The 119,196-nt window shown below is 42.8% G+C and overlaps 4 protein-coding genes across 4 annotated transcripts; 2 read left to right on the top strand and 2 right to left on the bottom strand.

Annotated features, from left to right (window-relative positions):
• Window positions 1–12,134: 12,134 nt before the first annotated feature.
• On the top strand, window positions 12,135–13,832 carry MAP1LC3C (microtubule associated protein 1 light chain 3 gamma; the record flags this gene model as incomplete). Its single annotated transcript, XM_084261785.1, has 4 exons — window positions 12,135–12,192; window positions 12,318–12,373; window positions 12,502–12,608; window positions 13,622–13,832. 4 exons carry the CDS (start codon window positions 12,135–12,137, stop codon window positions 13,830–13,832), a joined length of 432 nt encoding a protein of 143 aa, XP_084117911.1.
• Window positions 13,833–47,319: 33,487 nt separating this feature from the next.
• EXO1 (exonuclease 1) lies at window positions 47,320–64,401 on the bottom strand (the record flags this gene model as incomplete). Its single annotated transcript, XM_084261937.1, has 13 exons — window positions 47,320–47,461; window positions 49,265–49,458; window positions 54,347–54,448; window positions 54,945–55,401; window positions 56,412–56,664; window positions 57,017–57,233; window positions 57,708–57,804; window positions 58,586–58,773; window positions 59,784–59,996; window positions 60,209–60,346; window positions 61,076–61,199; window positions 62,092–62,211; window positions 64,241–64,401. 13 exons carry the CDS (start codon window positions 64,399–64,401, stop codon window positions 47,320–47,322), a joined length of 2,406 nt encoding a protein of 801 aa, XP_084118063.1.
• Window positions 64,402–86,676: 22,275 nt separating this feature from the next.
• Window positions 86,677–102,183, top strand: LOC311189419 (protein ELYS-like; the record flags this gene model as incomplete). Its single annotated transcript, XM_084261082.1, has 27 exons — window positions 86,677–86,797; window positions 87,410–87,663; window positions 88,169–88,349; window positions 88,904–89,111; window positions 89,240–89,356; window positions 90,315–90,399; window positions 90,959–91,109; window positions 91,918–92,050; window positions 92,141–92,322; window positions 92,763–92,824; window positions 93,261–93,389; window positions 93,919–94,009; window positions 94,102–94,191; window positions 94,354–94,494; window positions 95,050–95,154; window positions 95,562–95,655; window positions 96,284–96,407; window positions 96,508–96,564; window positions 96,958–97,104; window positions 97,725–97,912; window positions 98,055–98,199; window positions 98,278–98,409; window positions 99,067–99,214; window positions 99,304–99,454; window positions 99,941–100,163; window positions 100,955–101,149; window positions 102,064–102,183. 27 exons carry the CDS (start codon window positions 86,677–86,679, stop codon window positions 102,181–102,183), a joined length of 3,774 nt encoding a protein of 1,257 aa, XP_084117208.1.
• Window positions 102,184–106,087: 3,904 nt separating this feature from the next.
• LOC311189417 (opsin-3-like) lies at window positions 106,088–116,047 on the bottom strand (the record flags this gene model as incomplete). Its single annotated transcript, XM_084261080.1, has 4 exons — window positions 106,088–106,354; window positions 106,829–107,080; window positions 108,137–108,447; window positions 115,696–116,047. The coding sequence occupies 4 exons, from the start codon at window positions 116,045–116,047 to the stop codon at window positions 106,088–106,090; spliced, it is 1,182 nt and encodes a 393-aa protein (XP_084117206.1).
• Between the last annotated feature and the right edge of the window lie 3,149 nt (window positions 116,048–119,196).

Below are 119,196 nucleotides of genomic sequence, written 5' to 3'. Positions count from 1 at the left end.
TCAAAATCAGTTTGCTATGGAGGATATTCATAGGTTATCCCAAATTTTCAGCACAATAACAGAATCCACTCCTTTCTCTTTTGATTTCAAGATATTGGGCATATTCCAAATTAGGATGAACAAGCACTGTGCTAATCCTTGCACAAAGTGCAAATGAGGAGTTTGGCACCTCTCTCCTGTAGATAGGTTGAAAATCCCACCAGAAGAGAAAGGAGCTCTGAAGGCACCCAGGAAGGCTGCAGCACAGCTAGGAAATTAATCTGGGATCTCAGGGTAGAGCCTTCACACAAGGCAAACCTTTCTTGGATTAATTTTCCATTGGAAGAAAAAGTATGATTTTATAATGACCACTGCGTAGTGCTAGAATGCTGTAGCCAGCTCACAGACAGCAGGCTGGGACTGGTCCAGGTTAGTTACCTGTGCTTTCAGTTATGGGAAACCAAAGAAAAGGGGAAGGGGAGGAGGGGAAGAAAAAAGACCCACACAGCAGGGGGTTTCATAGTAAATATTTTCACCAGAAACCAGTATTTTCACCAGGAGTTACCAAACTGCACTTCATTGGAGGCTCTGTGTTGGCATGAGAGAGGAGGTTTCATGTATTTCTATCCTGATGAATGGGACTTAACTATGCATAGCACAGTGAGGCTCTGATAAAGTGACACTGAAAATAATAAAGGATGAAAGCCTTCTGCTTCAGCTTCTCTGGGCAGAGGCATGCTCCAGCACCTTCTACATCCCAGACCAAGTGTGCCACCACTGCTCTGATGATCTACCTCACTTTGAACCACACTGACATTTTGATTTTCTCAACACATGTCTGTTTCTGTCAAAGCTTTAAATACATTTTGATTCTGCTCCTGTTGAGGAAAAAAAAAATCCCAGAGGTTGTTCTGCTTGATCAAGATCTCTTCTGAGAAGACATCTAAGAATTCATGGAAGAAGAGGATCCAGGCTGGGCAGTTGGCTCCCTAGCTCTTCTTCTGTGACTCCAGCTCAAGTAATTTTTGACTACTGACTCTCTTACCCCACTTCCTTTACTCTGTGATATTAACATGATGCTAGACACTAACTCACCACTCTGGAGACATATGTTAGGGAGGCAAAATATCTAGTCATCTTTAGGCGGTTTGCCACCATCCATCACCAAGCCCATTTCAGAGACAACTGCAGAAAGTTGGATCAGAAAGTAGATTTCAAACCACATTACACATGGGAAACAAATGTTATCCAGGAAAACTTTTTACAGGTCTCAAATATAAATCATGCCTTGGAAGAATTTTTTATTTTGGAGAAGCGTTTGGTGAGATGCTACATTTGACCACGGACAGCTGGGCTGTGTCATCATTTAGTATCATTTACATCCATAGCAACTTATTTCATCCACTGTGTGTGTCTGACTATGAAACCTCAGTGAAAAGGAAGGAACTACATACATAGATACTTGTGTCTCTGTGTGGACTTAGAATTATATGCACTAATATATATTTAAATATACTACTATACACATAAAGAACTGCAGTGTCTGATGTGATTACAGCATGTCATCTTGCAATAAAGAAAATACAAGAACAGATTTTTTTAACTCTGTCACTGAGGACACTGAAGTTCCAAAGGCAAGAAGAGTTCTTATATTAGTCAAACATTTCTGTTCAGCTTTTGCACTTAACAGTTGCAAGGAGCTAATGCTACGTAAGGGACAGGGACAATTAGCAAGAGTGAATCTGATTGATTTGTTTTGATTATCCACAGTAAAAAAGATGATGCAAACAAATGCTTTGGCTGTTACAAAGTTAACTTGGTTTTCCAATAAGCAATTAGTGATGTACGTAAATACACTTAAGCATTATATCAGGAATATATTATTCAACATAATACTGCTCAAAGTAATAAATGTATGTAAAACAGTATATGAAGAACTAAAGTAAAAGGTAACACTATTTGCAGGAGAGAATACTATAATGGAGAGATGTATGTGATTAAATTATTAAGGATATACTGAAACAGAATAAGGACGACAACTCTTGCTTTTTCTTTCTAAAAGTACGTGTCCTTCTAGAGAGTCTGATCACAGTGTTTTTGTAGCTGTTCGAAGGAAAAAAATCACAGCCTGGCCGTAGAACCAGTTTTAAAGGTGAAAGTCTCTGGCTGGTCAGCCTAAAAGATGACAAGTATTTATTCATGCTAGTGCAAACAGCCAGGTATGCACGTGAGGAAAGGGGATTTACATTTGCCAAAGGGCTCTGCAGATCTCATGCTTGTCCACAACCACTAGCAAGTAACTCCAGTGGTCCCCCTTTGCAATTAAGATGCCTCTGGTGAAGGACCATTATTTTCTAAGCGTGTTTCGTCATTTGAGAGATGCTCTTTAAAACTAGACAAAAAATTACACCTGGTCCTTGCTCTCTCTATCAAAAATGATGCTGTTCAGGGGAAACTGCACAGTAGAAACTAAAGTGGAACTATTCTATTCCTATATTCCAGTAGTCTTCATCACAGACAAACTGATATCAAACACTGAGAATAAGCAAGATCCATGTCAGGAACCTAGTACTGAACAGCCCAGATACCAATTCTGTGAGTCATTTGATCCTTAAGTATGGATTCATTGAGGTTACCAACAGGCGCCATTCAATACCCCACAATTCCCATCTATCACATCTATCCCATTTATCTATGCATTTATATAGGGTAGGATTTTCACCAGGTCTCAGATCTACTTTACTTCACCTTTTATTTAAAACACGGAACAAGTCCTCCTGATTAGTATTTCCTGTGCAGGGTTGTTCTCTGAGAGTCACGCCTCACACAGTAGTGTCTGGGTAAAGGCCATTCTCTGTTGCTGACAACTTGCTGCATGGCCACAGACTCCAACTGTAATAATTACAGATCTGTTCCTGTCTTCAGCTCTTGATTGCTACACTGTGAAACTGGCATTTCATCAAGATACTATTGAAAGAGGACAGGGAACCTGAAAGCAGATGTGTGATAAAAGCCTTCTGCTTTCCAAATCAGCTATATCTGCTTAAGAAGACAAAAGGCAAGACAGTGGCACATTTTGCATAGTCAACAGCCCCCTCGTGTGCAATATATTCCATTTATGGTTTAAGAACAATTTATCCCTTTGTAAAGATTGCCCACTCTAACCACAGTACTGCAAAGGTTGGGAAGAATTGGCTTATCTCCTGCATACATGTTAGTCACACAGCCTAAAGCCTGTGGATTATGCAACAAACCAGTGTTTTACACTTTCGGGTTCACCAGTTTGACCTCTGTTGTCTTCCATCCCACCTGTAACTTACACATACTGTATTCCTCAGTGCTTGATTATAAAACAGTTCCTCATAGATAGTGACACAAGGTTGGGTGTTTTTTTTTCACTCTAAGCTATACAGGCACGCTGTGCACAACAGTTTTAACCAAAACTCAAGTTAAAGATGCAAGATAGGCTGGATTGCATTGGTATAACATACTGTGACAATTCCAATTGATAGCACTAAGGAACTGAGCAAATCTACATGCTATTGGGCAAAGGAAATTCATCTGAAGGAGAACTAGAACAGAACTGAATCCCACTCCTATGAGGCTAAGGTCTTTTGGAGACTATTCACATTACCTTCTTCAGGTACTCAAATCAAGCACTCAGTGTGACTAACTTGTGCAGAAGACAGTTCAGAGCACCAACACTGAATTGACTGTCTGCCACAGTTTCTCTGTCTGCCTTTATTGACCATATACAGAACCTGAGATGACTGGACTCTGGACTTGGTCATCTCCAGTTAAGATTCCTATGAAGACAGGCCGAGAGAGTTAGGCCTGGAGAACAGAAGGCTCCAAGGAGGCCTTACAGCAGCCTTCCAGTACCTGAAGGGGCCTACAGGAAAGCTGGAGAAGGGCAGTTTACAAGGGCAGGGAGCGGTAAGACCAGGGGGAATGGCCTTAAACCAAAAGAGGGTGGATTTAGGTTAGATATAAGGAAGAAATTCTTGACTGTGAGGGTGGTGAGTCCTTGGCACAGTTTGCCCAGAGAAGCTGTGACTGCCCCCTCCCTGGTAGTGTTCAAGGCCAGGCTAGATGGGGCCTAATGGCTGGGGGGTTGGAACCGAATGGGCTTTGAGGTCCCTTCTCACCCAAACCAATCTGTGATTCTATGATTCTGGGAATATCTGCTAATGTACACATTTGGGCTGTGATCTGCAGTAATCCCAGATCAGTCCAAAGCACTTGTCAGCATTTTCATATTCAAGAAATGGTTGGCATTTTTACAGAACTTTGTTTGTGACACATGAGTATTAACTGAGCTCCTCAACACATTTGTTATGCAGCTGAGTATATAATATGGCTCGCAGGCATGGCCGTGGTTCCAAGACTTATTTAAGATCACACAGATCAGTAGAGACCTTGGGAATAGTTATCCTAGGGCCCCCTTCTAAAACAGATAAGCAACATCCTTCTCTCTTACACCTGTTAATTTTGTAATTTTTTTTCCAAACATCTTAAAAAATTCCCTAAAAAAAAGGATTTCTAAGACAAAGTGACAGTCTTGAATTTGTAGAGCAAGAACTCAGTCTTTCCTATGGTTTTGGGGACTGGAGCCGCCTAAGCTTTAGACATCTCTACTGAAAGCATTTAAACAGCACTTAAAGTCCCAAGAGCCACACTTTCTGAGTACGTAATATGGGCACCTTAAGAGTGCAGATCTTCATAAGTGCAAAGCAATTTCTCAGTAGGGATCAGGCCTCTTTAACATGCACCTGAAAAGGGAGGTATCCAAGTGTCCCAGCCACTACTGGAAACTCTGTGCTTTGCTCTCCTGGTGAGGCGTTCTTTCAACCCCGTAAGAGAATGTGACTCCCTTGACCCTCCTTCTGTCAGGCATTCCAGCAAGATGACAACAAAGCTGACAACTTCATAGGGACACGCTAAAGCTATTTTTAACATCCTCTGCTCTCTGTCAGTTATAACACACTTTCTGATGGTTAAAATAGAAACAAGTTCCCAGCATCTACAAACCAAACCCCAGTAGTTACTTTTGGCACAATCTGATGCATTCTTGGCAGTCTCAACAGGGTGGCCAGGAACAGGATGGACATAAAGCCACTGACATCTTATCTGAGAACAACTCAGCCATACTGGAGAAAATGATTTAAAACCCTATATGAAAGGCAAACCTCCTCAAACAAGATTATCATCATATATGGACAAAGTGTAACTTTTTAATCCATTTTTGCAGAGCACAGGAGTGCAGTCCCTCTCACCAAGGCATGAATGCGGAGATCTATACTCACAGTAGGAGTGCTACTGACACCAGCAAGACAATGCAAATGTCCTACCAAGTCAAAAAGCAGACACATAAACAGAAGAAGGAAATTGGGTTCCAGGAATTTCATCCCATAAGAGACATTTAAAAAAATCAGATTTATTCAAAGAGATGCTCAGTAAATTCTAGTTGGAGTTAAATTTGGAGATTTCCCCCTTTTATCATGTTTTTGCATTAACTGTTGCGGGTACATATGGGAAGTACCAGTGGTCCCTTATAACGAGCAAATACTCACACTCTCCTAAAAATGCCAGTGATTCAGCAGCAGCACTCATTAACCAGGCCCAATCCCACAGAAGGGCCTTGTTATCAAGGAACTCTGAACAACACTATTCAGTACTTGCTAGCTGTAAAGCGGCCATTACTACAGAAGGTTGTGATATTTTACAAAGAGAAATTAATTAAACTGAAGCACTATACCTCAAGGAAAAACTGACTGTCTTATCCATAAAGAGGAGCATTTCTTCAGTTTCTCCAAAAGATGATCGAGGAGATTTGCTAGCAAGAACACCACCAGTTCTGTTTCTTCTGTAGAGAGAAAACTCAATACATCACATCTTAGCAATGATAACAAGAGAGCAGATGCTGGGAAAGGAAGACACAGGGTTTTTTCCTTTTAAGCATCTTCCTAGACTTTGAGCTCAGCCCCTGTTGGACAGAAAGCTGGGGAGCTGCTGGTGAAAATTGAAGATGTACTTGAAGGAATCTTGACCAACAGTTTGTCAGCTTATGTCAGCTTTCCACGAAAAGAGTCACTGATTGTTTTTGCAACACTGGCAGAAAATTACTGAGAATCTAAGTCTGAAATTCTTCTCAAATTTAAAATGTTAAACCAGAAGCACTTACCTTGTGTAACCATTTAAAAACTACTAAGGATATCTATCTATACCTCAGCCTACTCAGCGCTCTGTATGGTTGAAAAATTAACAAATTAATGTTGAGAGAGGTCTTCAAATCTTTAAATGGAAAATAGAGCACTCAAGAAAAGCACAAGTAGTGCATCAGAAACCAAAAACAGGCATAAAGAAACTACACCATCCCAATGAGTGAGAGAGACTAAATGAGCCTAACTGAAGTTACTTTTGAAGGAGAGATATTTTAAGCTCAAAATCTCAAGCTCTGGTGCAAAACTGATCAATCACATAGTCTCTCATTAAAAAGCAACAGAACTCATTTGTAATCCTTGTTGCTACACCAAAAAGCCATCAGAGGCATGATCAAGGTTCAATACAAGGGTTAAAAAAATCAGCAGGCAAAGAAAAGGACAAAAATTATGTACAAACACTAGTCAATCAACCCAAAAATACCTCTGTGACTTTTAAACTTAACTCAGCATTTTGAGAGTTTGAGAGGTTCAGTTTGTGGTCTGTGTCTTATTAGCAGGTGAGTTTGGACCATAAATGTGAGACGAGGGAATAAGGATGCCCTAAAACGTAAGAATACTCCAGCTAGCTTTTTGGTATAAAGACTTAGAAATTCAGAAGGTTAGTTACTGGCACAAGTTTACTTCAGGCTTAACCAAGCATGTGGGTTTGCTTCTGTGCCACAGGAGAAGAAATAGGCAGGTTCCAAGTTGCAGAAGGGATGAAGGAGGCAAAGGATTCCCAGTCTCTATACTACCCATGTTCAGGGAGCGTGCAAATCTTCAGGGTTGCTCTTTTAAAACCCGCTACACCGGCTGGCTGAATCTGACTGCTTGAGGGCTTTTCAAACCCCTCTTGGCTCAACTACTTATTTTCACTTATAGACAGCCCTCATGAAAAGTACATATTTTAGATAGCTGTGCATAGTGTTGTAGAACTTCATAGGCTTTCTCAGTGCAACAAATAAGCCTTCATACTGCCAAGTCACATTTTTTCTCTAGAACATCATGCCACAGTTACTCTTCCTCTTCAGTTAGGCTGCTTAAATAAATCTCAGTGCCTCTAGCGCTGTATCATTCATGTTAGTCTATGCATAACTGTTTTGTGCCTTCTGCATTTAATATCTCAGTCTCTCTTGCTTACATATCCACTTGTGTTCAGGATTATTAAATGCTGGATGGAATTTATAGCCAGAGCGAAGCTCCATTTGTCATCCAAGTTTTGCTATGCTGGAATTAACTCAGTAGCACCTGCATAGTGACTGATGAAGAAAAGCTAATGTGCTAGTTTTGGCAGGGGTAGAGTTGATGTTTTTCATAGCAGCTAGTACAGGGCTGTGTTGTGTCTTTCTGCTGAAAACAAGGAAGTTTTTATTGCTGCTGAGCAGGGCTTACACAGAGCCAAGGCCTTTGCTGCTTCTCACACCGCCCCACCAGCGAGTGGGCTGGGGGTGCACAAGGAGTTGGGAGGGGACTCAGCTGGGACAGTTGACCCCTGCTGACCAAAGGGATATGACATACCATATGACATCATGCTCAGCATATACAGCTAGGGGAAGAAGGTGGAAGGGGGGGTTTTTGGAGTGACGAGTGACGGTATTTGTCTTCCCAAGTACCCGTTATGTGTGATGGAGCTCTGCTTTCCTGGGGATGGTTGAACTCCTGCCTGCCCATGGGGAGTGGGGAATGAATTCCCTGTCTTGCTTTGCTTGGGCACGGCTTTTGCTTTACCTGTTAAACTGCCTCTAATCTCAACCCACGAGTTTTCTCACTTTTATTCTTCTGATTCTCTCCTGCCTCAGCTAGGGGGATTGAATGAGTGGCTGTTTTGTGCTGAGTTACCAGCTTGGGTTAAATCATGACAATCCCTTTTTGATGCCCAAAATGGGGCTTGAAGGGTTTGAGGTAATGACAGATTTGACTGGAATGTGCTAGACTAAAGTTACAGCTTGTTATTGCTGTTTAACTATTAATTAGCACGCTCCTGGGCTTGCCAAGGAGCCTGCTTGTTTCACCAGATAATAGAGCCTTGAGCTTGTTGGAGGCTGCTTTTTGCTTTCACTGTCTGCTGTAGGGCTGTGCTGCTGATCAGCTCCCTGTGCTGTGCCCGGGAGCATCCTGATAACAGCCATGGCGATGCGCCTGGGCTGGCAGATGGCCGCAGCATCACTGCTCTTTCTGTGCTGCTGGACTGGACAGGCTGGGTCTCCTGTGTGAACTTGAGTCGAAAGGACTGTGACCTGGGGATGAGTCCATGAGGGAGCAGGACACCCAAACTGTCTGCAGTTTGTGCCACAGCAGGTATTCCTCTAAAGGGATTGTGGCCCAAGGATGGGTCCATGCTGGAGCAGGTACAGCTTGAAGCAACTGTGGCTATAGGTAAGCCCCTGCTGCAGCAGGTGCACCCTGAAGCATCAGGTCATACTGGAGCACCTCGAAGCATGTGGACATGATAAACTCTCTGCTCAAGCACTCTGTTCTTTACATCTCATTTTTCATCCTGCAGCAGTTACTGGAGAGCTTTGGAAGTGTGGTTTTTGCTTGCAGCGTTCAGCTGTGTGAAGGCTGCTGGTCAGGGATTCTGTAGTTTTTAAATACCATCACTTATAAAATACCGATGGATTTGCCTGCTTTTTCTTTTTTAATTCTGTAGTAAGCAGGGTGCTCCTATGATCAACTCAATGCATTTGTGCTCCAAACATGTGGAACTATACATCATTTGTACTGTAGCCTTCCTTGTGAAATTGTGTGAAAAATGTTGCCCACATTCTTTGCATCTTGGATTTTTGTAGGTGCCATAAATATTTCTACCTCATTTTATCTTATCTGGCAAATTAGTCCTCACGTTCTTCAGAGCAGGCCTGATTTTTTCTGAGCTGCTTATATTGTGCTTAATGCAGGGAGACTCAAATATGTACACTACTATTAACTACACACTATTAACTACTAAAGAAGAACAATTTGAAGAAATGCACTTTTTCTAACTTTTCAAGTCTTTCACACTGATGAAGACTTTTTTTTCTGAGCTTCCCTGCTTCCCCTGCTTCCCTACCCAGCTACAAAAAAAACCCAAACCTAAAAAACCCTGAACAGGAAATGGTGATGAAAAAGTGCAAGAAACAAGGTTAACAGTGAAAGCTCCTGAAAGTGTAAAATGAATTGGCAGGCAAAGCTGTCAGATTTTAGGATGGGCAACTCCCCTATGCTAGTAAGTCTATGAAAGAAGCATCCCCTCACTTGTCAGGAAGCAAGGCCCTCAGGCATTTGCTCAGCCAGTACCCAACTCACTTCTCCCCCGCAGCAGTATCACACATTCAGACTTCAGCCATACTGGGACAAACCAGTATGTCCTCTCCCAGAAAGGTCCTACCAGCTTCTTTCAGACTCTCTTCCTATACTGGAATTCTGTCTTTCACAGGAGCTCTCTCATTTCTACTGAAACTAGAACTCTGCAGTATCCTCAAATTTTGGATGCTCTGCACTCTGCTCTCTGGGGAGAATTCCCTGACTAGGATACCCTGAGGTTATAAAACAAGGTTTTTTAAATGTCTTCAGGTGGAATGGGACAATGGGAAGGACATGCTGTTTCTTTGCTAACTTTTTTTGAGCCAGACTCTGTGTATGATTAGGTCCAGAGAGCTGGGAGCACTTCAGAATAGAGACAACGGATGTATCAAAATGCAATGACACAGCTGCAAACTTGGGACTTTGGGAGAGGCTATGAATGTGGCAATAAACTTGACTAGGTAAGATATTCAACTCCAGGGTTGCCCATTAATGTTCAGGGACTTACAGGACAGGAGGGGATATTCAAGTGAGTAAAAATAGCGTAAGGACTCCTTTTGGACTTTCTGTTTCCGTAGTGTCCTCTGAGTACTCCATTCTCTACATAAAATTGCTCTAACAATTATGTCCATGAAAGAAAAATTTACAAGGGAAAAAAGGAAAGAAGGAATAAATTCCACATTTTGGTCTAAAGCTGGGTATTCCAATGCAGGAGTGGATTGCATACCTGCAGGCAGAGAAATGCATTACATTATGAGTTGGCATATGCTAACTGACATGTGGGTCTGTGCTCACTCTGCTCTCAGAGAAGTTAGAGATCAGCAGGTTTACTGATCACCAGGGAATTCTTCTTCTTTGGCTCCCCTCTTAGCAGGTATTATTCATTCTTCTTAATAGCAGCTGCTGTAAGACCTTCCAGTTATGAAAAGAAATCACCTCTCTCCAGAAGCTGGGCTGCTGATGTCTGTACAGGGCCACACTTTCATACTTTGTACGTAGTGACAGGTAACACAGAAAGCAGAGTCCTGGTGTGGCAGGTTCCCTCTTGCCTGCACACAGTGGATCACAGATTGTTCCACTGGATCTACTGGGAAGAAACCAGCAAAGGTGTATGGAAGAACCGGTTGCTTCCTGAACAGCTTTGGGAAGCCCTGCAGTGACCATAACTCCACAGACATACTCTGGTCTCCACACATCCTTCTACCTCCCACAAGCTTTGTTCCTGTGGTGTATGTAGGTCTATACTGTTTATGCTTCTAGTTGTTGTTCTATTCCTTCATCTTCTTAAATACATGGATCATAGTAAGTTACAGCATCACACCACTTCTGCGGCACACATCCTCCTCCACTGAGGTTGGGCACTGTAAGCAAACCCCTGAGCCTACCTGCCCTGAGGTAGAGGTTGTATGCTCCTCTCAGGAGGAGCTGTATCCAAAGCATGCCAGCGTAGGCTCAAGTCCTCTCTCAAAGTTCTGAGCTCTTGCTCATGAAATCCTCAAAGTAAAAACCTTGTCTTCTTGCAATTAAATTCCTTGTGCCACATGGGGGAGCTTGAGCTGTGACTAAAGCTCATCACTTCCAGATAAAGAGAACAGGTCAGCTATACTCAGGACTTCACCCACTGGAAACTGTTCTGGAAAGGTTGGTTGAAATAAGAAAGATGTTAATTTTCAAAATGATCTTACATGGCAGTCATTGATTTTGCCTTCAAAAGGCAGCTAAACCCATAACTTTTAGGTCCTAAGTGATGATCCTTAGAAACTTCCAGTTGCCCTTAGCCTGGTAGATCAAATAAAATAAAAATCACTATATTTTAAAGGGATAAGCAAAGCAAATGAATAATGGGGATTAATTCCAGCCACCCACTAATAGGACAAATATACAACAGCCTTGAGTTAACTTTACTCCTTGCTGAGCCATCTCTGTCGCCAAAGCCATCTTGACAGCTGAAGTAAAAGCAGATGAAAAAGCAGGGAATTCTTCTCACCATATTTGGCAAGTAGGTGGACCTGAAGTCTAGTTGGAAACCCTTAAAATCAGAACTATGCCTTAGAGACAGCAGAGCTAAAACTCACCTCCCGAGTAATTCAGAAAAATAAGCCCAAGGATATGAAAAATATCAGGGGGTTGCGAGGGGGGGGTGTGTGTGTGTGTTGAAATGTTTGTTTGCCTTTTTTTTTGGTTTTCGGTTTTCATAAAACCAAGTAAATAGTTTGGAAGCAGCTTGTAAGCCTGAAAAGGTGTGTGACCGTCCGGACTGGCCACCTGGAAGGCAGATGAAGACAGTCGAGCCTTGAGCTGCACATTTTCACAGCCCTGTAGGGTAGTCAGAGGTCCCCACACGAAGCCCGGTACTGCCTGCGTGCCGCGTACCTTGCGGGTTGGTAACAGGTACACAGCCAGCAAAAGGAAGGGGTGCTGCTCGGCCCGGCGTAGAGAGCCAGGCTCGCCAGCGGAACATCCCCTTGCGCCCCGCTGGCGGGGAGGCGAGAGCACCGGGAGGGGGCTGCCCGTCGCCACTGGCCTCAGACCGAGGCAGGGCGGGGCGGGGCGGGGCGGGGCGGGCCCTGCCCGCAGCACCGGGCGGGGCGGGGCCGGGCCGGGCCGGTGCTGGCCCCCATAAGAGGCGGGGGCCGCGGTGGCGGTAGCTGTTGGAGCAGCGACAGGAGGATGCAGGCGATGCCCGGGGTGCAGGCGGCCAGGCCGTTCAAGCTGAGGAAGAGTTTCGGTAAGGGCAGCGGCTGCGCGGCCCGGGGGGGGGGGGGGCGGGCTGCGCGGCCCGGCGGAGGGGGCTGCGCGGCCCGGCGGAGGGGGCTGCGCGCACGCGTAACGCTTCTCCTTTCTCCCGCGTAGCCACCCGGCTGGAAGAAGTGGCGGGGATCCGGGCGAAGTTCCCGACGAAGATCCCGGTGAGTCTCTCCTGTTAGGGGACCTTACTGCCGCTAGCTGAGCAGAAGCGGTGGCGCCTCTCTGGAGGTGTGGGACGGGGAGGGGGGGAGTGTTTTGAGTTTGTTAAGTGTGGCTCTCATTAAAACAGGTAATTGTCGAGAGATACCACAGGGAGAAGTACCTCCCTCTCTTGGACAAAACCAAGTTTCTCGTTCCCGAGGAGCTGACCATGACGCAGTTCATAACTATCATCAGGTGGGTAGCAAGTGCCTGCGGGTCTGTGCTGCGCCTGGGGCTTGCTGCTCTTCTCTAGGCAGGTGTCTTCTGGTGCTGGCTGGAGCATCTCATCTCGCTTTCTTCGGTGGGGAGGAGGATGAAGGCGCTAGTACTGGCTCTGCTCTCTTGCAAGCGTCTAGAGAAAATCAACAGATGCTTTCTCAGGTGCATTTGGGAAAAACAACGTGATCTACGATTTTTGGAGTCATAATGTCTTCTCTCTTCCCTGTAACTGTAGTGATTAAAGATTACATCAGGCTCCTCTTCTGCTTTCTTCTTGCTTGATGAACTTGGCCCTGGGGCTGTGTGCTTCTGTTCTGCTTATAGCTGTTGCTGCCTTGCTTTTTTTTTTTTACTGCATCTTGCCGAATTTGCCTAGGTTCAAAGTAACTCTTGAACATCAGTGGTGTGAAAGGTGCTTTAAAATTTGTTCTTTATAAGATATTGCAGGGAAGAAGTCTCCTAAAGTATTTAGTGATGTTTTCTTATACAGTATGAAAGATAAGTGTTTTCCAGCATACTTTTTTAAAATATGGAGAAGGTCTTTCTGGATGTTAACTTCTGTTAAAGGATGCTTTTGGCTCTCGGACAACTTATGTCCTGATAGCTTATGTCCTGTCATCTGTAATGTCTCTGAGAAGGACTCCTCTTTTGAAGTTAAACAAATGTAAAAGACCATGCTGGAATCCTTTCACAGCTGTGATACAGAAGCTTTTGTTTTCTGCTCTGGTAATTGGGAACTGAAAGCCCAGGCTCAGTAGCACTCATGGTCTAACAATGTAAGCCTCCCCTCAGAGCAGGAGCCTTTCAGCTTCCAAGCATACAGTTAACTTCCTCCTGATGAAGACGTTAAACCACATAAGGGCTTGCCACAGCTTTTCTTGTGCATAGTTCATGCAACTGCTCTGCTCAATGTATTTCATAGACTAAAGTGGAAATCTTCTTAAATTTACTAATGCTTAATCTTTATTTTTTCTCCCTTCTTCAATCAGAAGCAGGATGGCTCTAACTGCTACGCAAGCTTTCTACCTGCTGGTGAACAACAAAAGCCTAGCCAGTTTGTCCTTGACAATGGCAGAAGTGTACAGGGACTACAAAGATGAAGATGGCTTTGTATATATGACATATGCTTCCCAGGAGATGTTTGGATGCTTTTTACCCACTCCTCAAAGGAAAACTATGGAATGCCTTCAAAAAACTTAAGGCTTGGTCCGTGCTGTGCTGCAGTGAAGCAGTTGGCCATGAGTCATGCCGGTGACATGAACTTCGGAGATGCTCCTTCCAATTACAGCTCTGTAGTGGGGAGTTATGACCCAAAAGCTGGCAGGACCAGCTTAAGGCAGAAATGGTGGTACACTTTTCCTAGATAATAATTTGGATATATATTTTTATATTTGAAGACACTATGGGGTGGTTTTTGGAACTGCACCTCCACTTTTTTGAAATATTAGTCTTTTATGTAACTAGTTTTAAGGTGCCTTAAAGCCTAAGAGTAAAATAAAGAGTTTTTAAGTATTGAGTTGAATATTAGTTTTAATCTGAGGAAAGACTGTAAAAACCTTCTAGGAGAAGGTCCTAGAATAACTGGGGATTTAAGCTTGTGCCTTTTCATTGGAGCATTGCTTGCACAGTCACTGGATACTCAAATGGAATAACAAAGCTCAACGTGGGTCACACAAGAGAAAAGCATGTAGTAAATGGTTCATTAAGCTAGATAGGAGCTGCAAGATTAAGTGGACTGTCCTAGTGCTAAAGCAGGGCTCAAATACAGTCTTCAGTTTAAGACCTGGATAAACTACTGTCAGCTGTTACAGAAAACACTGAGTGAGATACAGATAAGCTAATTAAACTAAACTGCTAGCATAACCTAAAGGCAGATAGTATGATTTGAACTGTAGTTTAATTGTTTGGTTTTACTACTGAATTCTGCTAGTCTGCTCTCTGTAGATAGTCATATTCATCCCTTACAGGCACCTGCTTGTCAGTTCCCCTGAAGGACTGAAGTGAACCTTATTTCAAGGATGGACAGAGCTATATGATATCTGTTGTGATTAAGAGGTATACCAGTGTCTTTAGAAAATGTTCATACTGCCATGTAGTGAGATGAAGACTCATCTAACACAGAGACTTGGTTCCTAATCATGCATTAAAGGAACACTTGACAAGAGGCTTAGCCTGAAGTATAGCTCAAGCTAGCTTTCCTGGCCTCCTCATGTGTGAGGAATGTATTGGCAAGATGTAAATGTTCTGATTGTGCATAATCAATTTAAAACATAAGGTCACTTAAATCTGTCACAGTGTGCAGTTAATCAACCCCTGGCAGCCTCAGCTTAGGATGGTCAAATTGCTACAGTATGATGCAATTCTCCTGCCCAGTACCAGACTGATTTGCAGAATGATTAATGTAGGAATTACTAGACTGCAAGGGAAGAGGTGTTGACAGTATTTAAACTATGCATAGGGAAGGAATGCATGTGTAAGCTTTCTGCAGTGTTTCTCTTGCGCTAATAATCTCTTGGATGTAAAGCTCTGAGTGGACCTGGGTTCAAGCTTCTAAAGCAGGGGGTTTAGGAGGGTACCTGCCTTATTGAAGGTGGTGTTTGCCAGCTCATGTTTTGTGAGCTGGGGAACAAAGAAATCATTGACCTGACACTCAGTGGAAAGGCTAAGGCAGCGTTAGTATAGGTTATGAAAACATGTGGGCTTTGGGATCCCAGAATCTGTTGCTTGGATAGATTTCACTTATGCTTGTAATGGAAACAGTTTCCATTGCACAAATTGAACTCAAATAGTCATTTGTTACCAGCCCTGAGGGAGGCAGAGACACCTGTTTGGCAGGAGCACCACACAGCAATGTTCAACAGCTGTGGGAACCTTGGAGTGTGGGGGACAAGGGGAAGTCTTGCTGTGCTCAAGCTCTCTTGCCAGCCTGAAAGCTGGGCTAGTATTTTGCTTCGTTGGCTCTTCTGTTTCTGTTCCTGTCTTGTGTGATTCTCTGTACACAAAGAGGAAAGCCTTATGGATTTCTTGGCTGGAGCAACTTTGTGTCTTGACAGCCAGCTTCCTTTGGTTTCTAATGTAGTGGCTGAGCTGTAAGTGTTGATCCCTCCGGCACTTACTGACACTGGGCTATGGTGTCTAACAGGCTGAGTCACAGAGCCAGCCAAAAAAGTTACACAAGGAGAAGGTCAGTTGCAGGTAAAGATCATTGTTATAAACCTGTTTAAACTGGCCTGCTGAACCAAGAGAAAAGTCCTGTGATCTGAGGAAAGCTTCATCATTGGGTGATAGTAACAGACTTGCTTTTCTACTAGGTATTAAAAGAGACAGGATTAACTATCAAAGACAGTTTTCAGAACATCTTAAAATAATAAAGTAGGTGTTAGATGCCCAAATAATTCAGTTAAGCTTCTACTCAAGTTGGCTTTGATGCAACTTAAAGCTTTGGGTTAAACCTATTGTCTTAAGTGCAGGGAACAAAAAGGATTGGAGAAGAAGCAAACAGAGAAACTTTGCTCTGACATAAGCAACTGAGATAAGTGCAGCTGCCTCCAGTGTAATTGCTGTTTGAAGAGCTAACATTTGCTTGAGTAAATACCTATTGATCAGAGGCAGGTACATATTTTTTTGTAACGAAGGACACCATGCTGTGGTAAGTAAACCTTATAGTTCTTTCCAACATACCCCCAAACTAAAAAGAGAAGGCAGGAGTAACACTTTTACAAAGTGTATTAATTTCTGAATTGATAGGGCCTTGTGTTCGCTAATATTCATAACATACACTAGAAGAAAGAAAACATTGGGGAGACTTCTGTTTCTGCCATGGACTACCAACTAAATCCTGGAAGGTGCTTTGGCTTCAAAGCACTTGTACATGTGCACACTGATGAAGTAACTTGCTAGATTGCGTTCACAGCACTCGTCCTCACTGTGTCCCATCTTCAAATATGAAACCAATCAAACTGAAAGGACGCTGAACCTAAGTGTATGATGAAAGCTGAATTGCCCTTTTGGTTGAGATCCTCTTCAGTTCTTGGGTAAAATAGGGTACTGGAGGAGTTGCAACTTTAACATAGCTGGCTGGAATCACAGGGCAAAAAAAGATAAGCTCTATTTTATAACTTCACTAAGGTAATAAAAAAGCTCTATAATAACACCAGTGGAGCTTTTAAAAGGGAAATACAAAAGCAGCTGAAATGAGGCAGCAATTTTCCTGCACAAAAACTGTTTTAATGAAGTATGTCATTCTTGTCTATAATGTGTGCTGGCCTGGTTACTGCTCTGGACGTGGAGGAGTGTTCTTGTTTTCAAAAGACCTTACTCAATAAGCAAATGCCACTCCTGAGGTGCATGCTGTGGGTAGTATGCAATCTGAATGCTCATAAGAGCAACTGGAGAAGAACACAATAACAATTAAACACCAAAGCAAACAACACCTATAAGCTCTTGTAATTGGTCAAAAGAGACTGCAATGTATTTGAATTTCAAATGAATAGAAATCAGTATTTTCTGTGCTTGTGAAGACTAGAGATTCAGCTGTCTGAACCTTCCCTGCCACAGCTGGTGTCCTAAGGCCATCTACAAACTGTACAGCACTTCATGGAGTGTAAATTGTCATTTGTTGCTGCAAGGCAAATGTGATAACCTCAGCTTGGGCTTTAGTGCACAAGTAACAGCAGGAGCTTTCCAAACTGTTTGGATTGAAAAATTACTTAACATCATGTGCAGGTAGAATAAATAAATAAATGAAAAGACTAGTATCTCCGTTCAAGTACTGTAGGCAGCAAGTCTTGTGATCTTAGATGGGCTTCTTATTGTTTTACTGTGCTAACTACTTCCAGATGGTAGTAGCTTCAGAGTAAAAATATTAAAGATGTGTTGTTAAGCTTGCTAAGTGACATAATGCCTCCTCTTCAAATGAGGGGTTTTGTTTATGTAATATACAGTAAGTTAAGGTTAAACTAATTGGACAGAATATAACCTTTAGCATCAAATAATAGTGCTGGTTTCCCCTTTCTCAAAAGCTTTTATAGAACTATGGGGGAAAACCCCCAAAAGACACTCTCATTGAGAGAAACCATTTTTAGAACACTGAATTTTAGGCTGGACTATGGGGTAGTGAAAGGGAGGGTTTCTGTGGAAAACTTCCAAAGGATATCTGAAAGGTGATTGAGAAATGCAATTTCATATATATTACAGTATAACCTATGTACAGGACTATGAATGGCATACACATTTCCCTTAAGGACTGCTGTTCCAGAAAGCTTTCTAGACATGAATCTTAAAAATATACGGTTTTGAATCATCCTGTCAAATTCTACTCAAAAATCTGCTTATAGATTTGTGCTTAGTGTCTTCTGTGTTCCTAAGATGCTTTATAATGGTAGCTGTGCCCACTTTTTTCTCCTGATGTTTTAGGTTGTTTTAAGAGCGCAAGTTCCTTGTTACTACCCAGCCTGCAGCATGCAGAGGCAGTTAGATCTGTAGTAGTCTGATACTACTTTAGAGAAACATGAATATAAACTTAATGATTGTGGCCAATGACCCTAAGGCTCTCCTGCAGCAAGTCATTGTATCACTCCCTGGCTCTGTGTTTTCCACCTGATCCCTCTCTTGTGACTGTAATGTTCCTCTGGTCACAACTGTAGCAGTGTAGTCCAGGTGGAGTTTGAAGAACATACAGTAAGTGTTGATGGCAGAGTTTAAAAAGCAGCACAGTCCCTTCCCCCCGAGCAGCAGACCCTCAAGAGGGTGTATGCCTGGGTGAGTGCACATGGAGTTTCCAGAGCAGGCAGGGACTGGGAAGGGGCTGCTTAAGCTACTCAACACTTACATCATGTCCAGACGGGGCTGTAAAGGGCTTTTATGAGGCTGCTTATGATTTGTTGCAGGGTGGGCTTGGCCAGTGCTGTTTACTTTTGTGAATACTTGAGGATCCTGGCTTTGCTTTCTTTCTGTGTGTAATGGCATGGTTGGGATCCTAATCGGACCATCAGTCCAAGCCTGTTATATGTCAGGCAAGAAGGCTGTCAACTGCATGGTCCTTGAGATGATGTAAAAAGAACCAGGTTCATCTGCCACTGATCAATAGGTCGCTGGTAGACTCAAAGCTTATTTCCCGCTCTCAAGAAAAGAGCCAAGACTTTGTGGCTTGCCACAGATGGATTTGCAAGGAAATCTTAAGGTCAGCCGACAAGTGGGTGAGGAGAGAGGATGGTTTGGGGCAGGGGGTTAAGCATGTGCATCAGTGCTTCCACCCAAAGCAGCTGCAGCCACATATTCAAAAGCCTGCCTATGACTGACTGGAAAGCCTGAGCCTCAGTATGACCTCACTAAGGCAACTATTACACCCATTAACTCACAAAAGGAAGTTATGAGAAAGAAAACATGCACACATGTGCTCACAGATGGAAGGTGGATATATCTGTTTCCTGAATAAAAAGCAAAGTCTTGTCATTGGAAAAAAACCCCACAAACCCACACAGGAGGGTGCTGAAAGGAGGACAGAGCACATGAAGAGATTCTATTCTTGGTCCTGGCATGACTTCACAAGGTAACTTGGCCCATAGTCTGAGATATTAAAAACTTAGTGTCAGTGATAGATATGAGTGTGGTCTTTGACCCTCCTACCCTAAAATGCTACAGCTGTGGTCTCAAATTAAAAGTCAGATAGTGTTAAGAGTTGCATATTTGAATGCTGCCTGGCTGAGGAAGAGCAACTCACTCCCCAGCAGCTTTTGTCATCAAGAAAAGAGAGCTATCAATAGGAAAAACAGCTGCTTTGCTACAGGTGAGGGTGGGATCACCAGCTCAGTGCAGACACATCTGTGCTGTCTAGACTGTCAGGGTAACCCAAGCATTTCAGGGGTTATGAAGATAATTTTGCTGTTCAAAACTATTGGCTCTGTTATAAACCTGTCCAAACTGTCAAGGGAGGCTGCAGGAGAAATACTGTATTTTCCTAGGAGGCAGCTGGATTTGGTTTAGCCCTCAGCTTTTCCCAGCCATCCTTGTGCTCACTGACTTTTGTTCCCAGTCTTTTTTTGGAAAGGAACCAGGCCTTCTGTGTTTGCAGAACCTGGGTACAGATGCTGAGATTGCTGAAAACTATAAATAATATGCCCTTAGTTGCCATGTAACAGCCTTGTATGAGAATTTGCAGCTGTTCTGTTATTGTAATACAGCTTGTGTTGGAGCCCCAAAATTTGGCAGTGCCTTGGTCTCTCTTGGGCTTCTAAGCCACTGTCAGGTCTGGAGCAGCAGCTTAAATGGGATGGCTGAGCCTGTTGCTGCTATTTAGGGAGCTTCTCCTGTTCCAGTGAATTTGGTTGAGAAGCAAAAGGTGTTACATCCTCTCTTAAATCAGCTGAAGAACAGCTGTGTGTTTCAGCCTTGCTAATCAGCATGAGCTATTTTTGCTACTGGGCACAACAAGGTAGATTAATGTAGCAGCTTAATTTCATGCCCCAGCTCATCCGGCTGATGTTACCACAGCAGGAGGAGGATGCCTTAGGCCAGGCAGGCCGGTGAGAGGTGACAATCTCCAGGAAGGGGCTGGTACAGAGCGGAGGATGTTACAAGAAACTGAGGGGAACCTGCTGCTGATAGGTAGATTTTGAAGAGGATATGGGTCTGCAGGGTAGGCCATGTCTGGACCTTAAAGGAAGATTCCTTTTGGTTCTGACACTGAAGGGAGTTGGCCCTTTAGTCAAGATCAGTGCTGTGTGCTGCACAGAGGAGCATCCTTTATAACTCAGTGGGTAAAGAGTGAGGGATTCCCTTTTCTCCATGAAGAGGCTAAGCCATGTGTGCCACGCTGTGTGCTCCTGGTAGCTCCTGTTTCCCTGGACCCAGCACAGAAAATGAGCTTTCTGCAGCTAGAAGCTAGGGCCTTTATAGGTAAATCCCAGAGTGACAGCAGAGGTGTGTGGCTAAGAGACTTGAATCTGGGTCCCAAACTAGACCCTCAGCCTACCTTTCCTTTCTGAAAGTATCTACCCAACTACAAGATCTGTGAGAGGCCTCAGTTTTACTAGTGGAAAATTTAGGCAAAACCCTATAAAATAAATGAAGCAATTCCAGTAGAAGCTGGAGCATGCACTGAAGTTACTGCCTGGAGCCCTAAGGGCTGCAGAGCTAAAACTACCATGTTACGGCTCACGAGAGGAAGCACTTACCCAGGGGAGGTGGAGAGAAGAAGGAAAGGTCAAGCACTGTAACAGACATGAAAGGTTTTATGTTTAATTTTCTGGAAAGATTTTCTTCAAAATATGGTTTTGCCAAGTATTTTGTTTCCCAACTCAAACTGCAGTGCATTCCCCCATTAGATTGATTTTACTTACGCTGGTTTGTCAGAAATGAAACCCCAAATCTCAATTAAATTTTATATAAGGAAAAAGATGAGTTTCACAAGATGCTTCTTGGCTGTACTGTTACACCTGTGGGACTGTTCTAACAATTGGCAGTGTGTCTAGGAACAGGTACTCAGGTAGTGCTGAAAAGCCATAATAGGGATTATTCTTTTCTGGACGTGTCTCCTCATTTTAAAATGAGGTGGAATTTTCTGCTACTCCTCAGCATATAAAGTTTTGTATTTTGTGGGGTTTTTTGGATGTGTTGTGGTTACATATAAATGAGATCTGCACACTTTTGCTCAGGCTATGTTTTATGGTAGTGAATGATTTGTTAACTGCAGTGCTGCATAACAAGCTATAGGGGAGTACCTATATGTCACATTACAAAAAGCAGAGCGTGAGTGCAGCAAGCAGCAGTTTACTAGCACATAGAGGAAATAAATCTAGAATAATTCATAATATTTTGCATGCCTAAGATCCAGAGCTGGCCAACAGTAATTTGCAGGGTGGATACCCTGCATGTATTTTCATCAAAGAATGAGAAACTCGAGGAGATGAGCCTTTAGAAAAGATGTTCTTTATCAAAAAGTATCTCCAAATGTGCTGTGAACAGCAGAGTTCTTGCAGGCTGAGGGAGACTGTTTTGCCTTTTCCAGAGCTTTCTCATTAAGCATCTCTTGAAACAATAGTGACTTCAGGATTGTGGATTAGTACTTGCCTAAAGCTGAAGAAATATGTTTCGGTTCTGATTTGGAATAAGCCCCTCTTAAAGTTAGTCTTGGTCTAGTTCTGGGACACTAGAGGGAATAAATCAGATGAATAACAAAAAAAAAATAATTCTACAGTAGGCAAGAAATCAGGTCTCCAGACAGATCTCAGTGCTCAGGCTGTAAGTGTCTTTCCAGTTAATGAATCTGGCCCAGTTTGTGTTTCACTAAATTTAAACAGAGAATACTTGACCAGTTATTCCAACAGGGCTTTGAACCGAACATGCTAAATGTAATCAGCCTAGCACCTTATATTATAGTTGCTACTATGCCTGAATACTTAGGTCTGTCAGTGAATGAATTAGTAATTAAAAAAGTCCCCAAAATCAAAGTTAATGATAATTTTATTTGTACACATTTTCTTATTTCTGTCATATCCTCAAGAATGTCCAGCACCAGTCTTTGCTCCAGAATAAGTTGCTGAAGATGTGCTTATTTAATTTTGGTTATTACGTATTGGCCAAACTCTTTATAGAGCTTTTTAAAAAAAAATATTAGAAAGAGATGTTATCTTTGTAACAACTTCTTGATTACTTTGCACCAGGAGTCATGATTGCATTGCAAGAGAACACAATGGAAATCTATATGTACTGGAGATGTTTCTCCTGACTAAAATTTCAATCATCTCTTTGATGTCACGGAACTTTACAAAGGATTAATCACTGTCAGCTCCTGCCTTTTTCTTCTTAACACTGTTTGCTTCACATCTGGGTTTAATCTCTGGTTAAACAAATGAAAATTTATGGAGTTTACCACACAAATTGAGAAGCTGTTTCTCTTATCTTCTTGTCTGCATAAGAAATATTGGCTAATAGAGTTGGTGCTCATCTCACACCCTTATTCCCTATGCCTTCTAAACAAAGAAAGACATAAATTGAAAGGCAGAAAAATTCCATGTGATAGCTAGTCCTTTGTATTTTGTGGGGTTTTGCATTAAGAAACAAAAAATATTGGCAAAGATTTTACAGGAAGTGTGAAGTGGGTTCTCGATTCAAGAGGTGCAGAGTTCTTCATCTGGACAGGAATAATCAGCTGCACAAATACCAGATGGAAAACAACTGGCTGGTGGCATTTCTTAAAAGAGTCCATGGGATATAGTGAGTCACAAGCTAAGCATGAGTCAACACTATCATGCTGTTGTGAAAAAAGCAAACACCACACTGGGATTTCTTGCAGGAGCAGAGCCTGCAAGATGTGTGAAATAAGCCTTCTGTGGTACTCAACAATGGTAGGGCTTTAGCTGAAACATTGTGTGTAATTTAGGCACTGCACTCCAAGAAGTGTATGAGCTACCTGAGACTTGAGGGAGTAATAACCATTAGCAGAGATTCAGACTGTGTCCTATGACAAAAGATCCAGGGTGGTTTAGCCTCAAGAAGAGAAGGCTGGGAAAGGGACATGATATTCCTCACAAATTAAAGGAGGGGGAAGAATCTTTTCCTCTGGTTTACATTGGCTATTATGAGAGGTAATGGGCTTAAATTGCAGTAAGAAAAAGCTAGGAGAGCTTCCTAATGAAAAATGGTGATGAAATGCTATGGTGACTTGCCTTGAAAGTTGTGGAGTGTCTATCTCTGAAAGATGAGTCTAAATTAACCCTGCCATGAGGCAAGGGGAAGATTTCTAGATGCCATTTCCCAGTCCTTGTTTCCTTCTATTTTATGTTTTCTATTAAAACATCATTGTTCCTGGGACAAAGAACCATTTTTCTTGCTAATGAAAGTTCTTAGATTGCACTGCTGAAATGCACTCACTAGTGTAATCACAACAAAGGGGATACAGAACTGTGGAGGGCATATAGGATCTTCTAATATTATTTTTTTCTCTGAGGAAAAAGTAAGTTCAATGAAGATTTGTTCCAGGAAAGCTTCTTGAATACTGACAGGCATCAGTCAAGCCCCACCATGCTGAGACTTTGATGTTGGGGACACAAGGATTTAGCTGCTCTGGCCCCCACTGATTCTCCCTACCTGTTACACTTTCTAATTAACTGGCACTACCATGTGCAGCTATGCAATATTTTTCATTTGCAAGAATGACACAGTCAAGGTTGCCACTCAAATGCTTCTGCATGTCTGGAGCAAAATTTAAGAGGAGTGCCTGATAAAATGTTTCTGACAACATGAACTCAACTCCTACTGTCATGTCCAGTCCCTCTATGCCAAACTGACAAAGCATCTTTAAACCAGAATATTATTACTAATGTGCCATAGATCGATTATGTATTAGAAATGGGCTTTCTAGACCCTGCCTACCTTCCTGCACTGTGCTTCACCTGAAATACGGAACCTTTCTGCCTGGATTCTAAAAACATTTAGAAAGAAACACAACCACCTAATTGCAATCAAAGTATCAGTGATTACTGAGATGTCCCAAACTGCAAATATTTTACAGGGCAACAGACAGGGAGTGAATTCATGAGCAGCACAGATTATCTACGCAGTTTTCAGCAGTTTCATCAAAAAATTAACCTCCTCCACAGTCCTCCCAGACCTCCACAACTCTGCTTCATCTCTTGTTTGGTATCTGCCTAGTATGGCAACTACATTACATATCACTACATTTCCCCTCACTTTTTTATTTCTGTCTCTAAGAGGAATTTCATCCTGTTACTTGTCATAAGGCAGAGACATGGTGGGTCAGGTTATATTGCCACGTCTGTTTGCCTGTGTCTGCACCTCTACGATGCCTAAAAACTCATTGCAGTCACTAGGCTGAAAACATGCATGCTAACCATAACTACTTTGCTCTTTATGGGTCGCCTACTTGCCACACATAAAAGCTGTATAGGCTACCAGACTTTCATGCAGTTACTCCTATAGATCAGCTTTCAGGTAGTTTATACAGACGCAAGTGCATGTGTGTGGCTTCAAAACAGCGTGAGGTGACTTAAATCAGTGTTGCTGCTGAGAGGTTTAATGCTTGAAACTACCAACCTGACACACTCCAGGTCTATGACACAGCTGTTCCCATGAGGTCAGCAGAGCCTCTACAACTGGGGAAATATCTTTGATCACTTGGCCACTCATGCAAGTGAATCCTACAATTAATGTAAGTATTATACCCCCATTAAAGAAATGAAGAATGAAATGATGCTGTGACTTTCCAAGCGTCAAATGGCAATTGCTGCTGCTGGACCATAAAAGAGTCATTGTTGCTATCACTTAAGACAGACACTTGGAAACTCAGAAAGGGCTAACTGAAAGCTAATATTGTGACAGTATTTTGAAAGAGTCAATGAATCAGCAAAGGTAAACACAAACCTTCCAGCCTGACATACCAAGGTTGGGCATATCAAGAACTTAATTAACTGAGAGTTTAAAAGGAGATCAATATTGATGCTGCCATGTGCTTACTGAAAATGTCTTGTCTATCAGAATAGTCAGTAAGTGAGGATTAAACAGGTATTGATATTAACATGTTAAGACTTCCACTTAATCTGTCAGGTATCTGCTTTGATATTGCACAGCATTCTGACTAATGGAGCTAGAAAATATACTAGTTTATAGGCAGATCTCAAAAAATCTCTTGCAAATTGGGAAATTATCACCAAGTAGCTGTACTTGTAGCTGCAGTTCAATTCTGTACAGCCACAGTTCTAGCCCTATGCTATTTTTAGCACAGCATTTTAAGTAATTATCTAGAAGAAAAACAAATCAATCTTCCCCACCATAAATTTGTCACTGATAAAGCCTGCAGATGTCTCAAAGAACGATCATTAAAAGTGAAGGGCAGGACACTGCCACTGCTGATGTGAAGGTGAGCACATGCAGTGGTAACAGCAGCCACATTTAAGGTCTGACTAGAGCTATAATTACAGAAGATTATTCTTGGCCTTGTCTTATAGAATAACCACATTATGGTAGCCACCATGTGTTGCCAATCATCAAAAAAAGGCTAATACAATCCTTGAACATGTATACGGGCAAAATAATTTTAATCTTACTTCGCCACCCAGAATGACTCCTGCTGTATCCAGTCTAATAAATACAATTCAGGATTGATGTTGCAACTTGGAGAAAGTTCAGAGAATTGCCAAGAGCGTTGGAAAAAAACCCCAACCAAATATAAAGAGAGAGCGATTCAAGGAAGTCAATTTATTTACTTTATGTAGGACATGGATAAAAGATGGCTAAACCACTCTTTTTAAATCCTTAATAATTTAGGCAGGAAGACCTGATAATGGGTTCTTCAGTCCAGCAGATAAATGTATGACACGGTCCAGTAGGTAGGAAGTGGTATTAAATGAAGCAAGAGTGTATGCAGAGATATTCTTCTGTTTAGTGAAGGTAATGAACACAGGAACAATCTATTAAAAGTAACAGTGATTTTTTTTTCTCTCTAGGGATTTTTAAACCAAGATTGGATGTTTTTTGAAAAGTCGTCTTTAGTTCAAACCCTAAGTTAGTATTAATTAACTCTTGCAGCTCTTCTATGGTAAGATGACACAACTGTTGAAGACCTTGTATTATGCTTACATGTATGTGAAAACTAGCAAGAAGAAAATGGAAGTAGGAGATGGGGAAAGGGGAGAAGAAAATGGAAAAATTTAAATAAATACAGTTTTATTGTATTTATTTAGATTCTTTAAATGCTTGTTTTGATAAAGGTCACTATATCCACTGTAGTTTTAATGGTATCTTTCATTCCCTTTCTTTAGTGGACATGCAATATTAAAACACAATGTTAAAGAGCAGAAAGGATTCAAGCACACAGCTAGCTGCATCAGATAGGTCCACCATTTGTGTCCTGTTGGAATAATCTGAGCTATGACTTGGCATTCTTTTCCAGTCATGGCCCCAGAGGGAGACTATCACTCTCCTACTGCCCAGATACAACCACATTTGAAAGCTAAAAGGGAAAAAAAAGAATGGCTTGTCTTCAAGTTTTAGGATGACCTTGGGGTCATACAGAACCAAGCATATGTCATTTAACATTTCTGTTTTCCATTGCCAGCTCCAGAAAGCAGGACTGAAATGGCATGGAAAAGTACATGGATTGGACATACAAATTGAAGGGAGATGTTTTATATTTTTCCTACTTAACAGCCTGTGGCTGCTAAGATGTGAAATATGGTCCAAGTGTTGATTTCATTCGAGGAATGAAACATAGTACTTTTTTGTAAGATGATTTTTCATTCAAACAAAACCAGCAAATATAAACTGTCCAAGGGAAAATGTAGTCTTTTTCCATTCATGAAAATACTGTCTTTATGGTCTTATCACTACCATGCTTCTTATCACCTTTTAAACATACAAGTCCACACCAAACCACAACAGAATCACAAGGTTGGAAAAGACCTTTGAAGTTCAGCAAGTCCAACCAAAGCCATCCTAAGCTAAGCCATATCCCTAAGTACCTCATCTACCCTATTTTTAAACATCCAGGGAAGGTCACTCAACCACATCCCTGGGCAGCCTGCTCCAGGCCCTGACAACTCTTTCAGACAAAAAAAATTTCCTAACATCTATTCTGAACCTGTCCTGGTGTAGCTTGAGGCCATTTCTCCTTGTCCTGTCTCCTGTCACCTGGCTGAAGAGACCATCTCCTACCTCTCTACAACCTCCTTTCAGGTAGTTGTAGGTGGTGATAAGGTCTCCCCTCAGCCTCCTCTTCTCCAAACTAAACAGCCCCAGCTCCCTCAGCCGTTCCTCATAGGATTTGCCCTCCAGCTCCTTCACCAGCCTGGTTTCCCTTCTCTGCACTCACTTGAGGACCTCCATGTCCTTTTTATGGTGAGGAGCCCCGAAATGGACACTCAAGGTGTGGCCTCACCAATGCCGAGTACAGGGGCACAATCACCTCCCTAAACCTACTGGCCACACTGTTTTTGATACAAGCCAAGATGCCATTGGCCTTCTTGGCTGCCCGGGCACACTGCTGGCTCATATTCAGCCTGCAGTCAACCAACGCCCTCAGGTCCTTCTCTGCCTGACAGCTCTCCAGCCAGTCTCCCCCAAGCCTGTAGAGCTGCATGGGGTTGTTATGTCCCATGTGCAGCACTCTACACTTGGCCTTGTTAAACTTCATCCCATTGGTCTCAGCAATATGCTTTCTTCCTTCTTCTCTGAGAGTTTCAATGTGGCCGAGTCTTATCATTGCATTTCATGAACTCCTCACAAGCCACAGCACCATCAGCTGGAACAGAGAAGCATTAACCTCATCCTTTCACAGAAGGAAGACTAAGGGATTAAGAGACAGGTACTATGCTTTGATGCTCATGATGCAAGAGTGTCTCTTGCATCCCTAGAAAATACCACTCAATTAGTCTGGTTATATCACAGATACTGTCATTAAGAAGATACACAAAATGGAGTAATGTAGGGAGAATTTTCACATAGAACCAGAAAAAGAAAATTGCCTCTGATACAACTCCTGTCTTGAAGTTCTGGTCCATCACTCTCATAGATATAAACTCTCTTCAACTACTATTCCTCACATCTTAATTCCTTAACATCTGTTGTGTTCCTGCCTACAGTTTTCTTTTTATAATATTCTTGCTACGTTCAAACACATATTGCTCCTTGATGGCACTGCATTCCCCAAAGTGGAGAGAGTGGCACAAAAACTTGAACTCGTTGGAGTGCAACAAACACCAGTCCCGCCTGCTCTGACTTACAACCTTAGCCCTAGCAATGAATCAGTGGACTAGTTTCCCCCAGCCCCTCTGAGTCCTAAAGCTGATCGGATGTCACACACACCTCAGTTCCTCCCTGCCACCTTTTCTGTTTTCTGAATCTTCTGGATAACTCCTGGCTGCCTCTGCCTGCCTGCGCACAGGAACTTTGCTCTACTTTCAAAGTTCTTTGTGTTTTCATGGAGCCATGGTAGAAAAGGTAAATCAGTTTTAACCAAAAAGTAGTATATGCTTTGTAGTCCTGTATTTTTTAACTAGTCTGTAAGCTCAAAGATTAAAACTGGAAGATTGAAGTTTGCTTTGGTTTGCCCTCTGTGTACCAGACATCAAATCTCACTACACTGTATTAGCGACAGCTGCTATTCCTGGCCTTATTCCACTCTCAAAATGTTTTCTGTCTTGAACCGTATGTTTCATATATAGTTATTTAAAGTGTTTCACTAGCTAAGCCTGTTGCGATGAATCATCCCTCCTGCAAAGGTGTTGTGGGATATGTGGCAGAGTAATAAGAACATTAACTTGGTTACATAGCATAAATAAAACCCTGTGTGTCAGCTGTGCATTGCTGTGAGAGAAAAAGTGACTCTAAAAGAAATCCTAACCAAGGTGCAACCAGCTTTCCCAACTTAGATTACCTAAGAGGCAGGGAAGAGAGATCTTTAAACTGTAACAGAATTTGCCTGCTTTTGTGAACATCCAAGAGACATTTTCTAAACATCCAAGACCTTTCCTAAAGAGTTTTGAAATGTGTCCCTTTAATGCTACTTGATCAAAGCAAAATTTCTTCTGGATTTCGAACATGGACAAATTAAAAATAATGTTTTGTTTGAAAAAAAAATGTAGTTACTAAGGAAAAAAAGAAGGAAAGAAGATATGACTCTGACTGAAAACAGATCTGCCAGATTTAACCGTTTTCCAGTGAAATGGGTCCACTTTCAGTGAGCCACATAGATGAAAAATGACAAACACACGCCCTCCAATAATCTGTCATTCTTACCATGCTTTTCAGGGGTTATTTTGCCCCACAGTAGCTAAGACAGACACGTTGTGAGCCAGAATCGCTGATCCAGTCAAGCCAGGTTCTAGGTAAGCCTGATGGGTAGGTTTGAACAACATTCAAAGTCCTCAGGTGCTGCGAGTGCTCAGGATACAGGCCAGTCCCTGGATTTAAGAACAGCTGGCGCTCTCACTGATGCCTGTTTTCCCACAGTCCTGAATGCCAAACATTGAATCTGTCCTGGGGAAAAAAAAAGTGAGGTCTTTTTCAGCTGAGATCTATGATAAATAATGGATTCTCCTGCAGCACAACTGGAATAGACCTCTCAATGCACAATGCCACATCTATTTTTGGAAAAGCACAGAAGGAGCCAGTTGAGTGATCTCACTGGCTAGTAATTTCTTTGAAATAGTTTATCACATACATGAAAATACACTGCATTACATCACTTCAGAAGTCAACTTTGGTTTCTTTTTCTTTTTAATTAAGTTATTGTATTTTTCTTGAAGTTTAAACTTCAGTACACGACTTCAGTGGCATTCTAGACACTATTGGAAATCAACTCTTTTTTGCACCTACATATCTGTGTAGCTGTATGCAAATGCAGCACTGGAAAACTTGTTTATATGTATGTAGCATTTAGAGGTTGATCCACAGGTATTTAAGAATGACAGAAGAATTTCAGCCTCTTCATCTCCAACACACATACAGACATTTACACATTCACATGTGAAATCTGTATCACGTATGGGAGAACAAAGTGTTCCACACTTAAATTAGTGGTATTTAAATAAGAAACCTACAAACCCAAATCAAGTATTAACACTGATTGCTATAGCATGACAGCATTTCACAACAGATACAAAAGTGGGAGATCTAACATTTTTGCACTCTTTCTCCTTCAGGTGCAGCTGAGGAATGCTCAGTCTCAGCCACAGCCATACTAGGGTAGCGTCAGGTACAGAAGCAGTTCTGTAAGTTACACTCCAGCCAATGGAGGCTTAGATGTGTAACTCACAGGACTGATGCATTCTTGTGTGCTGTCCATTCATTTAATACTGTACAGAATAAATACACATCTTTGTTATCCTGCTGAAATGATATTTTTCCCCAAGAGTATGCTTTTATCACTCAAAATTATATGCAAGCTGAACTTTCAGGCCAGCAGACCGTGGTAACGGGATGATTGTTTCTGGAATTAGGGCTGGGGTGAGTTCTGATCAGTTGGACATCCCTCCTGCTTCCTTTTACACTTTTCTATCATTTGATCCTCCTTTTTTTACCTTTTCTGGAGAAAAATCTAAAATACATCAAGAGGCAATGGTGTTCCTAGACCTCCAAAATGGTGAGTAATTGTAAGTTTGTCGTCATGCTTATGAATTAAAGTTTGTGGGCTTATTCTATGTGTGTATCATTTCTTTCTGACCATCTGTGACCCATTGCAGAGGGTCCCATTAATAAACCTATAGCCAGGTTTCATTGCTGATACAATTTCCAAGTTGCTTTTGGATGATTTCAGGAATGCTGCCAAGGTACCCAAGTGCTATGTTTGACTTAGTCACTGGTTAACAGGAGAACAGTGGGTAATCCTACCAGCCCCACTCTTACAGTTTTTGTTTGGTTTATTTTCTTTCTAATGAGGACATTACTGCTGATCTCTGCTGCTGGGAGATCTGCTACTGAAAACTATTAAAGCTGGAACTGATTGCAACTCAGAAATTACTCTCGCTGCAATTGTACGCGCCACGGTTACGGTAGCCTGTCAAGCAAGTAAATACTCCAGAAAATTTCCATCCTAAAGGAGATAAGAAGGTATGGCATCATATAACACATCAAGTAAAATACGATTGTACCTGCCACGTCCGATGATTCTTAGTGACACTCTGAATAGGGAAGCCCAGGTGGTGTTCATCTGTTCAAAGCATAGTTGTGAATCACTGGTGAATGGTCCCTTTCTAGGTATCAGGTCTATAGAACACAAAGAAAATGTGAGTAAGACAAATACTATGAACTCCTCTCCACACGGGCAGTGTAAATTTCAAGTTTCAGTTTGGAAGGAGATAGATGTAAAATGTCCTTTAATCTTTACGCACTTCTAATGTGCTCATCTACACATAATGTCCTGGGCTGCTTATAGGTTGTTTATAGCTACAGTGGGTACTCAGAAATGAGTAGAAACGGAGCAGGAAGATAGGGCTGAAAACTCAGCTTTAAAACAGTCAAAATTACTTAAAGGAGATTGACATAAAAAAGAAAAAACAATTTCTTCGTTAAGCATGGAAGGATTCAGAACAAGCCTCTAAAGCCACATTTCAATTCTGGAAATATTAATAGAGAGGGAATTGAAAGAGGCCCAGATCTTACACAGAATTAGAAACCATGACTGTGAGGAAAACTCATGCTCCTGTTCAGTGGCCTACACAAAGACAAAATTCAATGAAAAATTGGGATTGAACCAATACAACCTATGAGGTTTTCTTGCCAGTGTGAAAAATGAAATGTAAATAGAGTGCTGCTACATATAATGTTGACGCTGATTATGTTCAACTTCATCTCTGTTGCATTCAGCAGCTATCATCCTATCATCCCAAGTGGGCATGACCCTTGCAGACATTTGTTTAATATACAATCTTCAAGAAGAGATCCTGGAGAGTTTATTATTAAGTTTTCAGAATGAGTTAAGAAGTTACAACTTATACACGGAGTTTACTTGCAATTCACATCTTTGCCAGACATTATTTAATTTAAAAATGAAATTTAGCCAGAAAATTTTACTAAGCTATTAACCTATCTATTCAAGGAAAGTTACTTTTAGCAGGGCTGTAGTTTTTTCATTACTTCTTTTCCCATCTATGGTTTATATTTTCTGCTTTGCGGAAACACTGTTCACGGCTGTGGGCTGACATCCCATCTTTCCTTGTCGTCTCTTCTGTAGACTAAACAATGCCAATTCCTTCCACCCTCCCTCATGCTCCCTCTAGACTGTTGCTCATTCTTTCTACTCCTTTCTGGATTGTCTCCAGGGTGTCTACATTTTTCTTGAACTACGGTGCCCAAAACAGTGACACTGGAGAGTGTCAAGGAGTACTGTTTTGGGCACTCTCCAGTGTCAAGGAGAGTGGAAGAGTTACTTTACACACCTTGTGTAGAACATTTGTACTACAGGATCACTTAAATTTGCTTACATTTGGTAATACCTGCCAAGTGCAAGGAGATTCTTTATTTATTAAACTGAAAACATATGTTCAGAGAGAATCTTTCCTTGTGAAAGCTGCATTCAGGCATAGTTTTGGATCAGGGTCTTAAGGCCAGGAAGTGGTAAACATTTGCTTTACTACATTACAAGACATGCTAGTAAACCAGAATTTAGCTCTGATTCATTGCATGAAATGGTCCTTTACTTGCAGATCCTTTAGAAGGCACACATGGTTTTCAGAGAAAGATGCTAAATGTTCCATTTTGTGTTTTATTAAAACAGCAACAACAGTACCTAGCTTTCTAGACACATGAAGCTAGTTGAATTTCAGAAGAGCTTTGCCTACAAGGAACACCAGAGCACCCACACCTTCTGAGATATGCACACCACTACAAGGTATAAAGCCTTGTTACCTTTATGTACTTTAAAGCCAAAACACCATTTCATTAAAGTAAATTGCATTATTGTTAACTGGGATTTCACCATTAGCTCTAAGACCTTACAAGTAGTAATTTGGTTTTTTACTGTTAATAATTAGTCTACCAAAACAGTCTTACTTAATGCTCTTTAGAGGATAATGCAATGTAAATATTTATTCTAATACTAAATTAGAATGATTTTAACCCCAAACACTCTACTATTGCTTCATTGTGTTGCTTTAAATTGCATAATATTTTTGAAAGAGGATTTGGTGCAGATCTTTAACTGGCTTCAATTACAAAAATTAAAAGATCATTTCCTGGTGTGAGAAAGATAGTTAGGATGTAGCACAGCAATAAAAAGTCCTAATCATAGACAACTTACTCATTCTTCCATATATTTCTTGCACGCCATGATCAAAAGTGACTTCACCATCATGCATCCCCTTGACTTTCATGAGCTATTTCAGAAACACATTCTTATTTTTCTTCCAAAACAAAGTTGCCTTTTTTCCCCCCCTGTTTATTATTGGACATTTTTTCTGTCTGATAACAGAGAAAGACAAAGGGACTTGGTCTTTCTAAACAGAACCACACCCACTGGCAGTGCTTAGCTGAATCAATAAAAAACATGAATACCACCATATTTATATCAGGGCAACTTTTTCATACTCTCAGTTTATTTTGTTAAACAATGGTTTAAAACACATACAAGCTTTCAGTAACAGAGAAGTTATGGTGGTCAAAGTTTTAAGACAAGTATAGATAAATATTTCAATTTGGCTGCCATTCTGGTATTTCCTCACCAAAAATAATATGGAAGCATTCTCTTCTTTGCCATAGCCCCCATTTTGATTTTTTAATACATAAACAAATTAAAATGTCTTTTGCTTCTAATCTGGTTTTTAAGCCAGCAGTGACAAGTGCAGAAAAGGAATTTTGTGAATTTCCTGGAAAAAAGTTACAGAAGCCTGCCATAGCAATTGCAATGAAATGAACAATGTTTAGGTATGTCTTCAATACAGTCCACTGAAGATTTCTGTAATTTCCAAGGGTATAGATTATTATTCTAATCTTATTTACCCAACCTTGTAGTTCAGTTACAAACATCATTGTTTGTTTTCAAGAAAAAAACCCCAAACCAACCCAAAACACTTGCCCCTTGAACACAGCTATTTCATTCGTTCTTTTCTTTCAAGTTGTAGACTTGTTTAGTAGTGCTGGCAAAAAAGTGGAATTATAATTTCAAATATACTTATTCTAACTTTCCTCTGCTACAGAGGAGAATAAGATTTCACCTGCAGTCCCACCTTTATTTTCCCAATAAGCACTAAGAAGCTGTGAGAGTTGGTGCCAGAAAAGTACTATTTCACTTGAGAGTCACCGGCTTCAGTGAATCCACATAGGTGTTTAACACCACCAGCACAACATGCTGAATTTGTTTCATGTTTGACCAGTACCAAGCGTAACAGATCTTTGTCCTCTGGATAATACTTGAGCAGCAGCAATAAATATTAACAGTTCTGTGTTAAGTGTGACATGCAACATTTCAAGAACAGAAAAGTTAACAATAAAGAAAGAAAGAATAAGTTTTTATTCACATCAATTTCCTTATTTGTATTTTAAATACTTCAGACCTTCCCAGTTAATACCATAGAGCTAGAAGCAATCACTGGAAGTCACTCAGAAAGTGTCATAGATACAGGACTGTATCTACTAATAATTTCTGAAGAGGCTCACTGAGAAAGCCTGTGTTATTCTCAAACACCTTTTTCTATTGCTGTAGGGAATGGAGAGATATTTGATAAGACTGGTCCAGGCGATGTGCCAAGAAGCAAGGGTTAAACAAAGAACATGGGAGTGTGTGTTGAGCAAGAATCTGGAACAGCAAAGTATGTGTGAATCTGGGAGTGAATGGGAACTTGGAGGAGATTGTTGAACACCGGCCTGGGAAAAGAGAAGCATTTAGCTTTGTGCTACTTAGAGGCCTGAGTCGAGTGACCACTGGGGGAACACATGGAACCTCCCTTTAGAGGAAGGTATTTAAGCAGTAGTGTATGTAATCAAGCTGGTTCTATGCTTGCACCTGCTGGAGTCCATGTCTTCCACCCAACACATATTGCCTAATGCAAATTATTCTTCTTGCAGTTTAAAACCACTATTTATTGTCTTCCCAATAGATGTAAGCAATAGTTTATTCACCACTTTGTTGCTATCCTCTGTGTATTTGAATATGAGGAATGATAAGGGGCCTTAGTCCTCAACAGCCAAGGCTGGCCCTACGGGGGCTTGCCTTTACTCCAACCCATGAATTTCACCTTTTTCTTTTAGATTCTCTCCCCTATCTCACTATGGGGAAGGGAGTGAAGTGAGCAAACAGCTGTGTGGTTGTTTTAGCTGCCTGCTGGGTTAAGCCACAACATTTTCTCATCCTGATCAGGCTCTACATTAAATTCAAAGGGACTGAAAATACAGAGACTGCAGCTCATTTGTCCTGGGACACAGAAAATAGAGAGACTACTTGAGCATTAGTACAGGTAAATTGTATTAGCAAACAATATCCAATACAGTGCATTGTAAACCACAATGAATTTGCTCAAAATACAATTGTATTTTGAACCTGAAACTGCTTAGACTCAGTACTAAAAGAGTACTGTTTCTCACAGAAATAGAACTGTTTGTTGCATTTATAGCTTTTAATATCATTTTTATCTTTTTGTATCATTTAACCACTACTATTTTTGCTCCTTCACTACATAACAGCAGATTTTTTAAAAAGCGTTTTCTTAATGTGGTCATTGTGAAATGGATTTGGGGTGGGTGGGACAGTAATAGAATCAAATTGTGCCTCCCCTCTCAACACTCCCCAGTGCAGGCAGCTCATAGTTCCTGAAAGGTAGAAGATCCAATTCTACATACTTTTTTTAACCACACCCTGGTTTTATCTGCTATTATATTGAAACTAATGTGTTACTTAGTTGCAATGTACATTAATAGATATATACATACTTAACTGCAATCCAAGAACCTGGAACATTCCCTTGCTGGCACCAAAAATGTCCTCTGCTCTTTACATTACAGTTTAATATAAGACTCTCTCTTTCTATTTTAAAAATGGAACTTGAAATCATCCCACCAAGACCAAGTTCTGCTCTCAATTCTGCAAGAAGTCTGTTGGAAAGCAGTAAAAAGAGAAGACAGAGTTCAGCTTCCTGTGAGCACACATCCTCCAGTGGTAAATTGAGGGTGATGCATTGGCAAAATGCATGCCAGACACAGGAAACCAAGAAAAATAAGACAAACCACAGAAGCCTCCAAAATTGTATCATTTTTATACTTTAGTGAGAAGATGGATGCTCTCACTGTGACTGACCTCCAAGAACTAGATTTTTAAGCCAATACAAATAATATCTTATTTTTTAAAGTCTCTGAACATTCATATAATATTAGACACAGGATTACCCAGTTTAGTTTTGATCAACCTTTTAGCCATTAACCAATCTTTATTTTGTTTAGCAACTCCAGATCAGTTTCTTTTTTTTTCTTTTTTTAGAGTTATTATCTTGTATTAAAAAAAAAGACAAGAAACCCCAAAACGTTCAAAGGTTTCTTAGCAACAATAATCTCAGAAGTCAGTGCTCTCTATATTTACTCTAGAAACAACTTAAAATACTCACATTATTCAATTCTAGTTAAAATGTCCATTGTAATTCAGGTGAAGTTTGAAGGTCACTGTTTTTAGTAGATTACACTTTTTTTATTACGAAAGTTATTAACTAATTTTAAATGTTTTTGATTGGAGAGAAAAAAAGCTGAGAAGTGAACTAATTAAAATTGTATTTGGTTTAGACAAACTAGCTTATTGTTACAAAAACTGATGCTAATGACATGTGTGATTGCTAATTTACCTCAAAACATTCACATTGACATGCATTCACAGAATGCCTTGAATGAACAATTATCTGCTGAATGTGTATTTGCCAACTATTCTGCTTAAAGCTATTTCTATTTGTGTCACAAGAATGGTTTCTGTGACAGGCATTTTTCCGAGTTTGGTCATAAATTCTGAACAACAGAATCATGAACAAGATATTGTGGTCTGGATTTTCAGTGACATTAAATTTTAGTACAGAAAGTAACTGTTATTTTTAGCTGGTGTTATTAGTCCCTATATAGTCACAGTTATTTCAGCATCTTAAGGTGTGCCAACAATGCCAATTAACCAAATTAAGCAGTTGGTACTGTATTATTGATTTCCAGAATCAAGGCATTAACAAGGCTACACACAGCAAGTGTAATTGTTTAGGTTGGGAAGAGCTCCCTCTTTGTCAGATGGGCATTAATAGAAGTTAAATGTCTTCCGCCCCTCCTTACTATAAAGAATCATGATCACTAATTAAATGGTCATTACACGATATATATATGTACTATCACCAACGGAATGAATTGTAGAGAATCAGTACTAAAAGATGCTGAACCTCTCTGAGATGCTGGCTCCTGCTTGAGTAGCAGTACTCCAAACGCCTTATCTTTGAGCACCTGCATGGAGAAATGAACAGAATTGTCAGTCTGAGCACAACGGAGCAGAATCTTCCCTACCACTTGGCTTTATGCCAAGTGCTTTATGGTCAACACCCCAGAAGGAAAGTAAGCTGTCCAGAGTGATCTTGACAGGCTGGAAAGGTGGGCCCGGGTGAACCTAATGAGGTTCAACACTGCCAAGTGTCAGGTGTTGCACTTGGGCCGGAAGAATCCCAGACACAGATACAGACTGGGAGAAGAGCTTCTTGAGAGTAGCCCTGCTGAGAAGGACTTGGGGATTTTGGTGGGTGAGAAACTTAACATGAGCCAGCAGTGTGCTCTTGCAGCTCACAAGGCCAATGGTATCGTGGGCTCCATTAGAAGAAGGATGGCCAGCAGGGACAGGGAGGTGATTGTCCCTCTCTACTCTGCCCTCATGAGGCCCCATCTGGAGTCCTGTGTCCAGATCTGGGGCCCCCAATACAAGAAGAATGTGGAACTGTTGGGAGAGGGTTCAGAGGAGGGACACAAGGATGATTAGAGGGCTGGAGCACCTGCCCTACAAAGAGAGGCTGAGGGAGCTGGGCTTGTTCAGTCTGGAGAAGAGAAGGCTGTGGGGGGACCTCATTGCAGCCTTCCAGTACCTGAAGGGAGCTTATAAGCAGGAGGGGATTCAACTTTTTAAACGAGCAGATAATGGCAGGACAAGGGGGAATGGACTAAAGCTAAAGGAGGGAAGATTTAGATTAGATATTAGGGGGAAGTTTTTTACAGAAAGAGTGGTGAGGTGCTGGAACAGGCAGCCCAGAGAAGTAGTGGATGCCCCGTCCCTGGAGGTGTTCAAGGCCAGGTTGGATGGGGCCCTGGTCAGCCTTGTGTAGATCCAGGCATGGAGGTTAGTGGCCCTGCCTGTGGCAGGGGGTTTGGAGCTCTATGATCCTTGGGGTCCCTTCCAACCCAGACCATTCTATGATTCTATGATAATACAGGTTAAGTAGGAAATATTGCCATTAGTCTAAAGAAGCATTTAAGCAAGCCCTTAGCTGTTGTTAAGGCTCCATTTATCAGCCTTTTTTCTTCTAAAGAAAAGAATAATCATTTTCCTACAAGTGGGCTTTCAACTCATGAGTTGAAGAGAAGGAAAAAACAGTGAGAGAAGTAAATCATCCTCATCTTGAGATTTGTGGTGAACCATAACAGGACCTCCTGAAGCGTGAGCGTCTCCACTAAGTGACCACAACGAGTTGTCTTGTATCCTATAAGAATTTAGATGTATTAGTTCTCTTAGTATATTTTAACATAGCTCACAGAAGCATATATTCATGCTACTAAATACATGTTTTTTTTTTTCTTTGCATTAGTCTTGAATGGGTACTCTCCCAAATGCATGCTTGCATTTCAGTAAATTTCATATGTGTTTATCCTTATTATTGCAGCTTCTCCTTGAGCAAATATATCAGAAAAAATCATGTGGACAAGAACAATTTAAATTCTGGTTTTTGCATCCCTTCAGCTCACCTAGCAGAATAACACTTCACTGCAGTTGGAAACTGGGTCACTTTTGGATAACAAATTTAGACTCCATATTAGCTACAAACATGTAACTAAGCAATCAGGCTAGGATTTGGAATGTGCCTCAAATCCTTTGTCTCTGTGTCTAGACACAACCACTCTTCAAGTCTCTGCAGACTTTCCCTGAGAGAGCAGGACTGGAACATTTCTTATTCCCATTACACAAACAGCAGAGCAAAGGGTGGGAAATTAAGTTTGCCCAAGGTGGCTTAGATGACTGCAGCAGCGAGGGAATTCTAATGGACTTCTACAGACACATCAGTGGCTTAAATGTTGGTAAACAAAACTGTTCCAATTTACCCAGCTTGAAGAGAAGCAGTAAACATCTGGAATAGATGTCTGAAAACTGCCCTAGCCAATACTATTCTTGATAACTTGGTTAGCTAACTATGAAATATTGTTAAGATGTCATTTATTTTGGTTACTACTTGCAATTCTTCCACTTTAGTGTACAAGAAAGAAAGGTTTTGCCTACCTCCTTCTCTAAGAACATGATTGACCGAAAAGGCTTTTTCAAATACCGGGAGCAAGAAGGGCAATTGTTTCTTAAAAACATATTACCATAATGCTGTAACAGTTAACTGCAAGAACTGCAGGAATTTAAAAATCTATCTTTGAGATTTTCAAGTTTCTAGGAAGCAGTCTTATTTGCCTTAAGTTTATGAGCTCTGTTAAACAGAGTAACACATCACATGCATTTTCAAGTGCAATCTAATTCTTTGTTTTCCTCTCACTTGGCAGCATTTTAAAATTGTATGGAGAGTGTTAATTAGTAAGAATGTGGTAACAAAATATTTTTCATTGTTCTAAAGCTTAGTTTAAAAATGAGACAGTATGAAACTTCTCCACTGTTGATAGCCAAAATGTTTAGAGGTCACTGTAAGATTAATGAATCAGTCTCATTTATAACCAGCTCTGAATTGACATAAATACGTTTTCAGTGTGAGCAAGGGGCATACTCCACAGTATGGTTGTTACTACCAAGGTAAGTGGTTTACTTTAAAGAAACAAATACCAGCCAATTATTTAAAACAAACACACTCGCCCCTCCCACCCCCCAAATTTACTGGAAGAGAATGTCATGAGGAGTAGTCAGCATGGATTCACCAATGGGAGATCATGCTCAACCAATGTCATAGCCTTCATCACTGGCTGGGTGGATGGAGGGAGAGCAGCGGATGTCACCTACCTTGACTTCAGCAAGGCTTTCAATACTGTCTCCCATGACATCCTGATAACAAAGCTGAGAGAGCATGGGATAGATGAGTGGACAGTGAGGTGGGTTGTGAACTGGATGTCGGACCGGCCTCAGAAGGTTGTGAACAGTGGAGCAGAATCTGACTGGAGGCCTGTGACTAGCGGTGTTCCCCAGGGCTTGGTGTTGAGTCCAGTCCTGTTTAATATCTTCATTGACGACCTATGAGGGAATAGCATCCACCCTCAGCAAGTACACCGATGACACAAAGCTGGGAGGAGTGGCTGACACGCAGGAACACTGCGCTGCCATCCAGAGAGACCTGGACAGGCTGGAAAGCTGGGCAGGGAGAAACCAGATGAGGTTCAACAAAAGCAAGTGCAGAGGCTTATACGTGGGAAGGAATAACTGCTTGAACCAGTACAGGCTTGGGGATGACCTGCTGGAGAAGAGCTTAGTGGAGAAGGACCTGGGGGTCCTGGTTGATGACAGGCTGGCCATGAGCCAGCAGTGTGCAATGGTGGCTAAGAGAGCCAATGGGATCCTGAGGTCCATCAGGAAGACCGTGGCCAGCAGGTCTAAGGAGGTGATCCTCCCCCTCTACTCTGCCCTGGTCAGGCCCCACCTGGAGTATTGTGTCCAGTTCTGGGCTCCCTGGTATAAAAAAGTCAGGGATCCCCTGGAGAGAGTCCAGAGAAGAGCTATGAAAATGATTAAGGGCCTGGAGCATCTCCCCTATGAGGAAAGGCTGACTGAGCTGGGACAGTTCAGCCTAGAGAAAAGACTGAGGGGGTACCTAATTAATATTTATAAATTCTTTCCTTGCATGGGATGCAGGGGGAATCAGCCAGCCCCTTTTCAGTGGTCTGTGGAGACCGGGCAAGGGGCAATGGCTGCAAGTTGAAGCACAGGAAGTTCTGCACCAACAAGCAGAAGAACTTTTTCACAGTGAGGGTGACAGAGCCCTGGGACAGGCTGCCCAGGGAGGTGGTGGAGTCTCCATCTCTGGAGATATTCAAGACCCATCTGGATGCCTATCTGTGCAATATGAGCTAGGGAGCTGCTTTGGCAGGGGGGTTGGACCCGATGATCTCTCGAGGTCCCTTCCAACCCCTGTGATTCTGATTCTGTGATTCTTTCCCTTGCTACTACAGAGGTACTGACACCTTCTGGCAGTGAGTGAGGTGGCCAGACAAGAGCTTCTGATCCATTTCCAGCTGCTAAGAACTGCCAAAATTAAAATCCATTTGGCTTCAAAGTGGTAAACTCCACTGTATTTCTGGAAGTTCTCTCACTCAGAATTTAATAGTGAGTTCTGCTGAGTACTAACAGAAACCGTTAGTGAGGAAAGAGAACAATAATTTCAGAGACATCAATAATAGAATTAAATCCAATTAGTATGAGCTTAGAAGAAAGATTTAGCCTTTCTTTCCATTTGTTTTTCTAAAATGAGGTAACAGATAAATAGTGTTGAACTGATCTGCTTTAATACAGTGGACAAAAATAACACAAGCTAACAGATGAAAGACAAAGTAAACTTAAAAAACTAAAAAGCAAATCCATCATTTGAGTGCTTGTGCTATTACAAGTACTGCAATGATTTCTCCTTCACTGCAAGTACTTAAAAGGGATGTTCTTTAAAAAACAAACCCTCGTGATCCCTCAGTTACTGGACTTGAAACAAGCTAAACAAAAGCTTAAAATCCTGTTTGACACAGGCTGTAGAGTAGTTCATATTAACTCCTATTGCTTTTAAAGTAATGCAAAGAATAAAACTTCCAAAAGAATAAAATCTTCCCAAACTCAGTCTTGCTGCTCTTCTCAGTACACTCTCTATATACCCCAAACACTAAGAAGTGCCTTGCTCCAGGTCACACGTAACACCAAGCACAGACACTTCTAAGCCATTAAAAACAGTCCTTCACAAGACAAGTTTACAGCTGTTAAGATTTTGCTTGGAGCAGAGAGTCTGAGAAAGAATGAGAGCTACTGGAACAGAAACCAATCTTCACACAAGGCAAGTCTCCTGGACAAGCATTTTTACCCTACTGACCTAATGCTTCCCAGACTCCTCTATGAAGGAAGAAAATGTGTAATCCCACTTTCCAGAGAGCTGGAGATCAACAGTACTCTCATACGGTGCACTTGGGGATGCTGAACCGAACTGAGAGCAGAGAGGAAGGTCCTACTCCAAACGGGGCAGTAATTCACATCCTTCACCACAGAACATTACTCTTCAGCCTAGACTGAAAGTATAGATTCAGTTTTAAGAAGCAATCATAGCTGATAAAAAAAAGTAATTTGCAATGCAGCATAAATCTGATACTTTATATATTAAACAGAGGTAATGGCTTATTTTTATTGTATTACATAAGCTATACAGGGCACAGTAGAGGTGCCACAATCTGTTTCTTATAGAAGTAATTAATTGTATGTCAAAAGTTTGTGTTCTTGTAAAATCTGAAAATTCAGTCTATGCCTAGAATAAGCATTCTGCAGGCACAGAGTATCTAAACAGTTTTAAATACGTGGCTAAAGCATGGAACTTGTCGTTATCTACTGGAATATTCTTGAATTGAGAAGACTGCTACATAGGAATTGTATTATTAAGAAAATTTCCTTCTTAATTCCTCTCCTACAGTATTACCAGAGGAACTCTTCCTATCCTTAATACCTTGCTGAGCAAACAGATGAAGAGAGGCAACACTTTCTCAAGTCTGCCTTTCATTCAAAGCAAATATTACCATGAGTCAAAAAGAATCATCTTAAACCTCTGAATACTTCCAGGAAAAAACTAATTTTTCTATCTGAGTTTGAAGGAGACAAATGTTAAATATCTAGAGAGATATGCACAGATATATGTGCACTTTTCTCCAGCAGCTCCCTCCTGCTCCAAGTATTCTCCACCTCTCCTGATTTCCAACACCCCCCTCAATCCTAGAGTTTTTTGTTCTTAACTTTGCCTGCTATTTTTCCTTTTTCCATTAAATTCTGTTATACCTTTTTTCCTCACTTTTCCCCTGTCACCTGTAAGTTTTCATCATCCAATACAACTTTTTCTTGTGTGTAGGATTTAGTCTATTTCTGACACAGTGCAGACAGGGTCTCTCTGCAGAGCTGTAGTCCCTCTTGTCTTGTATTCCTTGTCCCCTCTTATTCTACTTATTCAAAAGGCTCAGATAGAAGCTATCCTGCAGATACAGAAGCTGCTGTGACTAGCTAGATATCACAAAAGGCCTCATCAGACCCAGTGCCTCATCATCTAGAGCCCTTTCTAACATTTACAATATGATTTGGTTTTGCCATCCTTAATTCCTAAGATATGTCATCAGTATTTATAAAAGAGGTTTGAAGCCTGTATTTTTGATGGTGGCACTTAAATCTACATACTCCAGCAAGAAATAGTTATTCAACAGTAGTTCATCCTGTAACTACATAGCATGTTCGAGCTAACAAATTCAGGATTCCCCTCCCCACCTTCTGTCTTCAGTCTCTTGCTATCAGATTAAAATTATTCCTGAGTCTACTCTTGAAACTACACTGCCAGGTTTCTGCATTGCCAACCCAGCTGGCACAAATATTCAGACACCCTCTCATTTCACTGCAAAACTCAAAGGTATGTAATGACATGAGAAATTCATAGAAGCAGTATATTCATTTCTAGACTGCTACAACCAAATCCTGGGGTGCTGCAGCCAAACTCAGGCCTGCTATCAGTATAAAATTACTCCTACTACTCAGAAAGGATGTCTCCCTTTTTCTTCTCTTGCAGATTGATAGTTTTAATTTGGTACCATATGATTCCTAGACCTAGAGGTTGTTGAAACAATCAGCTGGTAGTTGCATCAAGGATCAAGTAGTAAGAGGAAAGAATTTTCTCTTAGCTTCACCACCTCAGAATTGTAACCTTTTTGTTATCAACAAAGCAAGCAAACACTAATTAAAACAAAATCTGAATATGTGAGCTTCCACTACTTCATAAAGTATGTCACCAATATACAAAAACCACCAGGGTATTGCAAATTTTATTAAAATACTACTATTTACATTGCAAAATGTTTGCAAAGCTCTATGGTCTTTCATTGTTCATCAGTCCTATAAAAATACCTACTGTATTGATTCATAAAGATGCAGTTGAATATGGACAAGTCACAGTTTCAAAACCATTACTTGATCTGGATGATCACAGACTCACCTGTTAATTCTGTGCTATTCCATATTGGCAGTTCATATGATCATTCTGCTGAAGGAATGGCTAGTCAGCACTTTTCTAAAGTGAAGCTTGATTAGGCCACTGTTAATAAACTCAGTTGTTCTGGGCCAGATTTACTCTTTTAATAGGATATAATACTGCCATCGACTTTGAAGGAAAACTTTAAATTCCTGCTGATAAAATTAGAGAATGTTAATTATAAAGAACTAAAAAAGTAAAAAGAATATTAAAAAAACCCCTACCACACAGACATATGCCTCCAAGCTGCCATCTGCTTTAATTTCTTCCTACTCATTTCTTGTTTTCCAAACACCCTCACATCCTCCAACTTTCAAATGCTTGCTTTTTAAACCAAGCAAACTCTCTTCTCAGTTTTTCTTTTCTTCTTTTTTTTCTTTTTCTTTCTGGGACGTTTTATTTTATTTCCACCTCCCTTCGTAACCTGTAACAGTTTCTCCTATTTTCATACTGAATAGTTTTTACTATGGAAGCAGATCCTATTTCTGAGTTGAAATTGACTTGGAATAAAATCTTGCACAAATTCATTTGTATATACATTATCATGTGTCTTTCCTAAAAGAATTACCCAGGACTCTACATTTAACTATAAAACTTAGATGTTATTATATGCTTACATAAATTATATACTTACATGTAAACAAGGCCTCTAATAGCTGCTTTCTGAAAAGAATCTCCTACAAGAAGTCGGAACCCAAGGCCTCCAAAGCACAAACCATAAATTACAGATATTTTCAAGAAATCTACTCTAAGAGCATACAATGTAATGTAATCAAGGGGGACTTTTTAAACGAAGAATTACCTAATACCTACTACCAAGGTAACTTGTTGGAGTGCTATTACATGCCCTATGCCTTTTAAGGCATCATCAGTTGAGTTTTACTTTCTTGCCCATGGAGGAGTATATGGGATAAAGCAACAGGATGCCACCCATTTGTGACAAAATAGTATCAAAATGGATGTACACATAACATTTGCTTTATTTCCTCCAATTCTCTCTTTGAAGGTAGAGTAAAACAAGTGATGGGATCTTCAATAAGCAAACTACAGGAACAAGTAAGGCAGTATTTGCAGGCAACATAATTTAAAGGCAGTAAAGCTTTGACACATGCAGTTTGCATGCCAGATGTCCTTCCTATACTCCCTTAAAATTACCTGTCCTTGAAAATGCAAAGCCAAGCAGTTTGTCTCTTCTGATGATCCACTAGAACAAGAATGAGTGGCTACTTGATTGAAGAGGCAGGCAACAAGCAAGGACAGAGTGTACAAAGTAGCCTTGGAATTCCCACACTGCTAAGTAAGCAATGGAGGAACACAAATTATTTTCAGGTTTCCCCTTAAAAACAAAAAATTCATCCTGTCATTAACAACACATTTGTAGCAACAGGTAAAAAACCCCTTCTAGACAATAGATCCATGACCAGACATAGAAACATTTATCCCTGGACTTTGTCACATCATACCAGAGAGAAAAATCCTCACTGAAAGATCAATAACCAAAACCCAGCTTTTCTGGAGTAGGGATTTTTGAGGAGTACATCTATGAAAGGAAGCTGTCCGTTCTAGAGCACCATTGTTTCAATTCCTTATAACCTATACCTTCAGGACAAATGTGAAAATAATAGGACTGCTCCCAAATGTTACAACCTACACTTGTAAGTAGCTTGATTATAATTTAATACAGCCAGTCACCTTAAATTCAGAGATGCAAGGTCTCTTAAAGTAAGAGTACACTGCAATAACCACTCCACCAAACCGTTTCTCACGTAATTTTCAAACTCCAAGTTTTTGCAAAAAGCTCAAAGACAGAAGGAAAGTACACATCTCAGGAAAGGAAAAGATACCTTTCACAGGTTAAGATATCCTTTCATTCTTTCAAAAAAAAAAGTTAGACCTATATCTTTATTCTGACTCAAATCCTGATTTAAAAATTCCATCACATTGTTTCATAACTAAGTCATCCAAATGAAGACCCTAACCTCCTGGATTCCTTCTCTTTAGTTGATCAGATGTTGGAGACTAAAGCTTGGTTTGTTGAGAGGCAATGCTCTTTTATAACCCTTAGCTCTGAGAGCTGACATTTTGTGTCTGTTCTTGAAGAGTACAACCTTGGGAAGATTGGGTAAGACAGAGGAACACATCATATTTCTCTGGAGATCATTCTATTAATATGAAGATTTGGGGATCAAGTATTAGTGATATTTCTTTCTATAGTCCAAGTTATTCCTACCAATAACATAGCTGTTGAGAGCATATCTTACCTTAGAGAGAAAAGAAATACCTATCAGAGTGCTGAAGTATAGTGAAGGCTGTTATGAACACCAAACAGCACTTTCACTCATGTCTTAGAGCAAATTAGATTCAAGAGGAAAGAAGGAAGAGGGCAAAGAAGTGATCAACTACTAAACCTTAAAAGACAGAAACTGGTTTTGCTGCTGCTGTAAAAGGCAAAGCCATAGCCGTTGTAGAAACTTGGACTGCATAGAAACACACATTGTGTAGAAATTGTGTAGGTCACACCCTGTCAGTGGGTGTTTCTATGCAAAATGCCCAGGGACAAAAAACCCAGTATGGGCAATAAAATTTACCATGGGATTTTGAATAAGACAACACAGGCATCTGAAGGATTTTATTCCAGTTGGTATAGAACTGTACCTTTCAATTCATGCTTTTATAAAAGAGATAAATCACTGGTCAGACTAAAATACATAGATGGTTTTCAAAGCATGTTTTCCATATCAATCAAATATCCAAAAGGCAAAATTTGACAATGATTAAAAATGCATCCCACTGCATACTGTTCATTGGAATATAGCTCTCTGAACACGACTACGTTCCAGATGATTGAAGATTTCTTCTTCTGTTTCTGGAGTGAGCTGTATATTATCTTTGATTGGAGACAGTGGATCTGACTTTTTACAAGAAGGAAGTTTTTCATGCTCTCTGCACAAAAGAACCAAAAGACAAAACAAACCCCAAGAATGTTACAATAATATGTCTCTAATCACAGACCTATAAGAACATACCGGTTAAACCAAAGCAAGATCCTCACCTAACTACACTCTTGTCCATGAGCAAGCCCAAAATAAAAGTCTGTGATAGAAAGTGTCAATTTCAGTTTCACTACAACTGAGTAACTTAACTGGAACAGATTAAATCACAGTGATCATGACAATGCTAGCCATCAGCTTTACATCAGAAAGACTGTGGGTACCCCATCTTACTCTGGGTTGTACACACCTCCTTAACATTTAAATCTTTGGAATAACAGTAGTTTCATATTAATCCTGTTTGTCTTGACATTAGGACAGAACAGATTAGTTTCCCACATGATTTATTTGCCATCAGACAATATAATTCTTAAAACACAAAGCTGAACTAGAGATATTTCGAAGTCTGAGAAAACATTAAACAGGATACTCAGGATACTTTGAGCTAACTAAGTCCTTGCAGTAAGAAAAACCTTTTCGTGAAATAAATGAAGAATCCCTAAAGCTAATAAACAAATACTTAATTTACATCAAAGTAATATGCACAAAAATATATACCCACGATATATACACATAAGGTATAGACCAATCAAAATTGGATGGATAAAATGTGGATGTTGGGAGCTAAGCACTGCAACTATCAGCAAAGCAAAGGAACAGAGTGCCATCTAGGCTCACTCCAGTCTAGCTGCCTGTATTCTGATAAATCAAGACATGATTTTTCTCCCTGTAAGCAATCCTGCTCAGACATTCCCAATGAGGTCAAGCAAATGCCTGCACAAACACTTTCACTTCCCCATTGAAAAATGTCATTCTTAACCCACATCCAGAGGATAATAAAAATATGTCTAAAAATATTAATACCACAAGTAATATTTTTAAACAGAGATCAGTTGTATAATAGCTTATCATAAGGCCCAAACATACTAAACTATGTTAATCTGGCGTAACACATGCTTCCCATTCTCACATTACTCAGTGCCAAAAGAATACTTTTGTCCTATTCACACTTGGTTTCAGGTTAATGAGAATAATAATTTTATTTAGATAAGACTAAATTATTCAAAGTTGAGATTGCTACTTAGAGCTAGGAAGGCTTTGCCAACAGGAGTTTTTACCTGAACCCATGGAAATAGTGTAAAGTTAAAATACCTACACTAATCATTCAAATTCAAAATATGACAACTTTTGCAGTTAACCATAGTTCAGTTAGCCAAGTCATCTGCACAAGGGAAAACAATTCTGCAAAAAGGTCCCCTTAACCAGAGACATCAGCTAACAGAAATATTTTATCAAATCACCATCATCTGTAAGACAGCTGATTGTCAAAACGGTTCTGCTTTCAAAAGTGAGAGGGACTTTAAGTTAATTAGGAACAGCATTCTAGTCAATTAAATTTGGTGAATTTATGCAGCTTTTGCATTTAGACTAAGAAACACCTTTTGGTATTTGAAGTGAAACAATGGTGGTAATTTTCATATCAACTATGTTAAACTAAAGGCACTATTTCAATAAATGAATATTAGCTGAGAGTTTTACCTGGTTAGAAAGGAAAATGTAATTAGAAGAACATATTTACTGCAAGTCACCCTTCATGGTTACATAAATCTTAGGAAATAAAAAACTGCACGTAGAAAACATTGAACTTAAGCTATTATTGAATTGTATGGAGGAGACATGTTTAGAGCCTGCTTTGAAAATTGTTTCTTTGGAAAAATATATACCAAGTGCTAAGGAAAGGGGTAAAGCAACTCACCTTTTAAACTGGAAGTTTTTCCGGAGTTCACTAATGGTGGCCTGCAGTCCCAGCTTGTTCTCAGCATCACAGTCATTCCTCTTCAGCACAGGTGACAGTTTCCTGCTTAATCCACTTACTTTAGCTGGTATCAATGGCTTGAGCTTTGTTACAATACGTGACCCTACACAACTGGATTTATGTAAACCAGGAACCTGTAAGATTTTAATATTAAGCCACAAATGGTTAAAATGACAACCAGTAAGCCACAGATATTATGCTGCAGAGGTTATAATAAAAATGAAGTGCTTTACATTGAGATAATAGAATTTGAACTCCACAAAGTATGTTTAGATAGCTTCTATAATCTAAAAAGCAGCATCTCAAACCATTAGACCTAATGCAGCAGGAAGAACTGGCAAACCAGTTTCCATAGGTCTTTGCATTCTAAAAGGTTGCAAATATACATTTCTTCTGAAGGCAGTTCTAAAGTCTCATCTGTTTACAGGAGAGCACAATGAAACCCCTTCAGTGTCAATTTTCAGAATTTTAAGGAGAAGCCACTCTCTAGTAGAGAGTACTTGCTGTGGGATCGATGAGCTCATTTTTCATGGGATCTAAGCTGAGCACAAATATCAGTGACTACATCAAACATCACTGGACCTGTAGTTGGACGTTACCCAATCTCTGTACCTCAAGCCCAAACCAACTCTGCTTGGCCAGAATATCTCCCAAATGCAACCAGTCTTGCAGTTGGAACATCACTTAAAGAAAAATACATGGCTTCATTATGCAATTTATTCTAGCTATTCACTACCCCTATTATTAATAAAGGCATGGCTCATTTTTAATTCACTTATTTTAATTCACTTATCACCTGCTTTATCATATTTACAAGTACATGAAAATAATTTTGACCTATAATTACATGCCAGTCAGTGTGATTTTTATGTTTCATGTTCTCATCCCTACCCCTGAGCTCTGATATTTTCACCTTTTTTCCAGGACCAATTAGCAAGAGAACTGGCTAATAGCCACTCAGACTGTCTGACTGTCTCTAGCATGCTTTCTAATACTGACACAACATTGTTAATTGTCTTTGTCTTCAAGTTCATGCATAAAAAGTAGTGAGTTTCTCTCAACAACAGAAGAAACATACTACAGCATAATCCAGTGTACTTTTCTTTTTCTTCTGAGTATTTTACCATATTTCATAAATTAAAAGTTACACCTACTGCTATTTAATCACTCTTCCCTATGTGTGCATAATCCTACCACAATAATCAAATGCATACAATATACTTTCAGAGAGTTGAGACTGTCTTTGCCAAATAAGCTCACAAGTGGCAAAAGGCCACAAACAGCTTATGTTTTCCATAATTTTCTTCAAAATGCTTATTGTTTTCCCCAATTTTGGGGGGGGAAGTAGCCATTTGGAAGCTCTAGAAGAAGATTTTATTGTTTGAGCCATTCTGCCATTTCATTGTAGAACATGAAGTACTCACAACTATCAGCTTCCAAGTGATCAGTAGCCTGCTATGTTAGCTTTTGCTGTCATTATGAGGACAAAACATAATAATGAAAATGCAGTATCTGCAGAAGAGATGGTGACTGTCTACAGTTGAAAACAGTTCTTATTTTACAGTTGGTTAGATAAGACTAGTTTATGACACCTAGGTTGTAAATATGATAATATTTCCCATTTGGAGGATGTTAAGAATAAAGCATTTTGCTCTAAATTAATCATCTTTTCTGTTTTGCTGGATCATCTTTAGAAGATGGCACAGCTCTGCCTACTTCAGGTGCTTTGCTTCATTAATGCTAATAGCTCTTCCTCATCCAAGTACTGCCATTGATCACGTAACACTTTTTTTTTTAATAAAAGATGTTGGCAGCCTTTTCTTCAAATAGAACTCGTATCTCTGTTCCTTCCAAAAACGGCATTGTGCTTTGTCATTTGCCCCTACATTTTATATTTTTTTAAATTGAAATCACATTGTTTCTACATGAAGAGAGTAAGCAGGTCTTGGAATCCAAATTTTTTTTTTTTTTGGGAAAATAAGTTTAGAACGTAGTCTAAAAATTGAAACAAGAATACTAATAATAATAATTAAAAATATTTAAAGCTTCCTGCTTTATAGCAGCTTGATGTTTATTATCTCAGCTGTTTTGCAACATGTGAAGTCACCCATATTTTACACTTCTTTGCAGTACCGAATTACAAAGTTACAACTTAATCTAACCCCAAAGTAGGCAACGCTGCAGGTTGAAGACCCACTAAGACACTTAAAACCAGAACAGATTGTTCTTTTCTTTTGCCAGTATAGCTTCGTGATAGCATTACAGCTGTGATTTTTTGCAGCTATTAATTTTCCATAATTGCTATGAGGTTAGTAAACTACAAGGTCCTAACAAACTCACTATCTTATCAGCACTGTTAGAAAAAAGCTTCTATTGGCTTTGATATTAGAACTGCCTAGCTAGGCACTTTACATTTTGAGTAAGAAACATGGTAAGAATTGACAGCTTCCCCAGACTGCCTCCCTCAGTTATTAAACTTCTCTGCATGTCAGCCATTTTATGTTTAAAGTGACTGTCTGCTTCTTCCCTAAATCTGGAACACATTATTCTCTTCAACACCAGCAAAGATTTCACAGAATCACAGGGGTTGGAAGTGACCTCAAGAGATCATCGGGTCCAACCCCCCTGCCAAAGCAGCTCCCTAGCTCATAGACAGATAGACATCCAGATGGGTCTTGAATATCTCCAGAGAAGGAGACTCCACCACCTCCCTGGGCAGCCTGTCCCAGGGCTCTGTCACCCTCACTGTGAAAAAGTTCTTCCGCATGTTGGTGCAGAACTTGCAGCCATTGCCCCTAGTCCTGTCTCCACAGACCACTGAAAAGGGGCTGGCCATTTCCCCCTGCATCCCATACTTAAGATATTTATAAACATTAATAAGGCCCCCCCTTAGTCTTCTCTAGGCTGAACTGTCCCAGCTCACTCAGCCTTTCCTCATTGGGGAGATGCTCCTGGCCCTTAATCATCTTTGTAGCCCTTCTTTGGACTCTCTCCAGGAGATCCTTGTCTTTTTTATACCAGGGAGCTCAGAACTGGACACAATACTCCAGGTGAGGCCTGACCAGGGCAGAGTAGAGGGGGAGGATCACCTCCTTAGACCTGCTGACCACACTCTTCCTGATGCACCTCAGGATCCCATTGGCTCTCTTAGCCACCATTGCACACTGCTGGCTCATGGCCAACCTGTCATCAACCAGGACCCTCAGATCCTTCTCCACAGAGCTCTTCTCCAGCAGGTCATCCCCCAGCCTGTACTGGTTCAAGCAGTTATTCCTTCCCATGTGCAAGCCTCTACACTTGCTTTTGTTGAACCTCATCTGGTTTCTCCCTGCCCAGCTTTCCAGCCTGTCCAGGTCTCTCTGGATGGCAGCGCAGTGTTCCTGCGTGTCAGCCACTCCTCCCAGCTTTGTATCATCGGTGTACTTGCTGAGAGTCGATGCTATTCTCTCATCAAGGTCATCAATGAAGATATGAAACAGGACTGGATCCAACATCAAGCCTTTGTTTAAGGCCTGCAGTAAGCAATCCTAAGGGAAAACTGAGCCAAGAATGATGCTTCTTTTATCTACCTTCCCTGCTTCAATTCTGGCTACTTGTTCCAGAGGTCTCACTGGTACTACTACTCACAAGAGCCTAAGAGCCTGGCTGGGCCAGAGTTCCAATAGGATTGGCCTTTTGGTTGTTGCTGACAAGTTAGTTTTCAGTCAGGTCAGTTTTCTGGTCCAACTCATTATAAGAGTTGTTACCAGCACAGAAAGGAGGCAGAGTGAATAAATGGCCAAGGAAATAAGTGGTAGAAAGCCTCTTAGTAGCAACTTGCTTTAAACCAACCCTACTGCTCTCCTGGATTTTCACTGAATTCCTGTTGTCTGAACAGTTCCAAGCATCCTGAAAATTTGTTTATATATGATGCTCATATTATCTCTTGCTTGTATTCCCCAATATTTAGTATATTCATTCACCCAATATATCCTTAATGTGAGCAAAACACATTAAATACATTCTTAAAAAGAACATTGAAATTTTGAATCCCAGGATGATTTCATTTAATTGTCTTGTTTACAAGAAACTGGCAAAACGTTAATCTGATGAAAAAGCATCAATTTTTGTTAATCAGGTGTTCCCAGAATAAAAGATGCAAATCCCAGTTTGACAGAGAAGTTACTAACAATAACCACAAGATGTCACTGCTATACAAAGCACACACACATTATTCTTCAGCAGAGAGAAGCTTGTGATTTTTGGTCTGCCTGTAACAAAGACGTTAGTGGGGATGTATCTGGGAGAAGGAAAGCATCTGCTTTTGGCATATGGATCTTTTGGCAAGTTCTAATGATAAAGCCTTAAGGGGTTGGAGCACTTTTAGCTGTTAAGGTCCCAGAAGTTTTGTAAAGTAGACAAATGGGTAAAGCTCTTAAGAAATGGCACAAAGACGGCAAGTAAGTTGATTCCTAGATATCTAAGACACTACACACAAGTCAAACTACAGGTGTCCAACCAACAAGAAATACAGGTTCTGACAGAAAACTGATAGTCCTTTCCATATTGATTTGTTAGTATCTAGTAAGGCTTTTAACTAAAGCAATTAAACAAGAACAGTTGGCTAAAACCTCTCCAAACTTTGAAATTTAAACACGCTTTTTTCTAGTCAGAGGAAAGTGACTGCTAAACTAGCAGATTTATTGAGACAAGCAATGAAGTGAGGTTATAACTTGCGACTGTAACTGGATTATGAACACAACTGTAATTTGCATCATAAAACCTGTGTATTTAGCATGCCTGAGGAAAATTAAGAAGGCTTCTTTACTTTAGTTTGACCATATAACACAGCATTTTAACATTACCAAACAAGTTACAACTGTGATATCAATCACAGGTGGCCTGGTTATAGTCATCTCAGCTCTGATATAGACAAACAAGAGCGGTTTTCTCTTGCCAAGAGTTACAGAATTAACTAGGAGACAGTTAAACTCGATTTGCAGTATTTTAGTAGAGCTCATAGTAAAATTAAAAAATTCTTACCTTGGTCTTTATGGTCATAATTTTTCTGTCAGTTTGAACACCAGAAAATACTGGAGACCGAGGACGTTGACCATCAGCAAGTTTTGAATTGGAGTCAGATTCCTTCATCAAAAGAAAATTCATCTAGTTTTAAAAAGTTTTCTCTGGGTGGGGTAGTGAGTTGAGGGTTTTTTTGGGGGGGGCAGGGCGAGGCGTGTTTAAACACAATGTATGTTTGTATATCTACACATATATACTTTATGTTTTCAGCAATTCTAAGAACTTATACAAAAAACAGCTTAATTTCAGCAAGAAACACTATACTATGGTCTGAGAGGTCTTCTTTAGAGACTAAGAAGGAAAGCTAGATTTCCAAATTTCTTCATGACCCACCAAAGTTACAGCAGTAGGACTCAAAACAAACTAAAACCACAGACACACTTGATTTAAGCTAATACAACTACCTACATTAAGCATTGACAACGTTTGTTAGTAAAAGCCATGTTATTTGCAAGAGAAGACTTTGCTGCCTAATTAATTTCTTCCACAATTTAGTGAGAGCAAATGCTGAAACAATGTCTAGTTTTCTTACTTCTGCATCCAAACTGTTGCTGGACACTTGTGGTATGTCTGAAGACTCGAAACTGCTTTCTGATGGCTCAGAAGACTTTTGAGACTGTGATGACTGTTCCAGTTCTATTAAGGGGGAAGATTCCTCCTCTGATTCACCACACTCCGTCCCACTCTCCAGTTGTACCCCACTTATCTGATCTTCCTGGGATACAACACAGTTGCTTCTCTGCTGGTGAAGCTGCTGTGAAAATACAGTGTGAGATGGACCAGGATTTTTTGAATTATTTCCAAGGCTGTTAAACCACCGGAAGCAACTTTTCTGTGTTTCTCCAGGAGGTGTAAAGACAGTCCTTGTTGTTTTTTCACATTCTGGAAACTGAGAAACATCTTCTGCTACACATTTTACTTCCTGCTTCTGACAATCTTGCTCAGCATCTTGAGTCAGATCACTGTCATCCTTCTTTGCTCTACCATCAAACATAATTGCATCATTGCAGAAAAACCTAGAGTAAAAAAAAGTGAAGGGAGGAAAAAAAAAGCTTCTGTAAATAAGTATTTCCAAAATCCAATAGTTATCACAATCCATTAATTTGATTTTTGAAGTGCACTTGCAGATAGAAATTATTTTGACAACAGGCAAAGTTTTACTCCCTCAGGGAAGCATTTAACAGTAAAAAAGTGAGTAAAGAAAACCATATGTAAACCTGTGATCCATTGGCTGAAATGCTAATAGGTTCTTAACCTGAAAAAGCATATATTAATTAATGACCATACAGCTAAACAGTAGTGAAACACTTCAGTACTACTTAGCACACTCAGCTCAGGAAGGCGTGTATTAAAACTAAAACACATCATCCGTATTGAGACTGTTCTGTAAAATCACACTCCTCAAAAATATTCAAATTATTTAACATATTAACAGTAAGACACATAATTGTTACAATGCTCTTTAAAACCAATTCAAGCAAGTGTGGCCAAATATGGTCAAAAAACCCAGTTAAATAAAAACCCCAAAGTCTGGGTTCTCAAAGTGCAGGTGCAGATCAGGAGCATCAGCAGAATGATATGAGATAAGAACAGGTATTTACCTTTCACTATGGCTACATTTGGCATAACTGAACAAACAAGCCAAGAGAAAACCAATCCTGTCAGCAGAAGTCATGGAGAAAGCACCTGGATTGGTGACAACCAGCATAGCTTCACTAAGATCAAGTTGTGCCTGGCAAATTTGGTGACCTTCTACAAGAGGATTACATCATTGGTGGATAAGGGAAGAACAATTGACATCATCTTCCTGGGCACATGCAAAGCATTTGACACTGTCCTGCACAACAGTCTTGCCTCTAAATCAGAGACATGGATTTGATGGATGGACCACTCAGTGGATAAGGAATTGGCTGGATGGTCACACTCAAAGACTTGCAGTCAGTGGCTCAATGTTCAAGTGGAGCGTATTTTCAGTATTCAGGAAATAGTATTTCGCTACTTATTAAAACATGTTATGCAAGCATACCTGCTTCGTGTTCCTGGAACAATAACAGCATCCTTCTCTTTGCTTTTCCTTTGCAGGAAGGAAGCAAATTTATTTCTAACTCTGGGCAGAGAGTTCAAGCTTTCTTTAGTGACAGAATTCCCTGAAGAATCAAGGCTTTGTATTGCTGAGACACCCTTTTGTGCTTCACCATCATCACTCTCCTTCTTGAATTTTTTTGCTTTTGAAAATGAATATTGGCTCAACAGGTCTCCATCTGAGATTTCTTCTATATCTAAAGAGAAGATACTTGGAATAACACAGGCAAAAGAAAAGCCCTAGTAGCATTATCAAAAAGCAGAAGAAAAAAATACCTAAAAATATCTAAAAATACAGTGGTTGGTATTAAAAATGACAAGAATGGAAAAATTAAGGAAAAAGTTAAAATCAAATGCTGCTGAAAGTTTGTTGCCACCGTTAACTGTTAAGATAGGCTTTAGTATTATGGCAGCTTGTTTATAACAATATAGGCAATAAGTTAGAGTTGGCAATAAGTCAGGCCTCTCAAATCTCACTTAATAAAGTCAAAGAAAATCCTTCCCCATAACATTCTACTGCTATCTATATACTTATTAATAAAAACATACCACTCCTTGGTCTTTTTGCGAAGAGCTCTTTGCCTGGAAGTTTTAGTCCTTTAACACTAATTATCTTCTCCATGCCTCTGGTTGTTGTTTTCTCTGGCAAACGCATTTTATGAGGAACAGTATCTGCCTTAGGATCAAACTTGTAGTCTCTGCTCCAAATGCTATTTACATGATTAGCATGTCTATCATTCCAGCCACGACTTCTCTGCTGCACAGGCTAAAAAGATATTAAAAAACAAAACAGTTCTATAGCTTTGCCTTCTACTTAAGATTCCCTGATTTAGCATGTAGGATCGTTTTGACATTTGCACACCAACTGCTGACAAACTCCACACACATTCTTTCTTTTTGTTCTCACATTTCTCATGCTTTCAATACAAATTGTTTCCTCCTTTGTGCTGCCATGACTTCTCATCTCAGACAAAATTAACCATTTATGTCCTTAATACTGTGGATAAAATTTCAGAAGAGTTTGTAGGTAAAACAGAGGTTAAAGCCAAATGCCTTGAGAAGTAAGATTCTGCCTGCACCAAGAGTGACAACTATGCATCTGTGGAAGCATACACTTTCTGTAATAGTAGAATAGCTTTCATTTTCAACTCAGTTGGGGCTAGTGTTCAATCATATTTTTCCATCAGTGTTCAGGCCCACATCAACATTATAGTATATAAGTTTAGAACAAAGATATTACCTGTGCAACATCAGGGTTATAGTTATCAATCTGTTCCATTGTATCGATATCAATATTGCCAATGGCAATTTGGAAAGCGGTACCATCACCAAGGTGTCTGTCCCCATCGTGTTAAAGGAAAATATCTGAATATTACATTACATTTCAAGAACCATAGCATGGAGGTTAGGCTAGCTGTTCAATATCTTTTATGCCAAAAAATCATTGTGAGAATATTAACCCAAATCATTATTACTAGTACTCATGGTTCAATCTGATGCAACAGCAGTTGCAGTAGATCATTGCAGTGTTTGGCAAACCATGGAAGTCAAAAGGAAAACCTTCAATAAACAGCAAGGGTTACCATCTTTCTCCTTCCTAATTTCTGTAATCGGCAGAGATTAGCTTGCTGGAAGAACATACAAAGTTATAACTACTTCAACAGTCCCCTCTCTTTCTTCATCTTCCTAATCTTCCATGCTCAAATTTCAAGATGCACAAATGCAGCAGAGTACTATTTGTTCTACAGGAAGTGATATCTGATAAAAAAGGGAACGCTTACATTAGGGAAAGAGTTACAAGAATTAAACTTGCAGAGATTATAATACACTTAAACACATGCACAAATCAAGCATGTTTGCTGAAAAGTACACATAATATAAACATAATTTCTGCCTAAAACATCACATTAATGATAGGTCACCCAGTTATCCCCAGGGATTATTTTTAATAATTAAAATTAGAGCAAATGATAAAAGAGGGAAAGACACCCCACTTTGTAAGACTGCAGAAAAGACATGGTTTCGTCAATAGTAGGGATGCCATGGAAAATTAATATAAGGCACCAGACCTGCTCGCCCTTATTTCCCCACCCTGCTATTTCAACATACAAAGGATACCGTCCTGCATAAGTGAGTGTTTCTGGATCAATATCATCCCCATACGCATTCAGAGGAACTAATTTTCTGTTGACAGGATCAAAAACTAATTGATAAAGGAATGTATTATTGGCTCGTGTAAACCCCTGTATGTATTCTTCTGGTACTGTTATATTCATTTTCAAGTACTGCCCCATTTTCTTAATAACCTGTCAAAAAATAAAATTGCTTAACTGTTTCATTTAAACAGGTCACACAAGTTATTAACTACATGTCAACTATTAAAGTATCATTGCTTTTCATTAAACATCCAATGTGTTACAAGCGGATTCAATGCAAGCTGAGGGAAAATAAAGGAGTTTTGTATAATTTTTTCCAACTCTCAAACTGTTTACTATTACATAAATAACACAATTCAACACTTTACGAAGATTTCTTGCCCAATAAATATAAAATCTGAATGTAAACATGGACCATCTCCTTAAGCTACATTCATTAAAACTAATGCATATCAAATTTTATCATCCATAGTAAAACAACACATGAGCAACACATGGGAGGTTTTAGAATATGAAAGAAACCTAAGTAGATTTCTTCTCCACCTTTCCCCATTACTGATCATTAAATGATTATAGATTGATCTGTTAGCTCCTCCTATATACTGCTACTACACCACTCTACAAGAAGTTCCTATTAATGCATTGATTTCTGTTTTACAGTTTCACAGAAGACAGACGATGTCCTTTTGAAGGTCACATCTGTCGTACTAACAGAAGCAGAATCTCTCCTCCTCAAATAAAGGAACAGCTCTATTTTGGCCATGCATCCTAAAGGGCAACTTACTCATTAAGAATTAAAAGTTCAAGTGGGCACTGTTCTAATAACTAATGTGCAAAACAGGTAGTGAGGGGAAAAAAATAAATTCCATAGTCCTACAAAAAATACGAAGTCTCTTCTCAAATAGATTATGCCCTTAAAGGATTAGAACGGTATTTACCTTTACGTTGGTTTATTTCATTGAATATATAACAATTTCAACACTTCAGTAAGTTTAATTCAGCATCTTTCTAAAGCACAGGATAAAAAAATACTCCTTTTCAGAGTCTCCTAAAAACACAGGAAGTCAAGAACCTCTCACATATTTTCAATTCAGTGTTAATTTCATATACACAGCTATAGACTCCCCAAAGCCCAACACACAAGGCAGAACCAAGTTTACCTTTATAATATCTGGATTGTTGGCTAATTTTAGTAGCTTGCATGCTTTAGCCAACCCAATTCCATGAATTGACGGGAGGTAGTCACAACCAGACAGAATACACATGTAGCGGAACTTCTCTTCTGTAAATACATTTCCAAGCTGCTTGCAGTTTCCTAGTCGAGCTTGATCTATCTCAAGTCCATTTCCAAACTTGTCAATTTTCAGAAACACCTGGAAATTAAGAGGAAGTGAAAACAATAATTTCCACCCATATAAGCTCAGTTGTCACACTTGGTGGTAGCAACACATGGCAAGTGCTACTCTTATTTCTTCTGTTTCCCCTGGTTATTGCAAAAGAGTAATTCCATACATCAAACACCTTTGGAAACTTTAAACTCTATTGTTTAGACATCAGTGAGGGCTATTAATATTGTCTTCCATACCTTTTTACATCCAAAAGCTAAAAGATCAGAGTCTTCTGTAATTATAGCTTGAACCATGCCAGTCTTATTAAGATAAGCCAACTGAGCATCAGCTTCATACGGAGCAACAATACAATCAACTCCTCGTGCTCGGGCAGCCTGTACATAAACAAGACGTATAAAAGTACTTTGCATTACTTTCTGCTAATTACCTTAAGAAAACTGAAAGCATAAGCAGCCCTACCTCAAAGAAACAGGAATGAACTTTTTACAATACCCTCCGCCCCCATTAGAGCCTGATACTTCATATTTGGTTTAGATCTGTATAGACTAGTCTGCAATAACAGCCTTTCCTGCTGACTGAATCTGAAGCTGGCACCTTCAGTTAATCTCAAGCAAATTACAAAGGAAAGGAAAAAAAGCACTGGAACAAATGTAATACTAGTCCGATAAAGATCCTCTGATTGCAGTGGAAGGATAGCAAAAAGCTATTTAAAGGGGCTTTTTTTTCTGTGAATCTGTTCTCAGGAACTAACCAAGGGGGAAAAAAGAAAAAAAATTAAGGGTTTTTTTTTTGTGCAGACAAACTGTAGGTGCTACCAGAGGCAGTTCGTAGCATTAACAAGAGGTGTATTTCAATTGACATAGCAACATTATTCATACAAATGGGCTTAATTAATTTGAAGCAAAGTTCAATTTTGTTAACTATGCCTAACATAGTCCAACATACGCAGGACAATTAGAGGCTAAGCTGGAAGGATATTGGTCTTGTCTACACAGAAGAGGTGGTGATCTAGCCATACAAAAGCAGAATAAGACATACTACCCACTGCATAGGTTTTTGGTTTGGTTTTAAAATTGTTGGCATCAACAGCACTGTCCACTTACTTTGATAACTTCATGAGCCATAACATGGGTAACATTCACACTGCGCCCAAAACACTCCCTAGCTTCTGACAGTTTCCCTTCCTGCAACAATTGTTTCCCCTTCAGAAGACTGGCTTGACGCTTCCTGAAAGATGAAAATAACCACCAACCTCAGATTGTTTTTTCACTTAAGAGAACAGGTAGCAGAAAGGAATGAGACACACACATAGGACAGGGGGAAAAACAATTGTTTTGCAGATTAACATTTCCCAGATGAGTTCTACTGCATGATTTTTTAAAACATAAGAATAATCACAACTCATTCTATTAACAAGGATGCTTGAAAATTTCATCATCCCAGTTTAATGTTTTCTCAGAGAACAGTGACAACTCAGGAACAGAAACCAGCAGCATAAAAGTAGAGATGCACCCACTCTCAGGTCACAGTAAAACAGATCTAATGGAATTTGGAAATATCTGACATCAGATACCCCTTGGTTTAGAGGACAGAAGGCATAATTTATTTCATAGATTGGCAATAGTTCATTCCATGCTGAAGGAAGCAAACATCCCATGAGAATTTATAAATAAAAACACTAGTAAAAAAGTCTCACCGCTTCAGTGAGACACCCCATTAGGTAGGGACCTGAATCCAAACCTGAAACAAGTTTACCTGATTATTTGTAGAGAAGGATGAGGAAGGTGGTATTAATTTTAAACAAAATTACACTGTGAAGAAATATTTTTGTCCAGAGATCATGAGGGTGGGCAAATTGAAAGCATTTTAATACATTACAGGAACTAATGCTCAGTGGTCTACTTCCTTCCTCTATACAAGTGCTTTCATTTATGAAGTGCATTTCTATTTTTGGAATAAAATCTCTAAGAAGATGTTTGTAGGATTTTTAAATGTAAATTAAATGAAATAAACTGCAGAAAGGGTTTATCAGAGATGACTACCTAGCTGAGATTGAGGTTTTTCAATTTTGAAAATGTATTGTAGCTTTGCTTGCAATTGAATACAATTCAGTACTTACTCTCGTCGGGCCTTTTCCACTTCCTTCTTAGAAGGTAAAGTGCATCCATCAAACACCAAAACTGGTTTAATTCCAAATGAGAGGAGCATATCAACAAGTTTCATACAGAAAGCTACATAACTGTATGAATAAGAAAATAAAGATTAATGTTTATTGTTAAGCAAAAGTTCATTGCTTATTTTCTCTGCAGGAAAGAAAAACTCTAAGTTTAGTACTAACTATTGTTCAAAGATCTTAATGGCTACATATTTCCCTAACACCACAGAAAGAGCAAGAATTCCAATGAATTTTAAAGCATGCAAGGGCTCCCTAAACAATTATAGTGCCAGTCCAAGATCACTGATCATATGCCCATTGAAACAAGATTTGGTCATTCATGTACCTAGAAACACAGAATCACAGAATATCCTGAATTGGAAGAGACCTGTAAGGATCATCAAGTCCAACTCCTGTCTCCACACAGGGACTGAGCACATCATACAGGCACTTCTTGAACTCAAGCTCGGTGCTGTGACCACTTCCCTGTAGAGGCTGTTCCAGTGCCCCACCACCCTCTCAGTAAAGAGCCTCTTCCTAACACCCAACCTAAACCTTCCCTGTCAGTTTCATGCAGTTCCCTCGGGTTCTATCACTGGTCACAAAGGGAGGACATTGGCACCTGCCCCTTTGCACCCCCTTGTCAGGAAGCCACAGATCGTAACGAGGTCTCCCCTCAACCTCCTTTTTTCCAGGCTGAACAAACCAAGGGACTTCAGCCCTCCCTCGTAAGACTTCCCCTCCAGATACTTCACCATGCCAGCTGACCTCCTCTGGTGGCTCTCCAATAGCTTTGTGCCCCTCTTGTACTGTGGCACCCAAAACTATACACAGTACTCAAGGTGAGGCCGCACCAGTGCAGTGTAGAGCAGGACAATCCCCTCTCAGGACTGGCTGGCCATGCCGTGCTTGATGCCCCCCAGGATACGGTTGGCCCTCCTGGCTGCCTGGGCACACTGCTGGCTCCTGTTTAACTTGCTGTTGACCAAGCCCCCCAGATCCCTCTCAGCATGGCTGGCCTCCAGCACCTGATCCCCCAGTTTGGATTGCGTACCCAGGGTTGCCCCTTCCCGGGTGCAGAATCTGGCACCAGCCCTTGTTAAACCTCATGTGGTTGGTGATTGACCAGGTCTCTCCGAGTGAGACTACTTAAAATCAACCATTCCAAAATTTCCTACAACTACTAAATATTTCTATCAGTCAACTTCTCTCTCAGATGAAATGTATCCTGCTCTCAGGAATCTGAGGGACCTCCACTACCTTCAAAGGCAGGTAGCAAGGTATGATGAAATGCTACAGTTCTTTGTTTCAACAGAAACAGAAGTTCAAGATTTGAACTATTTGCCAAATGCCAACTCTTTTGATCAAACATTTGATCAAAGTTTCATAAGCAAAGCTTGATCCAGACTAATCAGTGTAGTTTTATTTCTCAAAAATCATCTTTAAAACTATTTTCAAATTAAATCAAGAGTTCAATCTGGTTTTCCTGAGATGGGCAAGAACTCATGCAAGTCTGACCTAGGCTCCACAGCTGACCTTGAAATTTCTCTTTGCTTCCTTAGAAATATAATATTGTAAGTGAAAATCCATGTTACGTTAGAAAAGCCACTCCTACTAAAAACACGGTAAGCAGAAAACCCTGCACCTTCTTCAGAGCACAAAACATATACCAGAATTCTTCAGTACCGTTACAACTTTTGTCACGGCAGATTTTACAAACTGTCACTTCACACAAACAGGATCCCTGAAAAGAATAATAAATTTGAAACATATGAATTGCATCTATAAAATCTCATCATAAAGATTAATTTATAACTGGGACCAAGACATGCTAGAAAAAGAAAACTAACTCACTTAACCACTGATATCTTAATGGAAAACATTTTAGAGTTCTTCCCACCCAATATATGCTTCAGTATTTATTTTGCACAGGTGAAAAGCTTTTACTTATAGCCAACATTTCGATTTACAAAATGTACAACTGGGAGCAAGAATTCAGAAGCAACAGTAAGAAGTGAAACTGCTTTAACTTACATTTTTAGCTCAAGGAACGCCAAGCTAACAAAACTTTACTTTGTAAGAAGGTTGAGACCAAAACACAACAAAGACTTACAGATCCGTCGGCTCTCCTCGGGCCAGCTTTTCAGCACAAGCATAAGCGCCCTTGTGCAGCCAGCAGTAAGTGTCCACAGCTACCACCTGCCCTTTGTATTTCTTCACGTGGGCAGGCTCCGCAGCTTCCTTGATGAACTGGAGAAGGCCGTGAATCCCCATGGTGGTGCTTGAACTGCAGCCGGGAAGACAAAGCGTGGCAGGAGCGCAAGGCCTCGATCTCTGCACAGGGAACGGCAGATGAGGTGGCAGGCCGGGTGCGGGGCTGAACCAGAGACAGGAGCAGCACCGGAGTAACGCCACCGCGCTCCCCGGGGCGCCTTCCGCCGGCCGAGGAGGGAGCGGTACCTGCAGCCCACCGGGACGGGGCCCCCCGCTGCCACCGGGCCCGCAGGCGAATGGGGGGCACCAGGCCCCACGCGCGGTCCCCAACTGAGAGCGGGGTCGAGAAGAGGCACAAAGGGCGCCGGGCACGGCCGCGTCCCCTCGCTTCAGTGCGGGGCCTCAGCGCTGTGCCCCGCCGCGTCCCTCACGATCCCCGCCGGAGACACCGGGTATTATGCCTGCCCGGGGGCGAGAGGCTCCGAGGCAGCTCCAGCGGCTCGGGGCCGCCTTTCCCATGGCGGCGGCGGCGCCGCCGCCTCTACCTCGGCCCAGCCCGGCGCTGCCCGGCGAGGGGGATGAGGGGAGGACCGCGGGCACACGATCGCCAACCGCCGCGGAAAGGCACGCGCCAGTACCTCGTCGGGGGAAGAGGATGGGGAAGCCCGCGCGCCGGCCCCCGCCCGCTCCGCTCGACCGTGGCGCGCGGCAGCCGCTCGGGGCTTTCAAGCAGCGCGCGCTCAGCTAACTGGCCCCGCCCCGCAGGGGACTACAAGTCCCGGCATGCACCGCGAGGGGCGGGCGTGAGCGGCACAGCGGTCAGGCGGCTCGGCATAACAGGGCCACTGGGGCGGAAAAGACCTTTAAGGTCATGTAGTCCAATCGTTCCCGTCCTATGTTAAACCACATCCCTAAGTACCTGATTTACCCGTCTTTTAAACACGTCCAGGGATGGTGACCCAACTACCTCCAGCCTGGTCCAGGCCCTGACAACTCCTTCAGGGAAGAACTTTTTCCTAACATCTAATCTGAACCTGCCCTGGCATAGCTTGAGGCCGTTTCACCTTGTCCTGTCTCCTGTTGCCTGGCTGAACAGACCACCTCCCACCTCTGTACAACCTCCTTTCATGTAGTTGTAGATGGTGGTAAGGTCTCCCCTCAGCCTCCTCCAGGCTAAACATTCCCAGCTCCCTCAGCTGGGATTTGCTCTCCAGCCCCTTCACCAGCCTCATTTCCTTTCTCTGCACATGCTCCAGGACCTCCATGTCTCTTCTTGGCCACCTGGGCTCTCTGCCTGAGAGCTGTCTAACCAGTTTGCCCCAAGCCTGTAGTGCTGCATGGAGTTGTTATGTCCCAGGTGCAGGACTCTGCACTTGGCATTGTTAAACTTCATCCCATTGGTCTCAGCCCATTTGTCCAGTCTGCTCAGATCACTCTGAAGAGCCTCCCTACCCTCAGGCAGATCAACACTTCCTCCCAGATTAGTGTCAGACCAGCTTGGCTTGGCTGGCAGTTGGGGTTGGGCGTTTGTCCAGGATCATTTCAGAATTGCTGATGTGTCAGGTACTTGGGGGGCTTTCTGAAACCTGCTCTTTCACTTGAAACCAGGCGTGGAAGACAAGGACTTACGGACAGAGCATTCGTGGGACAGCCACGAGCACTGGGGAAAAGGGGTTCTGTGGGGACGAGGCAGTACGGGGTGAACCATGGCATTTGCCGCAAGCCAAGGAAGTGCAGCCGCCTCAGGTGTCTGCAGAAATACTCACACCTGGTTAGCACACTGGCATGGGTCCAGTGCTGCAGCAGGTCTGCTGTCTCTCAGTAAAGCGTTGAAAAATCAGGGGGAAAAAAACCAGTTTCCTTGAGCTGGGCCTAGCATGTGTGTTGAGAAGGCTGGTGTTGGCAATACTTGCTAATCCAGTTCTATAAATGCTCCGTCACGAGTGGAGAAAATTGCAGTCAGCATCATGGAAATATTGTGTCGTCATAGTATTTAGCATTTACTTTCAGTTCTTTATCCTTGCTGGTACCCTGTTATATAGAAGTTTTTCAGGTACTCATCAACTGGAAAAAATCCCAAAACTATTACCAGTGGAGAAGCTGCCATAGGAGTAAGAATATATTTGTGTCTGTTGCTTTCTTCCAACATTTATGCATAAAAAAGCTAAACATCAGTAATTATGAGCTGGGTATAAGGAATTTGAGTGCATCACTAGTTTTGTACTATTGCTGTAACCTGTATTCTGAATGAGTCATTTTGAGATGACAGTCATAGTGAATATTCCATTTCTGACATTATTCTTCACAGTGATTGCGCTCCAGGATGGTTCAGTTACAGCAAAGGATCCGTGACATGCAGCTGAGGACAGCACAGACATGACAACAATGAACATGAAAATTATAAACATTAAGTATACCAGATTCAAGGGGCATCCCAGAATTTTGTCAGGGTCCTGCAGCTAACACAGTGAGTAGAAGGTGGTCACCAACTGCAAAGGTAGAGGCGAGGCGCAGCTGTTACTGCAGTGAAACCCTGGGGTTAATGTAAGAATTGATGGTCAAAGTTAGAAATTTAAATCTGTATTTACATACAACTGTAACTACTTTCATTTAAAAAAGCCCTGAACGTCCATATCACATACTGAAACTTGAAGTGGTGCACAGTAATCCAACAACACAGAAGGCATACCAATAACATCGTTGTTTCACAGATCTAGTGAATGTTTTGGGACATCTCATGCACGGGATTGACTTCCTATTTAACCATCTGTTGCACTGTCTCATTCTGCCTATTTGACACATCAAACACAGTAAGGCATACCTTGACAGCCAACGTGTGGCCTGCACATACTGCAGACTAGGACAACAAGGGACTTTACAGCTTCAACCTAAATTTCTTCCTACTGGTCACACACCGGCCTGAACCTAGAACTGTCTCAGGCTGATCTTTGTCCTCAGAAAATGTGTCTTCATATCTTGCTAAAGAGAATAAGTGCAGTAAAGAGCGAGGAGAGAACTAAAGAGACACTATGCATGCAGTACTGTATTATGCAAATTTTCTCTGCACTTACAAAAACCTGCCTGCCTGCTTTATTTGTTGAGCTACTGCTTGGATAGGACTGGAACAAACCCGAAAATGTGTACATGTTTCCAGCTGCAAGTAATGAGATTGCTGGACCAAAAGTCTCGCCAATGCTCTAGACTAAAAATAACAACTGCACTGGTTATATTTACTGATTTTCTGAAATAAAAAAAGAAAGCGTAGAAATAATTTGGCCATGGTGATGGCATAAGATGTTTTAAAGCTGAAAATACTGATAAAATTCCTCTTTACTTATTCTTTTTTCTCTCCATGATTCTGTCCATCTTTGACATGCTCCAGAAGTTATAAATTCACTTGCAATTACAATTCTGTTTGGATTATGATTGCTTCTCTTAAGAATATGTTCTAATATCAATTCTGATGTGTTTTTTTCCCCTCAAACTGCTGAGTTCATGGGAAGAATAATAACTATGGTAGACAATATAATACAACCATACCATTCAAAATGTTATGTGCCATTTAATTAAATCTACTTTGGACTGTTTTCTGCAGATTACGTTAAAAGTAGTCATAAAGGGAACCTCAGAATCAGAAGCACTGGAGACAAGGAACTTGGGCTGAAGGAAGTTACAGCTACAGAATTCTTGCCCAGCTCAGGTTTTCCTCTTGGACGCCTTAATCTGAAGGGGTGGATACCCTGGAGCTGAAGAGTTAGCATGGTACGTATTAACATTCGGGTTGTTACAAATGTCTTCAGCCGGTTATCTATGCTCCACCTTCATTACATCTCCTAACTTCTATAAAATAACAGAAGTTTTATACAGTGAGTCAAAGGATTTGTTGGTTTCAGTAGAGATACCTTGACTTCATCTGGCTAAAGGTACTGCGCTTTATGCTCAATGAGGTCTCTGGGAAGGAACTATTCATATGATAATACTTTGGTTAATTATTCATTTAAAGAATACTGTAATACTGCAGTTTTACTTCCATACATACCAGATGAAACTGCGAAGTAGCACTGTGTTGTGATTAGGTACAAGGCTTATATATGATCCTTTCACAGGTAGCTCCTCTATCTAGAGGATTTGCTAAAACCAGAATTTACGATGCCAAATCCCTGTTATATGTTTTTAATTTCCTTGGGCAGTTTTGTACTAGTGACTGTCAGAATATACTGCAAATAGACCTGGAAATAGAAAGGGCAGCAGAAACATTTTGTTCCCTTTACAATCGCTTTGTATTATGTAACAAAAAAGAAGAACTTTACAAACTATAGCCCTGTTGATGCCTAATGGACGTTTAAGATAGGTGCCCAAGATAAGTGCACAGAAGAACCTCCAGAACTGCTGCTTTCTCAACACTGACTATAGAGAGAGGAAATGGGATCACTAGGTCTGATGTAGACAATTAAACTTTACTCAGCCAAGGTAAAACACAATTAATTTTGTCCTCACTATGCACAACAATGGACAAGGATATCTTACAGATTCTTAGTGAACTTCCTTGTTTGCATTGTCTGGTACTGCTGGAATTGCCTTCATGGAGTGGGTTAAAATACTCAGAAAGAAAATGGGCACTTTGCTGAAGCTCACAGAGCACCAGCTGGTGACTGCTTTATACTAGTTTTGCCAAAATTTCAGTGAATTCCTTATTATTACTGCTATACTGTCTTAACTGTTTAAAAATTTGATAACTTCATTTCAGAAATGCTGTCTTGGAGTTAGTTGGACCATTTAATCAATTTTTTAGCGAAGAAATTTTATTTCCCTCTGATAAGTAGCAATATTAGATTTACTGCACCTTTTACCTGGCTTTTATTGAAATTTGCATTTATGGACAGCTCATCACTGGATACCAGGAAGAAGAAATCAGCACCTCCTTCTCCCCATCCCCTCCTCAGGAAGCCACAAAGAGAAATTAGGTCATCCTTCAGTCTCCTTTTCTCCAAACTAGACAAGCCCAAAGTCCTCAGCCACTCCTCACAAGACAGCCCCTCCTTCCAGCCCCTTCACCATTTTTGTAGCCCTCCTCTGGATGCATTGAAGGACCTTTGCATCCCTTTTAAATCGTGGGGCACAGACCTGCGCACAGTACTCAAGGCACACCAACACTGAATACAGGGAATAATCCCATCTTTTGACTGGCTGGTCATGCTGTGTTTGATGCACCCCAGGATGTGGTTTGGCCTCTCCCATTTTATACTTGTGCCTGGCGATGCTCTGGTGATAGCATACAGAGCCACGGAGTGCCCCAAGATCTTACTGCCACAGTCATGCAGATGTACAAACCTTGCTTTACAAATTGCCATCAGTGCAGGCTTTCCTTTGCATGAAACTACTGAAGAGGCTGAGCCTGGGGCACTCTCTTGGCCTGCACTAGATGTGATGCTGACATGTGGGCAGGGAAGATAACTAGACCTGAAAAACCTACATTTTGGAAGTAGATTGTTGTCTGTCTTTCCCTACTAAAGGAAATGCTTTTTCCTCATCTAGAAATCAGGAGGGTGGAGGACGGCAGGAAATTCTCTGATTATAAAAACAAGGCTTTTTTAACTCTGCTGTTAACAGAACTACTTTTCTCCTGCCCCTACTTGCCCGTTGCATAAGCACATTTTTCCCTCTGGTGGTACTTCCTGTCTACAGCTGCAACCTGCGATGAAACCAAACTGTGCTCAGGAACGAACAGCTGTGCAGACCTCTGATGGAAATACATTCTTAACATCAGTTATTTTAATAATCTGTGTTATTCCACTGCTATTTCCAACCTTCAGACTTCTGCATAATTTGGCACAGGGTGCCATATGTCACACAGATTCAACTTATTCCTTTCAGTTACAGGAAAACATTAGGTAATTTGATTTCTCTCCTGTGATAGAAAGAAGCCTCAGATAAATGCTGATTCTTCTACTAAATTGTACCAGGTAGGACCTGAAGGACCAGGTTTTCCTTCTCATTCCTCCTTAATTGTTATCAGACATCTGACTTCTCTCTTCCAAGATCATCCTGTTAACTGAGTTGTTTCTCCCAACTAGATGAGAAATACTTAGTGTTGAGGGCTAAGTCCCCTCTCAAGGCATCCACTGACTGACTTGGAAAGATTTAATTACCAGGACAGCATATATGGGGAATAGAACTTTTAATGAGAGGGGGTCATTAAATCTGTAAACTAGCACTAGTTGTGTGCTTGGATTACTATGGATCACCATTTATATGCACTTGGATCACTCTGTTCTTTAAGTCTGTTAAAAGTTTTTTTGCCATTTTAACTTAAGAAAAGATGCCACAGTCAGTGTTATTTTACAGTTCTTCTGAATTATTAAAATAATGCATAGTTGTGCTGTTGCAGACTTAATGATACATGAACTTAATACAGAAGATAAATATAAAAGCCTATGCAATAAAGTGTGAAATAAGATTGCTGAAATAAGGTATTTCCATTTCAATCCCACCTCATTTGAAGAAAAATGTTTAAATGAGAAAATAATGTTTAAAAGAAAACCAAATAATTTCTGGCCAGTGTAGTAGTGAATTTGAGCTCCCAATCTTACACTTTCAAGAGAAATTATTCTACACTGATGTGTAGATTTTCATGTATTCTTTAAAGATGGTTTTGTACGTTATACAGGCAGTTGTGTTGCAAATATTTGTAAATATTTTATCTACTTATTGGGACAATTAACTATTTAAGACAAGGTGATACATTTACAGAGAAAATCCTTCTTTAGCTACCTTTTTTATTTTCATTAGGATAGTGCTTGGATCAATGGATGCGATTTCCTACCTCATCTGAAATGTGTCGTGGCTGTAACTGAAAGCACAGTCGTTGTCTGGGACTACAAATCAACAGGGAGAGAGGTACTATATTGGATCAGGCAAATGTTAAAAAAGGAAGCCTGAGAAAATTAGTGTTTGTTTTCAATGCATGTTCACATTCCTTTTGTCTAATAGGATAGAGGTATGAACTTTTCTTTGTAGGATCTCTGTGAAACCATGGAATGCTAAAAAAAGAATACCCTTTCCACACCAAATGGGATTATTAGGCTCTCTTGAAAACTTGGAAGAAAGAGGAAAATTTTGGACACTTTTGCAAGCAAACCCCACCCCTCCATTTATTTTCTAAGTATATCTAATGCATATATGCACATATATAGCTAATGTGTGTGTGCATATGTATATCTGAGAATGTATCAAGGGACAAGTCCCTCTGGATGACATCTTGTCCCTCTGGTGTGTTGATTGCACCACTCAGCTTGGTGTCATCTGCAAACTTGCTGAGGGTGCACTTGATCCCACTGTATATGTCGTTGATAAAGATATTAAACAACACCTGTCCCAGTACGGATCCTTGAGGGACACCACTTGTCACTCCTCTCCATCTGGACACTGAGCCATCCATCAAGCCTTTGGATTTTTTTCTCAACATAAAAAGGCCTCTCCCCAAGCTCATAGAGATGAATAGAAGTCTTTCTGTCCATCCAATTGGACTTCATGGAGTCAGGCAATGAAACCAATAAACTGTGTAATACAGACAACCCAAAATCCCATTTCCAGGCTTTCTCAGTCTAGCAAAATACCACAATGGCTTACAGGTGCATTCCATCCCACTGTCTCCATTTCTGAAAATTCAAACACCTGTCAATAAAAGTACACTTGGTGCCCCCAGGTTGTATTACTAATTAAGACTGATATAATTTCTGTCTGTGTCTTATTGTGGCATTTTGTGGTTTGAATAATTCTTTAATTTGGCCATTTTCCATTGCCTTATAGATAGAATCTTGTTTTTTAATGGGAAAACATATGTAGTCTTAGAAAATATACTGTCCCATTTAGTGTGGAGAGCTCCTCCCTAAAATTTGTAATTAATATTTCCTCACTGAAATGGAAAAAAACCTACCTATGAAATAAAGCCTCACTGAAATTCTTATGGTTTTCATTTAACTTCACCTGGTGATGGCCTTCCATGACTCTCCAGTATCAGGAAACAGCTATTGCTGATAAAACAATCTCAAGAATTGAATGCTGATGCAAGTATATAAGTTTAGTAAGTGCTCAGTCAACTTATTTATCTAAAAAACTATCTACCATATTTCACAGAGTAATTACTTTATCATCAAACCAATGGAGAATAGTCTGCTCTGTGTTTGCACGGTGACTTTGTCAGAAGACCTGGCTCAGGATAATATCCTAATGGGAGATGATAAGGGTTATGTTTATCTGCTTACTGTGACCAATGATGACTTCAGACTGAAACGATGTAAAGGCAAAAAAGAGTCACAACTTCAAGTCCTGGACTCCAAAACTTTTAACATGTAAGTTGTTTATTATCAGTATGGCAAATTTATTTGTTGTCTCTGGCCTAAATGGAGGGTTAGGTTTTGTGTATAAATTAATCCCACCTAACAAAGAGAGTTTTGTCAAAGTGCAGTAAGCATTTCACACTGCAACATGCACTTGGTTGTCATGTGAAGGAAATGTTAACATTTTCAGTAGGAGTTCTCACAGATGATTTTACAACAGAGATGCTGCAGGGTAAGATTTCAGGGAAGAATTCACAGTTGCTGTTACTCAGCTTGATGTGGGCACAGCTTTATTTGCCCAATTAGATGGAATCATAATCACTACTAGAGAAGTGCATGATTCAAGCCTAACTAACTCTGCTGGCTTTTGAGCAGGATGTTAAATGCTGGCATTCTTTTGTATAATCTCTCTGACAAGATCCCTATCCACCGATGGACATATTATCATAGTAATCTCGACAGTGGAATCAAGTGCACCCTCAGCAGGTTTGCTGATGACACCAAGCTGTGTGGTGCAGTCAACCACAGGCTGTGCAAATGTCATGAAGTTCAAGAAGGCCAAGTTGAAGGTCTTGCACATGGGTTGGGGCAGTGCCAAGCACAAATGCAGGTTGGACAGAATGGATTGAGGGTAACCCTGAGAAGGGTTTGGGGGTGTTGGTGGGTGAGAAGTTTGATATGCTCTGCAGTGTCTGCTTGCACCCCAGTAAAGATGAAACTTCCCAGCAGCTTGAGGGAGGTGATTCTTCTCCTCTGCTCTGGTGAGACCCCACATGGAGTACTGTGTCCAGCTCTGCACACCCCACCTAACCCACCCCCCATCCCCCCCCCCAACAAAAGAAGGACATGAAGTTATTGGAGCAAGTCCAGAGGAGGGCCATGAAGATGATCCTAGAGCTGGAACACCTCTCCTATGAAGACAGGCTGAGAGAGTTGTGCTTGTTCAGCCTGGAGAAGAGAAGACTCTGGGGAGACCTGATTGTAGCCCTTAAGTACATTAAGGGATCTTATAAGGAAGAGGGGGACAGAGATTTTACAAGTGGATGTAGTGACAGGATGAGGTAATGACCTTAAGCTGGAGGCAGGTAGATTTAAATTAGATGGAAGGAAGAATTTCTCCCCTGTGAGAGTGGTGAGCACTGGCACAGGCTGCCCCGAGAAGCTCTGGCTGCCCCCTGCCTGGCAGTTCTCAAGGCCAGGTTGGATGGGTCTTTGGGCAATGTGGTCTAGCGGTGGGTGTCCCTGCCCATGGCAGGGGGGATGGATCTAGGTGGTCTTTGAGGTCCCTTCAAACCCAAAGCAGTCAGTGACTCTAAGAATACCTCAATTTGTATTTCCAGTGTTAAACGCAAGCTGCATGATGACTGGGTTGTGAAAGTTAAGTATATTTCTGACCTAAATTGTTTTGGATCCTGCTCTTCAGACAGCATTCACTCATTTGTTTTGGATAATGTAAAGCGACTGGAGGACAACTTGTAAGTATGTGACATCTGAAGAAGCACTCATTTTGCTGTACAACTCTGCATGAGATTGGTGCCTTGCAAGATTCTAGAAGTAATGGTAGTACAAACAAAAATACAAGTACTTAAATACTTGAACATGTTTTGATGTTTAGCTTTTGATGTAGGAGAGAACTGTCCATATATGTTCTCTCCTCACAATCCTTAAAAATAGTCTTTTCTGCTTCAACTTCTCAGCAGGCAAATTTCAGTTAGAAAATTGATTGCTTTGTTCCATGTATAGCATGTATCCATTCATTTAAAATCTATATCCACAAAATACATATTCAGCTAAGCTTCATTTACAGTTTCAGCTTCGTAAGTTCATTACATAAGCTTAAACCAAGAAAGTAATTTATTCTGAGGGCTGTGAAATGCCCTGTACTGTATCATGTGTATGGCCTGTCAGTGCTATAGCTTATTCCAAGCCTTACTAGTCCCCGATTTTAGAATGGTTTATAACTGCGTTAACACATTTTACAAACACAATTTGGTGTGAAAAGGATCTATAAATAACATATAGATAGAACTTTTCACAGAATCACAAGGTTGCAAGAGACCTTTGAAGATCAAGTCCAACCATTCCCATCCTAAGCTAAACCATATCCCTAAGTACCTCATCAACCCTTTTTTTGAACACATCTAGGGATGGTGACTCAACCACATCCCTGGGCAGCCTGTTCCAGGCCCTGACAACTCTTTCAGTAAAAATTTTTTTTCTAATATCCAATCTAAAGCTGCCCTGGCACAGCTTCATGCCATTTCCCCTTGTTCTATCTTCTGTCACCTGGCTGAGGAGACCATCGCCCACCTCTCTACAACCTCCCTTCAAGTAGTTGTAGGTGGTGATAAGGTCTCCCCTCAGCCTCCTTTTCTCCAGGCTAAACAGCCCCAGCTCCCTCAGCCGTTCCTCATAGGATTTGCCCTCCAGCCCCGTCACCAGCCTGGTTGCCCTTCTCTGCACTTGCTCAAGGACCTCAATGTCCTTCTTATGGTGGGGAGCCCAGAACTGGACACAGTACTCAAGGTGTGGCCTCACCAATGCTGAGTACAGGGGCACAATCACCTCCCCAGACCTACTGGCCACACTGTTTTTGATACAAGCCAAGATGCCATTGGCCTTCTTGGGTGCCCAGGCACACTGCTGGCTCTTATTCAGCCTGCAGTCAACCAACACCCCCAGGTCCTTCTCTGCCTGACAGCTCTCCAGCCAGTCTCACCCAAGCTTGTAGTGTTGCATGGGGTTGTTATGTCCCATGTGCAGCACTCTACACTTGGCCATGTTAAACTTCATCCCGTTGGTCTCAGTTCATCGGTCCGGCCTGTTCAGATCCCTCTGAAGAGCCTCCCTACCCTCAGGCAGATCAACACTTCCTCCTAGTTTAGTGTCATCTGCAAACTTACTGAGGGAGCATTCAATCCCTTCATCCAGGTCATTGATAAAGATGTTGAACAAGACTGGACCCAGGACTGAGCCCTGGGGGACACCACTCGTGACCGGCCTCCAGCTGGATTTGGTTCCATTCACCACCACCCTTTGGGCTCATCCATCCAGCCAGTTTTTAGCCCAGTTGAGGGTCCACCTGTCAAGGCCAGTGGCAGCCAGTTTCTCAGTCAGAATTCTGTGAGAAACCGTGTCAAAGGCTTTACTGAAGTCCAGGTAGACCACATCCACAGCCTTCCCCTTGTCCATTGAGCGGGTCACCTTGTCATAGAAGGTGATCAGGTTAGTTTGACAGGATCTACCTTTTGTAAACCCATGTTGACTAGGCCTGATCCCCTGGCCATCTCGCATGTGCTGCATGATAACTCCCAAGATGACCCTCTCCATGATCTTCCCCGGGACTGAGGTCAGACTGACAGGCCTGTAGTTCCCCGGATCCTCCTTCTGGCCATTCTTATATATGGGGGTAACATCTGCCAGCCTCCAGTCGAGTGGAACTTCCCCAGTCTGCCAGGATTTCTGGTAGATGATGGAAAAGGGTTTGGTTAGCACATCTGCCAGCTCTCTCAGCACCCTCGGTTGAATCCCATCAGGCCCCATTGACTTGTTAGTATCTAACTGGCCAAGTAGGCCGCTAATCATTTCCCCCTTATCCATGGGAATTTTGCTATTCTTCCCCTCTCTGTCAGCCAGAGGATGAGTACTCAGGGAATAACCATCTTTACTATTATAGACTGAGGTAAAGAAGGCATTAAGGACCTCAGCCTTGCCCTTATCCCTTGTCACTAATGTTCCCTCAGTATCCAATAAAGGCTGGAGATTCTCCTTGATCCTCCTCTTACTGTTAATGTACCTATAGAAGGACTTCTTATTATCTTTTACAGGACTGGCCAGTCTGAGTTCCAGTTCAGCTTTAGCCCTTCTGACTTTCTCCCTACATGATCTCACTAAATTCCTATAGTCCCCAATAAGGACGAGGGCTAGTGGTCGTGAGACTTCTCCCAGTTGTTTAAAAAACAACTCATCAGCTTCCTCCTCCTGATCAGGTGGTCTATAGTAGACCCCCATCACTATATCTCCCTGATTTCGTTTTCCTCCGATCTTTACCCAGAAGTATATCTAGTCACATCCACTGTCCCAAACCTTCTGCTAGCAAAGTAAAAAGGCTTTGAAAAGCAAATCAATTATGTGGTTTTAATACAAGTTTGGGGATAAGTTGGAATCCAACTGTCAGAATGAAAAACTGTGGTACTAATTATTTGTAATAATGATTTGTAATGCCAGTGACTGTGCAGTCTCTGTGTGTGTGTGAATATAAAGAAATATTTTTAATTCCAGGTCACGACAAACTGCTTCGTCTGTGGCATCCTGCTATTAATAGTAGGCCCACAGGGCAGCTATCAGGAAACCAACATAGCGTTGTGGAAATTGTGACAAATGAAAAAGATCAACATGTCATCAGCCTTTCCTCTGCAAAGGTAAAAGACTTTTCTTAACTTTATGGAAATCAGTGCTTTAAAAGTGCAAGTAGGAAGCTGGTTTTGAGCCAGTACATCTGATAATACCTAGTCCTAATCTTATTCCTTATCAGTTCATTTATTTTCATAAAAATGTGGAGGGTATTGAATTACCAAATTGTTTTATGCTGAGAAGCAAGACTAGAATGGGACTATTGGACGTATTTTGACAAAAGCATACTTCCAATGCTAGATATTAACGTTCTAGTAATTTCCATATTACTGGGGTAACTGCCAGAATTATAACATAACCTGAATGCTTCATTCAGCAGTCATCACCTGATCATAACCAGGCAGCGTCCCTGTAGTTTTCCCAGGATACCTGATCCTTCTTGAACTTCCTGTTCAATTCCTTCTTGCCTTAAAGTTTCACCAGCAGGTCCCAACTCAGCCATGCTGGTCTCTTCTCTTCTTTTGCTGATTTCTAACACCTGGAAGTTTGCTTTCCTAAATTTCATGGTCCTGATTGTGCTCTTTGCCTGACACATACCCCTTAGGACTCTGAACTCCACCAGTGTGTGTGTCGTTGGAACCGAGGCTGCCTCCAGTCTTGACATCCCTGATGAGCTCACTTGCACTAGTGACTAGGGAATTTCCCAGGGAACTTTTAAGGTTACATTAAATACATACTTTTTTTTTTCCACCCAAAAAAGCAAAGACCAATTTTCTTTCTGATCTGCTTAGCATAGGGAAATCAAAATAGCTTCTCTATTTTGTTTTCATCTTTCAGTGACTGTTATATAGGAGGCTGCTGAAGCAAAGTAAGGAGATCTTCTATATCTTTAGTGAAAATAACAGAGAGAGATCAATGATCTCGTGGAAGGACTGTAACCAAGGGAAACAAAATCTCTCCATATTCAGCAGATTTTGCATTAGTTTGACAGAATACCAGAACTAGGGAAAATCTGAGGAAAATTTAAATTAATACATTTTCTGGACATTCCCAACATTACATTTAACCTAAAACATGCCAGAAATACACATTAAAATAAAAGCTTTCTCATTGTGCCATTTTTTCGGCTAAAAATCCATTTTTCAGTCTGAAGAGTAATGGCTGAGTTAAGTGTTTCAAAGATACTGTAAACATTACATTTCTTTTACAAGAGTGCTAGGGGATTTTACAAGAGTACTAGTTGATGATATTAGCTTTAGTTCCATACTGTAGAGCATTCATGTATGCCACAGCTAAGACAGAAATGTAAAAATGAACCAGTCCTACCCCATGGTTTCACAGCACTAGTCCAAAAAAAAAAGCAAAAACCAAGACAATCCCCAAAACAAACTAAACAAACAAAAAACCCCACAAAAACCAACCAAACCCAAAAACTTAGGGAATTCGTATTACAGTGGAGGAACTAGTTTACAAGATTATTAGCTCTAACAGTCTCAACATCCCACAGCATGGAAAGCCCAAGAGAAGGGGAGGGAGGCATCAGTGTGTTAAGTGTCAAAAGAAGTATCTTATGCAACACAACGGTCTCAATAAAAACCAAATGTCTCTGTGAAGAGAACAGTAAGATCGTGCGGGCCTGAAACCAAAACCTAAATCTCCATAAAGGAAACAGGTTGTCTTTGTTTCCTCAAGTACAAGTCTTCTTCAGAACCAGTAAGTCCCTTGTAGCTGCATGCCAGATTAAAAGCAATATTGAAGTTATCCAAGGAGTTTAGGAAAGCAGACATAAACTATTTTGTGTGATGCTTATTTTTAAAACCTTCTCTTTAACCATATGTCAAAAATTTCAAATAGAAATGAGTGAAAGAATTTTACTACACACAAGGTTTAGTATTATGGACTAGACCAGTGACATAAATGCAAGAGTACGTTGTTGCCTTTCTGTTGTAAGGCTTCTTAAGCATATGTTTTATCTGCACTGTCTACAAGCAATTGGTTTGATCCCTGCAAGCATTTCAGGTGTTTTCTGAGTCTGCAATTTTTGCTTCTGAGGTCTGTGTTTTGTTTTAGTCCCATGAGATAGTCCTTTTATTATGAAATATGAGTACATAACAGTTTAACATTTTTGATCTGTGAAAACGTGCAAGATTTAAAAAGACAAGCAAACAAAAAAATACCTCAACAAAACCCGGTCTGATTACCTGGAAGTCAAGTTGTTGAATATGCCAAGGATCAATTAGAGCTACATGTTGCTTGTTGTATTCAAGTTACTTTTAAGATGTATGTGCTTTATTTCATAGGACTGTTCTGCTGCCTTTTTATCTGTTTCTGGAAGGTCTGACTGGATTTCAGTCGACCTCTTTTGACACTGCTCAAGTCTGTTCACATACCTTTGTGAGCTAGGCAGATGATTCCCAAAGTACAGATTACTCAGCAGGTCACTTGTGTCTATAGCAAAGTGCCATATGTGTGTGGTAGGAGAGGCAGGAAAAGGGTAGAGCAGAGCTCTGAAAGGGTTGGGGACTATAACAGCAGTTTATACAGCCCTTAGTAAATGCAGATCTCCCGTATAAAGAGGCTTACTGTCTCAGAGAGCCTACTTAAAAAAATAGAAAAACCACCTGTTTAAATAGAAGAATAATCTCTGTTTGCAATAGAGATTGCAACTAAATCAATTCAACTAAAGGGTATGAATGCTGGAAGTCTCTACTTCTTTAAATTAGTAATCGTGATCTCTTAAGGTTTAAAACTACTGCAGAATCTGCATGAGTTTCCTTCAGCAGAGTGTAGTTTAGCCGTGATTCATTATGACAAATGTGCAATCCACCTCCTGAATGAACTTGAAAATTTGACTGGCAGTTGTTCTAACACAGGCCTTGCTATGCTGCGTGTTCTTAGTACTTTGCTGAAAAGTAAAATGCAAGTACTACGTGGATTATTTTCTTTAAATCAGATTCTTATGCACAACAGTCTTTGTTGTGACAGTTTGTAATTTCAGGCTGTGTCCCAACTGAATTTCAAGAACTCCAAGCAGCGCTCTCACCCTGGTGCAAAACTTGGCTGTACCCCCACCTAGCATGAGCATAAGGGCCAATATGCTGACCATTCTCTTGCACCCTACATCCCAGCACACTTATCTCCACAGAAGGGAACCTAGGCATGAAAAAAGCAGAGATTCTCAGCACTTTTTGTCCAGGTTCTCGTTCAGATTAGCAGGGAGTGAGGACCCTCACACGAACTGCAGCACAGCAAGTGTACTGTACAGTTGAGAGACAATGGTAACATTTACATGTACCATTGTGGCACTTGACCTGAGTACTCTGGTGAAGGTTATTGAACTTGTGCTCTCAGCACTGCCTGTGATAAAACAAACAAAACCCCCTATCTGTGGCTTGTGCATTTGAAATCAGTCTTGTTTCTGTCAGTCCACCTGTATATAGGGTCATCTTAAAGAAAATAGCAATTATTTAGCTAGCACTGCAAACTACTAAGTAGAAGAATCATAAATACAGCTCTACTATAATAGAATTAATCTGGATGATCTTGATAGAGGTGTCTTCAATAAACAACAAAGAAGATCACTTTGGCCCTCCTTCATTCTTAATCAAAGTGGTGTTATGCAATCGAGTGCATAGACAGCTGGAGGTAAGTCCAGATCTTTCTACAATCTCTTCTAAAAGGAGAGGTGGTACCAGAATCTGAACTTTATATTTTTTTGTTTGCAAGTATATTCCCAGCCTTTATACAGTTCTATGGTATCACTTGAAAACAGAAACTTTTTTTTTTTAATCGGTGAAAGGAAGTTTTTTGGTCTTTTTACTTTTAAAAGTAATATTATTTTTGGCAGCTAATACCAAAAGAGCAATGCACATGTTTATGCATGGCAGGAGAGTAGTGCAATAAAGAGGGTAATTTCTTCTTGCATCTCCCCTCTGGGGCATGGCAGAATTTCATTGCATTTGTAGTTTCTTCAAAATCTGATGCAGCTAATTTCATGCAAGCAGAGAATCACAGAATCTCGAGGTTGGAAGAGACCCTTGAAGATCATCAAGTCAAACCAAGGTGTTCAGTGCAAGCTGCCTTTGCAACTGCCTTTGCCATCTCTTGGGGTCTGGTTAAGCTGATCCAAGAGTTTTGGCTTCTAGACCACAAGGATTATGAAGTAAGTAGATAATGGATTTCTTCAAGATACATTGCAGTACAAGGCTGTAATCTCGAAAATGCTGCTAAAAGCTGCTGCTTAGCAAATAAGGGGTGAGAAAACTTTGGGACCTTTTCTGTAATAGTGCTACAACATCCTCAGCACTAAAGGACGCATTGAATTTTTAACTTCATTGAGAGGCACCATTAGTTAAGAAATTGGGAGCATTTTGCTCTCTGTGTGCTAATGTGTGCACATCTTGAAACCTTTCATCCAGCCATGCCAATTATATCGCCACAGAACAGCTGAATCAGTCACTGCAGGTTAATCTTGTGGTTATCATAAAGGTTCTGGCCAGTGGGCAAGTTTCTCTTAGGGGTTACAACTCATTCTTCCTAGTACTCACTAAAAGTCCTGCCTGGATTTTCTTAACTTTCCTGGAAGTACTAGGAATATTCGATTTATCAAAATAGCAAGATTTGTGTTTTGTGAGCTTCTGTTCTGGGGCTGTGATGCACTTCTTGTTGTCCAGAGCCAAAGTTTTCCAGTGAGTCAGACTCAGCAGGTGGTTTTGTAGGTTGTAGGTCCCGCATTTGAAACCTTTCAGCCAGCTGGAAGGTGTCTGCAGGTAGCTTTTTCCTTAGTCGTTGCAATATTCTCATCAGTTTGTCCAAGAGAATTAGCAATTGCGCTCTGGATTCGGTCATCTCAGGCATGGGTGTTACAGGAGGAGAAGGGCAGAGCCTGCTCTTTTGTGAGCAGATTGAAAATGGCAGGTGCTGACGAGGGTGTGAGAATTGTTTTCCCTCCGAGTGGCAGGTTCTGTAGCTGCACTAGTCTTGCTGCTCGTTGGCTACAAGAACCAGGTGGAATTGGTGGGTGCTGGTGGGTAGAACTTGCTGCTCTTTGGTCACTACTTAGAAATAGCACAGCTCGTTGTGTGCAGTGGACTTCTTGTAATGAGGTGGCTTTTGGCTGTACACCTTTCCTTCACCAGAATGATCGTGATCCTCGCCAGAGAGAGCGAGCAGTCACCAGAAATTCTGTATTAGACCGATGTGGCAAGATCCTTCCCAGAGTGCAGAGGAAGCTGGCTGGAGAGAGAGCCAAGCCTTACCATGTGCCTTCATCCATCATCACAGAAGGTAATTTAGGAGGGTGAAGGAAGTGTGCAACTAAACATCACTCTTTTGGATGAGACAGGGCTGATACCCATTCCCTCTTGTTTCACAGTCTCAAGACCAACATGGTTATCAACAGCAGCAAAAGAAGGAAATGCAGGAAATGTGCATACAAGGGCAAGATTCACCAGGAACATTCTGTCCATAATTGGAGAAATCTGTATCAGAAATGAGCAGAAAGCCCATGTTGCACAATGTGATAGGTAAGCAGCCTTCTAATACTGTTGTGTCTTGAGCTAGATGCTTGGAGAAAGAGAGAAAAATCGTCATGAGTAAGGTTGGAGGAGAGAGGTTTTCTGCTGTGACAACCCTATTTCTGCAATCACTTATCTTTACGTAACACTAAATGTGCTTACAGAATTTCAGATAGCTGAAACCAGACATGTACCGGCAGAAAGACTTGTACCTGTCTAAAGCTATGGTGAAATAAATGTGAATTCTAGTATGTTTGGGTTTCAGAGGATTGAGAGTCATTTACAGCTTCCTTGTAATTCCAGCCCTGGAGCTACCAAACCACCAGTCAGAGCACATCGTCTTCCCGATGCAGAGTAGCCCATTGCGGTTGTTGGGACACCATTCTCAAAACGTGCACCAAAATCTTCCACATACAGTAGATGTCCAGGCTGAGTATTTCAAAAAGTTGCTGCTTCTGCTATGTGTGTTGCAGTGTAAGCATGGCTGTGCATGTGTATATACATGTGTATGGACTTTCTTTGTTTGCTGAGTGTTCTGTTTGCACTTAGTGTTCCATCTGCTACAGAACATGTCAACTTAGGGACACCAACACAATGGAGAATTCAAAGCGGTCCCAGCATTGAAATGTAGATGAATTTTCTTCTGACATGAGAATTGCCTCACCTGTGCAACTTAAAACTGGATCCCTCAGGCCTCAGAGGAAGGACTTTTGAAATTCAGTCAGAAATGTGAGGAAATAATTGAAAAGAAAATGCGTGTAAATTGTCCATGGGCCTGATACATCACCCCTGCAGTGAGGGGTCACCCGTATTTTTGTTTGTTGAATGTTTTTGTTTCATCTCATCCCAGATTTCTTAAACACATCATCAGTGTTTTCATCAATCGATGGATTTTGAATTCTGTGTCTCAACAGATTTGGTGGTTTGTCCTGTTCCTTCATGTCCTGTAGCACAGGGTGGTCACTGGCAGTCAGCATGCAGAGCCTCAACTTCCTTCATCGCACCCACGAAACTGCAACCCAATCTGCACCGTTCCACCTCAGCAGTGAATTTTCCCCAAGCATCAGAGCTGAATTTACTGGAGACTCCACTCCTGGTTAAGGTCTGTACTGCCAAAACCCAGGAACAACTGGCCATCCCAAAAGCCTGTGAACTTGGTTTAAAGCGAAACCCCCACAGTAGGTAACACTCGAACTGCTGGGTTCCAAAGGTGGAGCATTTGCAGTCTGAGTGTGGTTATTGTATAGGCAGCACAGTGGGGACGGGTCTGGAAGAGGGGAAATTAAGTTGTACTTTAATCACAGCGCACCCACTGTCACGGAACTTCAGTTCATTTGTAAAAATAACCCTCTTGCCAAACTAGGAGACAATTGTTTGATACAATCAATAGCTTTTTTAATAGGCCCTTAAGAAGTATCTTCTAGTTAGAAGAAGCCAAGGGAGACTGAAGCTTTCCCTTCCAATTCAGTACGCCGCAAGTAGCAGCAAAGAACATGGCTGATCAGAGACACAGTGGGTTTATGTCGCTCGGTGCCATATCATCCCAAGGTGGCTCAGGTAGGAAAGGCTTGCTCTGCAACAGGCCAAACTAACTCCCTCTGCATGGCTCCCTTGCCACCCGTCCTCCTCTCTCATGGGGTCTGCTATTTTCCATGTCTGGTTAAAGCTGTCCAGAAGAGGTGCAGTGTTTGCTGGCTCAGAATGGACAGCGGATGCAGAGCGCATGGACATGTGCGTGACGAGTGCTCTGGGACAGAAGGGGTCTGATGGTTAAGAAATCACTCAAGGAACACCTTCCCTGAAGGGCCATATGCTGCTCCCCTCCCAGTTGCCCTTGATGAACCTTTTCTTTGCTTCAACGCCGGGATTTGGCTAAACAGAGGTGGTGGGAAGTGAGCTATCTATGGAGAGCGGTGGTCGCGGGGCGAGGGCTGGGTTTAATGGGGAGACCACGGCTGTTCAGGAGTCCAGCGCCTTTTGTGGCTGGTCTCTTGACCTTTGCATGAAGCCAGCCTGGGGCAGTACAGTTGCTTGATTTCTGCTGTAATAAGTGTATGCTGTGTGCTGTCCTGATGAGGACAGCTCCTTGTTCTCCTACAGCATCAGCTTGTTTTCCTGCAGTGATTTGCCTGGCATTTGCTTTCTGAAGACAGCAGAATGCACTTTGTCAGGCTTCTATTATTTTGTGTCTTCTACCTTTGCTGGTGTGGTGTGGGTTTACTTGTGTGGTGGAGAGAACACTTCAACTGGTAGGAAAGTCTCCGCCAAAGGCTGGGCCAGGTGCCTGTCTTGCAGATGTTTTGGCAGTTCAGCTTGTCAGGTTGCGGTTTGTAAAGGCGTGTTGCAGAATCAGGTACTCTAAAGGCACCCAGACGTGGCTGTGGGCAGCCTGCTCCAGGTGACCCTGCTTGAGCAGTGGGGTGGATCAGGTAACCTTGGTGACTGACTGCATTGTGATGCAGTGCGATGGGACACGGTTGCTGTGTCCTGGAACAGTCTGGGTAACTCCTGCATCTCTCCTCGGGGAGGGCTGCGTGTGTGTTGTGCACCGAGACACTTGGCAGCTACTTCTGGCTGTCCAGGTACTGTCAAAAAGAGCACAATTGGCGAACTGTCACGAGGAACTGTTGCAAACTGAGCCACGTTACACAGGTATGGCAACTCTTGAATGGAAGTACAGTTGTGTTGGAGAGTAATCACAGGAGGCAGCTGGGCAAACTGGCCCCAATGTCAACTTCTGATCTGCGTGGGCTTTCTCTGTTTTCCTAATCAACGGGAAATCCAAGCTACGTTGTGCATCAGAGGCGGCGCGATCTTAGCTGTTGGGGTTGTTGGGATGGAGAGCTGAAATTCCTTCTTCTTTTTCCTCACCTTCTGCTGTGGATTTGTGCTTCTCGCAGGACTTGCGGTTCACAAGCTCTGCAAGGCAGTTGGGAAGCTGCACTGGAGGAAAATAAGCCTGATTGTAGATTTGTGATAGCGACTGTCTCTCTGTTATGCTGTTGGCTTTTTAGACTGAGACCGAGGCTTTGCATTCAATGTCGGGCTTTTGCCTGAAACATGGGGCAGGATTTCTGCCTGAGTGGGAAAGGAAGGACCCAGTGGTGTGGGCTAAATGGCCGGCTACCTGACTTGCTAAATCCTCTGTCTGCATGGGTTAAACATGGCAAAGTGGAAATTCATGGAACTTGACTCCTAAGGTGCAGGAAGTGTCTTTCCCGTCTGCTTGTCCTCCAGTGCTTGTGGGTTGCTTCCCGATTTTCTGGGGAAAACGCCCCTGAGCCAGTCAGCAGTTTTCTTCTCAGACTGTTGAGTTGTGCTCAGTGCAGGACCCTGACTGTGACGTGCTGTGAGTTCACGCGCTTGTGGCTTTCGTGCTGGCAGAAGGTACTGGGATGCATTCGCAGGTAGAGAGCTTGTGGCTTGAAACTGAGTCGATTCCAGTGCCCAGGCTTTAGAGCATAACCTTTCTTCACCAAAGTAAGGATTCCTAGAGACTGGATGTATTCACAAAAGCTTGCCTTCAGTAACTTTCTGTTGCTCCTAGAGCCTAGTCTTGGACACCAGCTGTGACCTCCTACGTTGTAAGGAAGAGAGGTTATTCGTGCAGGCCTGGGGTGCTTGTAATGTGACAAGAGCAGCAGTGTGTTTTGTGGAAGAATTTGAGAGTGAAGGAACTTAAGTGTTGCTTAATGTTCTAAACAAACGGGCAAAAAGGGAAGGAGCCATCAGCGCTGCATGAAACCTACTAGGCGGCCACTGACAATGAAGAATCAAATGGAAACCAAGGGAAGGGACAAATCATGAGGAAACTCATCCTGTTACTGAGCAGCTTTTCAAATTAGGATTCCTTCTTTCTGAGGTTTTTTCCTGTTACTTACCTTGTCAGTACCTCTGTGGCATTTTTTGTTGGTGATCTCATAGGAATCAGAAAAGCAAAGGATTCTCCTTTTGCTCTGCTGGGAGATCAAAGTCTGTGCCAAGTGCCATTGTTTTAGGCCGAGAGCTACAAGTGACATACAGGAGATTTCACACTGTGTGCTGATGGCACTTCTGTCAATCTCCAAGCTAGGTATGGCAGCCATGAGTCTATTTTTGCCTTTTTTTGTCTTTATTTACAGTGAAGAATGCAAGAGCTACAGGCTGAGGTAACAACCAGTCTGCTGCAGTTTCCAGAGGTGACACTTCAGGCCCTTGGGCAAGATGGGAAAAGCCCGGATTCTGTGCTGTGCGGGAAGTTTTCTGGAGGTGAGCATTTTCTTTTAAATTTGGTCTCCTTACCAAGTTATTCTTGCCTGGAAGGGAGAGGACAATGCTGCTAAGCGCTGCGGCCACACTCCCAGAGTATTTAGTAGGATGCAGAGAGTGATCAGAGAGAGAGCTGCTGCAAGTGGCTGAGCAGGCTAGGCAGCTGACTTTCTAGGTGATCTGACAGTAGAGCTGGGTGCCTCTCTGGATCTCTAGGCTTCTTTTACTGCCAGGTAGACCCTATCTACCGGACTGTCAATGCAGTAATTGAGTTAAGATGGCTCTCCTCTCCTCTCCTCTCCTCTCCTCTCCTCTCCTCTCCTCTCCTCTCCTCTCCTCTCCTCTCCTCTCCTCTCCTCTCCTCTCCTCTCCTCTCCTCTCCTCTCCTCTCCTCTCCTCTCCTCTCCTCTCCTCTCCTCTCCTCTCCTCTCCTCTCCTCTCCTCTCCTCTCCTCTCCTCTCCTCTCCTCTCCTCTCCTCTCCTCTCCTCTCCTCTCCTCTCCTCTCCTCTCCTCTCCTCTCCTCTCCTCTCCTCTCCTCTCCTCTCCTCTCCTCTCCTCTCCTTTCCCTCCCCTCTCCTCTCCCTCCCCTCTCCTCTCCTCTTCTCTTCCAGGGAGAAACGCGCTAGCCTGGCTGGCACGTGGCCCTCATCTGGAGGTAGTGAACTCTGTCACCGGAGAGCGTCTTTCTGCTTACCGATTCAGTGGAGTAAACCAAGAGCTTCCCACTGTTCGTGTGGTAAGGGAGTTTTCCTGGCAGAAGAGAACTGGGCTGCTGGTTGGCTTGGAAGAAGCAGAAGGAAGCGTTCTCTGCCTGTACGACCTTGGGATATCGAGAGTGGTTAAAGCTGTTTTTATTCCTGGACGGGTACGTACTTTTTCTTTGGAGAAACAAAGGCTTTGTGATGTTAGGAGCTGCGTAATCCTGTCAGAAAACTGTCTTCAAAATATCCCAAACCTCCATAGGCATGCTGCCAATGACTCAGACATGTTCCCAAGAGTGTCCCACTTGCAAGCAGGTGCTTTAGAGCAGAACACGATTTTGTCTTGACTCGGGGCAGTGAGTCTTGGAGCTTTAGCTGGCAGAGGAGAGCTGTGGGCTGTCACAAGCATATAGCTAGTAGATCAGTGAGGTCAATGCGGACAGGACACAAGTCTTACTGGTTGGACTGTTTGCTAGTAAATGGAAGGCACTAACAGGGTTTTGTGCATTGCTTTTTTGGTTTTTTCCTCTCTCTTTTCCTTGTTGTCATGGGAAGCAAGGGTTTGTTTTTAAATCTTACAGTCCTGTATTTACTTTCTGGCTTCGCTTTCAAATGATTTCTATTGAGCTTTCCAAACAGCAGAAATAGTAATTTGCAGTTTTCCTATAGGTAACTGCTATAGAAGTCATAAGTAATTACGGAGGAGCCAGTGTGAGCACTCAGCACCTACATCAGAGCCTGCGATGTCTCTTTGGAGTGGCAGCAGTGGCTACAGATGCTGGTTACGTCCTTCTGGTTGACCTTTGCTTGGATGATTTATCTGGCAGTCAGAGCGAAGTAGAAGAATCAGGTAAGCTTTCAGTTTTCAAACTGGAATTGAAAAATAAGGCAACTTGTGGCTTTTACCTCAACCCTGAGCATGCCGCTTTGAAGATGCTAGAGTGCAGACATGTGTGACTCCTGATTACAGGCAGCGATTTGACATCCTACAGTCCTGAACAAGCTTCCAAAGCTTCGCAAGCCATGGATTTGGAGGAGTGAAACCTCCAGTTTGTGTCTGTAGCGTTCATACGCTGTTTTGCCTGTTGCAACAGTGGCTTCAGGAGTTGCTGTCACTTCAGATGACAGCTTTGTGGCAAGGCCCAAGCTCCTGGTTTCCAGAGTCTAAGATCCTCTTTTCTGTGGAGGTTACTCTTCTACCGGTTTTGAAATGTGAATGGGAGCCCCTGTCTGATGGGAGAGTTTGTGGTTCTTTGAATACATGCACGATGACAATGGCAAAGAGAGTGCTGCCTAAATAGGTATTTGGCCTGGAGCGGTAGAATTGGATTACAGGTGGTGTCACATCAGTGTTTAAAATGCCACCTCCATGGAATCATTTATTGCCTGGTTTTGTGTGTGCAGATCTAGAAGTTTTCTTTACTATTCCTGCTGAAGTCCCGGAAAGAAGAGCAATTGCAACCAGGGAACGGAGACATATCTCTTTTCAATTGCAAGCACCTTCAGGACCATCAGTATCAACCCTGTGCTACATAAGCAGAACCAATCAGCTGGTGGTGGGCTTTTCAGATGGCTACCTGTCACTATGGAACATGAAAACTCTGAAGAGGGAGTAAGTAGGCCTTTACGCTCGGCCATGCCTGGGGTAGCACTCTTTTTGCTTAAGGAAGCATGTTAATGTATAGAGAGCTTTTCTTATTTCATTGTTGTTGCTGTTGTTTTTGTTTTTTAAACCTGTAGGCACCACACTCAACCAGAAGGTGGCCGGATTCCTGTCTATGCTGTTACTTTTCAAGAGCCTGAGAATGATCCTCGCAATCGTTGCTACCTCTGGGCCGTTCAGTCTACACAAGAAAGGTGAATAACAACTTACCACAAGCCACTGAATGAATTTAATTTTTTGTTCAGTATGTGATCACCTGCAGTTGATACGTGTCTGGTTGTTCTGGTTTTTGTAGCTGCGCAGGAGATTCTCTCGGGCACGAAAGGTACCTGATCTTACAATGAGCTTACAATGCAATCTCAACAGGATTTCACTGTTGGGAAGAGGGAGCTACTAATTCCTGCCTTCTGAATGAAGGCAAAGCAGCAGTGGCTAATCATTTGTGCTTGCATTCTTGAATGATTTCCGTTGTTTCTTGACGACTGCTTCTGACATGTTTGGTATTTGCAGCGTGACACGAAAATACCATTGAGCCCAGCTGAGCTGCAGGTCAGATGTGCCAGGCTGCTGCCCCTGAAGGAGGGAGGCGCTGGCATTGCCCATTCCCTTCTGCCAACTGGAGCAGCCTCTGGAGCCTTTGTGAGCCAGTTCAGCTCACCTGGCAGACAACAGCCACTGTTCAGCAGACAAGTCAATGGTTTCCTGCTGGGCTAAGGAATCAGATCAGAATGTTGCAGGGTGCAGTGGCTTGGCACTTTGGGAGGAAGGGAAAGGAAGGGATGAGATCTCTCTCTCCTTCAGCATCTGGAAACTCCCTAATCAGCTCAGCAGTTCCTATTAAGTTTGACTTGAAAACCTTGTTGACTGAGAACTCTTCCCTTTGAAGAACTACTTCCAACAACTTTTAGTTTGTACAGCAACACCAGACTAAAGCTTTCCAATTGTAGGGTTAGCACTTGCCCCCGAAGCTGTCAGCGTTTCCTCCTTTATGTTTTAATGGCTGAATGTGACCAGCCTGTTGTGTTTTGGGAGGTCGTGGTGCTGGTCTTCTCAGCAAAAGTGTGCCATTAAGATGTCTTCAGTCTAGATCTAATGAAATGAGGATTATAAAGCAGCTTTGTAACCAAATTCCATCACTGATACTTTTTTCAGCGGAGGGGACGTTGTGAGTTTACATCTGTTGCAGCTGGCTTTTGATGGCAGAAAACGCTTGGCGTCCGGACAAGTCATGTATGAGGTAAATGATGCATGTATGAGAGAGGATGAAAGGAGTCATTTTCTCTATGGGACTATCACCTAAGTTGGCCTGTGCAGTATTTACCCTTAAAACTCAGAGCTGACTGAAAAAAAATAGTAAGTCTTTTGCTGGTGCTTCTTGGGCATGGCGTTTGTCCACGGTTTTTGAAAGCAAGCCATGGAATTTGATCCTGCAGTGTTATGTGTGGGCTTTTATTCTTCTTTGCATAGGAATAAAAGTTGGAAATTCAGCAGTTAAAATTAATCTCTGACAGGCTCCTGATACTATTGGTTTTAGTGTTTGTTTATTCTATAATAGAAGTGAGAGTCTCCGCTTAGGATTCATGTTAGTTTCTCAAAGAGATGGGTTTGATTTTTCTTAGCTGCTGCTCTTGTCTGATACTTCCAAAGTTACTTGATGAAAGAGAAGGGAGCATGCGTGCTTCACAGACAACTTCAGCATTTTTCTTTGTAGCCAGACATACGTTCTTTCAGATTTAGGAATAATGTCGGATTGGATCTCAAATGCCCTTTCTGCTTGTCGCTTCTTTTTTCCCCAGGGTTTGAAATCCTGCGGCGAATGCTACAGTTTGGATCTCACAGGTGGAATCGTTCCCTTGAGAGGGCAGACCAGGAATACTAAACTACTCAGCTGTCAGACCATTGAAAAATTTAGCCACCCTGATGGCAGTGAGGAAAGCCTTAATGAAGGTTTGTTCATTAGACTAGCTTGCTGGGCTTACTGAAAAGGAAACACTGGATGCCGAGGTTATCTGAGATTCCTCAAGGGAACAAGTGGCTTCCATTTTCATCTCTCGAAAGGCAGTTTAGTTTCAGGAGCTAACAAAAGAGAAATGGCACAGAAGCTCACAATGAGACATCCCTGGAGGTATTTGAGAGGCATGGAGATGTGGTGCTTAGGGACATGGTCCCTAAAAAGAAGTTAATGGTGGACTTGGCAGTGCTAGGTTGATGTTCTTAAAGGTCTTTCCAACCAAAACAAGTCTATGATTCTATTCCAACTGGAGGGAAAATCCATACTGTATATAGTTTCTCACTGGAATCAACATCCATGTTTTTCTGAAGTGTAGCAAACACAAGGCAGATGACGTTTGCTGCTGAGTCCTGCAACTAATAGTGAAGTGTATGAGGTTCCCTAAATGGTAATAATGAAATCAACAGAAATAGCACCTTGTTCCTTACTCAATTATGGAAAATGAAATGCCACCTACTTTGCTTACGTCCAGCAAATGCATTCTCCCCAGAGAAGAGAGACGGCTCCACTTAGTGAGAAAACTGGAGTAGAATGTTACTGAGCGACACAAGTGTATACTAGACATATTTGCATGCTTTCTGAAAGCATCCTAGGATGCTTTGGGTTTTGCTAAACTCTTCCTCATCCTAATCAGTACGTGTTGTGCTTGGTGACAGAACTAAGGTAAAACAGAAAGCGGTGTTTTAAAAATAGCAGACAAATCGTATTTTCCATCAATGAGAATCAACGTCTTGTCTTTTACAGTCATCTCTCCTGAGACCAGTGTCTCAGTCTTCAGCTGGCAAGTGAATACCTATGGTCAGCGAACACCATCGACTTTTTTGTGTGTATTTGACATTAATCGCTGGTATCAGACTGAAATGCCGGATTCACTAAGGTAGGTTTTTCTTTCGTTGTTCTCCATATATCGCTTTGAAAGAATTCACTGAGCTGTCAGCGTTGAGCTTATGCACTGCTTTTCTTTAAGGGCGGAAGAATTCCTTCATGATTGCCCCTACTTTGCACTGTGGTCGCTGGATGCTGTAACGAGGGTGACTTCTCCAAAGCTCATTTTGGATGTTCTGGTACAGGAGCGGAGTCTAAGTCGGGGAGTTCCTCCATCTCATCCACCACCTGAGCAGTTTTTTCATCCAGGCATCTACAACTTTGGTAGGTATTTCACTGCTTTGAATAGTGCTAAGCTGCCATGGAGGTCAGAGGCCATGGACTGGTTCTCCGATTCATTGTTTGTCACTCCAATACCCAAGGAAAAAGCTCCAGGCCCCTCCCAAGGCCAACTCTGAAACATGTCTGAGAGCCTGCTGTCTGGGTTTTGGTGTTTAGTGCTTTGGTAATGCCGACACTGAAGTGGTGATGGGTATGAAATGAAAGGACCTTGAACTGAAGCTCACAGAACAGCACCTGGATTGCACTCGAGAGAAACTTTCTACACGCAGGAATTGTTTTGTATCCCAAACTGTGTCAGTGTTCTGCTGAAGACAACGGGTGCTCAGTTACATCTGTCCAGATACTGCTACGTGCGAGTGTAAAGTGCTCAGAGAGTAACCGTGAGAGTACAGGGGGCTGTCACATGCTCATTGTTTCTGCAGATGGTACGTGCTTGCTGAACTCCGGAGTGGTTCACATGACTTGCACCGGCTTCCAGAAGGAGGTGATCTTTGCTGTACCTCTATTGCAAGTGTTGGGAGATGTAGATTTTCCGTGTTCTCTCTTGCCCCACTTTCAGCCTCAGAGACCCTTTATGCTCACTCTGCCCATTCGCAGGCATCATTCCAGTTGCGTCCTGCCAGTTTTAGGTGCGCGGTAATGTTTTAGGGCGACTCTTGGGACTGTAACACTCCTGTTGTCACCCGTTGAAGCACGATCGGGGATTGAATGCCTAGAAAGAAATGCAGCATTGCTTTAGGGGAGGGAAAGCCATTACTTCTTTGTTCCTCACCCGTGGAACTGCTGGCATGGCCTGGAGTGAGGGTTTTGATCCCTGATTAACTTGAAGGAGGGGGGCAGAAGGGAGAACAGGAGAAAGTACTGGGCTGTTGGAGAAAAGCAATGCTGTCTTAACCTGTATTTTGTGACTGATGTTTCAGACGTTGCAGTTGCTAAAGAAATCCGGTCCTTCAATAATCAAAGCCATTCCTGAGACCTACAACAGGTGTCTTGTATCCGGCTTGCTCTCTCCGAGACTGTCTGATGTCTTACCATCCAGTTTGAGTCAGGTGCGTGCGCATCAGGGGATCACAGGGGAGATCCATCCTTCTTGTTTGCCAGGGCTGCAGAGACTCCGAGAGGTGATGATATGGTCTTCCTCATATTTGCCCTGAAGCATGAGTGTTGCCTTCAGTTAGCAGAAGTAACAGTCGCCTGAGGTCCCAAGTGCCGAGTTTGACTGGCAGCAGCCACAGTGGATCTGGGGCTAGGGAGCCATCGGCTAATTCTGTGCCACAGAGAGGCCCAAGGCATCGTGCAGTTAGTGCTGGTCGGGTGCAAGAGGAGGCATCGGTCCCTCAGAGGAACCTCCATCCCCGCCTGTTTCCCAAAGCATTAGGTTTGGCATTTGGTACCTGACAAGGGGGGGAGTCTGCCTCAGAGGCAAACTACTGCATCCTCTGAAAGCAGAGCTATACCTCTGGACTAATTGACTTGCGATCTCTGAATGAGTCGGCAGTTAGAAATAAACACTTAGAGTTGAGGGTTCAGATATCAAAATATGTCAGAGTCTCATTTTATTTTGTCTGTTGTGATTAGGAGGAGCAATTTGAAGCGATACTGTCAGCTGCTGTCCGGACAGGCTCTTTAGATTTTCTGACGGGATGCATTAAACTTTGGGCATCTGAAGGTAATCCTTGACTTCTGAGGCTGGTTTTATGGTAGACTTTTTAGCTTTGAGTTTGAAGGTGCTGATTCATTTCTTCTTTTGTTTTCTTACAGAGCGGCCAAGTTCTGCTGCCAATTGGCGGTTTGTTCTTGCGTGGACGTGGAACAAAGTGATCTGTACAAAAAATGAGTTGGACCAAATGTGTGAGTACTAATGTGGTCATTCTGCACCTGTAAAATCATTCCTACTGATTGAACTTGCTCAGAAGTCTGCTGGCACCTGTTATTGCACACGGTTCCCGAAGGGAACCTTGAAACTCTGCAATTGCTTTGTACGCTAATGATGGACTATTTCTTCTTGAAAAGGTGCTCCGCTCTTCGATGGTTCTTGCAACTTCATTGACCCACAGACGTTACGGTCTCTTCAGCACTGCCAGTTGCTTTTGACCAACCTTAGCAGAGTCTTAAACTGTTTTCTAACAGAGGCACGAGAGCTTACCGAACAAGGTTTGTAACAGCATCATTCAATCTCTCATACATTCTGTTAGGATTTGGAGTGATGCTTGGGTTGTAATTGTGGAAACAGGAGCTTTGGTTGGTTTTGATGATGGGAAGGCAGTCAGACGCAGCTGGGAGAAGGGGCTTAAATCTGAGAAGTTGTGACTGTCACGTAATATGCACAGAGTTCTGGGACATAGTTTGTTGTGGGGATCGTGCAAGTCGCTGGGGAGGTTACGTTCAGCAAGAAGCTACGCAGGCAGCAGCTGGGTTGAGACGACAGCAAGTGAATGTGGTAGCATTTGCTGTAGTAAAAATGTCTGCTATGTGAAAAGCTCTAGTTGCATTTTAACCTCTAGTGAACCTGTTTCTTTGCAGGGGTTGCTTTTTGTTTTGGTGGTGACTGTGTGGGATTCTCTTCAGAGAAGAGAGTCATACCGAGTGAGAATACAAGGAGAAAGATTTCTGCCCTGTTATTTAAATACTTCCTATTGAGTAGGATGAAGGGAATTGTGTAGAAGTGAAGATTTGCAGAACGAGAAATCATCTTATGCCTTGTTTCAGGTTTTGCCAACTTGAGAAAGAAGCAGTTGGTAACCAGCCTTGTTTCTTTGTATGCGCAAGTGGTTGCCTGGTTCTGTCGATCCAGTCTCCTTCCAGAGGGTTTAGGTAAGCATGAACTGTAATTCATTTGCAACAGGGAGACCATCCGCTCAGCCATGTCTATGGAGACATTCTCAGCTGTGCTTTAGTAGTCGTTTCATCAGTAACAAGTCATGTTGGTTCCGTGGCCGCAGCGTATGCTGGAGTTCTGTTTCTCAAACGGAGCTGTTCCTGTTTTATCAAGTATGGGGGGTAGAATAATGCAGCTACCTCAGCTCTAAACCAAAAATGGCACTTGAGACAGGAAGGTCTTGAGTCTTGTGTCATACTGGCACAAAGGCAGAAAGAGCCTTGTCTTTGTTCAGAGTCGGAGGCTTCTCGGTGCTGAGCTCATTTCCTGCTATTTTAGTCAACGTGTTGCTTTAAAAATGTGCTGTTCCCTCTTTAACTTGCTTGGACTTTCTTGCCTGCAGATGACGATGTGCCTTTGGCTCGACCTTTCTACAATTATCCTCTGCTGCAGAGCTACTACACCGGCCATCGACAGCAACTTGAGCGTCTGTCAAGGTAGGCCTTACAGGGAAACTCTGGAAGGCTTCCGCTGCACATCCAGGAGCGGAGGGGAATGGCTGTTGTGTCAACAGTTGTCTCTGCTGTGCTGAATTCATTTGCTGTCAATCCTCCTGGCTTCAGGGATGTGTGTGTTCCTTTGAACACAGAGGTTGCTTTCCTCTGTTAGAATGTTTGTACCTAAGGCCGCTTTGCAGCGTCTCTTGGTGACATCATTGTTTTAAAAAAAGCCCTCTCTCTCCTTGACTAGTGATCTCTGGGAACCATGGTATTGGCCTGAATCCCCTACTCACAAGTACGTCGGTGTTATTTACGCACATGAAGCGGTTGGCAGAGCCAGCACTCGCTGGCTGTTGGATAGAAGTCGGTTCCCAGTGGGAGCTTTCGTCCCTGGCCTGGCTGACTAGCATCCGGGTGATAGGCCTTGGATGAGGGGGTCTGAGGTTCTTCTTTGGAAATTGTACTGAAAAGGAAATAAGGGCCTAACACAGATTGGGCTATGACGCTGCTGCAATGACAAACAGGCTCAGGCTGTTTCCACTTTCAAGCCCTTGATCTTGAACCATTTCCTCTGTGCAACCTGAGCCATGTACTCTGTGCAACTCCTTGCTGCCTCTTGTTCCAGAGGAAAATGGGATTCTGACTGCTTGATGATTGATGGAATGGTTTCCCAGTTAGGAGACCAGGCTGAGAAGTTGTGGCAGAGAGATGAAGGAGGAACTGGGAAATATCCCCCTGCTAGTTTACACGTGAGCGTCATTTCTCTGAAAACACACCCCTCCCCTCCATACACCAAGGATTAATGAAAGACAGTTTATAAGAAAACTCTTCATTACTTTTTCATGCCAGGCACTGCTGGATCTCTATTTGCTAGAAAGCATTGAAGAAAGCGACAAGCATGCAATTGTATCCTTTCCAGTTACCGGTATGACACCTTCAGTATGTGCACGTAAATGTTCTGTGATGCTGAGATGTTTGGATTGTCCATCTGGCAGCTCCACTGAGCAGAGGGAGGCTGAGTGAGTAACGGGAGTGCTTCAGGGTCTGAAGGTAACCTTTCTGAATGGCTGGCAGAAGCCAATGAGCATTCCTTTCTGGTAACTTATTCGGAAGGTGGTTTTGAGCTCAGGACCTGTCTGTCTGCTGTTTCTAAGAGCTTCAAAAGGCAAGACTGATACCTCAGCAGATTTGTCTTCCTCTCATTCTTGTGTTTGCCTTTCATAGTGCTTTTTCTAACTGTAATGTGACCCATCTTTGGTCCTACAAATTTATGATCCTTAATTAGATGCTCGATGCCAGACAATTTACCTGCTGCTAGACATCATGCATTCCTTTCCGAACCAAACAGATGCTTCAATCAACTCCTTCCAAACAGCCTTTGCCATCCCTTGGGATCTGGTTAAGCTGATCCAAGGGTTTTGGCTTCTAGACCACAAGGATTTTGAAGTAAGTAGATAATGGATTTCTTCAATATACATTGCAGTACAAGGCTGTAATCTCGAAAATGCTGCTAAAAGCTGCTGCTTAGCTAATAAGGGGTGAGAAAACTTTGGGACCCTTTTTGTAATAGTGCTAAAATATACTCAGCAATAAAGGATGGGTTGAAATTTTAACTGTGTTGCCAGGCAGCTGATTGAAAGAAAGACAAAGTCCTCTTTTGTACTGCTTGCTATCTGAGTTTTCAAAGCCACCCCTTTAGGTTGAGCTGAGCAGAGCAGTTGGATGCTGCCTCAGAGCAGCCTGTCCTGATGTTAGTGTAAGGCGTGTGTCTGGGAGAACAGGTACCTATTTTGTAAGGTATTTCCATAAAGTGCTGTTTGTAGCCAGAGGTTTGGTTAACCCCCAAGAGTGGGAATGACACCGTTGAAAACACACCCTCAGTTCTGTCTGGCACACTGAACTTCTTCTCTGCAAGCACTTAAGAACTGAGGTGAACCTGTCCTGTATGAAGCATTTCCTTGGTAGCTCACAGAAGTTTGTTTAACCCACATGCACCCTCAGTTAAGAAATTGGGAGCTTTTTGCTTTGTGTGCGCAGTTAATAACCATGACCTCTATCTTCTACAGAACTCACTGGCCCTGCTCTTTCACCCAGCTACAATGAGACCTGTGTCATGGCAACACTGGAGAGTTCTTCAGTGCCTCATGTGCCAAGGAGAGCACAGGCAAGCCCTCCGATACATGCAGATGATGAAGCCACCCATGTCAAGCAGCGGGGAAGTGAAGCTTTCCCTCAGTGTGTTGCTGTCCAATAGGTAACGAAATAGATCCCACCATTTTGGCCTTCAACTAGTGTTGGGCATAATATCTTGGGGCAGCTTTTGGGGCATAATGTTAATAATCTTTGTTATCCTTGTAATAGTCTCAAAAGAAAATAATACAAGAAATTAATTGCAGGTGCCTGGTGGAGGCTTGGGGCCTGTTGCATCAACACAGCACCAAGTTAAACATGGAGGAGCTGCTAAAACACACGTACGAAATCTGTCGGGAGCTGGGACTAATGGAAGATTTATTGAAACTACATTTTACAGTCACTCAACAAGTAAGTGTGGACAACAAATCTTTAAAAAGAGAAGAGGTGGAATCCTAGTACAGTTCTGACAGGTGTTATTTCTCACAGGAGCATTTGGAGAAGTTTTTACTGACCGATGCTGATGTTCAGAGTCATGAATTGCTTTTAGCCCACCAACGGCAGCGTGCCAATTCTAACCCCGCAGAACAGCTGAATCAGTCACTGCAGGTTAATCTTGTGGTAAGCATAAAGGTTCTGGCCAGTGGGCATGTTTCTCTTAGGGGTTACAACTCATTCTTCCTAGTACTCACTAAAAGTCCTGCCTGGGCTTTTTTAACTTTCCTGGAAATATTCAATTCCTCAAAATAGCCAGTTTAAGATTTGAGAGCTTCTGTTCTGGGCCTGTGATGCACTGCTTGTTGTCCAGAGCCAAAGTTTTCCAGTGAGTCAGACTCGGCAGGTGGTTTTGTAGGTTGTAGGTCCCATATCACATTTGAAACCTTTCAGCCAGCCAGAAGATGTCTGCAGGTAGCTTTTCCCTTAGTCGTTGCAATATTCTGATCAGTTTGTCCAAGTGTATTAGCGATTGCGCTGTGGATTCGGTCATCTCAGGCATGGGTATTTCAGGAGGAGAAGGGCAGAGCCTGCTCTTTTGTGAGCAGATTGAAAATGGCAGGTGCTGACGAGGGTGTGAGAATTGTTTTCCCTCCGAGTGGCAGGTTCTGTAGCTGCACTAGTCTTGCTGCTCGTTGGCTACAAGAACCAGGTGGAATTGGTGGGTGCTGGTGGGTAGAACTTGCTGCTCTTCGGTCACTACGTAGAAATAGCACAGCTCGTTGTGTGCAGTGGACTTCTTGTAATGAGGTGGCTTTTGGCTGTACACCTTTCCTTCACCAGAATGATCGTGATCCTCGCCAGAGAGAGCGAGCAGTCACCAGAAATTCAGTATTAGACCGATGTGGCAAGATCCTTCCCAGAGTGCAGAGGAAGCTGGCTAGAGAGAGCGGCAAACCTTACCATGTCCCTTCAGCCGTCATCACAGAAGGTAATTTTAGGAGGGTGAAGGAAGTGTGCAACTAACCATCACTCACTTGGATGAGACAGGGCTGATACCCGTTCCCTTTTGTTTCACAGTCTCAAGACCAACATGGTTATCAACAACAGCTAAAGAAGGAAATGCACGAAATGTGCATACAAGGGCAACATTCACCAGGAACATTTTGTCTAAAATTGGAAAAGTCTGTATTGGAAATGAGCGGAAAACCCACGTCACACAACGTGACAGGTAAGCAGCCTTCTAAAAATGCTGTGCCCTGAGCTAGATGCTTGGAAAGAGAGGGAGGGGAAAAGTCATTATAAGTAATGTTGGAAGAGAGTGGTTTTCTTCTACGGCAATTCTATTTCTGCAAACACATATTTTTACGTGCTTTCAGAGTTTTAGATAGCTGAAACCAAATGGACTAGATATTCTTTCAAGATTCCTTCCAACACCTAACATGCTCTGATTCTGTGGAGCTAAAGCTATGATTACCATCAACCCATTGATGTAGGGGTTTGGATGGATGTGACTATGCCATCAAGTTGTAATCTTTTACCTCTTCCTGCCCAATTCTGGCTTCATTTTTCCCAGCCTTAGTTAGAAATAGTCAGAATTATACAGAATGGAAGAAAGGCTGGGAGTTTTCCAAAGCTATGGTGAAATAAATGTGAATTCCAGTATGTTTGGGCTTCAGGGGAATGAAAGTCATTTACACCTTCCTTGTAATTCCAGCCCTGGAGCTACCAAACCACCAGTCAGAGCACATCATCTTCACGATGCGGTTGTTGGGACACCAGTTGCACAACGTGGTGGTCGCTGGCACTCAGCATGCAGAGCCTCAACTTCCTTCGTGGCACCCAGGAAACTGCAACCCAATCTGCACCGTTCCACCTCAGCAGTGAATTTTTCCCAAGCATCAGAGCTGAGTTTACTGAAGACTCCACTCGTGGTTAAGGTCTGTACTGCCAAAACCCAGGAACAACTGGCCACCCCAAAGGCCTGTGAACTTGGTTTACGGCAAAACCCCCACAGTAGGTAACACACAAACTGCTGGGTTCCAAAGGTGGAGCATCTGCAGTCTGAGTGTGGTTATTGTATAGGCAGTACATTTGGAGGCAGTACGGTGGGGACGGGTCTGGAAGAGGGGAAGTTGTAGTGTAATCACAGCTTGCCTGTTGTCGCAGATGCAATTTGTCGCTTAAATGATCCTGCTTTTAAACCCTTTCCATACTGTGAAATCACCTTCAGCTGAGGAACAAGACCTGAACGCTCCTCGCTGAAGCTGGGTGGGGACTTCTAGAGCAGGGTCACTTATTTTCGTCTGGCGCACAGATGGATCCATTGATTAGTAAAGGAATTGGCTCTGGCTGTTGCTGTGCTGGGTGGTGCTTCGCATGGCAGCGTGCTCAGTCACTGTGTCTGGGGTGCCATGTGAAGCTGTGTGCCTTTTAGAAGAGCAGCATAGATATTGCAAAATCATGGGGAGGGGAGATACTGCTGCAGACAAGAAGATGCCGTCGGGGTAATGAGTTGGAAACATTTTATGTTGGCATTCAGAAAGAGGCAAGGAGAAACGTGAAAAGCCTGGGGTTTGTCCTTCAGGATTTTCTACCTTTGGGAGAAGAGCAGCGTAGAGGCAAAGCTTTGTCCTTGCTGCTGGCACAGACTCTGTAACTTAAACTAACTTAACATGGTTTTAATGAGTCAACTGTGGTTTAAATGGAGTGGTTTTATCTCTGTTCATAGCGAGCTAAAGCCTTGGCCACATCAGCTCCTGGCTTTTCTGGGTTCACCCCTCAGTCTGTTCTGAGACCCAGCCTCCGCACCACACCCCTAGCGACTCCCTCTGCATCTCCAGGACGATCCATTTGTCCTGTACGGCCAAAGAAACCGAGAATATCTTTCATGCAAGAGAACTCGAATGCCAGATGGACTGCTGAGGTAAGCAGGGCTGCACTTAGGGATTGTTAACAGTTAAAGGCCTTACTGACTCTGATCTGATTGGGATGGTTTTTTTCCCAGTTTGCCAAAAGTCCTTACATTGCGAATAGGAATTGCGCTTCAGACCGGCAGACTTGAATTTGGTCAAAAAAGCCACGGCAGAGCTTCTGTAACGCCTCGTGCCTACAGCAACATACTCACAAGAAATGCCCATGACCTTGGAGGTCTTTACTTGGCGTTGTTAGGAGCTGTGATTCCAAATGAACGTACCGAAACTGGGAGCAGAACAGGGCCATGTGCTAATCTACACATGTGATCTTTCTGTATATGTACTAAGGAATTGTCATCATCTGCTTTTATTATAACGATGACTGCCTCTTATAGAGAGCTTCTGAATTATAACAGGCGGCCCCCGCGTGCGTGCGCTCGCTCGCTCTCTGATATATCAGTGTCTTACTAATAGAGCAGGGTGGCCAGCTTAATTTACTTGTTCCATCCTACAGACGTAGTGAACGCTATAGTTCTCGTGGTAGTGCGTGCCAGCATCAGCAAAGAGAGGTCTTGACTTATGATTCCGGGTATGCAAAGCCTCCCTTTCCTTGAAGACACAGTAGTGAACCCGATGTGTAGCTTGATACAAATAGTACAGGCAAGTACATGCAAGACCCACTTCATCTTGCAGAACTACCAGAAACGGAGCACGCGGGTTGCATACACCGAATGCTCTGTTCCCTGACCCTTACATGCATACATTTTGCTCTGTAGTAGGGAATGTGTTGCACGGCTCTAACTACCTTCAGGGGTGATCTGAAAGAGAAAAGCAGCGTTTCAGTGTCCTCTGTTTCATCCAGCTCCGTCGGAAGTCAATCAGCCTGCTAACTAATAATGCATTAACAGTCGCTTTTTAACTTTAGGTTCTTGAAGATGATGCAGATGAGGCGCATGCCACAGCAGAACCACCTGAAACATCACCGCATAGCAAACTACGTGTTACTCCTAGGAGACGAAGGAAGCCTAATGTAGGAAAAGTATAAAGCAGCCGTTCTGATGGACAAACACTACCTGTCAGGACGCAATTTGTAGCCGTGACTCCAAGAAGAAGATTGAGAAGAGCAAAGGAAGCTGCATCTGAACACTTGAGACAGGCTAGTGAGGAAATGCCTGTTGGTGAAGGTAGCAATATTTCTTCCGCTCCTTCCAGAAGGACTGGACGAGGAAAAAGTGCTAGGAAGGGGACACAAAATCTCTTGGCACACACAGAATCGCTCTGTACTCGGGAAGACGCACAGTCAGGTGAGAAAGTGGAACTCCTTGATACTCCTAGGAGAAGAGCAAGAAGAATTCCACATGCTAAACCACGCAAAACACAAACTGGTGAACCAACACCTGCACAGACAAATGAAGAACCAACCACATCCAGGGCTCCAGTAAGGACAGGGCGTCGGGGCAGAAAGAGACAATCAATACAGCTTTATACTTGATTATGAAGAACTAAAGCAAATAAATGTTACATCTGTTAAGTGCTTGAAGTGTTAACTGATTTACTTTGATTCTGTTTTGTTGCCACCTTGTTTGTGTTGCCCAGTGTGCAAATATGGCCGCAGATAACTAATAGAATCCTCCATCAGAACTTCCTCCATGCAAGATTAATCTCAGGGTCATCACCACAATACATTTATTTGCTGTGATGTGAACAGTTCCCTTGTAATGAATCAAACTGAGCTGAGGTGTTCATTTCTGGTGTGGGGAAAAACCACAGGCAGAAGGCAAGGCATAGCTGCTTGTGAGTAGTTGCAATTTATTAGCCTACCCCAATGAGAAAATATGTCGACATCAGGGAATTTCAAGGAATATGACAGCATTTGTTTCTTAGTTTGATTCTACTTTTGTCTCCCTCACCAAACTTCGACATTTCCATTCCAGGAATGCTCTTAATTCCAAAGTAGTCAAGATAGGAAGTCTCTTTTACAGACTTGCAGGTAACTGTGCTGGTGTTCCTTCTGGATTAAAGCTGTTCCTAAAATAGAATGCCTTTGCCAGTGCACTGTGCTGCGTGGGTGAGCACTGTGTGTGAGGCAAAGGGAAAATGCCAGTTAGGGTTACCGATGCGCCCGTTGCTTTAAGCCAGTCCTTGGCTGCGTTTCACCCGACCGGGCTCAAGAGCAGGCTTGTCCCACAGCAGTCACCGACCAGTGAGGTGCACCTTGCCGCTGCATTTGGTTAGCACCCAGACAAAAGCTGAACGTAGTAGTGAATGACTGCTGGTATTTGGATGTGATGAGTGTAATTTCAATACACGGAGAGGGAAGGGGGCAGGAAGGAAGAGTGTGGTTTCTGTGGACAGCACAAGCATATTGGACCCCAGGAATCCAGGGCACAGGGAAACCGTGAGCTTTGATCTGGCCTCTTGGCCTTGCAGTGGCTTCCTAAAGTACAAGAAAGGGCACCCTCTTTGCAGCGGGATCCAGCGGCTGCACAGGCCAGGTGAAATTTTATTCAGAGAAGTAGCCACAACCAGTTTTAGCTCAAGTACACCCAGCTGGAGGCTAGCCAGTGCATTTCTCTGCCATTGTGCCCATTCATGCAAGTGTGAGGCAAATGACTGGCTTTTGTAGCTGTACTGGTTTGAAGCATATCTAGATTTTACCTACAGCTCTGGCACCCTGTGTTGCAGTTTTGTGAGGCTGTGCTGCTGAGACGGGATTTTTTAAGCAGCAGTTACAGTTTTCTGCCAGCCTAAACTATGAAAAACAAGCAATTCAAGGCCAAAATTGTGGCGTGAAAGATAGCAAGCACCTCTGAGAATCACATATAGGAGAAAACAACCCAGAAGCAGCTGCATTTTGCAACCGGAGAAGGGAGTGAGGAGATGTAATGAGCTGTACAGACACCAAGGCCGGAGGGTGGGGGAGGAGGTGGCTCAGGTACCAGAGTGAAAGATGGCCCTGCAGGCCGTGGAGAAACCCATGGGAAAGGCCGAGGCCCCACCTGCAGCCCGTGGAGGGGCTCCTCCACGCTGGATGGAGCAGGTGGAGGCACAGAGAAGGCGCCGTGACCCTACGCTGGAACAAACCCCTGCCAGCACTTGCAGCCATGGAGAGAAACAGAGATGAGTGAGAAGGAGATTTGCACTGGAACAGGTTTGCTTGGGGGAGGCTGGTGACCCCACAGAGGACTGGGACTGAGAGACATTGTGATTTATGGCTGTCCGCCATAGCAGTGACCCACACCAGGGCAGCTGGTGAATAGATAAAGCCCTGGGGAAAGGATTCATGTTGGAGAAGTTCATGGTGGACTATCTCCCGTGGGTGAGACCCCAGGGTGCAGCAGGAGGAGGGTGTGGAGTGAATGCCCCCCCACACCCTCCGGCCGAGAGGGAAACCAACTTGCAAGGAACTGACCAAAGCCCCCATCTCCCAGTCACTGCCCCCCTGTACTGCAATCGGGGGGAAGAAGGGAGTGAAATCATGACTAGAGTGAAGTCTGCTAAGAAGGGAGCGGGGAGGGAGGTTAGAGGTGTCTTAAGATCTGGGGAGATCTTAACAAGTAACCAAGAACCCCATTTTCTCCCAGTCCCTGCCCCCCTGTACTGTGAGCAGGAGGAAGAAGGGAGCAAGATCATGGCTAAAGGGAAGTCTGCTTAGAATGGAGGGGTGGCGGGAAGGTGCTACCGACAACCCCATCTTTCCCAGTCCCTGCCCACCTGTACTGTGTGCAGGGCTGAAGAAGGTAGCATAATCCTGACTAAAGTCTGCTAAGAAGGGAGTGGTGGGGGGGAAAGTGTTTTAAGATCTGGTTACATTTGTTTTAAGATCTGGTCATGCTCTCAACTCCGGTTTCTTCTCTGTTCTTTGTAGTTGTAGTGTAGTGTAATAAAGTTGAGTAGTTTTTCTCTTCTTCACTTTGTGTTGAGTCTGTTTTGCCCACGTTGATGACAGAGTGATCTCTCCCTGTCCTTATTTTGACTCCTGAGCCTCTTAATATATATTTTCTCCCCTGTCCAACTAAGAAGGGGAGTAGTAGACTGACTTCAGTGGGCATCTGGCCTCCAGCCAGGGCTAAACCAGAACACCCTGGAACTCCGTATTACTTCCAAGCATGTTTGCAAATGTTTATTCCTGACTTGGAGGGTTGGTGGCGCCATTCCCACCGGACAGCGGTGAATCGGGATTAGTTCTCCAAGGTATTCAGCCAGTACTGACAGGCACCAGTGTCTGGGACAGAATCCCCTGGGCATTTTGTGCCAGTAGCGCTGAGAGAGGTGAGCGACCTGTCTGGCCCATTCACTCGGCTCGAAGCAGGAGAATCACTGTGCACGCTGCAGCTTTGGCAAAAGTTACACGGCTCTTCTCTGATGCCTTCACCAAGGGGCCAGAAACGGTTGGTGGTTCACAAAGGATGATTTTCCTAGTCCCATACAGAATGACCAGATAAACATGCACAGAGCAGGGACCACAACAAAAACATCCTGTTCTCCCTTTGCACGGATGTTTTTCATCGGTGCTTTGGATTTCTTGATTTTCTTCAGTATGTGACTTGGGAGTCCCCTGAGCAAGCCCTGAGAGAAGGGCTTGCTGAGCACACAGGGGAGCTTTCTGGTGGCTTCTACTGTAACCATAGCCCCAGGCATTATTGGCACCATTTCTCCTGCCCCAGCCCTGCAAACCAAGGGACTTCAGCCACCCCAGAAGACTTCTTCTCCAGACCCTTCACCACCCCGGTTGCACTCCTCCATCCATCAGCAATTGGCATGGATGCAGAGATGTCAGTCCTGCAACCAACACTGAACTGCCTGCAGAGCTTCAGATGCAGAATCCCTTTGGTATTTCACAGCTCTAGAATGTGGTTTCCTTTGACAGCCCACAGACATCACCACTGAAACCAGTGGCTAACATAGGCTACTGGCTGAAGCCCATCTCATTCTCACAGCTCTTCCATTCATGCCTCCAGTGGCTTTACTTGGATGACATTTGCTGTCCCACTCTGTTTATGGTTGTCATCTACTTGTTGAGTGTCATCACTGGCGATGACAAAAATGATAGAGGAAGAACTGAAGGTCACTTTCTTCTTTGGCCTGTCCCCTGTTGTCTGAGCCATAACTATTGGACGGAGTCGTTTGCCATTCCCTGTTGCTGGTGTCTCTCTCACAGTCCTCTGGAACCTCATCAGGCGAAAGCACAGGAGCTGCAAAAGGCATCGCCGAAACTGCAAGAGATGAAATACAATGAAGTGACAGCTTCCTAAGCGCTCCCCATCAGGTGTGATGTGGTGAAGAAGAGAGGAGCAGAGGAAAAGGCTCCCAATAACAAATTTCTACAGCTTTCCACCTTGTTCCAAGTTCCTCTTAGTGCTGTAAGAAACACGGTGGCTTTTTAGTGGGTGCTTTTTCCCTGCACCAGAAAGCTGCACAGGACCACCTCCCCAGCAGAGGGCACTGAAATGCAGTGTAATATTTTCCCAGCAGCATGAGCTGCAGCCTGTAACCTGCCAGGAAGATGACTATGCTCCAAAGGGGCTATTGGTACTGTTCCCATCTTTGGGTATTCATAAAAGTCACACAGTTCTAGTAGATATTTACCATTTATCCTAATTGTTCATTTTTTTAAAAAAATACGCCTGACAGATTAAAGTACATCAGATCTAAAATTACTGAAAGAAGAAAGTCTTTAATGTACCTACCTTTCTACTCATGAAGATACAGATAACTGGATTGTAAGCAGTGCTTGACTTGGCAAAGAAAGATGGCACCACAGATACTGTTGGAGTTACAAGGTTGCTATAGCCGTACGTTACCAGGAGGGACAGCACTGCATAGGGCATCCAGCATATAAGGAATGTGGAGATCATTAAGAAAAACATTTTAGCCACCTTCTTTTCATATTTTAGAAGTTTGATGACTTGAACTGTCTGGAAATCTTCAACACAGCGAAGCTGCAGAAGAAAGAGACAACATGTAAAAGCTCTGTTTCACTTGAAATTGACAAGTTCTCAATTTAAAGTAATTTGCCAATTTAGTTTTAGGCTCAGTCACTACACAGTTTATCTTGTGAACCATAATTCCTCAGGAAGCTTACATCATGCTTCCCAGGCTTCTGCTTCTATGCAGTGTAAAAATATGATCTGAAAAGAAGTAGATTAGCAAATCTACTGGAAAGCAAACCATCCAGTGATGTTACAAACCATGCAGCACTTAATCAGTAAAAGCATTTTAGAAAACTACCTTGCCCTCGCCCACTGGTGTAAGCAAGTCCCCTTCGGATTTAGTGGTCCTTTGTCTAACTAGCTAGACAATCCTGTAGATTTGTCTCAGCAGCAACGTTAGAGAGAAGAAAATACCATTATTAGATTTCTCTATACTGCTCTGACACTTAGTTTGTTACCCTGCTGGCATTAGGAAACCTCTATTTAAAGCGGAGTAGTAGGCAGCAGGTTCCCAGTGTCATCTGAGCGAGTCATAAAATGCGGAAGAGACAGGACGTGTGCGTGAGCGTTCTTCGTAACGGTTATCGGTTGTGCCAATACTGCTGACCACGAACTTGAATAGACCCAGAATAATTACCCACAGGATATGAAACAAACACTTTCTGACATGAAAAATCTGAACTAAAATGGCTTGCCTTAACACAGAAAACTGGTTTAACAGGACTTCATCTCCACTTGTACAGTTATCTTCTCAAGACTTGCAAAGAGAAAAGGAGGAGTTAGCTAACCAGGAGAACTACAATGTCATCTCTTCCCCCTGTTTCAAGGGAGAATCTGATGTGGATTTGTGAACATGAACAGTTCCGCAACCTGCGTCCCAGTAAAACTACACAACAAATCCATCCCGGGAACTCTGGGTCAATTCTACCCCAGCATTACATCTAGCGGTCCCTGGTGTGGATGACCATTAAACATTCAAAAGTCTGAAGAAGAAGCAAGACTTGCATCAGCAACTTTCCCTGACACTATTATACTCAGAGAAGTCTTGTATTTGACGTGGCTTACCATTCTTAACGCATAGAGAATATGGCCATAGCAATAGGCCATGACTCCAACAGGTGCTACGAGACAGCTAAGGAAGAAAAGGAGCACAAAGGAGGTATCTTTCGACCTCCAGTCCACTGAGCAACCTAATCCATGAATTTCCAGGGTATATCTGTTCCAGCCCAGAAGAGGTGCTCCAGTCCAGGCTAATGAATAGAGCCAGATGCATGTTATAGCCCGCCAAGACCAAGAGAAGTCAATCACTTTTCCATGGACTACGCGAATGTAGCGTTCATAGGCAAGAGCAGTGAGAGTCATAATTGAAACAATTCCTGTAAGAAAAAGAAAATAAAATCAATTAAACAATTCACAACCATTGCCAATGGAATGGAAATCCACTCAATAACCTGCTAACAAAGGAAGCACTTAACTCAAAATTAGCTGTCTCATGTTACGAATCTAATACAATAAGCTTTTTGGTGAACACCCCACTACTCACTACTAACTCAAACTAACTCGAGAACTACGCAGAGCAGGGTGCTGGAATCTGACCCATGGTGTAGGATGTCCAAATAGGACAAGGAGGGGAAAAAAAAAAAAAGAAGGTGGTAATAGTTTTTCCTAAGCATTACTTCATTAAGCCAGAGATTGTGTGGCAAGGGGCTTTTCTTTGTTGGCAGTTGTTGCGGGGGGTTTGTTTGTTTTGGTGGTATTGGAGGTTGGTGGTTGAGTTGGTTGGTTGGGGTTTTTTTATGGGGGGGAGGAAGTACTAGGTTTGCCTTTTTGTTTTTAAAAGAAAAAGTGATAACCCAGTGTGCTAGAAACCTCGGGAGTTCAGAGTCAAGACTGAAGTCAAAGTGAGCTTTGAACAACTGAAAGCATAGAAATGCAACTTTAACATCAACAAAACGATGAGGAGAATTCCAAATCTTTCAAGATTTCTTGTAAATCTTTGCATTCCAAGGAACAATCAGGAAAGCAAAAGGTTACACTGCTGAAGGGGCCTCACCTAGAAAACGCTGGGTTATACTTTGTGGCCCCTCCTATCTGGCTGCTATCATAAAAATATAGTTTTTACTGCAATTATTTGTCTGCTCTTTTCCTTTTCTCTCCACCTCAACCCCATGACACACTTAAGAAAGTGTTATGGCAGCAATCAGATTATTCCCCACTCCCAGCATTACCCTGCACATACACTATTATAACTTAATGAATTCAATTCTGTCTTGATTAGAATATAAGGATTTCTATTTCAGTGGTCTGACATTTGATGATCAAAAGCCAATCTGCTCTTCACGCTTCTATCAGTCACCTGATATCTGTTAAAATTCATTCAGCAAGCTCATATACACGGCCCCTTAAACAATACAAAAGGGTGTATTTCACAGCACTCTGCAGTTATATAAATACCTGTGTGCAAGTCTGTGTGTATTTTATTTTATTTTTGTAAATGTTTATTTTTTTGTATTTATTTTTGTAAGGATCATCTGGCTCAGAGTTCCACAAACAGGTTCAGCAATGTCTAGTATACCAGGGGTGTTTTAAAGCTACTCAGCCTTGAGGCCCCATCTCCACAGAGACAACTCTTGGGGAGCTGTGGAGATAGCTCAAACTGGAGTTGTCCTGCAAACCGACCCTAAACAGGGCAGCACTGCGTAAACTAAGGAACCCAAAACTTGTGTTGAGCCTTGAATTCCTTCAACAATATACCCTGAGTCCCAATCAAGCCGCTATTCAGCTGTCTAGCAGAAGATAAAGGCAAGCCAGAGGGTCCCTATTTGGCTTCAGTGGGCGCAGACAATGCAAAGGTGTGCAGCAGATAGGGCATAAGATAAGGGGGGAACACTGCTAATGACAAACATGTCCCCTCTGGCACGGTCCTGCCCACTCTCATGGAGATCAAAGACATAAAAACCCTGGGATTGAGTCTGAGACGGGGGAGCAGCATCAACTCTGCAAGGAGACTCTTCCCCCTTGGCCAGGATGTTGGCTAAGGTAACGTACTGAGAGCCTTTCCCTGGAGAGATGGGTAAGTGAATATTTGATATGCTTTAAGCTTCTGATTGACTAATGGACATGTAGTATTTAGTGTGGTAGTGATAAGCACAGTCTTACTTCTAAACTGCACTGGTGCATCTCTCCATTGTATCCGTAAGACTCGCAATAGTGACATATTGAATCTGCATGTGGGTTTTCAATAAATTATTCTCATTTTTTAGTTTGAAACCCTACAGCTGAGTGTCTTTCCATCACAATCTGACCTAGTAAGAAGCACAGACGTTTTGTCACACATCCAGCTTTCAATTTCTTTGAGTACATTCATATTAGTGCGTTGCATGCACTGATACAGCAGTGAGACGGGTAAAACTACACATTTCACTGCCAAACAGAAAATAACCCTTCTGTCTTCGGAGGTTTCTGCTGTATACCACAGATGTTTCATCTTGATTTGAGAAAAGGTGTCATGGTTCTGCCCCCAGCTGGCAACTGAGCACCGCCCAGCTGCTTGCTCTGGAGGGGGGCAAACCTTGAGGGTTGGGATAAGGATAGTTTACTAGGACAGCAGAGAGAGAAATAACAACAACTGGTGACACACAATGCAGTTTCTCACCAAACTGCACAACTCAGGCCATACAGCTCAGAGGCGTCCTGGAGCTGGACCATTCCCAAAAACTGTGCGTCCTGGAGCTGTGCGCTCCTCCCCCCCGAAGTCCCCCTTTATGCCAAGCATGATGTAATCGGTATGGAATAGCCCCTTTGGCCAGTTTGGGTCCCCTCCCAGCTTCCTGAGCACTCCCCACCTTCTGGTCTGAAGGGCAATATGAACAACTGAAAAGTCCCTGACTGGTCGGCAGCACCTAAAAACATCAGGGTGTGGTCATCCTGACTCCCAAGCACCATTACACCAACTGCTAGAAAGAAAATTCACTCTATCCTGGATGAAACCAGGACAAAAGGATAAGCTTTTAAGGAAGACAAATTAACAACAGGATGCTTAAACACCAGCACCACGGATCTGGGAAGGCAACTAAGAATTACAGTATCTCGACAAACACGTAGCCTCTGTATCAAGGCATTCATCAGCAAACCCCACATTAATTCTTGTGGAGGGTTCTGGAGACACTGCTGTTTAAAAGTAGTTTCAGGTTTGCTGTTCTCCTTATTTCTCCACGACAGAGGAATTCACCTTTTTTGTGTTCACCTTGTAGAAGCTACCTGGCAAGCATGCACCACATCTAAGTAAACATGCTTTTGAAAGGGTGGGTAAGAGCCTTTTAACTTTCAGATGAGGGACTACGAATGAGCTCAGCAGCAGCAGTTCAGTAGCAGCAACCATTTGACCATGACAAGACAAGGTGCTCCTGCACGCTGGAGTTTTGTATTGCTGAACACAGTAACTTATCTCATTGAATTCAGCAATTAGGAGATACAACGTTTTGGGTGACAGTTATGTATCACACCTAATTTTTCAACAAGCTTTAGCCCCTGCAAACAAATCTAGATAGATGAAAATAATTTCTCCTGGACACAATAGGCTTCTAGTCTATTTTATATACACCTCCCCTATAAAACTACAGCGGAATTAAGCACCTCTTCCACATTCAATCCTGCTAGTGTTTAATTCATTTCAAATAAATTGCTAAAGCTGAAAGCATGCTGATAGAGCCTCCAGCTGTCTGAAACGCGAGATCCTAAAACTGTCTGCTGAGTAACCACCAAACTGCTTTTAGTGAAATTAAATCAGTGCATAGAACATGTATCGGTAATGCCAGAGGATGGCACAGGGCATCATTCTTCCAGTGTGCAGAGAAGAGCCATAGATGAAGAAGCTAACAATTATATCCTGATAAATGTTTTGGCTCTGGTTTAAAAAAGGTTGTAACTAAAGCCAGGGCCACAGGAGACTCTTGGGCAATTAATCCTTACTTCAGTATTGCTATGGGGGAGGGGGAGCTTGCTTTAAAGTGCATAAATACAATCACCTTTCCTAATTGCACCCCTTCTTTCTCTGCAAACAGTTGAACACACTGCAGCTTTGCACAGGGAAGCACAGTCTGTACAACTGCTTACAAACTTTCCCATCCTCCAGTTCCCGTCACTGGAAGGGAAGATGCACCCAGATCTCAATGTTTACTTGCTATCTCATCAAAATCTAGCTGCTGTGTACCAGTGGCAAACGGTCCAGAAATGTCATAATACTGTCAATTAATGTGACATTGAAAGCTGGCAGGGTTTGGGTTTTGGTTGGTTTGTTGGGGGGCTTTTTACCCTTAGAAAACCAGTTTACACTTAGGAAAGCCAAAGGTCTCCAATCACACTTTAGTAAAGATAGCCCAGCAGTCACAGAGAGGTACAATTTAATTACATAAAACCGACCCCAGAGTACACCCTGACTATGCAAACTTCCACCAAGAGACTGCCTCGGCTACACAACACAATTTTGGTTCCTTTTCCTTAAGACTGTTCCTGTTATGTTCAATTTTTCCACTGCTTTCCTCCCTTGCTTAATTAAACGTATCAGAAAGTGTTAGAACAACAACTACTGGCAGATGGCTCGGGTGCCATTATTTGTAGCCGAAGCAATTTATGCTTGAGAGGTACATGTTCACACTCACAGCATCCGACCAGCTGACTTCTGAACCCTCAGGGCTTGATCCCATCTTCAGAAGGTGTTACAGCAGACACCCACTGCCTCTGGACAGGCACGATACCAACTTCTCTTGCACGTATCACATCCTGTATATCACAAAACTCATTTGTCTCATTGTGAAGTGCCAGCAGATACACACAGAGATTATTATGCCCCGAGCCTGTGTTCCACAACTAAACAAACTCTTGCTTCAGGTTACAGCACATCCATGTCTCTTGACGGAGACATTTGGCCATGTTTATTTGTCAGGTGTCTTCTCCAGCAGTTGCAGCCCAAAACCTATGCTCTCAGTGACAGGCAGTAACCCTCCCATGTAAGAGTTGTATTACTCAATTGGATAAAGGATAAATGCAGATCTCTGCTCCTGGCAGCTTGGTTGACGAACAACCGACCAAAAGAGTTAGAAGCTTTTACATGAGGAGAGGGTGGCATGCTCAGCAGGACCAGCAGAGGGTTGACTGCACACCCCCATAAAAAGGTGAACCTCACAGGTTAAACACAGCACTTAAGTAGCTATCCTGCCCTACTAGGACACACTGCCCGTTAGAAAAAGGAATGCTGGAACTCTGTATAACTAAATTAAATGGGGATTACCATCCAAGACAGACAACCACGGCAGCCAAGTGTTGACTGAGACTCCTCAGTTCCCCGATCTGCATTATTTCCCCCTCACTAGTATGGGTGGCGCTGCGAGTGGCTTTGTAATGACAGAGAGCAGCTCTTCCCATCGGCTCTCTCATGAGGACATCTGTACCTAAGCACACGTGTCTTCACTTCTGAATCTGGTGAGTAAAAACATCATCTGCATTGTTACTTGTGCAGCCAGGACAGATGTACAGCAGCCGAAGGGAGCAGAGAATATGAAAACAATACTCCTTACAAAAGGAAAGGCTGTTATAGCTTCAAGCCTCAAGATCTGGCTATTATAATTGGATGCTAAGCTAATCATGCCTAGTTACTCTTACTTTCATTATGCCTAGCTAATACTAACCTAATTATGCCTCGCTTTCTATTACTTCACATTGTAGCTGAAGAGAGTAATTCAGGCATTGGACCTTCCTGAACATCAGGTTGTGCGTTGACTCTCTACTTCCATATGACAGACTACACACATACACATGCTTTTCCAATACATGATTAAAACAAATTCTTCCCATTGAAGCACACTGTGGCAGAGGAAAATAATACCACGAGGCACAGGAAGATGAAATTTTGCAAGCCAGCGATGCTAGCTGAACCACTGTAGCTAAGTCCCACGAATTTGCCTCTATTTCCTTAGGAACGCATTTATTCAATACAAGGATGTAGGAAAGCATCAACACTGGACACATTTATAGCAACAAATTATATATCACAACTGAAAAAAGTGAAAAAAATAATCACACGTGATCAAGCACTTTGCTTGCCAGTTTCTCTTTCATTCCTTCTATTTGTTCCACTTTGGAAGATGACAGAGATGATTATAGTCTGGGTTTTTTTATTATCCATACTACACCTCTAATTTTTAGACCGTTTATGCAAAATGCCTTGATCAAAAATAGCAACCATAATGTGTGAGGGATCAAGACAGGAACGGGCATACACCTCACTTCTCCTGTGCAAGCCTGATGTTTAGCTGCCTAGCAGAACCTAGCTGGCAGATGCTTGAGTTTCCCAAGTATTCCAGAGAGCTGTGCACCACAGAAACCATCCAATACACTAGCTAGACATTGCATAAATGTCTAACTACATCCTGCATCCACCACAGCTTCCGAGACCCGAGATATTTGCTGTACTTCACAACAGCAGTCAAATCGATCAGGGGAATCATGCACCTTCCTCCCAGCAGCCCAACAAAGGCATGCGGCTGCACCCTGTGAAATCCAGATTTCCTCAGGAAAGCTGGAAAGCTCACGGAAGACTTCAGTGCACACAGTGTGTGTGTGTGTGCATGCACAGAGATCTACCTCTGCCAGGAAGGAGGATCTTTAAAATCTGGTTCCTTATTAGCCAAGCACTTCCTTTCACAAGGAACTGTCCTAAAGGTCACATAGGAATTCTGAGGAAGAAAACGGTAACGAGCCTACAGATTTTGGATGTGGAAGTAGCAGGGCAGCAGTCCTTCTGCGGCACTAAAAATCCCACTTCACGGGAACCGGTGGCTTCCCAAATCCCGACCAGCCTGTGACACTGCTACCGGCTGGAAGACAGCATTTGCACTCCACACAGGGACAGAGAAACCCACGGCCGTGACTGCCACACGCCGGGAGCTTTATCTGCGGGCAGTCGGGACACCGGGGGGCTGCGGCCTCCGGCAGGGCGCCCCTGCCCCGAGGGGCGCGTCCAGGCTGCCGCCTGCCCCACCCAGGCGGGACACTGCCCGCCCGACAGCCCGAGCCGTCCCGTGCTCCTCACCCACACACCGATCGCCGCCCTTCCTCACACAAAGCTCATCCGGGCTGTGCCACAGGCGGGCACCTCCGGGGCCTTTTCGACCAACGCTGCAACTCCCCGGGCGGGAGCCCGAGAAGGATTCGCGGTGAATTTTCCGGGAGCTCCGGATCGCTTTTCTCAGCGCCGTCGACTTTCGTGCCAGAACTCTGACGCGCGGCGCCGCCGGGAGAGGGGCCACGGGAGTGAGGGATCCGCAGGGTCGGCTCCTCGCCGGCCCTGCCCCGGGCAACCCCGCCGTGCCCCGGCTCCCACGGCGGGGAAGGCGGCTCCCCCGCGAGGGCGCCGCGCACCCCGGCAAAGCGGGAAGGAGGGAACGGGGCGAAGCCGTGAGGGACGCGGCGGTCGCTTCAGGGAGGAGGGGAGTGACGGTTGGAGCGGAGCTACGTGACGGTTGGGGACAGTGCGCGGGGCCCCGGAGAAAGCGGGCAAGGACGGAGAGGGCAGCCGAGAGAAGGGACCCAGCGCCACAGGGAGGGGACGCGGCCCCGTTACCTACCGAAGAGGCTGTTGCTGAAGCCGTCCCAGACGCAGCCGGCGGAGTCCCACACCCAGCGGCTCCTCAGACAGGACAGAAAGGTGAGACTGGCGCCGAACACGGCCATCAGCAGGTCGCTGAGGCTGATGTTGACGAGGAAGAGGTTAGTGGGCGTACGGAGCCGTTTGAACTTGTAGTAGAGCACCAGCACCAGCAGGTTGTTGCACAAGCCCAGCATACCGATAGCGGCGACGAGCAGCGCCAGCAACTCGTAGGTGCCGGCGCTGAAGAGAGGCCGCTCACCCGGCACCTCCCGTCCCGCCGCCGCGGGCTCCGGGCGGCTCGTCGTCCCCGTGCTGTTGCCCGAGGGCATGGCTCGCCGCTCGCAGCCCGCCGCAGCGGGGCTAAACCTCCCGACCAGCTCCGAGCCCCATCGGTGACAGCTAATGCGGGCGGGAGAAGGAGGAGCCCCCTGCGGCCGGCCGCCCGCCCACGAGGGGCGCGCCCTCGGGTGGCTTCGCTCTGGGCCGGTCTAAGGTGGGCCCGGCCCCTGGCCCTGCCGCCGCCCCAGTGGTCAAGGCGTTTCTCCCGGCATTATAAACCCTGCGACCGCGGTCTGGCCGCCACACGACGCCCGTGGGCGGCCGCACGGCTCCTTCTCAACAAACACCTCACCTCGCCCTCTCAGAAGCTGCGGTGAGCAGCCTGGTCACGGCCAGGACGTGGCTGTCCCCTCCTCTTCAAATCCTCCGCGCGTTTTGGGCTCGGTACGGCTGCCTTCTGCAGCACTTTCACCTGGGGAGCCGCTTTTCAGGCAAGACCTCTGCGCCCTGCTCCGGGAGGAGGTAGAAACCGCTGAACTTAGGCTGCTTCTCCAGATAACCTGCCAATGAAAACTCCTATTATGGCAATAGCTTCTGAGGTGCTTCCCCACAGGGCTCAGAGGTGGCTCCAGTAGTTGCATCCTCACAGAGCAACCAGCAGCATCACAGGCCAGGGGAACTTGTGGTGCGAGTGAACACATTTTTGTCAGCCACGGAGCAGCGATACCAAACCTCACACCTGCTTTTATACCTTTCTTTCCACTGTGTGTTGTGTGGAAAGGGTTCAGCATTGCGCAAGCTGCCTGTGTACAGCTCTAGTTGGTTTTATTCAGGGTGTTGTACTGACCCCCAGCTGTGCTGGGTCTGTCTTCAAACCCAGCCTGTCCTGACTATAGTGCAGTGACTTTTGCTCAGTATGTTTTCCACCTTGCCAGACAAAACACCATTCTTCCTTACAGAACAAATCACAGAAAAACAAGGTTGCAAAAGACCTTTGAAGATCATCAAGTCCAACCATTCCTACCCTAAGCTAAACCATATCCCTAAGTACATCATCAACCCTTTTTTTGAACACATCCCTGGGCAGCCTGTTCCAGGCCCTCACAACTCTTTCAGTAAAAAATTTTTTTTCTAATACCCAATCTAAAGCTGCCCTGGCACAGCTTCATGCCATTTCCCCTTGTCCTATCTCCTGTTACTTGGCTGAAGAGACAACTGCCCACCGCTCTACAGCCTCCCTTCAAGTAGTTGTAGGTGGTGATAAGGTCTCCCCTCAGCCTCCTTTTCTCCAAGCTAAACAGCCCCAGCTCCCTCAGCCGTTCCTCATAGGATTTGCCCTCCAGCCCCGTCACCAGCCTGGTTGCCCTTCTCTGGACTCGCTCCAGGACCTCAATGTCTTTTTATGGTGAGGAGCCCAGAACTGTACACAGTACTCAGGGTGTGGCCTCACCAATGCTGAGTACAGGAGCACAATTACCTCCCTAAAACTACTGGCCACACTGTTTTTGATACAAGCCAAGATGCCATTGGCCTTCTTGGCTGCCCAGGCACACTGCTGGCTCTTATTCAGCCTGCAGTCAACCAACACCCCCAGGTCCTTCTCTGCCTGACAGCTCTCCAGCCAGTCTTCCCCAAGCCTGTAGTGTTGCATGGGGTTGTTATGTCCCATGTGCAGCACTCTACACTTGGCCATGTTAAACTTCATCCCATTGGTCTCAGTCCATCGGTCCAGTCTGTTCAGATCCCTCTGAAGAGCCTCCCTACCCTCAGGCAGATCAACACTTCCTCCTAGTTTAGTGTCATCTGCAAACTTACTGAGGGAGCATTCAATCCCTTCATCCAGGTCATTGATAAAGATGTTGATCAAGACTGGACCCAGGACTGAGCCCTGGGGGACGCCACTCGTGACCGGCCTCCAGCTGGATTTGGTTCCATTCACCACCACCCTTTGGGCCCGGCCATCCAGCCTGTTTTTAACCCAGGTGAGAGTCCACCTGTCAAGGCCAGTGTCAGCCAGTTTCTCAGTCAGAATTCTGTGAGAAACCGTGTCAAAGGCTTTACTGAAGTCCAGGTAGACCACATCCACAGCCTTCCCCTTGTCCATTAAGCAGGTCACCTTGTCATAGAAGGTGATCAGGTTAGTTTGACAGGATCTAACTTTTGTAAACCCATGTTGACTAGGCCTGATCCCCTGGCCGTCATGGTTGCTTGCTTTGCTAGCTGACTCACATGTGTGCTGATGTGTGACAGCCTTCTCAAGGGCCCAAGTGAAACTTTCCATTTGGATCTATTCTTGGTTTAGATGGTAGGAAAAAAAAATAAAATAAACATGTATGAGTACCTTCACACAGAACAACAAAATTTTCCTGTAGAATTACTGCAGGAACTAGCAAAAATGCATTCTCAATGTGTCCCTCCCCTTTCCAGGAATCGGAGTGGCTTTTCTCTGCCAACCTCTCCTCATTCTAATCAAGAGAATGCAAATTAATGACTTTACCACCTGGAAGATCTGTGTGCAAACGCACACCTGTGTTTGATGAAGTACAACTAATGCCACAAACAGCTTTGTTCACCTTCAGTTACAGCTCAGGTATATGTGTTATGCTGAGAATATTCATGTAAAGGTGCCATGGACTTGGGAAAAGGGTGATAACTTGGAAAGGTACCAGACTTTAGCGTCAGCACCGGGTAGTGATACAAACAGAACCAGGGGTATCGCAGCCATGAAACGGGGACATTAGCAGTAGTTTAAAGGAACTAATCCAGGGCTGGGGTGTTGTTCCTGTGTTAACGCGCTTTCAGCTAGAGGGAAAAGAAATTCCCTTTTCCCCTTCTCCAGTAAGACACCCAAGGGTTCCACTATTCCCTAAAGAACTGAAGATGTGGTGGAAGAGAAAGACAATGCAGATAGAAGGCAAGGACTAGTGCTCTTACAGGGCAAATGTTCTGCCCGATCTCAAGACAGTGGGGAGCATCTCAAACAATTTTGGCTAGTCAGTGAGTGCTCTGGGTGCCAATTTCAAAAGAAAGAGGTAGCTGTGATTCTCCTTTCTGAATGGCCCCACCCTGCACGCACCTAAGGCGGCACTGGGAACAAAGACCAGAAAGGTCTTTGTGGTACCTTGGTACAGGAGTATTCTGACTTCAAGGTCTCAACTGAAATCTCATGTGCCAGGTTACTTGTGATCCTGAGTCGTGA

This window comes from Gallinula chloropus (genome assembly GCF_964237585.1).
Source record: "Gallinula chloropus genome assembly, chromosome: 3".
Lineage (NCBI taxonomy): Eukaryota > Metazoa > Chordata > Aves > Gruiformes > Rallidae > Gallinula > Gallinula chloropus.
This window is presented reverse-complemented; position numbering and strand designations above follow the sequence as displayed.